At 42.9% G+C, this 144,179-nt stretch overlaps 1 protein-coding gene, 1 long non-coding RNA gene and 1 other non-coding gene across 5 annotated transcripts; 2 read left to right on the top strand and 1 right to left on the bottom strand.

Annotated features, from left to right (window-relative positions):
- Positions 1-66,054: 66,054 nt before the first annotated feature.
- Positions 66,055-116,252, bottom strand: LOC106560620 (sodium/potassium-transporting ATPase subunit beta-233). Of its 2 annotated transcripts, XR_014379046.1 has the most exons (7): positions 115,944-116,252; positions 107,499-107,627; positions 97,424-97,579; positions 85,573-85,763; positions 68,816-68,899; positions 66,987-68,525; positions 66,055-66,927 (listed from the first exon to the last, which is right to left on the bottom strand). XR_014379046.1 is itself a non-coding variant. In XM_014123673.3 (6 exons), the coding sequence occupies exons 1-6, from the start codon at positions 116,035-116,037 to the stop codon at positions 68,265-68,267; spliced, it is 915 nt and encodes a 304-aa protein (XP_013979148.1). In that variant the 5' UTR covers positions 116,038-116,252; the 3' UTR covers positions 66,055-68,264. The 2 variants fall into 2 exon arrangements, 1 of the variants encoding a protein (XP_013979148.1); XM_014123673.3 differs by having other exon boundaries at positions 66,055-68,525.
- trnaa-cgc (transfer RNA alanine (anticodon CGC)) lies at positions 83,012-83,094 on the top strand. The gene has a single exon. It is a non-coding gene; the product is annotated as a tRNA-Ala (tRNA).
- LOC106560621 (uncharacterized) lies at positions 114,551-126,682 on the top strand. 2 transcript variants are annotated; one of them, XR_006756980.2, is made up of 4 exons: positions 114,551-114,928; positions 118,939-119,288; positions 124,532-124,574; positions 125,182-126,682. It is a non-coding gene; the product is annotated as an uncharacterized LOC106560621 (long non-coding RNA). The 2 variants fall into 2 exon arrangements; XR_001318635.3 differs by having other exon boundaries at positions 114,552-115,120.
- The last annotated feature ends 17,497 nt before the right edge of the window (positions 126,683-144,179 follow it).

The raw sequence follows: 144,179 nt of genomic DNA, 5'->3' as shown, positions 1-144,179 counted from the left end.
GACCTGTCTAACTCCCTCTGTTATAGACCTGTCTAACTCCCTCTGTTATAGACCTGTCAAACTGTTATAGACCTGACTAACTCCCTCTGTTATAGACCTGTCTAACTCCCTCTGTTATAGACCTGTCTAACTGTTATAGACCTGTCTACCGCCCTCTGTTATAGACCTGTCTAACTGTTATAGACCTGTCTAACTCCCTCTGTTATAAACCTGTCTAACTCCCTCTGTTATAGACCTGTCAAACTGTTATAGTCCTGTCTAACTCCCTCTGTTATAGAGCTGTCTAACTGTTATAGACCTGTCTAACTCTCTCTGTATAGACCTGTCTAACTCTCTCTGTTATAGACCTGTCTAACTCCCTCTGTTATAGACCTGTCTAACTATTATAGACCTGTCTACCTCCCTCTGTTATAGACCTGTCTAACTGTTATAGACCTGTCTAACTGTTATAGACCTGTCTAACTCCCTCTGTTATAGACCTGTCTAACTGTTATAGACCTGTCTAACTCCCTCTGTTATAGACCTGTCAAACTGTTATAGTCCTGTCTAACTCCCTCTGTTATAGAGCTGGCTAACTGTTATAGACCTGTCTAACTCTCTCTGTTATAGACCTGTCTAACTCTCTCTGTTATAGACCTGTCTAACTGTTATAGACCTGTCTAACTCCCTCTGTTATAGACCTGTCTAACTGTTATAGACCTGTCTAACTGTTATAGACCTGTCTGACTCCCTCTGTTATAGACCTGTCTAACTCCCTCTGTTATAGACCTGTCTAACTGTTATAGACCTGTCTAACTGTTATAGACTTGTCTAACTGTTATAGACCTGTCTTCTATTATTGACCTGTCTAACTCCCTCTGTTATAGACCTGTCTAACTTTTATAGACCTGTCTAACTCCCTATGCTATAGACCTGTCTAACTGTAATAGACCTGTCTAACTCCCTCTGTTATAGACCTGTCTAACTCCCTCTGTTATAGACCTGTCTAACTCCCTCTGTTATAGACCTGTCTAACTCCCTCTGTTATAGACCTGTCAAACTGTTATAGACCTGTCTAACTCTCTCTGTTATAGACCTGTCTAACTCCCTCTGTTATAGACCTGTCTAACTCCCTCTGTTATAAACCTGTCTAACTGTTATAGACCTGTCTAACTCTCTCTGTTATAGACCTGTCTAACTCCCTCTGTTATAGACCTATCTAACTGTTTTAGACCTGTCTAACTGTTATAGTCCTGCCTAACTCCCTCTGTTATAGACTTGTCTAACTGTTATAGACCTGACTAACTCCCTCTGTTATAGACCTGTCTAACTCCCTCTGTTATAGACCTGTCTAACTGTTATAGACCTGTCTAACGCCCTCTGTTATAGACCTGTCTAACTGTTATAGACCTGTCTAACTCCCTCTGTTATAAACCTGTCTAACTCCCTCTGTTATAGACCTGTCAAACTGTTATAGTCCTGTCTAACTCCCTCTGTTATAGAGCTGTCTAACTGTTATAGACCTGTCTAACTCTCTCTGTATAGACCTGTCTAACTCTCTCTGTTATAGACCTGTCTAACTCCCTCTGTTATAGACCTGTCTAACTGTTATAGACCTGTCTAACTCCCTCTGTTATAGACCTGTCTAACTGTTATAGACCTGTCTAACTATTATAGACCTGTCTACCTCCCTCTGTTATAGACCTGTCTAACTCCCTCCCTCTGTTATAGACCTGTCTGACTCCCTCTGTTATAGACCTGTCTAACTCCCTCTGTTATAGACCTGTCTAACTCTTATAGACCTGTCTAACTCCCTCTGTTATAGACCTGTCTAACTGTTATAGACCTGTCTAACTCCCTCTGTTATAGACATGTCTAACTCCCTCTGTTATAGACCTGTCTAACTGTTATAGACCTGTCTAACTCTCTCTGTTATAGACCTGTCTAACTGTTATAGACCTGTCTAACTCTCTCTGTTATAGACCTGTCTAACTCCCTCTGTTATAGACCTGTCAAACTCCCTCTGTTATAGACCTGTCTAACTGTTATAGACCTGTCTAACTCTCTCTGTTATAGACCTGTCTAACTCCCTCTGTTATAGACCTATCTAACTGTTTTAGACCTGTCTAACTGTTATAGTCCTGCCTAACTCCCTCTGTTATAGACTTGTCTAACTATTATAGACCTGTCTAACTCCCTCTGTTATAGACCTGTCTAACTCCCTCTGTTATAGACCTGTCTAACTGTTATAGACCTGTCTAAAGCCCTCTGTTATAGACCTGTCTAACTGTTATAGACCTGTCTAACTCCCTCTGTTATAAACCTGTCTAACTCCCTCTGTTATAGACCTGTCAAACTGTTATAGTCCTGTCTAACTCCCTCTGTTATAGACCTCTATAACTGTTATAGACGCGTCTAACTGTTATAGACCTGTCTAACTATTATAGACCTGTCTACCTCCCTCTGTTATAGACCTGTCTAACTCCCTCCCTCTGTTATAGACCTGTCTGACTCCCTCTGTTATAGACCTGTCTAACTCCCTCTGTTATAGACCTGTCTAACTCTTATAGACCTGTCTAACTCCCTCTGTTATAGACCTGTCTAACTGTTATAGACCTGTCTAACTCCCTCTGTTATAGACATGTCTAACTCCCTCTGTTATAGACCTGTCTAACTGTTATAGACCTGTCTAACTCTCTCTGTTATAGACCTGTCTAACTGTTATAGACCTGTCTAACTCTCTCTGTTATAGACCTGTCTAACTCCCTCTGTTATAGACCTGTCAAACTCCCTCTGTTATAGACCTGTCTAACTGTTATAGACCTGTCTAACTCTCTCTGTTATAGACCTGTCTAACTCCCTCTGTTATAGACCTATCTAACTGTTTTAGACCTGTCTAACTGTTATAGTCCTGCCTAACTCCCTCTGTTATAGACTTGTCTAACTGTTATAGACCTGTCTAACTCCCTCTGTTATAGACCTGTCTAACTCCCTCTGTTATAGACCTGTCTAACTGTTATAGACCTGTCTAACGCCCTCTGTTATAGACCTGTCTAACTGTTATAGACCTGTCTAACTCCCTCTGTTATAAACCTGTCTAACTCCCTCTGTTATAGACCTGTCAAACTGTTATAGTCCTGTCTAACTCCCTCTGTTATAGACCTCTATAACTGTTATAGACGCGTCTAACTGTTATAGACCTGTCTAACTATTATAGACCTGTCTACCTCCCTCTGTTATAGACCTGTCTAACTTCCTCTGTTATAGACCTGTCTAACTCTCTCTGTTATAGACCTGTCTAACTCCCTCTGTTATTGACCTGTCTAACTCCCTCTGTTATAGACCTGTCTAACTGTTATAGACCTGTCTAACTATTATAGACCTGTCTACCTCCCTCTGTTATAGACCTGTCTAACTCCCTCCCTCTGTTATAGACCTGTCTGACTCCCTCTGTTATAGACCTGTCTAACTCTTATAGACCTGTCTAACTCCCTCTGTTATAGACCTGTCTAACTGTTATAGACCTGTCTAACTCCCTCTGTTATAGACCTGTCTAACTCCCTCTGTTATAGACCTATCTAACTGTTTTAGACCTGTCTAACTGTTATAGACCTGTCTAACTCCCTCTGTTATAGACCTGTCTAACTGTTATAGACCTGTCTAACTCCCTCTGTTATAGACCTGTCTAACTGTTATAGACCTGTCTAACTCCCTCTGTTATAGACCTGTCTAACTGTTATAGACCTGTCTAACTGTTATAGACCTGTCTAACTCCCTCTGTTATAGACCTGTCTAACTGTTATAGACCTGTCTAACTCCCTCTGTTATAGACCTGTCAAACTGTTATAGTCCTGTCTAACTCCCTCTGTTATAGAGCTGGCTAACTGTTATAGACCTGTCTAACTCTCTCTGTTATAGACCTGTCTAACTCTCTCTGTTATAGACCTGTCTAACTGTTATAGACCTGTCTAACTCCCTCTGTTATAGACCTGTCTAACTGTTATAGACCTGTCTAACTGTTATAGACATGTCTGACTCCCTCTGTTATAGACCTGTCTAACTCCCTCTGTTATAGACATGTTTAACTCCCTCTGTTATAGACCTGTCTAACTGTTATAGACCTGTCTAACTGTTATAGACCTGTCTAACTGTTATAGACTTGTCTAACTGTTATAGACCTGTCTTCTATTATTGACCTGTCTAACTCCCTCTGTTATAGACCTGTCTAACTGTTATAGACCTGTCTAACTGTTATAGACCTGTCTAACTCCCTCTGTTATAGACCTGTCTAACTGTTATAGACCTGTCTAACTCCCTCTGTTATAGACCTGTCAAACTGTTATAGACCTGTCTAACTCCCTCTGTTATAGACCTGGCTAACTGTTATAGACCTGTCTAACTCTCTCTGTTATAGACCTGTCTAACTGTTATAGACCTGTCTAACTCCCTCTGTTATAGACCTGTCTAACTGTTATAGACCTGTCTAACTGTTATAGTCCTGTCTGACTCCCTCTGTTATAGACCTGTCTAACTCCCTCTGTTATAGACCTGTCTAACTCCCTCTGTTATAGACCTGTCTAACTGTTATAGACCTGTCTAACTGTTATAGACCTGTCTAACTGTTATAGACTTGTCTAACTGTTATAGACCTGTCTTCTATTATTGACCTGTCTAACTCCCTCTGTTATAGACCTGTCTAACTTTTATAGACCTGTCTAACTCCCTCTGCTATAGACCTGTCTAACTGTAATAGACCTGTCTAACTCCCTCTGTTATAGACCTGTCTAACTCCCTCTGTTATAGACCTGTCTAACTCCCTCTGTTATAGACCTGTCTAACTCCCTCTGTTATAGACCTGTCAAACTGTTATAGACCTGTCTAACTCTCTCTGTTATAGACCTGTCTAACTCCCTCTGTTATAGACCTGTCTAACTCCCTCTGTTATAAACCTGTCTACCTGTTATAGACCTGTCTAACTCTCTCTGTTATAGACCTGTCTATCTCCCTCTGTTATAGACCTATCTAACTGTTTTAGACATGTCTAACTGTTAGAGTCCTGCTTAACTCCCTCTGTTATAGACTTGTCTAACTGTTATAGACCTGACTAACTCCCTCTGTTATAGACCTGTCTAACTCCCTCTGTTATAGACCTGTCTAACTGTTATAGACCTGTCTACCGCCCTCTGTTATAGACCTGTCTAACTGTTATAGACCTGTCTAACTCCCTCTGTTATAAACCTGTCTAACTCCCTCTGTTATAGACCTGTCAAACTGTTATAGTCCTGTCTAACTCCCTCTGTTATAGAGCTGTCTAACTGTTATAGACCTGTCTAACTCTCTCTGTATAGACCTGTCTAACTCTCTCTGTTATAGACCTGTCTAACTCCCTCTGTTATAGACCTGTCTAACTGTTATAGACCTGTCTACCTCCCTCTGTTATAGACCTGTCTAACTGTTATAGACCTGTCTAACTGTTATAGACCTGTCTAACTCCCTCTGTTATAGACCTGTCTAACTGTTATAGACCTGTCTAACTCCCTCTGTTATAGACCTGTCAAACTGTTATAGTCCTGTCTAACTCCCTCTGTTATAGAGCTGGCTAACTGTTATAGACCTGTCTAACTCTCTCTGTTATAGACCTGTCTAACTCTCTCTGTTATAGACCTGTCTAACTGTTATAGACCTGTCTAACTCCCTCTGTTATAGACCTGTCTAACTGTTATAGACCTGTCTAACTGTTATAGACCTGTCTGACTCCCTCTGTTATAGACCTGTCTAACTCCCTCTGTTATAGACCTGTCTAACTGTTATAGACCTGTCTAACTGTTATAGACTTGTCTAACGGTTATAGACCTGTCTTCTATTATTGACCTGTCTAACTCCCTCTGTTATAGACCTGTCTAACTTTTATAGACCTGTCTAACTCCCTATGCTATAGACCTGTCTAACTGTAATAGACCTGTCTAACTCCCTCTGTTATAGACCTGTCTAACTCCCTCTGTTATAGACCTGTCTAACTCCCTCTGTTATAGACCTGTCTAACTCCCTCTGTTATAGACCTGTCAAACTGTTATAGACCTGTCTAACTCTCTCTGTTATAGACCTGTCTAACTCCCTCTGTTATAGACCTGTCTAACTCCCTCTGTTATAAACCTGTCTAACTGTTATAGACCTGTCTAACTCTCTCTGTTATAGACCTGTCTAACTCCCTCTGTTATAGACCTATCTAACTGTTTTAGACCTGTCTAACTGTTATAGTCCTGCCTAACTCCCTCTGTTATAGACTTGTCTAACTGTTATAGACCTGACTAACTCCCTCTGTTATAGACCTGTCTAACTCCCTCTGTTATAGACCTGTCTAACTGTTATAGACCTGTCTAACGCCCTCTGTTATAGACCTGTCTAACTGTTATAGACCTGTCTAACTCCCTCTGTTATAAACCTGTCTAACTCCCTCTGTTATAGACCTGTCAAACTGTTATAGTCCTGTCTAACTCCCTCTGTTATAGAGCTGTCTAACTGTTATAGACCTGTCTAACTCTCTCTGTATAGACCTGTCTAACTCTCTCTGTTATAGACCTGTCTAACTCCCTCTGTTATAGACCTGTCTAACTGTTATAGACCTGTCTAACTCCCTCTGTTATAGACCTGTCTAACTGTTATAGACCTGTCTAACTATTATAGACCTGTCTACCTCCCTCTGTTATAGACCTGTCTAACTCCCTCCCTCTGTTATAGACCTGTCTGACTCCCTCTGTTATAGACCTGTCTAACTCCCTCTGTTATAGACCTGTCTAACTCTTATAGACCTGTCTAACTCCCTCTGTTATAGACCTGTCTAACTGTTATAGACCTGTCTAACTCCCTCTGTTATAGACATGTCTAACTCCCTCTGTTATAGACCTGTCTAACTGTTATAGACCTGTCTAACTCTCTCTGTTATAGACCTGTCTAACTGTTATAGACCTGTCTAACTCTCTCTGTTATAGACCTGTCTAACTCCCTCTGTTATAGACCTGTCAAACTCCCTCTGTTATAGACCTGTCTAACTGTTATAGACCTGTCTAACTCTCTCTGTTATAGACCTGTCTAACTCCCTCTGTTATAGACCTATCTAACTGTTTTAGACCTGTCTAACTGTTATAGTCCTGCCTAACTCCCTCTGTTATAGACTTGTCTAACTATTATAGACCTGTCTAACTCCCTCTGTTATAGACCTGTCTAACTCCCTCTGTTATAGACCTGTCTAACTGTTATAGACCTGTCTAAAGCCCTCTGTTATAGACCTGTCTAACTGTTATAGACCTGTCTAACTCCCTCTGTTATAAACCTGTCTAACTCCCTCTGTTATAGACCTGTCAAACTGTTATAGTCCTGTCTAACTCCCTCTGTTATAGAGCTGTCTAACTGTTATAGACCTGTCTAACTCTCTCTGTTATAGACCTGTCTAACTCCCTCTGTTATAGACCTGTCTAACTGTTATAGACCTGTCTAACTCCCTATGTTATAGACCTGTCTAACTGTTATAGACCTGTCTAACTATTATAGACCTGTCTACCTCCCTCTGTTATAGACCTGTCTAACTCCCTCCCTCTGTTATAGACCTGTCTGACTCCCTCTGTTATAGACCTGTCTAACTCCCTCTGTTATAGACCTGTCTAACTCTTATAGACCTGTCTAACTCCCTCTGTTATAGACCTGTCTAACTGTTATAGACCTGTCTAACTCCCTCTGTTATAGACCTGTCTAACTGTTATAGACCTGTCTAACTCTCTCTGTTATAGACCTGTCTAACTGTTATAGACCTGTCTAACTCTCTCTGTTATAGACCTGTCTAACTCCCTCTGTTATAGACCTGTCTAACTGTTATAGACCTGTCTAACTCTCTCTGTTATAGACCTGTCTAACTCCCTCTGTTATAGACCTATCTAACTGTTTTAGACCTGTCTAACTGTTATAGTCCTGCCTAACTCCCTCTGTTATAGACATGTCTAACTGTTATAGACCTGTCTAACTCCCTCTGTTATAGACCTGTCTAACTCCCTCTGTTATAGACCTGTCTAACTGTTATAGACCTGTCTAACGCCCTCTGTTATAGACCTGTCTAACTGTTATAGACCTGTCTAACTCCCTCTGTTATAAACCTGTCTAACTCCCTCTGTTATAGACCTGTCAAACTGTTATAGTCCTGTCTAACTCCCTCTGTTATAGAGCTGTCTAACTGTTATAGACCTGTCTAACTCTCTCTGTATAGACCTGTCTAACTCTCTCTGTTATAGACCTGTCTAACTCCCTCTGTTATAGACCTGTCTAACTGTTATAGACCTGTCTAACTTCCTCTGTTATAGACCTGTCTAACTGTTATAGACCTGTCTAACTATTATAGACCTGTCTACCTCCCTCTGTTATAGACCTGTCTAACTCCCTCCCTCTGTTATAGACCTGTCTGACTCCCTCTGTTATAGACCTGTCTAACTCCCTCTGTTATAGACCTGTCTAACTCTTATAGACCTGTCTAACTCCCTCTGTTATAGACCTGTCTAACTGTTATAGACCTGTCTAACTCTCTCTGTTATAGACCTGTCTAACTCCCTCTGTTATAGACCTATCTAACTGTTTTAGACCTGTCTAACTGTTATAGTCCTGCCTAACTCCCTCTGTTATAGACTTGTCTAACTGTTATAGACCTGTCTAACTCCCTCTGTTATAGACCTGTCTAACTCCCTCTGTTATAGACCTGTCTAACTGTTATAGACCTGTCTAACGCCCTCTGTTATAGACCTGTCTAACTGTTATAGACCTGTCTAACTCCCTCTGTTATAAACCTGTCTAACTCCCTCTGTTATAGACCTGTCAAACTGTTATAGTCCTGTCTAACTCCCTCTGTTATAGAGCTGTCTAACTGTTATAGACCTGTCTAACTCTCTCTGTATAGACCTGTCTAACTCTCTCTGTTATAGACCTGTCTAACTCCCTCTGTTATAGACCTGTCTAACTGTTATAGACCTGTCTAACTCCCTCTGTTATAGACCTGTCTAACTGTTATAGACCTGTCTAACTATTATAGACCTGTCTACCTCCCTCTGTTATAGACCTGACTAACTCCCTCCCTCTGTTATAGACCTGTCTGACTCCCTCTGTTATAGACCTGTCTAACTCCCTCTGTTATAGACCTGTCTAACTCTTATAGACCTGTCTAACTCCCTCTGTTATAGACCTGTCTAACTGTTATAGACCTGTCTAACTCCCTCTGTTATAGACCTGTCTAACTCCCTCTGTTATAGACCTGTCTAACTGTTATAGACCTGTCTAACTCTCTCTGTTATAGACCTGTCTAACTGTTATAGACCTGTCTAACTCTCTCTGTTATAGACCTGTCTAACTCCCTCTGTTATAGACCTGTCTAACTCCCTCTGTTATAGACCTGTCTAACTGTTATAGACCTGTCTAACTCTCTCTGTTATAGACCTGTCTAACTCCCTCTGTTATAGACCTATCTAACTGTTTTAGACCTGTCTAACTGTTATAGTCCTGCCTAACTCCCTCTGTTATAGACTTGTCTAACTGTTATAGACCTGTCTAACTCCCTCTGTTATAGACCTGTCTAATTCCCTCTGTTATAGACCTGTCTAACTGTTATAGACCTGTCTAACTCCCTCTGTTATAGACCTGTCTAACTGTTATAGACCTGTCTAACTCCCTCTGTTATAGACCTGTCTAACTCCCTCTGTTATAGACCTGTCTAACTGTTATAGACCTGTCTAACTCCCTCTGTTATAGACCTGTCTAACTGTTATAGACCTGTCTAACTCTCTCTGTATAGACCTGTCAGACTCCCTCTGTTATAGACCTGCCTAACTCCCTCTGTTATAGACCTGTCTAACTCCCTCTGTTATAGACCTGTCTAACTGTTATAGACCTGTCTAACTCTCTCTGTTATAGACCTGTCTAACTCCCTCTGTTATAGACCTGTCTAACTGTTATAGACCTGTCTAACTCCTCTGTTATAGACCTGTCTAACTGTTATAGACCTGTCTAACTGTTATAGACCTGTCTGACTCCCTCTGTTATAGACCTGTCTAACTCCCTCTGTTATAGACCTGTCTAACTGTTATAGACCTGTCTAACTCCCTCTGTTATAGACCTGTCTAACTGTTATAGACCTGTCTAACTGTTATAGACCTGTCTAACTCCCTCTGTTATAGACCTGTCTAACTCCCTCTGTTATAGACCTGTCTAACTCCCTCTGTTATAGACCTGTCTAACTCCCTCTGTTATAGACCTGTCTAACTCCCTCTGTTATAGACCTGTCTGACTCCCTCTGTTATAGACCTATCTAACTGTTTTAGACCTGTCTAACTGTTATAGTCCTGTCTATTTCCCTTTGTTATAGACCTGTCAAACTGTTATAGTCCTGTCTAACTCCCTCTGTTATAGAGCTGTCTAACTGTTATATACCTGTCTAACTCTCTCTGTATAGACCTGTCTAACTCTCTCTGTTATAGACCTGTCTAACTGCCTCTGTTATAGACCTGTCTAACTGTTATAGACCTGTCTAACTCCCTCTGTTATAGACCTGTCTAACTGTTATAGACCTGTCTAACTATTATAGACCTGTCTACCTCCCTCTGTTATAGACCTGTCTAACTCCCTCCCTCTGTTATAGACCTGTCTGACTCCCTCTGTTATAGACCTGTCTAACTCCCTCTGTTATAGACCTGTCTAACTCTTATAGACCTGTCTAACTCCCTCTGTTATAGACCTGTCTAACTGTTATAGACCTGTCTAACTCCCTCTGTTATAGACCTGTCTAACTCCCTCTGTTATAGACCTGTCTAACTGTTATAGACCTGTCTAACTCCCTCCCTCTGTTATAGACCTGTCTGACTCCCTCTGTTATAGACCTGTCTAACTCCCTCTGTTATAGACCTGTCTAACTCTTATAGACCTGTCTAACTCCCTCTGTTATAGACCTGTCTAACTGTTATAGACCTGTCTAACTTCCTCTGTTATAGACCTGTCTAACTGTTATAGACCTGTCTAACTATTATAGACCTGTCTACCTCCCTCTGTTTTAGACCTGTCTAACTCCCTCCCTCTGTTATAGACCTGTCTGACTCCCTCTGTTATAGACCTGTCTAACTCCCTCTGTTATAGACCTGTCTAACTCTTATAGACCTGTCTAACTCCCTCTGTTATAGACCTGTCTAACTGTTATAGACCTGTCTAACTCCCTCTGTTATAGACCTGTCTAACTCCCTCTGTTATAGACCTGTCTAACTGTTATAGACCTGTCTAACTCTCTCTGTTATAGACCTGTCTAACTGTTATAGACCTGTCTAACTCTCTCTGTTATAGACCTGTCTAACTCCCTCTGTTATAGACCTGTCTAACTCCCTCTGTTATAGACCTGTCTAACTGTTATAGACCTGTCTAACTCTCTCTGTTATAGACCTGTCTAACTCCCTCTGTTATAGACCTATCTAACTATTTTAGACCAGTCTAACTGTTATAGTCCTGCCTAACTCCCTCTGTTATAGACTTGTCTAACTGTTATAGACCTGTCTAACTCCCTCTGTTATAGACCTGTCTAACTCTTATAGACCTGTCTAACTCCCTCTGTTATAGACCTGTCTAACTGTTATAGACCTGTCTAACTCCCTCTGTTATAGACCTGTCTAACTCCCTCTGTTATAGACCTGTCTAACTGTTATAGACCTGTCTAACTCTCTCTGTTATAGACCTGTCTAACTGTTATAGACCTGTCTAACTCTCTCTGTTATAGACCTGTCTAACTCCCTCTGTTATAGACCTGTCTAACTCCCTCTGTTATAGACCTGTCTAACTGTTATAGACCTGTCTAACTCTCTCTGTTATAGACCTGTCTAACTGTTATAGACCTGTCTAACTCTCTCTGTTATAGACCTGTCTAACTCCCTCTGTTATAGACCTGTCTAACTCCCTCTGTTATAGACCTGTCTAACTGTTATAGACCTGTCTAACTCTCTCTGTTATAGACCTGTCTAACTCCCTCTGTTATAGACCTATCTAACTGTTTTAGACCTGTCTAACTGTTATAGTCCTGCCTAACTCCCTCTCTTATAGACTTGTCTAACTGTTATAGACCTGTCTAACTCCCTCTGTTATAGACCTGTCTAACTGTTATAGACCTGTCTAACTCCCTCTGTTATAGACCTGTCTAACTGTTATAGACCTGTCTAACGCCCTCTGTTATAGACCTGTCTAACTGTTATAGACCTGTCTAACTCCCTCTGTTATAAACCTGTCTAACTCCCTCTGTTATAGACCTGTCAAACTGTTATAGTCCTGTCTAACTCCCTCTGTTATAGAGCTGTCTAACTGTTATAGACCTGTCTAACTCTCTCTGTATAGACCTGTCTAACTCTCTCTGTTATAGACCTGTCTAACTCCCTCTGTTATAGACCTGTCTAACTGTTATAGACCTGTCTAACTCTCTCTGTTATAGACCTGTCTAACTGTTATAGACCTGTCTAACTCTCTCTGTTATAGACCTGTCTAACTCCCTCTGTTATAGACCTGTCTAACTCCCTCTTTTATAGACCTGTCTAACTGTTATAGACCTGTCTAACTCTCTCTGTTATAGACCTGTCTAACTCCCTCTGTTATAGACCTATCTAACTGTTTTAGACCTGTCTAACTGTTATAGTCCTGCCTAACTCCCTCTCTTATAGACTTGTCTAACTGTTATAGACCTGTCTAACTCCCTCTGTTATAGACCTGTCTAACTGTTATAGACCTGTCTAACTCCCTCTGTTATAGACCTGTCTAACTGTTATAGACCTGTCTAACTCTCTCTGTTATAGACCTGTCTAACTCCCTCTGTTATAGACCTATCTAACTGTTTTAGACCTGTCTAACTGTTATAGTCCTGCCTAACTCCCTCTCTTATAGACTTGTCTAACTGTTATAGACCTGTCTAACTCCCTCTGTTATAGACCTGTCTAACTGTTATAGACCTGTCTAACTCCCTCTGTTATAGACCAGTCTAACTGTTATAGACCTGTCTAACGCCCTCTGTTATAGACCTGTCTAACTGTTATAGACCTGTCTAACTCCCTCTGTTATAAACCTGTCTAACTCCCTCTGTTATAGACCTGTCAAACTGTTATAGTCCTGTCTAACTCCCTCTGTTATAGAGCTGTCTAACTGTTATAGACCTGTCTAACTCTCTCTGTATAGACCTGTCTAACTCTCTCTGTTATAGACCTGTCTAACTCCCTCTGTTATAGACCTGTCTAACTGTTATAGACCTGTCTAACTCTCTCTGTTATAGACCTGTCTAACTGTTATAGACCTGTCTAACTCTCTCTGTTATAGACCTGTCTAACTCCCTCTGTTATAGACCTGTCTAACTCCCTCTTTTATAGACCTGTCTAACTGTTATAGACCTGTCTAACTCTCTCTGTTATAGACCTGTCTAACTCCCTCTGTTATAGACCTATCTAACTGTTTTAGACCTGTCTAACTGTTATAGTCCTGCCTAACTCCCTCTCTTATAGACTTGTCTAACTGTTATAGACCTGTCTAACTCCCTCTGTTATAGACCTGTCTAACTGTTATAGACCTGTCTAACTCCCTCTGTTATAGACCTGTCTAACTGTTATAGACCTGTCTAACGCCCTCTGTTATAGACCTGTCTAACTGTTATAGACCTGTCTAACTCCCTCTGTTATAAACCTGTCTAACTCCCTCTGTTATAGACCTGTCAAACTGTTATAGTCCTGTCTAACTCCCTCTGTTATAGAGCTGTCTAACTGTTATAGACCTGTCTAACTCTCTCTGTATAGACCTGTCTAACTCTCTCTGTTATAGACCTGTCTAACTCCTTCTGTTATAGACCTGTCTAACTGTTATAGACCTGTCTAACTCCCTCTGTTATAGACCTGTCTAACTGTTATAGACCTGTCTAACTATTATATACCTGTCTACCTTCCTCTGTTATAGACCTGTCTAACTCCCTCCCTCTGTTATAGACCTGTCTGAATCCCTCTGTTATAGACCTGTCTAACTCCCTCTGTTATAGACCTGTCTAACTCTTATAGACCTGTCTAACTCCCTCTGTTATAGACCTGTCTAACTCTTATAGACCTGTCTAACTCCCTCTGTTATAGACCTATCTAACTGTTTTAGACCTGTCTAACTGTTATAGTCCTGTCTAACTCCCTCTGTTATAGACCTGTCTAACTGTTATAGACCTGTCTAACTCCCTCTGTTATAGACCTGTCTAACTGTTATAGACCTGTCTAACTCCCTCTGTTATAGACCTGTCTAACTCCCTCTGTTATAGACCTGTCTAACTGTTATAGACCTGTCTAACTCCCTCTGTTATAGACCTGTCTAACTCCCTCTGTTATAGACCTGTCTAACTGTTATAGACCTGTCTAACTCCCTCTGTTATAGACCTGTCTAACTATTATAGACCTGTCTAACTGTTATAGACCTGTCAGACTCCCTCTGTTATAGACCTGCCTAACTCCCTCTGTTATAGACCTGTCTAACTCCCTCTGTTATAGACCTGTCTAACTGTTATAGACCTGTCTAACTCTCTCTGTTATAGACCTGTCTAACTCCCTCTGTTATAGACCTGTCTAACTGTTATAGACCTGTCTAACTCCCTCTGTTATAGACCTGTCTAACTCCCTCTGTTATAGACCTGTCTGACTCCCTCTGTTATAGACCTATCTAACTGTTTTAGACCTGTCTAACTGTTATAGTCCTGTCTATTTCCCTTTGTTATAGACCTGTCAAACTGTTATAGTCCTGTCTAACTCCCTCTGTTATAGAGCTGTCTAACTGTTATAGACCTGTCTAACTCTCTCTGTATAGACCTGTCTAACTCTCTCTGTTATAGACCTGTCTAACTCCCTCTGTTATAGACCTGTCTAACTGTTATAGACCTGTCTAACTCCCTCTGTTATAGACCTGTCTAACTGTTATAGACCTGTCTAACTATTATAGACCTGTCTACCTCCCTCTGTTATAGACCTGTCTAACTCCCTCCCTCTGTTATAGACCTGTCTGACTCCCTCTGTTATAGACCTGTCTAACTCCCTCTGTTATAGACCTGTCTAACTCTTATAGACCTGTCTAACTCCCTCTGTTATAGACCTGTCTAACTGTTATAGACCTGTCTAACTCCCTCTGTTATAGACCTGTCTAACTCCCTCTGTTATAGACCTGTCTAACTGTTATAGACCTGTCTAACTCCCTCTGTTATAGACCTGTCTAACTGTTTTAGACCTGTCTAACTGTTATAGTCCTGCCTAACTCCCTCTGTTATAGACTTGTCTAACTGTTATAGACCTGTCTAACTCCCTCTGTTATAGACCTGTCTAATTCCCTCTGTTATAGACCTGTCTAACTGTTATAGACCTGTCTAACTGTTATAGACCTGTCTAACTCTCTCTGTTATAGACCTGTCTAACTGTTATAGACCTGTCTAACTCTCTATGTTATAGACCTGTCTAACTCCCTCTGTTATAGACCTGTCTAACTCCCTCTGTTATAGACCTGTCTAACTGTTATAGACCTGTCTAACTCTCTCTGTTATAGACCTGTCTAACTCCCTCTGTTATAGACATTTCTAACTATTTTAGACCAGTCTAACTGTTATAGTCCTGCCTAACTCCTTCTGTTATAGACTTGTCTAACTGTTATAGACCTGTCTAACTCCCTCTGTTATAGACCTGTCTAACTCCCTCTGTTATAGACCTGTCTAACTGTTATAGACCTGTCTAACGCCCTCTGTTATAGACCTGTCTAACTGTTATAGACCTGTCTAACTCTCTCTGTTATAAACCTGTCTAACTCCCTCTGTTATAGACCTGTCAAACTGTTATAGTCCTGTCTAACTCCCTCTGTTATAGAGCTGTCTAACTGTTATAGACCTGTCTAACTCTCTCTGTATAGACCTGTCTAACTCTCTCTGTTATAGACCTGTCTAACTCCCTCTGTTATAGACCTGTCTAACTGTTATAGACCTGTCTAACTCCCTCTGTTATAGACCTGTCTAACTGTTATAGACCTGTCTAACTATTATAGACCTGTCTACCTCCCTCTGTTATAGACCTGACTAACTCCCTCCCTCTGTTATAGACCTGTCTGACTCCCTCTGTTATAGACCTGTCTAACTCCCTCTGTTATAGACCTGTCTAACTCTTATAGACCTGTCTAACTCCCTCTGTTATAGACCTGTCTAACTGTTATAGACCTGTCTAACTCCCTCTGTTATAGACCTGTCTAACTCCCTCTGTTATAGACCTGTCTAACTGTTATAGACCTGTCTAACTCTCTCTGTTATAGACCTGTCTAACTGTTATAGACCTGTCTAACTCTCTCTGTTATAGTCCTGTCTAACTCCCTCTGTTATAGACCTGTCTAACTCTCTCTGTTATAGACCTGTCTAACTCCCTCTGTTATAGACCTATCTAACTGTTTTAGACCTGTCTAACTGTTATAGTCCTGCCTAACTCCCTCTGTTATAGACTTGTCTAACTGTTATAGACCTGTCTAACTCCCTCTGTTATAGACCTGTCTAATTCCCTCTGTTATAGACCTGTCTAACTGTTATAGACCTGTCTAACGCCCTCTGTTATAGACCTGTCTAACTGTTAAAGACCTGTCTAACTCCCTCTGTTATAAACCTGTCTAACTCCCTCTGTTATAGACCTGTCAAACTGTTATAGTCCTGTCTAACTCCCTCTGTTATAGAGCTGTCTAACTGTTATAGACCTGTCTAACTCCCTCTGTTATAGACCTGTCTAACTCCCTCTGTTATAGACCTGTCTAACTGTTATAGACCTGTCTAACTCTCTCTGTTATAGACCTGTCTAACTGTTATAGACCTGTCTAACTCTCTCTGTTATAGACCTGTCTAACTCCCTCTGTTATAGACCTGTCTAACTCCCTCTGTAATAGACCTGTCTAACTGTTATAGACCTGTCTAACTCTCTCTGTTATAGACCTGTCTAACTCCCTCTGTTATAGACCTATCTAACTATTTTAGACCAGTCTAACTGTTATAGTCCTGCCTAACTCCCTCTGTTATAGACTTGTCTAACTGTTATAGACCTGTCTAACTCCCTCTGTTATAGACCTGTCTAACTGTTATAGACCTGTCTAACTCCCTCCCTCTGTTATAGACCTGTCTGACTGTTATAGACCTGTCTAACTCCCTCCCTCTGTTATAGACCTGTCTGACTCCCTCTGTTATAGACCTGTCTAACTCCCTCTGTTATAGACCTGTCTAACTCTTATAGACCTGTCTAACTCCCTCTGTTATAGACCTGTCTAACTGTTATAGACCTGTCTAACTCCCTCTGTTATAGACCTGTCTAACTCCCTCTGTTATAGACCTGTCTAACTGTTATAGACCTGTCTAACTCCCTCCCTCTGTTATAGACCTGTCTGACTCCCTCTGTTATAGACCTGTCTAACTCCCTCTGTTATAGACCTGTCTAACTCTTATAGACCTGTCTAACTCCCTCTGTTATAGACCTGTCTAACTGTTATAGACCTGTCTAACTCCCTCTGTTATAGACCTGTCTAACTGTTATAGACCTGTCTAACTATTATAGACCTGTCTACCTCCCTCTGTTTTAGACCTGTCTAACTCCCTCCGTCTGTTATAGACCTGTCTGACTCCCTCTGTTATAGACCTGTCTAACTCCCTCTGTTATAGACCTGTCTAACTCTTATAGACCTGTCTAACTCCCTCTGTTATAGACCTGTCTAACTGTTATAGACCTGTCTAACTCCCTCTGTTATAGACCTGTCTAACTCCCTCTGTTATAGACCTGTCTAACTGTTATAGACCTGTCTAACTCTCTCTGTTATAGACCTGTCTAACTGTTATAGACCTGTCTAACTCTCTCTGTTATAGACCTGTCTAACTCCCTCTGTTATAGACCTGTCTAACTCCCTCTGTTATAGACCTGTCTAACTGTTATAGACCTGTCTAACTCTCTCTGTTATAGACCTGTCTAACTCCCTCTGTTATAGACCTATCTAACTATTTTAGACCAGTCTAACTGTTATAGTCCTGCCTAACTCCCTCTGTTATAGACTTGTCTAACTGTTATAGACCTGTCTAACTCCTTCTGTTATAGACCTGTCTAACTCTTATAGACCTGTCTAACTCCCTCTGTTATAGACCTGTCTAACTGTTATAGACCTGTCTAACTCCCTCTGTTATAGACCTGTCTAACTCCCTCTGTTATAGACCTGTCTAACTGTTATAGACCTGTCTAACTCTCTCTGTTATAGACCTGTCTAACTGTTATAGACCTGTCTAACTCTCTCTGTTATAGACCTGTCTAACTCCCTCTGTTATAGACCTGTCTAACTCCCTCTGTTATAGACCTGTCTAACTGTTATAGACCTGTCTAACTCTCTCTGTTATAGACCTGTCTAACTGTTATAGACCTGTCTAACTCTCTCTGTTATAGACCTGTCTAACTCCCTCTGTTATAGACCTGTCTAACTCCCTCTGTTATAGACCTGTCTAACTGTTATAGACCTGTCTAACTCTCTCTGTTATAGACCTGTCTAACTCCCTCTGTTATAGACCTATCTAACTGTTTTAGACCTGTCTAACTGTTATAGTCCTGCCTAACTCCCTCTGTTATAGACTTGTCTAACTGTTATAGACCTGTCTAACTCCCTCTGTTATAGACCTGTCTAATTCCCTCTGTTATAGACCTGTCTAACTGTTATAGACCTGTCTAACGCCCTCTGTTATAGACCTGTCTAACTGTTATAGACCTGTCTAACTCCCTCTGTTATAAACCTGTCTAACTCCCTCTGTTATAGACCTGTCAAACTGTTATAGTCCTGTCTAACTCCCTCTGTTATAGAGCTGTCTAACTGTTATAGACCTGTCTAACTCTCTCTGTATAGACCTGTCTAACTCTCTCTGTTATAGACCTGTCTAACTCCCTCTGTTATAGACCTGTCTAACTGTTATAGACCTGTCTAACTATTATAGACCTGTCTACCTTCCTCTGTTATAGACCTGTCTAACTCCCTCCCTCTGTTATAGACCTGTCTGACTCCCTCTGTTATAGACCTGTCTAACTCCCTCTGTTATAGACCTGTCTAACTCTTATAGACCTGTCTAACTCCCTCTGTTATAGACCTGTCTAACTGTTATAGACCTGTCTAACTCCCTCTGTTATAGACCTGTCTAACTCCCTCTGTTATAGACCTATCTAACTGTTTTAGACCTGTCTAACTGTTATAGTCCTGTCTAACTCCCTCTGTTATAGACCTGTCTAACTGTTATAGACCTGTCTAACTCCCTCTGTTATAGACCTGTCTAACTGTTATAGACCTGTCTAACTCCCTCTGTTATAGACCTGTCTAACTCCCTCTGTTATAGACCTGTCTAACTGTTATAGACCTGTCTAACTCCCTCTGTTATAGACCTGTCTAACTCCCTCTGTTATAGACCTGTCTAACTGTTATAGACCTGTCTAACTCCCTCTGTTATAGACCTGTCTAACTGTTATAGACCTGTCTAACTGTTATAGACCTGTCAGACTCCCTCTGTTATAGACCTGCCTAACTCCCTCTGTTATAGACCTGTCTAACTCCCTCTGTTATAGACCTGTCTAACTGTTATAGACCTGTCTAACTCTCTCTGTTATAGACCTGTCTAACTCCCTCTGTTATAGACCTGTCTAACTGTTATAGACCTGTCTAACTCCCTCTGTTATAGACCTGTCTAACTGTTATAGACCTGTCTAACTGTTATAGACCTGTCTGACTCCCTCTGTTATAGACCTGTCTAACTCCCTCTGTTATAGACCTGTCTAACTGTTATAGACCTGTCTAACTCCCTCTGTTATAGACCTGTCTAACTGTTATAGACCTGTCTAACTGTTATAGACCTGTCTGACTCCCTCTGTTATAGACCTGTCTAACTCCCTCTGTTATAGACCTGTCTAACTCCCTCTGTTATAGACCTGTCTAACTCCCTCTGTTATAGACCTGTCTAACTCCCTCTGTTATAGACCTGTCTGACTCCCTCTGTTATAGACCTATCTAACTGTTTTAGACCTGTCTAACTGTTATAGTCCTGTCTATTTCCCTTTGTTATAGACCTGTCAAACTGTTATAGTCCTGTCTAACTCCCTCTGTTATAGAGCTGTCTAACTGTTATAGACCTGTCTAACTCTCTCTGTATAGACCTGTCTAACTCTCTCTGTTATAGACCTGTCTAACTCCCTCTGTTATAGACCTGTCTAACTGTTATAGACCTGTCTAACTCCCTCTGTTATAGACCTGTCTAACTGTTATAGACCTGTCTAACTATTATAGACCTGTCTACCTCCCTCTGTTATAGACCTGTCTAACTCCCTCCCTCTGTTATAGACCTGTCTGACTCCCTCTGTTATAGACCTGTCTAACTCCCTCTGTTATAGACCTGTCTAACTCTTATAGACCTGTCTAACTCCCTCTGTTATAGACCTGTCTAACTGTTATAGACCTGTCTAACTCCCTCTGTTATAGACCTGTCTAACTCCCTCTGTTATAGACCTGTCTAACTGTTATAGACCTGTCTAACTCCCTCCCTCTGTTATAGACCTGTCTGACTCCCTCTGTTATAGACCTGTCTAACTCCCTCTGTTATAGACCTGTCTAACTCTTATAGACCTGTCTAACTCCCTCTGTTATAGACCTGTCTAACTGTTATAGACCTGTCTAACTTCCTCTGTTATAGACCTGTCTAACTGTTATAGACCTGTCTAACTATTATAGACCTGTCTACCTCCCTCTGTTATAGACCTGTCTAACTCCCTCCCTCTGTTATAGACCTGTCTGACTCCCTCTGTTATAGACCTGTCTAACTCCCTCTGTTATAGACCTGTCTAACTCTTATAGACCTGTCTAACTCCATCTGTTATAGACCTGTCTAACTGTTATAGACCTGTCTAACTCCCTCTGTTATAGACCTGTCTAACTCCCTCTGTTATAGACCTGTCTAACTGTTATAGACCTGTCTAACTCTCTCTGTTATAGACCTGTCTAACTGTTATAGACCTGTCTAACTCTCTCTGTTATGGACCTGTCTAACTCCCTCTGTTATAGACCTGTCTAACTCCCTCTGTTATAGACCTGTCTAACTGTTATAGACCTGTCTAACTCTCTCTGTTATAGACCTGTCTAACTCCCTCTGTTATAGACCTATCTAACTATTTTAGACCAGTCTAACTGTTATAGTCCTGCCTAACTCCCTCTGTTATAGACTTGTCTAACTGTTATAGACCTGTCTAACTCCCTCTGTTATAGACCTGTCTAACTCCCTCTGTTATAGACCTGTCTAACTGTTATAGACCTGTCTAACGCCCTCTGTTATAGACCTGTCTAACTGTTATAGACCTGTCTAACTCCCTCTGTTATAAACCTGTCTAACTCCCTCTGTTATAGACCTGTCAAACTGTTATAGTCCTGTCTAACTCCCTCTGTTATAGAGCTGTCTAACTGTTATAGACCTGTCTAACTCTCTCTGTATAGACCTGTCTAACTCTCTCTGTTATAGACCTGTCTAACTCCCTCTGTTATAGACCTGTCTAACTGTTATAGACCTGTCTAACTATTATAGACCTGTCTACCTCCCTCTGTTATAGACCTGACTAACTCCCTCCCTCTGTTATAGACCTGTCTGACTCCCTCTGTTATAGACCTGTCTAACTCCCTCTGTTATAGACCTGTCTAACTCTTATAGACCTGTCTAACTCCCTCTGTTATAGACCTGTCTAACTGTTATAGACCTGTCTAACTCCCTCTGTTATAGACCTGTCTAACTCCCTCTGTTATAGACCTGTCTAACTGTTATAGACCTGTCTAACTCTCTCTGTTATAGACCTGTCTAACTGTTATAGACCTGTCTAACTCCCTCTGTTATAGACCTGTCTAACTCCCTCTGTTATAGACCTGTCTAACTGTTATAGACCTGTCTAACGCCCTCTCTTATAGACCTGTCTAACTGTTATAGACCTGTCTAACTCCATCTGTTATAAACCTGTCTAACTCCCTCTGTTATAGACCTGTCAAACTGTTATAGTCCTGTCTAACTCCCTCTGTTATAGAGCTGTCTAACTGTTATAGACCTGTCTAACTCTCTCTGTATAGACCTGTCTAACTCTCTCTGTTATAGACCTGTCTAACTCCCTCTGTTATAGACCTGTCTAACTGTTATAGACCTGTCTAACTCCCTCTGTTATAGACCTGTCTAACTGTTATAGACCTGTCTAACTATTATAGACCTGTCTACCTCCCTCTGTTATAGACCTGACTAACTCCCTCCCTCTGTTATAGACCTGTCTGACTCCCTCTGTTATAGACCTGTCTAACTCTTATAGACCTGTCTAACTCCCTCTGTTATAGACCTGTCTAACTGTTATAGACCTGTCTAACTCCCTCTGTTATAGACCTGTCTAACTCCCTCTGTTATAGACCTGTCTAACTGTTATAGACCTGGCTAACTCTCTCTGTTATAGACCTGTCTAACTGTTATAGACCTGTCTAACTCTCTCTGTTATAGTCCTGTCCAACTCCCTCTGTTATAGACCTGTCTAACTCCCTCTGTTATAGACCTGTCTAACTGTTATAGACCTGTCTAACTCTCTCTGTTATATACCTGTCTAACTCCCTCTGTTATAGACCTATCTAACTGTTTTAGACCTGTCTAACTGTTATAGTCCTGCCTAACTCCCTCTGTTATAGACTTGTCTAACTGTTATAGACCTGTCTAACTCCCTCTGTTATAGACCTGTCTAATTCCCTCTGTTATAGACCTGTCTAACTGTTATAGACCTGTCTAACGCCCTCTGTTATAGACCTGTCTAACTGTTATAGACCTGTCTAACTCCCTCTGTTATAAACCTGTCTAACTCCCTCTGTTATAGACCTGTCAAACTGTTATAGTCCTGTCTAACTCCCTCTGTTATAGAGCTGTCTAACTGTTATAGACCTGTCTAACTCCCTCTGTTATAGACCTATCTAACTATTTTAGACCTGTCTAACTGTTATAGTCCTGCCTTACTCCCTCTGTTATAGACTTGTCTAACTGTTATAGACCTGTCTAACTCCCTCTGTTATAGACATGTCTAACTCCCTCTGTTATAGACCTGTCTAACTGTTATAGACCTGTCTAACTCTCTCTGTTATAGACCTGTCTAACTGTTATAGACCTGTCTAACTCTCTCTGTTATAGACCTGTCTAACTCCCTCTGTTATAGACCTGTCTAACTCCCTCTGTTATAGACCTGTCTAACTGTTATAGACCTGTCTAACTCTCTCTGTTATAGACCTGTCTAACTGTTATAAACCTGTCTAACTCTCTCTGTTATAGACCTGTCTAACTCCCTCTGTTATAGACCTGTCTAACTCCCTCTGTTATAGACCTGTCTAACTGTTATAGACCTGTCTAACTCTCTCTGTTATAGACCTGTCTAACTCCCTCTGTTATAGACCTATCTAACTGTTTTAGACCTGTCTAACTGTTATAGTCCTGCCTAACTGCCTCTGTTATAGACTTGTCTAACTGTTATAGACCTGTCTAACTCCCTCTGTTATAGACCTGTCTAACTGTTATAGACCTGTCTAACTCCCTCTGTTATAGACCTGTCTAACTGTTATAGACCTGTCTAACGCCCTCTGTTATAGACCTGTCTAACTGTTATAGACCTGTCTAACTCCCTCTGTTATAAACCTGTCTAACTCCCTCTGTTATAGACCTGTCAAACTGTTATAGTCCTGTCTAACTCCCTCTGTTATAGAGCTGTCTAACTGTTATAGACCTGTCTAACTCTCTCTGTATAGACCTGTCTAACTCTCTCTGTTATAGACCTGTCTAACTCCCTCTGTTATAGACCTGTCTAACTGTTATAGACCTGTCTAACTCCCTCTGTTATAGACCTGTCTAACTGTTATAGACCTGTCTAACTATTATAGACCTGTCTACCTTCCTCTGTTATAGACCTGTCTAACTCCCTCCCTCTGTTATAGACCTGTCTGACTCCCTCTGTTATAGACCTGTCTAACTCCCTCTGTTATAGACCTGTCTAACTCTTATAGACCTGTCTAACTCCCTCTGTTATAGACCTGTCTAACTGTTATAGACCTGTCTAACTCCCTCTGTTATAGACCTGTCTAACTCCCTCTGTTATAGACCTGTCTAACTCCCTCTGTTATAGACCTGTCTAATTCCCTCTGTTATAGACCTGTCTAACTGTTATAGACCTGTCTAACGCCCTCTGTTATAGACCTGTCTAACTGTTATAGACCTGTCTAACTCCCTCTGTTATAAACCTGTCTAACTCCCTCTGTTATAGACCTGTCAAACTGTTATAGTCCTGTCTAACTCCCTCTGTTATAGAGCTGTCTAACTGTTATAGACCTGTCTAACTCCCTCTGTTATAGACCTATCTAACTATTTTAGACCTGTCTAACTGTTATAGTCCTGCCTTACTCCCTCTGTTATAGACTTGTCTAACTGTTATAGACCTGTCTAACTCCCTCTGTTATAGACATGTCTAACTCCCTCTGTTATAGACCTGTCTAACTGTTATAGACGTGTCTAACTCTCTCTGTTATAGACCTGTCTAACTGTTATAGACCTGTCTAACTCTCTCTGTTATAGACCTGTCTAACTCCCTCTGTTATAGACCTGTCTAACTCCCTCTGTCATAGACCTGTCTAACTGTTATAGACCTGTCTAACTCTCTCTGTTATAGACCTGTCTAACTGTTATAAACCTGTCTAACTCTCTCTGTTATAGACCTGTCTAACTCCCTCTGTTATAGACCTGTCTAACTCCCTCTGTTATAGACCTGTCTAACTGTTATAGACCTGTCTAACTCTCTCTGTTATAGACCTGTCTAACTCCCTCTGTTATAGACCTATCTAACTGTTTTAGACCTGTCTAACTGTTATAGTCCTGCCTAACTGCCTCTGTTATAGACTTGTCTAACTGTTATAGACCTGTCTAACTCCCTCTGTTATAGACCTGTCTAACTGTTATAGACCTGTCTAACTCCCTCTGTTATAGACCTGTCTAACTGTTATAGACCTGTCTAACGCCCTCTGTTATAGACCTGTCTAACTGTTATAGACCTGTCTAACTCCCTCTGTTATAAACCTGTCTAACTCCCTCTGTTATAGACCTGTCAAACTGTTATAGTCCTGTCTAACTCCCTCTGTTATAGAGCTGTCTAACTGTTATAGACCTGTCTAACTCTCTCTGTATAGACCTGTCTAACTCTCTCTGTTATAGACCTGTCTAACTCCCTCTGTTATAGACCTGTCTAACTGTTATAGACCTGTCTAACTCCCTCTGTTATAGACCTGTCTAACTGTTATAGACCTGTCTAACTATTATAGACCTGTCTACCTTCCTCTGTTATAGACCTGTCTAACTCCCTCCCTCTGTTATAGACCTGTCTGACTCCCTCTGTTATAGACCTGTCTAACTCCCTCTGTTATAGACCTGTCTAACTCTTATAGACCTGTCTAACTCCCTCTGTTATAGACCTGTCTAACTGTTATAGACCTGTCTAACTCCCTCTGTTATAGACCTGTCTAACTCCCTCTGTTATAGACCTGTCTAACTCCCTCTGTTATAGACCTATCTAACTGTTTTAGACCTGTCTAACTGTTATAGTCCTGTCTAACTCCCTCTGTTATAGACCTGTCTAACTGTTATAGACCTGTCTAACTCCCTCTGTTATAGACCTGTCTAACTGTTATAGACCTGTCTAACTCCCTCTGTTATAGACCTGTCTAACTCCCTCTGTTATAGACCTGTCTAACTGTTATAGACCTGTCTAACTCCCTCTGTTATAGACCTGTCTAACTCCCTCTGTTATAGACCTGTCTAACTGTTATAGACCTGTCTAACTCCCTCTGTTATAGACCTGTCTAACTGTTATAGACCTGTCTAACTGTTATAGACCTGTCAGACTCCCTCTGTTATAGACCTGCCTAACTCCCTCTGTTATAGACCTGTCTAACTCCCTCTGTTATAGACCTGTCTAACTGTTATAGACCTGTCTAACTCTCTCTGTTATAGACCTGTCTAACTCCCTCTGTTATAGACCTGTCTAACTGTTATAGACCTGTCTAACTCCCTCTGTTATAGACCTGTCTAACTGTTATAGATCTGTATAACTGTTATAGACCTGTCTGACTCCCTCTGTTATAGACCTGTCTAACTCCCTCTGTTATAGACCTGTATAACTGTTATAGACCTGTCTAACTCCCTCTGTTATAGACCTGTCTAACTGTTATAGACCTGTCTAACTGTTATAGACCTGTCTGACTCCCTCTGTTATAGACCTGTCTAACTCCCTCTGTTATAGACCTGTCTAACTCCCTCTGTTATAGACCTGTCTAACTCCCTCTGTTATAGACCTGTCTGACTCCCTCTGTTATAGACCTATCTAACTGTTTTAGACCTGTCTAACTGTTATAGTCCTGTCTATTTCCCTTTGTTATAGACCTGTCAAACTGTTATAGTCCTGTCTAACTCCCTCTGTTATAGAGCTGTCTAACTGTTATAGACCTGTCTAACTCTCTCTGTATAGACCTGTCTAACTCTCTCTGTTATAGACCTGTCTAACTCCCTCTGTTATAGACCTGTCTAACTCTTATAGACCTGTCTAACTCCCTCTGTTATAGACCTGTCTAACTGTTATAGACCTGTCTAACTATTATAGACCTGTCTACCTCCCTCTGTTATAGACCTGTCTAACTCCCTCCCTCTGTTATAGACCTGTCTGACTCCCTCTGTTATAGACCTGTCTAACTCCCTCTGTTATAGACCTGTCTAACTCTTATAGACCTGTCTAACTCCCTCTGTTATAGACCTGTCTAACTCCCTCTGTTATAGACCTGTCTAACTGTTATAGACCTGTCTAACTCCCTCCCTCTGTTATAGACCTGTCTGACTCCCTCTGTTATAGACCTGTCTAACTCCCTCTGTTATAGACCTGTCTAACTCTTATAGACCTGTCTAACTCCCTCTGTTATAGACCTGTCTAACTGTTATAGACCTGTCTAACTTCCTCTGTTATAGACCTGTCTAACTGTTATAGACCTGTCTAACTATTATAGACCTGTCTACCTCCCTCTGTTATAGACCTGTCTAACTCCCTCCCTCTGTTATAGACCTGTCTGACTCCCTCTGTTATAGACCTGTCTAACTCCCTCTGTTATAGACCTGTCTAACTCTTATAGACCTGTCTAACTCCCTCTGTTATAGACCTGTCTAACTGTTATAGACCTGTCTAACTCCCTCTGTTATAGACCTGTCTAACTCCCTCTGTTATAGACCTGTCTAACTGTTATAGACCTGTCTAACTCTCTCTGTTATAGACCTGTCTAACTGTTATAGACCTGTCTAACTCTCTCTGTTATAGACCTGTCTAACTCCCTCTGTTATAGACCTGTCTAACTCCCTCTGTTATAGACCTGTCTAACTGTTATAGACCTGTCTAACTCTCTCTGTTATAGACCTGTCTAACTGTTATAGACCTGTCTAACTCTCTCTGTTATAGACCTGTCTAACTGTTATAGACCTGTCTAACTCTCTCTGTTATAGACGTGTCTAACTCCCTCTGTTATAGACCTGTCTAACTCCCTCTGTTATAGACCTGTCTAACTGTTATAGACCTGTCTAACTCTCTCTGTTATAGACCTGTCTAACTCCCTCTGTTATAGACCTGTCTAACTGTTATAGACCTGTCTAACTCTCTCTGTTATAGACCTGTCTAACTGTTATAGACCTGTCTAACTCTCTCTGTTATAGACGTGTCTAACTCCCTCTGTTATAGACCTGTCTAACTCCCTCTGTTATAGACCTGTCTAACTGTTATAGACCTGTCTAACTCCCTCTGTTATAGACCTGTCTAACTGTTATAGACCTGTCTAACTCTCTCTGTTATAGACCTGTCTAACTGTTATAGACCTGTCTAACTCTCTCTGTTATAGACGTGTCTAACTCCCTCTGTTATAGACCTGTCTAACTCCCTCTGTTATAGACCTGTCTAACTGTTATAGACCTGTCTAACTCTCTCTGTTATAGACCTGTCTAACTCCCTCTGTTATAGACCTATCTAACTATTTTAGACCAGTCTAACTGTTATAGTCCTGCCTAACTCCCTCTGTTATAGACTTGTCTAACTGTTATAGACCTGTCTAACTCCCTCTGTTATAGACCTGTCTAACTCCCTCTGTTATAGACCTGTCTAACTGTTATAGACCTGTCTAACGCCCTCTGTTATAAACCTGTCTAACTCCCTCTGTTATAGACCTGTCAAACTGTTATAGTCCTGTCTAACTCCCTCTGTTATAGAGCTGTCTAACTGTTATAGACCTGTCTAACTCTCTCTGTATAGACCTGTCTAACTCTCTCTGTTATAGACCTGTCTAACTCCCTCTGTTATAGACCTGTCTAACTGTTATAGACCTGTCTAACTCCCTCTGTTATAGACCTGTCTAACTGTTATAGACCTGTCTAACTATTATAGACCTGTCTACCTCCCTCTGTTATAGACCTGACTAACTCCCTCCCTCTGTTATAGACCTGTCTGACTCCCTCTGTTATAGACCTGTCTAACTCCCTCTGTTATAGACCTGTCTAACTCTTATAGACCTGTCTAACTCCCTCTGTTATAGACCTGTCTAACTGTTATAGACCTGTCTAACTCCCTCTGTTATAGACCTGTCTAACTCCCTCTGTTATAGACCTGTCTAACTGTTATAGACCTGTCTAACTCTCTCTGTTATAGACCTGTCTAACTGTTATAGACCTGTCTAACTCTCTCTGTTATAGTCCTGTCTAACTCCCTCTGTTATAGACCTGTCTAACTCCCTCTGTTATAGACCTGTCTAACTGTTATAGACCTGTCTAACTCTCTCTGTTATAGACCTGTCTAACTCCCTCTGTTATAGACCTATCTAACTGTTTTAGACCTGTCTAACTGTTATAGTCCTGCCTAACTCCCTCTGTTATAGACTTGTCTAACTGTTATAGACCTGTCTAACTCCCTCTGTTATAGACCTGTCTAATTCCCTCTGTTATAGACCTGTCTAACTGTTATAGACCTGTCTAACGCCCTCTGTTATAGACCTGTCTAACTGTTATAGACCTGTCTAACTCCCTCTGTTATAAACCTGTCTAACTCCCTCTGTTATAGACCTGTCAAACTGTTATAGTCCTGTCTAACTCCCTCTGTTATAGAGCTGTCTAACTGTTATAGACCTGTCTAACTCTCTCTGTATAGACCTGTCTAACTCTCGCTGTTATAGACCTGTCTAACTCCCTCTGTTATAGACCTGTCTAACTGTTATAGACCTGTCTAACTCCCTCTGTTATAGACCTGTCTAACTGTTATAGACCTGTCTAACTATTATAGACCTGTCTACCTCCCTCTGTTATAGACCTGTCTAACTCCCTCCCTCTGTTATAGACCTGTCTGACTCCCTCTGTTATAGACGTGTCTAACTCCCTCTGTTATAGACCTGTCTAACTCTTATAGACCTGTCTAACTCCCTCTGTTATAGACCTGTCTAACTGTTATAGACCTGTCTAACTCCCTCTGTTATAGACCTGTCTAACTCCCTCTGTTATAGACCTGTCTAACTGTTATAGACCTGTCTAACTGTTATAGACCTGTCTAACTGGCCGCTCTCCCTGTTATAGACCTGTCTAACTCCCTCTGTTATAGACCTGTCTAACTCCCTCTGTTATAGACCTGTCTAACAGTTATAGACCTGTCTAACTCTCTCTGTTATAGACCTGTCTAACTCCCTCTGTTATAGACCTGTCTAACTGTTATAGACCTGTCTACCTCCCTCTGTTATAGACCTGTCTACCTCCCTCTGTTATAGACCTGTCTGACTCCCTCTGTTATAGACCTGTCTAACTCCCTCTGTTATAGACCTGTCTAACTGTTATAGACCTGTCTAACTCTCTCTGTTATAGACCTGCCTAACTCCCTCCCTCTGTTATAGACCTGTCTGACTCCCTCTGTTATAGACCTGTCTAACTCCCTCTGTTATAGACCTGTCTAACTCTTATAGACCTGTCTAACTCCCTCTGTTATAGACCTGTCTAACTGTTATAGACCTGTCTAACTCCCTCTGTTATAGACCTGTCTAACTGTTATAGACATGTCTAACTATTATAGACCTGTCTACCTCCCTCTGTTATAGACCTGTCTAACTCCCTCCCTCTGTTATAGACCTGTCTGACTCCCTCTGTTATAGACCTGTCTAACTCCCTCTGTTATAGACCTGTCTAACTCTTATAGACCTGTCTAACTCCCTCTGTTATAGACCTGTCTAACTGTTATAGACCTGTCTAACTCCCTCTGTTATAGACCTGTCTAACTCCCTCTGTTATAGACCTGTCTAACTGTTATAGACCTGTCTAACTCTCTCTGTTATAGACCTGTCTAACTGTTATAGACCTGTCTAACTCTCTCTGTTATAGACCTGTCTAACTCCCTCTGTTATAGACCTGTCTAACTCCCTCTGTTATAGACCTGTCTAACTGTTATAGACCTGTCTAACTCTCTCTGTTATTGACCTGTCTAACTCCCTCTGTTATAGACCTATCTAACTGTTTTAGACCTGTCTAACTGTTATAGTCCTGCCTAACTCCCTCTGTTATAGACCTGTCTAACTGTTATAGACCTGTCTAACTCCCTCTGTTATAGACCTGTCTAACTGTTATAGACCTGTCTAACTCTCTCTGTTATAGACCTGTCTAACTGTTATAGACCTGTCTAACTCTCTCTGTTATAGACGTGTCTAACTCCCTCTGTTATAGACCTGTCTAACTCCCTCTGTTATAGACCTGTCTAACTGTTATAGACCTGTCTAACTCTCTCTGTTATAGACCTGTCTAACTCCCTCTGTTATAGACCTATCTAACTATTTTAGACCAGTCTAACTGTTATAGTCCTGCCTAACTCCCTCTGTTATAGACTTGTCTAACTGTTATAGACCTGTCTAACTCCCTCTGTTATAGACCTGTCTAACTCCCTCTGTTATAGACCTGTCTAACTGTTATAGACCTGTCTAAAGCCCTCTGTTATAAACCTGTCTAACTCCCTCTGTTATAGACCTGTCAAACTGTTATAGTCATGTCTAACTCCCTCTGTTATAGAGCTGTCTAACTGTTATAGACCTGTCTAACTCTCTCTGTATAGACCTGTCTAACTCTCTCTGTTATAGACCTGTCTAACTCCCTCTGTTATAGACCTGTCTAACTGTTATAGACCTGTCTAACTCCCTCTGTTATAGACCTGTCTAACTGTTATAGACCTGTCTAACTATTATAGACCTGTCTACCTCCCTCTGTTATAGACCTGACTAACTCCCTCCCTCTGTTATAGACCTGTCTGACTCCCTCTGTTATAGACCTGTCTAACTCCCTCTGTTATAGACCTGTCTAACTCTTATAGACCTGTCTAACTCCCTCTGTTATAGACCTGTCTAACTCCCTCTGTTATAGACCTGTCTAACTGTTATAGACCTGTCTAACTCTCTCTGTTATAGACCTGTCTAACTGTTATAGACCTGTCTAACTCTCTCTGTTATAGACCTGTCTAACTCCCTCTGTTATAGACCTGTCTAACTCCCTCTGTTATAGACCTGTCTAACTGTTATAGACCTGTCTAACTCTCTCTGTTATAGACCTGTCTAACTCCCTCTGTTATAGACCTATCTAACTGTTTTAGACCTGTCTAACTGTTATAGTCCTGCCTAACTCCCTCTGTTATAGACTTGTCTAACTGTTATAGACCTGTCTAACTCCCTCTGTTATAGACCTGTCTAATTCCCTCTGTTATAGACCTGTCTAACTGTTATAGACCTGTCTAACGCCCTCTGTTATAGACCTGTCTAACTGTTATAGACCTGTCTAACTCCCTCTGTTATAAACCTGTCTAACTCCCTCTGTTATAGACCTGTCAAACTGTTATAGTCCTGTCTAACTCCCTCTGTTATAGAGCTGTCTAACTGTTATAGACCTGTCTAACTCTCTCTGTATAGACCTGTCTAACTCTCGCTGTTATAGACCTGTCTAACTCCCTCTGTTATAGACCTGTCTAACTGTTATAGACCTGTCTAACTCCCTCTGTTATAGACCTGTCTAACTGTTATAGACCTGTCTAACTATTATAGACCTGTCTACCTCCCTCTGTTATAGACCTGTCTAACTCCCTCCCTCTGTTATAGACCTGTCTGACTCCCTCTGTTATAGACGTGTCTAACTCCCTCTGTTATAGACCTGTCTAACTCTTATAGACCTGTCTAACTCCCTCTGTTATAGACCTGTCTAACTGTTATAGACCTGTCTAACTCCCTCTGTTATAGACCTGTCTAACTCCCTCTGTTATAGACCTGTCTAACTGTTATAGACCTGTCTAACTGTTATAGACCTGTCTAACTCCCTCTGTTATAGACCTGTCTAACTCCCTCTGTTATAGACCTGTCTAACTCCCTCTGTTATAGACCTGTCTAACAGTTATAGACCTGTCTAACTCTCTCTGTTATAGACCTGTCTAACTCCCTCTGTTATAGACCTGTCTAACTGTTATAGACCTGTCTACCTCCCTCTGTTATAGACCTGTCTACCTCCCTCTGTTATAGACCTGTCTGACTCCCTCTGTTATAGACCTGTCTAACTCCCTCTGTTATAGACCTGTCTAACTGTTATAGACCTGTCTAACTCTCTCTGTTATAGACCTGCCTAACTCCCTCCCTCTGTTATAGACCTGTCTGACTCCCTCTGTTATAGACCTGTCTAACTCCCTCTGTTATAGACCTGTCTAACTCTTATAGACCTGTCTAACTCCCTCTGTTATAGACCTGTCTAACTGTTATAGACCTGTCTAACTCCCTCTGTTATAGACCTGTCTAACTGTTATAGACATGTCTAACTATTATAGACCTGTCTACCTCCCTCTGTTATAGACCTGTCTAACTCCCTCCCTCTGTTATAGACCTGTCTGACTCCCTCTGTTATAGACCTGTCTAACTCCCTCTGTTATAGACCTGTCTAACTCTTATAGACCTGTCTAACTCCCTCTGTTATAGACCTGTCTAACTGTTATAGACCTGTCTAACTCCCTCTGTTATAGACCTGTCTAACTCCCTCTGTTATAGACCTGTCTAACTGTTATAGACCTGTCTAACTCTCTCTGTTATAGACCTGTCTAACTGTTATAGACCTGTCTAACTCTCTCTGTTATAGACCTGTCTAACTCCCTCTGTTATAGACCTGTCTAACTCCCTCTGTTATAGACCTGTCTAACTGTTATAGACCTGTCTAACTCTCTCTGTTATAGACCTGTCTAACTCCCTCTGTTATAGACCTATCTAACTGTTTTAGACCTGTCTAACTGTTATAGTCCTGCCTAACTCCCTCTGTTATAGACTTGTCTAACTGTTATAGACCTGTCTAACTCCCTCTGTTATAGACCTGTCTAACTCCCTCTGTTATAGACCTGTCTAACTGTTATAGACCTGTCTAACGCCCTCTGTTATAGACCTGTCTAACTGTTATAGACCTGTCTAACTCCCTCTGTTATAAACCTGTCTAACTCCCTCTGTTATAGACCTGTCAAACTGTTATAGTCCTGTCTAACTCCCTCTGTTATAGAGCTGTCTAACTGTTATAGACCTGTCTAACTCTCTCTGTATAGACCTGTCTAACTCTCTCTGTTATAGACCTGTCTAACTCCCTCTGTTATAGACCTGTCTAACTGTTATAGACCTGTCTAACTCCCTCTGTTATAGACCTGTCTAACTGTTATAGACCTGTCTAACTATTATAGACCTGTCTACCTCCCTCTGTTATAGACCTGACTAACTCCCTCCCTCTGTTATAGACCTGTCTGACTCCCTCTGTTATAGACCTGTCTAACTCCCTCTGTTATAGACCTGTCTAACTCTTATAGACCTGTCTAACTCCCTCTGTTATAGACCTGTCTAACTGTTATAGACCTGTCTAACTCCCTCTGTTATAGACCTGTCTAACTCCCTCTGTTATAGACCTGTCTAACTGTTATAGACCTGTCTAACTCTCTCTGTTATAGACCTGTCTAACTGTTATAGACCTGTCTAACTCTCTCTGTTATAGACCTGTCTAACTCCCTCTGTTATAGACCTGTCTAACTCCCTCTGTTATAGACCTGTCTAACTGTTATAGACCTGTCTAACTCTCTCTGTTATAGACCTGTCTAACTCCCTCTGTTATAGACCTATCTAACTGTTTTAGACCTGTCTAACTGTTATAGTCCTGCCTAACTCCCTCTGTTATAGACTTGTCTAACTGTTATAGACCTGTCTAACTCCCTCTGTTATAGACCTGTCTAACTCCCTCTGTTATAGACCTGTCTAACTGTTATAGACCTGTCTAACGCCCTCTGTTATAGACCTGTCTAACTGTTATAGACCTGTCTAACTCCCTCTGTTATAAACCTGTCTAACTCCCTCTGTTATAGACCTGTCAAACTGTTATAGTCCTGTCTAACTCCCTCTGTTATAGAGCTGTCTAACTGTTATAGACCTGTCTAACTCTCTCTGTATAGACCTGTCTAACTCTCTCTGTTATAGACCTGTCTAACTCCCTCTGTTATAGACCTGTCTAACTGTTATAGACCTGTCTAACTCCCTCTGTTATAGACCTGTCTAACTGTTATAGACCTGTCTAACTATTATAGACCTGTCTACCTCCCTCTGTTATAGACCTGACTAACTCCCTCCCTCTGTTATAGACCTGTCTGACTCCCTCTGTTATAGACCTGTCTAACTCCCTCTGTTATAGACCTGTCTAACTCTTATAGACCTGTCTAACTCCCTCTGTTATAGACCTGTCTAACTGTTATAGACCTGTCTAACTCCCTCTGTTATAGACCTGTCTAACTCCCTCTGTTATAGACCTGTCTAACTGTTATAGACCTGTCTAACTCTCTCTGTTATAGACCTGTCTAACTGTTATAGACCTGTCTAACTCTCTCTGTTATAGACCTGTCTAACTCCCTCTGTTATAGACCTGTCTAACTGTTATAGACCTGTCTAACTCTCTCTGTTATAGACCTGTCTAACTCCCTCTGTTATAGACCTATCTAACTGTTTTAGACCTGTCTAACTGTTATAGTCCTGCCTATCTCCCTCTGTTATAGACTTGTCTAACTGTTATAGACCTGTCTAACTCCCTCTGTTATAGACCTGTCTAATTCCCTCTGTTATAGACCTGTCTAACTGTTATAGACCTGTCTAACGCCCTCTGTTATAGACCTGTCTAACTGTTATAGACCTGTCTAACTCCCTCTGTTATAAACCTGTCTAACTCCCTCTGTTATAGACCTGTCAAACTGTTATAGTCCTGTCTAACTCCCTCTGTTATAGAGCTGTCTAACTGTTATAGACCTGTCTAACTCTCTCTGTATAGACCTGTCTAACTCTCGCTGTTATAGACCTGTCTAACTCCCTCTGTTATAGACCTGTCTAACTGTTATAGACCTGTCTAACTCCCTCTGTTATAGACCTGTCTAACTGTTATAGACCTGTCTAACTATTGTAGACCTGTCTACCTCCCTCTGTTATAGACCTGTCTAACTCCCTCCCTCTGTTATAGACCTGTCTGACTCCCTCTGTTATAGACCTGTCTAACTCCCTCTGTTATAGACCTGTCTAACTCTTATAGACCTGTCTAACTCCCTCTGTTATAGACCTGTCTAACTGTTATAGACCTGTCTAACTCCCTCTGTTATAGACCTGTCTAACTCCCTCTGTTATAGACCTGTCTAACTGTTATAGACCTGTCTAACTCTCTCTGTTATAGACCTGTCTAACTGTTATAGACCTGTCTAACTCTCTCTGTTATAGACCTGTCTAACTCCCTCTGTTATAGACCTGTCTAACTCCCTCTGTTATAGACCTGTCTAACTGTTATAGACCTGTCTAACTCTCTCTGTTATAGACCTGTCTAACTCCCTCTGTTATAGACCTATCTAACTGTTTTAGACCTGTCTAACTGTTATAGTCCTGCCTAACTCCCTCTGTTATAGACCTGTCTAACTCCCTCTGTTATAGACCTGTCTAACTGTTATAGACCTGTCTAACGCCCTCTGTTATAGACCTGTCTAACTGTTATAGACCTGTCTAACTCCCTCTGTTATAAACCTGTCTAACTCCCTCTGTTATAGACCTGTCAAACTGTTATAGTCCTGTCTAACTCCCTCTGTTATAGAGCTGTCTAACTGTTATAGACCTGTCTAACTCTCTCTGTATAGACCTGTCTAACTCTCTCTGTTATAGACCTGTCTAACTCCCTCTGTTATAGACCTGTCTAACTGTTATAGACCTGTCTAACTCCCTCTGTTATAGACCTGTCTAACTCCCTCTGTTATAGACCTGTCTAACTATTATAGACCTGTCTACCTTCCTCTGTTATAGACCTGTCTAACTCCCTCCCTCTGTTATAGACCTGTCTGACTCCCTCTGTTATAGACCTGTCTAACTCCCTCTGTTATAGACCTGTCTAACTCTTATAGACCTGTCTAACTCCCTCTGTTATAGACCTGTCTAACTGTTATAGACCTGTCTAACTCCTTCTGTTATAGACCTGTCTAACTCCCTCTGTTATAGACCTGTCTAACTCCCTCTGTTATAGACCTATCTAACTGTTTTAGACCTGTCTAACTGTTATAGTCCTGTCTAACTCCCTCTGTTATAGACCTGTCTAACTGTTATAGACCTGTCTAACTCCCTCTGTTATAGACCTGTCTAACTCCCTCTGTTATAGACCTGTCTAACTGTTATAGACCCTGTGTAACTCCCTCTGTTATAGACCTGTCTAACTCCCTCTGTTATAGACCTGTCTAACTGTTATAGACCTGTCTAACTCCCTCTGTTATAGACCTGTCTAACTGTTATAGACCTGTCTAACTGTTATAGACCTGTCTGACTCCCTCTGTTATAGACCTGCCTAACTCCCTCTGTTATAGACCTGTCTAACTCCCTCTGTTATAGACCTGTCTAACTGTTATAGACCTGTCTAACTCTCTCTGTTATAGACCTGTCTAACTCCCTCTGTTATAGACCTGTCTAACTGTTATAGACCTGTCTAACTCCCTCTGTTATAGACCTGTCTAACTGTTATAGACCTGTCTAACTGTTATAGACCTGTCTGACTCCCTCTGTTATAGACCTGTCTAACTCCCTCTGTTATAGACCTGTCTAACTGGTATAGACCTGTCTAACTCCCTCTGTTATAGACCTGTCTAACTGTTATAGACCTGTCTAACTGTTATAGACCTGTCTGACTCCCTCTGTTATAGACCTGTCTAACTCCCTCTGTTATAGACCTGTCTAACTCCCTCTGTTATAGACCTGTCTAACTCCCTCTGTTATAGACCTGTCTAACTCCCTCTGTTATAGACCTGTCTGACTCCCTCTGTTATAGACCTATCTAACTGTTTTAGACCTGTCTAACTGTTATAGTCCTGTCTATTTCCCTTTGTTATAGACCTGTCTAACTGTTATAGACCTGTCTAACTCCCTCTGTTATAGACCTGTCTAACTCCCTCTGTTATAGACCTATCTAACTGTTTTAGACCTGTCTAACTATTATAGACCTGTCTACCTCCCTCTGTTATATACCTGTCTAACTCCCTCTGTTATAGACCTGTCTAACTCCCTCTGTTATAGACCTATCTAACTCCCTCTGTTATAGACCTGTCTAACTGTTATAGACCTGTCTAACTGTTATAGACCTGTCTACCTCTATCTGTTATAGACCTGTCTAACTCCCTCTGTTATAGACCTGTCTAACTCCCTCTGTTATAGACTTGTCTGACTCCCTCTGTTATAGACCTGTCTAACTGTTATAGACCTGTCTAACTCCCTCTGTTATAGACCTGTCTAAATCCCTCTGTTATAGACCTGTCTAACTGTTATAGACCTGTCTAACTCTCTCTGTTATAGACCTGCCTAACTCCCTCCCTCTGTTATAGACCTGTCGAACTCCCTCTGTTATAGACCTGTCTAACTCCCTCTGTTATAGACCTGTCTAACTGTTAAAGACCTGTCTACCTCCCTCTGTTATAGACCTGTCTACCTCCCTCTGTTATAGACCTGTCTGACTCCCTCTGTTATAGACCTGTCTAACTCCCTCTGTTATAGACCTGTCTAACTGTTATAGACCTGTCTAACTCTCTCTGTTATAGACCTGCCTAACTTCGTCCCTCTGTTATAGACATGTCTAACACCCTCTGTTATAGACCTGTCTAACTGTTATAGACCTGTCTAACTCCCTCTGTAATATACCTGTCTAACTCCCTCTGTTATAGACCTGTCTAACTGTTATAGACCTGTCTAACTGTTATAGACCTGTCTATCTGTTATAGACCTGTCTACCTCTATCTGTTATAGACCTGTCTAACTCCCTCTGTTATAGACCTGTCTAACTCCCTCTGTTATAGACCTGTCTGACTCCCTCTGTTATAGACCTGTTTATCTCCCTCTGTTATAGACCTGTCTAACTGTTATAGACCTGTCTAACTGTTATAGACCTGTCTAACTATTATAGACCTGTCTAACCTCCCTCTGTTATAGACCTGTCTAACTCCCTCCCTCTGTTATAGACCTGTCTGAACTCCCTCTGTTATAGACCTATCTAACTGTTTTAGACCTGTCTAACTATTATAGACCTGTCTACCTCCCTCTGTTATATACCTGTCTAACTCCTTCTGTTATAGACCTATCTATCTCCCTCTGTTATAGACCTGTCTAACTGTTATAGACCTGTCTAACTGTTATAGACCTGTCTACCTCTATCTGTTATAGACCTGTCTAACTCCCTCTGTTATAGACCTGTCTAACTCCCTCTGTTATAGACTTGTCTGACTCCCTCTGTTATAGACCTGTCTAACTGTTATAGACCTGTCTAACTCCCTCTGTTATAGACCTGTCTAAATCCCTCTGTTATAGACCTGTCTAACTGTTATAGACCTGTCTAACTCTCTCTGTTATAGACCTGCCTAACTCCCTCCCACTGTTATAGACCTGTCGAACTCCCTCTGTTATAGACCTGTCTAACTCCCTCTGTTATAGACCTGTCTAACTGTTATAGACCTGTCTACCTCCCTCTGTTATAGACCTGTCTACCTCCCTCTGTTATAGACCTGTCTGACTCCCTCTGTTATAGACCTGTCTAACTCCCTCTGTTATAGACCTGTCTAACTGTTATAGACCTGTCTAACTCTCTCTGTTATAGACCTGCCTAACTCCATCCCTCTGTTATAGACGTGTCTAACTCCCTCTGTTATAGACCTGTCTAACTGTTATAGACCTGTCTAACTGTTATAGACCTGTCTAACTCCCTCTATTATAGACCTGTCTAACTCCCTCTGTAATATACCTGTCCAACTCCCACTGTTATATACCTGTCTAACTGTTATAGACCTGTCTAACTGTTATAGACCTGTCTATCTGTTATAGACCTGTCTACCTCTATCTGTTATAGACCTGTCTAACTCCCTCTGTTATAGACCTAACTAACTCCCTCTGTTATAGACCTGTCTGACTCCCTCTGTTATAGACCTGTTTATCTCCCTCTGTTATAGACCTGTCTAACTGTTATAGACCTGTCTAACTGTTATAGACCTGTCTAACTATTATAGACCTGTCTACCTCCCTCTGTTATAGACCTGTCTAACTCCCTCCCTCTGTTATAGACCTGTCTGACTCCCTCTGTTATAGACCTGTCTAACTCCCTCTGTTATAAACCTGTCTAACTCCCTCTGTTATAGACCTGTCAAACTGTTATAGTCCTGTCTAACTCCCTCTGTTATAGAGCTGTCTAACTGTTATAGACCTGTCTAACTCTCTCTGTATAGACCTGTCTAACTCCCTCTGTTATAGACCTGTCTAACTGTTATAGACCTGTCTAACTCCCTCTGTTATAGACCTGTCTAACTGTTATAGACCTGTCTAACTATTATAGACCTGTCTACCTCCCTCTGTTATAGACCTGTCTAACTCCCTCCCTCTGTTATAGACCTGTCTGACTCCCTCTGTTATAGACCTGTCTAACTCCCTCTGTTATAGACCTGTCTAACTCTTATAGACCTGTCTAACTCCCTCTGTTATAGACCTGTCTAACTGTTATAGACCTGTCTAACTCCCTCTGTTATAGACCTGTCTAACTCCCTCTGTTATAGACCTGTCTAACTGTTATAGACCTGTCTAACTCTCTCTGTTATAGACCTGTCTAACTGTTATAGACCTGTCTAACTCTCTCTGTTATAGACCTGTCTAACTCCCTCTGTTATAGACCTGTCTAACTCCCTCTGTTATAGACCTGTCTAACTGTTATAGACCTGTCTAACTCTCTCTGTTATAGACCTGTCTAACTCCCTCTGTTATAGACCTATCTAACTGTTTTAGACCTGTCTAACTGTTATAGTCCTGCCTAACTCCCTCTGTTATAGACTTGTCTAACTGTTATAGACCTGTCTAACTCCCTCTGTTATAGACCTGTCTAACTCCCTCTGTTATAGACCTGTCTAACTGTTATAGACCTGTCTAACGCCCTCTGTTATAGACCTGTCTAACTGTTATAGACCTGTCTAACTCCCTCTGTTATAAACCTGTCTAACTCCCTCTGTTATAGACCTGTCAAACTGTTATAGTCCTGTCTAACTCCCTCTGTTATAGAGCTGTCTAACTGTTATAGACCTGTCTAACTCTCTCTGTATAGACCTGTCTAACTCTCTCTGTTATAGACCTGTCTAACTCCCTCTGTTATAGACCTGTCTAACTGTTATAGACCTGTCTAACTCCCTCTGTTATAGACCTGTCTAACTGTTATAGACCTGTCTAACTATTATAGACCTGTCTACCTTCCTCTGTTATAGACCTGTCTAACTCCCTCCCTCTGTTATAGACCTGTCTGACTCCCTCTGTTATAGACCTGTCTAACTCCCTCTGTTATAGACCTGTCTAACTCTTATAGACCTGTCTAACTCCCTCTGTTATAGACCTGTCTAACTGTTATAGACCTGTCTAACTCCCTCTGTTATAGACCTGTCTAACTCCCTCTGTTATAGACCTATCTAACTGTTTTAGACCTGTCTAACTGTTATAGTCCTGTCTAACTCCCTCTGTTATAGACCTGTCTAACTGTTATAGACCTGTCTAACTCCCTCTGTTATAGACCTGTCTAACTGTTATAGACCTGTCTAACTCCCTCTGTTATAGACCTGTCTAACTCCCTCTGTTATAGACCTGTCTAACTGTTATAGACCTGTCTAAAGCCCTCTGTTATAGACCTGTCTAACTGTTATAGACCTGTCTAACTCCCTCTGTTATAAACCTGTCTAACTCCCTCTGTTATAGACCTGTCAAACTGTTATAGTCCTGTCTAACTCCCTCTGTTATAGAGCTGTCTAACTGTTATAGACCTGTCTAACTCTCTCTGTATAGACCTGTCTAACTCTCTCTGTTATAGACCTGTCTAACTCCCTCTGTTATAGACATGTCTAACTGTTATAGACCTGTCTAACTCCCTATGTTATAGACCTGTCTAACTGCTATAGACCTGTCTAACTATTATAGACCTGTCTACCTCCCTCTGTTATAGACCTGTCTAACTCCCTCCCTCTGTTATAGACCTGTCTGACTCCCTCTGTTATAGACCTGTCTAACTCCCTCTGTTATAGACCTGTCTAACTCTTATAGACCTGTCTAACTCCCTCTGTTATAGACCTGTCTAACTGTTATAGACCTGTCTAACTCCTTCTGTTATAGACCTGTCTAACTGTTATAGACCTGTCTAACTCTCTCTGTTATAGACCTGTCTAACTGTTATAGACCTGTCTAACTCTCTCTGTTATAGACCTGTCTAACTCCCTCTGTTATAGACCTGTCTAACTCCCTCTGTTATAGACCTGTCTAACTGTTATAGACCTGTCTAACTCTCTCTGTTATAGACCTGTCTAACTCCCTCTGTTATAGACCTATCTAACTGTTTTAGACCTGTCTAACTGTTATAGTCCTGCCTAACTCCCTCTGTTATAGACTTGTCTAACTGTTATAGACCTGTCTAACTCCCTCTGTTATAGACCTGTCTAACTCCCTCTGTTATAGACCTGTCTAACTGTTATAGACCTGTCTAACGCCCTCTGTTATAGACCTGTCTAACTGTTATAGACCTGTCTAACTCCCTCTGTTATAAACCTGTCTAACTCCCTCTGTTATAGACCTGTCAAACTGTTATAGTCCTGTCTAACTCCCTCTGTTATAGAGCTGTCTAACTGTTATAGACCTGTCTAACTCTCTCTGTATAGACCTGTCTAACTCTCTCTGTTATAGACCTGTCTAACTCCCTCTGTTATAGGAATGTCTAACTGTTATAGACCTGTCTAACTCACTCTGTTATAGACCTGTCTAACTGTTATAGACCTGTCTAACTATTATAGACCTGTCTACCTTCCTCTGTTATAGACCTGTCTAACTCCCTCCCTCTGTTATAGACCTGTCTGACTCCCTCTGTTATAGACCTGTCTAACTCCCTCTGTTATAGACCTGTCTAACTCTTATAGACCTGTCTAACTCCCTCTGTTATAGACCTGTCTAACTGTTATAGACCTGTCTAACTCCCTCTGTTATAGAACTGTCTAACTCCCTCTGTTATAGACCTGTCTAACTGTTATAGACCTGTCTAACTCTCTCTGTTATAGACCTGTCTAACTGTTATAGACCTGTCTAACTCTCTCTGTTATAGACCTGTCTAACTCCCCTGTTATAGACCTGTCTAACTCCCTCTGTTATAGACCTGTCTAACTGTTATAGACCTGTCTAACTCTCTCTGTTATAGACCTGTCTAACTCCCTCTGTTATAGACCTATCTAACTGTTTTAGACCTGTCTAACTGTTATAGTCCTGCCTAACTCCCTCTGTTATAGACTTGTCTAACTGTTATAGACCTGTCTAACTCCCTCTGTTATAGACCTGTCTAACTCCCTCTGTTATAGACCTGTCTAACTGTTATAGACCTGTCTAACGCCCTCTGTTATAGACCTGTCTAACTGTTATAGACCTGTCTAACTCCCTCTGTTATAAACCTGTCTAACTCCCTCTGTTATAGACCTGTCTAACTGTTATAGTCCTGTCTAACTCCCTCTGTTATAGAGGTGTCTAACTGTTATAGACCTGTCTAACTCTCTCTGTATAGACCTGTCTAACTCTCTCTGTTATAGACCTGTCTAACTCCCTCTGTTATAGACCTGTCTAACTGTTATAGACCTGTCTAACTCCCTCTGTTATAGACCTGTCTAACTGTTATAGACCTGTCTAACTATTATAGACCTGTCTACCTCCCTCTGTTATAGACCTGACTAACTCCCTCCCTCTGTTATAGACCTGTCTGACTCCCTCTGTTATAGACCTGTCTAACTCCCTCTGTTATAGACCTGTCTAACTCTTATAGACCTGTCTAACTCCCTCTGTTATAGACCTGTCTAACTGTTATAGACCTGTCTAACTCCCTCTGTTATAGACCTGTCTAACTCCCTCTGTTATAGACCTGTCTAACTGTTATAGACCTGTCTAACTCTCTCTGTTATAGACCTGTCTAACTGTTATAGACCTGTCTAACTCTCTCTGTTATAGTCCTGTCTAACTCCCTCTGTTATAGACCTGTCTAACTCCCTCTGTTATAGACCTGTCTAACTGTTATAGACCTGTCTAACTCTGTCTGTTATAGACCTGTCTAACTCCCTCTGTTATAGACCTATCTAACTGTTTTAGACCTGTCTAACTGTTATAGTCCTGCCTAACTCCCTCTGTTATAGACTTGTCTAACTGTTATAGACCTGTCTAACTCCCTCTGTTATAGACCTGTATAATTCCCTCTGTTATAGACCTGTCTAACTGTTATAGACCTGTCTAACGCCCTCTGTTATAGACCTGTCTAACTGTTATAGACCAGTCTAACTCCCTCTGTTATAAACCTGTCTAACTCCCTCTGTTATAGACCTGTCAAACTGTTATAGTCCTGTCTAACTCCCTCTGTTATAGAGCTGTCTAACTGTTATAGACCTGTCTAACTCTCTCTGTATAGACCTGTCTAACTCTCGCTGTTATAGACCTGTCTAACTCCCTCTGTTATAGACCTGTCTAACTGTTATAGACCTGTCTAACTCCCTCTGTTATAGACCTGTCTAACTGTTATAGACCTGTCTAACTATTATAGACCTGTCTACCTCCCTCTGTTATAGACCTGTCTAACTCCCTCCCTCTGTTATAGACCTGTCTGACTCCCTCTGTTATAGACGTGTCTAACTCCCTCTGTTATAGACCTGTCTAACTCTTATAGACCTGTCTAACTCCCTCTGTTATAGACCTGTCTAACTGTTATAGACCTGTCTAACTCCCTCTGTTATAGACCTGTCTAACTCCCTCTGTTATAGACCTGTCTAACTGTTATAGACCTGTCTAACTCTCTCTGTTATAGACCTGTCTAACTGTTATAGACCTGTCTAACTCTCTCTGTTATAGACCTGTCTAACTCCCTCTGTTATAGACCTGTCTAACTCCCTCTGTTATAGACCTGTCTAACTGTTATAGACCTGTCTAACTCTCTCTGTTATAGACCTGTCTAACTCCCTCTGTTATAGACCTATCTAACTGTTTTAGACCTGTCTAACTGTTATAGTCCTGCCTAACTCCCTCTGTTATAGACTTGTCTAACTGTTATAGACCTGTCTAACTCCCTCTGTTATAGACCTGTCTAACTCCCTCTGTTATAGACCTGTCTAACTGTTATAGACCTGTCTAACGCCCTCTGTTATAGACCTGTCTAACTGTTATAGACCTGTCTAACTCCCTCTGTTATAAACCTGTCTAACTCCCTCTGTTATAGACCTGTCAAACTGTTATAGTCCTGTCTAACTCCCTCTGTTATAGAGCTGTCTAACTGTTATAGACCTGTCTAACTCTCTCTGTATAGACCTGTCTAACTCTCTCTGTTATAGACCTGTCTAACTCCCTCTGTTATAGACCTGTCTAACTGTTATAGACCTGTCTAACTCCCTCTGTTATAGACCTGTCTAACTGTTATAGACCTGTCTAACTATTATAGACCTGTCTACCTTCCTCTGTTATAGACCTGTCTAACTTCCTCCCTCTGTTATAGACCTGTCTGACTCCCTCTGTTATAGACCTGTCTAACTCCCTCTGTTATAGACCTGTCTAACTCTTATAGACCTGTCTAACTCCCTCTGTTATAGACCTGTCTAACTGTTATAGACCTGTCTAACTCCCTCTGTTATAGACCTGTCTAACTCCCTCTGTTATAGACCTGTCTAACTCCTTCTGTTATAGACCTATCTAACAGTTTTAGACCTGTCTAACTGTTATAGTCCTGTCTAACTCCTTCTGTTATAGACCTGTCTAACTGTTATAGACCTGTCTAACTCCCTCTGTTATAGACCTGTCTAACTGTTATAGACCTGTCTAACTCCCTCTGTTATAGACCTGTCTAACTCCCTCTGTTATAGACCTGTCTAACTGTTATAGACCTGTCTAACTCCCTCTGTTATAGACCTGTCTAACTCCCTCTGTTATAGACCTGTCTAACTGTTATAGACCTGTCTAACTCCCTCTGTTATAGACCTGTCTAACTGTTATAGACCTGTCTAACTGTTATAGACCTGTCTGACTCCCTCTGTTATAGACCTGCCTAACTCCCTCTGTTATAGACCTGTCTAACTCCCTCTGTTATAGACCTGTCTAACTGTTATAGACCTGTCTAACTCTCTCTGTTATAGACCTGTCTAACTCCCTCTGTTATAGACCTGTCTAACTGTTATAGACCTGTCTAACTCTCTCTGTTATAGACCTGTCTAACTGTTATAGACCTGTCTAACTCTCTCTGTTATAGACCTGTCTAACTCCCTCTGTTATAGACCTGTCTAACTCCCTCTGTTATAGACCTGTCTAACTGTTATAGACCTGTCTAACTCTCTCTGTTATAGACCTGTCTAACTCCCTCTGTTATAGACCTATCTAACTGTTTTAGACCTGTCTAACTGTTATAGTCCTGCCTAACTCCCTCTGTTATAGACTTGTCTAACTGTTATAGACCTGTCTAACTCCCTCTGTTATAGACCTGTCTAACTCCCTCTGTTATAGACCTGTCTAACTGTTATAGACCTGTCTAACGCCCTCTGTTATAGACCTGTCTAACTGTTATAGACCTGTCTAACTCCCTCTGTTATAAACCTGTCTAACTCCCTCTGTTATAGACCTGTCAAACTGTTATAGTCCTGTCTAACTCCCTCTGTTATAGAGCTGTCTAACTGTTATAGACCTGTCTAACTCTCTCTGTATAGACCTGTCTAACTCTCTCTGTTATAGACCTGTCTAACTCCCTCTGTTATAGACCTGTCTAACTGTTATAGACCTGTCTAACTCCCTCTGTTATAGACCTGTCTAACTGTTATAGACCTGTCTAACTATTATAGACCTGTCTACCTTCCTCTGTTATAGACCTGTCTAACTTCCTCCCTCTGTTATAGACCTGTCTGACTCCCTCTGTTATAGACCTGTCTAACTCCCTCTGTTATAGACCTGTCTAACTCTTATAGACCTGTCTAACTCCCTCTGTTATAGACCTGTCTAACTGTTATAGACCTGTCTAACTCCCTCTGTTATAGACCTGTCTAACTCCCTCTGTTATAGACCTGTCTAACTCCTTCTGTTATAGACCTATCTAACTGTTTTAGACCTGTCTAACTGTTATAGTCCTGTCTAACTCCTTCTGTTATAGACCTGTCTAACTGTTATAGACCTGTCTAACTCCCTCTGTTATAGACCTGTCTAACTGTTATAGACCTGTCTAACTCCCTCTGTTATAGACCTGTCTAACTCCCTCTGTTATAGACCTGTCTAACTGTTATAGACCTGTCTAACTCTCTCTGTTATAGACCTGTCTAACTGTTATAGACCTGTCTAACTCTCTCTGTTATAGACCTGTCTAACTCCCTCTGTTATAGACCTGTCTAACTCCCTCTGTTATAGACCTGTCTAACTGTTATAGACCTGTCTAACTCTCTCTGTTATAGACCTGTCTAACTCCCTCTGTTATAGACCTATCTAACTGTTTTAGACCTGTCTAACTGTTATAGTCCTGCCTAACTCCCTCTGTTATAGACTTGTCTAACTGTTATAGACCTGTCTAACTCCCTCTGTTATAGACCTGTCTAACTCCCTCTGTTATAGACCTGTCTAACTGTTATAGACCTGTCTAACGCCCTCTGTTATAGACCTGTCTAACTGTTATAGACCTGTCTAACTCCCTCTGTTATAAACCTGTCTAACTCCCTCTGTTATAGACCTGTCAAACTGTTATAGTCCTGTCTAACTCCCTCTGTTATAGAGCTGTCTAACTGTTATAGACCTGTCTAACTCTCTCTGTATAGACCTGTCTAACTCTCTCTGTTATAGACCTGTCTAACTCCCTCTGTTATAGACCTGTCTAACTGTTATAGACCTGTCTAACTCCCTCTGTTATAGACCTGTCTAACTGTTATAGACCTGTCTAACTATTATAGACCTGTCTACCTCCCTCTGTTATAGACCTGTCTAACTCCCTCCCTCTGTTATAGACCTGTCTGACTCCCTCTGTTATAGACCTGTCTAACTCCCTCTGTTATAGACCTGTCTAACTCCTTATAGACCTGTCTAACTCCCTCTGTTATAGACCTGTCTAACTGTTATAGACCTGTCTAACTCCCTCTGTTATAGACCTGTCTAACTGTTATAGACCTGTCTAACTCTCTCTGTTATAGACCTGTCTAACTGTTATAGACCTGTCTAACTCTCTCTGTTATAGACCTGTCTAACTCCCTCTGTTATAGACCTGTCTAACTCCCTCTGTTATAGACCTGTCTAACTGTTATAGACCTGTCTAACTCTCTCTGTTATAGACCTGTCTAACTCCCTCTGTTATAGACCTATCTAACTGTTTTAGACCTGTCTAACTGTTATAGTCCTGCCTAACTCCCTCTGTTATAGACTTGTCTAACTGTTATAGACCTGTCTAACTCCCTCTGTTATAGACCTGTCTAACTCCCTCTGTTATAGACCTGTCTAACTGTTATAGACCTGTCTAACGCCCTCTGTTATAGACCTGTCTAACTGTTATAGACCTGTCTAACTCCCTCTGTTATAAACCTGTCTAACTCCCTCTGTTATAGACCTGTCAAACTGTTATAGTCCTGTCTAACTCCCTCTGTTATAGAGCTGTCTAACTGTTATAGACCTGTCTAACTCTCTCTGTATAGACCTGTCTAACTCTCTCTGTTATAGACCTGTCTAACTCCCTCTGTTATAGACCTGTCTAACTGTTATAGACCTGTCTAACTCCCTCTGTTATAGACCTGTCTAACTGTTATAGACCTGTCTAACTATTATAGACCTGTCTACCTTCCTCTGTTATAGACCTGTCTAACTCCCTCCCTCTGTTATAGACCTGTCTGACTCCCTCTGTTATAGACCTGTCTAACTCCCTCTGTTATAGACCTGTCTAACTCTTATAGACCTGTCTAACTCCCTCTGTTATAGACCTGTCTAACTGTTATAGACCTGTCTAACTCCCTCTGTTATAGACCTGTCTAACTCCCTCTGTTATAGACCTGTCTAACTGTTATAGACCTGTCTAACTCTCTCTGTTATAGACCTGTCTAACTCCCTCTGTTATAGACCTATCTAACTGTTTTAGACCTGTCTAACTGTTATAGTCCTGCCTAACTCCCTCTGTTATAGACTTGTCTAACTGTTATAGACCTGTCTAACTCCCTCTGTTATAGACCTGTCTAACTCCCTCTGTTATAGACCTGTCTAACTGTTATAGACCTGTCTAACTCCCTCTGTTATAGACCTGTCTAACTGTTATAGACCTGTCTAACTCCCTCTGTTATAGACCTGTCTAACTCCCTCTGTTATAGACCTGTCTAACTGTTATAGTCCTGTCTAACTCCCTCTGTTATAGAGCTGTCTAACTGTTATAGACCTGTCTAACTCTCTCTGTATAGACCTGTCTAACTCTCTCTGTTATAGACCTGTCTAACTCCCTCTGTTATAGACCTGTCTAACTGTTATAGACCTGTCTAACTCCCTCTGTTATAGACCTGTCTAACTGTTATAGACCTGTCTAACTATTATAGACCTGTCTACCTCCCTCTGTTATAGACCTGACTAACTCCCTCCCTCTGTTATAGACCTGTCTGACTCCCTCTGTTATAGACCTGTCTAACTCCCTCTGTTATAGACCTGTCTAACTCTTATAGACCTGTCTAACTCCCTCTGTTATAGACCTGTCTAACTGTTATAGACCTGTCTAACTCCCTCTGTTATAGACCTGTCTAACTCCCTCTGTTATAGACCTGTCTAACTGTTATAGACCTGTCTAACTCTCTCTGTTATAGACCTGTCTAACTGTTATAGACCTGTCTAACTCTCTCTGTTATAGTCCTGTCTAACTCCCTCTGTTATAGACCTGTCTAACTCCCTCTGTTATAGACCTGTCTAACTGTTATAGACCTGTCTAACTCTGTCTGTTATAGACCTGTCTAACTCCCTCTGTTATAGACCTATCTAACTGTTTTAGACCTGTCTAACTGTTATAGTCCTGCCTAACTCCCTCTGTTATAGACTTGTCTAACTGTTATAGACCTGTCTAACTCCCTCTGTTATAGACCTGTATAATTCCCTCTGTTATAGACCTGTCTAACTGTTATAGACCTGTCTAACGCCCTCTGTTATAGACCTGTCTAACTGTTATAGACCAGTCTAACTCCCTCTGTTATAAACCTGTCTAACTCCCTCTGTTATAGACCTGTCAAACTGTTATAGTCCTGTCTAACTCCCTCTGTTATAGAGCTGTCTAACTGTTATAGACCTGTCTAACTCTCTCTGTATAGACCTGTCTAACTCTCGCTGTTATAGACCTGTCTAACTCCCTCTGTTATAGACCTGTCTAACTGTTATAGACCTGTCTAACTCCCTCTGTTATAGACCTGTCTAACTGTTATAGACCTGTCTAACTATTATAGACCTGTCTACCTCCCTCTGTTATAGACCTGTCTAACTCCCTCCCTCTGTTATAGACCTGTCTGACTCCCTCTGTTATAGACCTGTCTAACTCCCTCTGTTATAGACCTGTCTAACTCTTATAGACCTGTCTAACTCCCTCTGTTATAGACCTGTCTAACTGTTATAGACCTGTCTAACTCCCTCTGTTATAGACCTGTCTAACTCCCTCTGTTATAGACCTGTCTAACTGTTATAGACCTGTCTAACTCTCTCTGTTATAGACCTGTCTAACTGTTATAGACCTGTCTAACTCTCTCTGTTATAGACCTGTCTAACTCCCTCTGTTATAGACCTGTCTAACTCCCTCTGTTATAGACCTGTCTAACTGTTATAGACCTGTCTAACTCTCTCTGTTATAGACCTGTCTAACTCCCTCTGTTATAGACCTATCTAACTGTTTTAGACCTGTCTAACTGTTATAGTCCTGCCTAACTCCCTCTGTTATAGACTTGTCTAACTGTTATAGACCTGTCTAACTCCCTCTGTTATAGACCTGTCTAACTCCCTCTGTTATAGACCTGTCTAACTGTTATAGACCTGTCTAACGCCCTCTGTTATAGACCTGTCTAACTGTTATAGACCTGTCTAACTCCCTCTGTTATAAACCTGTCTAACTCCCTCTGTTATAGACCTGTCAAACTGTTATAGTCCTGTCTAACTCCCTCTGTTATAGAGCTGTCTAACTGTTATAGACCTGTCTAACTCTCTCTGTATAGACCTGTCTAACTCTCTCTGTTATAGACCTGTCTAACTCCCTCTGTTATAGACCTGTCTAACTGTTATAGACCTGTCTAACTCCCTCTGTTATAGACCTGTCTAACTGTTATAGACCTGTCTAACTATTATAGACCTGTCTACCTTCCTCTGTTATAGACCTGTCTAACTTCCTCCCTCTGTTATAGACCTGTCTGACTCCCTCTGTTATAGACCTGTCTAACTCCCTCTGTTATAGACCTGTCTAACTCTTATAGACCTGTCTAACTCCCTCTGTTATAGACCTGTCTAACTGTTATAGACCTGTCTAACTCCCTCTGTTATAGACCTGTCTAACTCCCTCTGTTATAGACCTGTCTAACTCCCTCTGTTATAGACCTATCTAACAGTTTTAGACCTGTCTAACTGTTATAGTCCTGTCTAACTCCTTCTGTTATAGACCTGTCTAACTGTTATAGACCTGTCTAACTCCCTCTGTTATAGACCTGTCTAACTGTTATAGACCTGTCTAACTCCCTCTGTTATAGACCTGTCTAACTCCCTCTGTTATAGACCTGTCTAACTGTTATAGACCTGTCTAACTCCCTCTGTTATAGACCTGTCTAACTCCCTCTGTTATAGACCTGTCTAACTGTTATAGACCTGTCTAACTCCCTCTGTTATAGACCTGTCTAACTGTTATAGACCTGTCTAACTGTTATAGACCTGTCTGACTCCCTCTGTTATAGACCTGCCTAACTCCCTCTGTTATAGACCTGTCTAACTCCCTCTGTTATAGACCTGTCTAACTGTTATAGACCTGTCTAACTCTCTCTGTTATAGACCTGTCTAACTCCCTCTGTTATAGACCTGTCTAACTGTTATAGACCTGTCTAACTCCCTCTGTTATAGACCTGTCTAACTGTTATAGACCTGTCTAACTCTCTCTGTTATAGACCTGTCTAACTCCCTCTGTTATAGACCTGTCTAACTCCCTCTGTTATAGACCTGTCTAACTGTTATAGACCTGTCTAACTCCCTCTGTTATAGACCTGTCTAACTGTTATAGACCTGTCTAACTGTTATAGACCTGTCTGACTCCCTCTGTTATAGACCTGTCTAACTCCCTCTGTTATAGACCTGTCTAACTCCCTCTGTTATAGACCTGTCTAACTGTTATAGACCTGTCTAACTCCCTCTGTTATAGACCTGTCTAACTCCCGTTATAGACCTGTCTAACTCTTTTAGACCTGTCAAACTGTTATAGTCCTGTCTAACTCCCTCTGTTATAGAGCTGTCTAACTGTTATAGACCTGTCTAACTCTCTCTGTATAGACCTGTCTAACTCTCTCTGTTATAGACCTGTCTAACTCCCTCTGTTATAGACCTGTCTAACTGTTATAGACCTGTCTAACTCCCTCTGTTATAGACCTGTCTAACTGTTATAGACCTGTCTAACTATTATAGACCTGTCTACCTTCCTCTGTTATAGACCTGTCTAACTTCCTCCCTCTGTTATAGACCTGTCTGACTCCCTCTGTTATAGACCTGTCTAACTCCCTCTGTTATAGACCTGTCTAACTCTTATAGACCTGTCTAACTCCCTCTGTTATAGACCTGTCTAACTGTTATAGACCTGTCTAACTCCCTCTGTTATAGACCTGTCTAACTCCCTCTGTTATAGACCTGTCTGACTCCTTCTGTTATAGACCTATCTAACTGTTTTAGACCTGTCTAACTGTTATAGTCCTGTCTAACTCCTTCTGTTATAGACCTGTCTAACTGTTATAGACCTGTCTAACTCCCTCTGTTATAGACCTGCCTAACTCCCTCCCTCTGTTATAGACCTGTCTAACTCCCTCTGTTATAGACCTGTCTAACTCCCCGTTATAGACCTGTCTAACTGTTATAGACCTGTCTAACTCCCCGTTATAGACCTGTCTAACTCCCTCTGTTATAGACCTGTCTAACTCCCTCTGTTATAGACCTGTCTAACTCCCTCTGTTATAGACCTGTCTAACTGTTATAGACCTGTCTAACTCTCTCTGTTATAGACCTGCCTAACTTCCTCCCTCTGTTATAGACCTGTCTAACTGTTATAGACCTGTCTAACTGTTATAGACCTGTCTAACTCCCTCTGTTATAGACCTGTCTAACTCCCTCTGTTATAGACCTGTCTAACTCCCTCTGTTATAGACCTGTCTAACTCCCTCTGTTATAGACCTGTCTAACTGTTATAGACCTGTCTAACCCCTCGTTATAGACCTGTCTAACTGTTATAGACCTGTCTAACTCTCTCTGTTATAGACCTGTCTAACTCCCTCTGTTATAGACCTGTCTAACTCCCTCTGTTATAGACCTGTCTAACTCCCTCTGTTATAGACCTGTCTAACTCCCTCTGTTATAGACCTGTCTAACTGTTATAGACCTGTCTAACTCCCTCTGTTATAGACCTGTCTAACTGTTTTAGACCTGTCTAACTATTATAGACCTGTCTACCTCCCTCTGTTATAGACCTGTCTAACTCCCTCTGTTATAGACCTGTCTAACTCCCTCTGTTATAGACCTGTCTAACTCCCTCTGTTATAGACCTGTCTAACTGTTATAGACCTGTCTAACTCCCTCTGTTATAGACCTGTCTAACTGTTATAGACCTGTCTAACTCCCTCTGTTATAGACCTGTCTAACTCCCTCTGTTATAGACCTGTCTGACTCCCTCTGTTATAGACCTGTCTAACTGTTATAGACCTGTCTAACTCCCTCTGTTATAGACCTGTCTAACTCCCTCTGTTATAGACCTGTCTAACTGTTATAGACCTGTCTAACTCTCTCTGTTATAGACCTGCCTAACCCCTCCCTCTGTTATAGACCTGTCTAACTCCCTCTGTTATAGACCTGTCTAACTCCCTCTGTTATAGACCTGTCTAACTGTTATAGACCTGTCTAACTCCCTCTGTTATAGACCTGTCTACCTCCCTCTGTTATAGACCTGTCTGACTCCCTCTGTTATAGACCTGTCTAACTCCCTATGTTATAGACCTGTCTAACTGTTATAGACCTGTCTAACTCCCTCTGTTATAGACCTGCCTAACTTCCTCCCTCTGTTATAGACCTGTCTAACTCCCTCTGTTATAGACCTGTCTAACTGTTATAGACCTGTCTAACTGTTATAGACCTGTCTAACTCCCTCTGTTATAGACCTGTCTAACTCCCTCTGTTATAGACCTGTCTAACTCCCTCTGTTATAGACCTGTCTAACTGTTATAGACCTGTCTAACTCCCTCTGTTATAGACCTGTCTAACTGTTATAGACCTGTCTAACTGTTATAGACCTGTCTACCTCCCTCTGTTATAGACCTGTCTAACTTCCTCCCTCTGTTATAGACCTGTCTGACTCCCTCTGTTATAGACCTGTCTAACTCTCCCTCTGTTATAGACCTGTCTAACTCCCTCTGTATAGACCTGTCTAACTCCCTCTGTTATAGACCTGCCTAACTTCCTCCCTCTGTTATAGACCTGTCTAACTCCCTCTGTTATAGACCTGTCTAACTCCCTCTGTTATAGACCTGCCTAACTCCTTCTGTTATAGACCTATCTAACTGTTTTAGACCTGTCTAACTGTTATAGTCCTGTCTAACTCCTTCTGTTATAGACCTGTCTAACTGTTATAGACCTGTCTAACTCCCTCTGTTATAGACCTGTCTAACTGTTATAGACCTGTCTAACTCCCTCTGTTATAGACCTGTCTAACTCCCTCTGTTATAGACCTGTCTAACTGTTATAGACCTGTCTAACTCCCTCTGTTATAGACCTGTCTAACTCCCTCTGTTATAGACCTGTCTAACTGTTATAGACCTGTCTAACTCCCTCTGTTATAGACCTGTCTAACTGTTATAGACCTGTCTAACTGTTATAGACCTGTCTGACTCCCTCTGTTATAGACCTGCCTAACTCCCTCTGTTATAGACCTGTCTAACTCCCTCTGTTATAGACCTGTCTAACTGTTATAGACCTGTCTAACTCTCTCTGTTATAGACCTGCCTAACTTCCTCCCTCTGTTATAGACATGTCTAACTCCCTCTGTTATAGACCTGTCTAACTGTTATAGACCTGTCTAACTGTTATAGACCTGTCTGACTCCCTCTGTTATAGACCTGTCTAACTCCCTCTGTTATAGACCTGTCTAACTCCCTCTGTTATAGACCTGTCTAACTCCCTCTGTTATAGACCTGTCTAACTCCCTCTGTTATAGACCTGTCTGACTCCCTCTGTTATAGACCTATCTAACTGTGTTTAGACCTGTCTAACTGTTATAGTCCTGTCTATTTCCCTTTGTTATAGACCTGTCTAACTGTTATAGACCTGTCTAACTCCCTCTGTTATAGACCTGTCTAACTCCCTCTGTTATAGACCTATCTAACTGTTTTAGACCTGTCTAACTATTATAGACCTGTCTACCTCCCTCTGTTATATACCTGTCTAACTCCCTCTGTTATAGACCTGTCTAACTCCCTCTGTTATAGACCTATCTAACTCCCTCTGTTATAGACCTGTCTAACTGTTATAGACCTGTCTAACTGTTATAGACCTGTCTACCTCTATCTGTTATAGACCTGTCTAACTCCCTCTGTTATAGACCTGTCTAACTCCCTCTGTTATAGACTTGTCTGACTCCCTCTGTTATAGACCTGTCTAACTGTTATAGACCTGTCTAACTCCCTCTGTTATAGACCTGTCTAAATCCCTCTGTTATAGACCTGTCTAACTGTTATAGACCTGTCTAACTCTCTCTGTTATAGACCTGCCTAACTCCCTCCCTCTGTTATAGACCTGTCGAACTCCCTCTGTTATAGACCTGTCTAACTCCCTCTGTTATAGACCTGTCTAACTGTTATAGACCTGTCTACCTCCCTCTGTTATAGACCTGTCTACCTCCCTCTGTTATAGACCTGTCTGACTCCCTCTGTTATAGACCTGTCTAACTCCCTCTGTTATAGACCTGTCTAACTGTTATAGACCTGTCTAACTCTCTCTGTTATAGACCTGCCTAACTCCCTCCCTCTGTTATAGACGTGTCTGACTCCCTCTGTTATAGACCTGTCTAACTCCCTCTGTTATAGACCTGTCTAACTGTTATAGACCTGTCTAACTCCCTCTGTTATAGACCTGTCTAACTCCCTCTGTAATATACCTGTCTAACTCCCTCTGTTATAGACCTGCCTAACTTCCTCCCTCTGTTATAGACCTGTCTAACTCTCTCTGTTATAGACCTGTCTAACTGTTATAGACCTGTCTAACTCTCTCTGTTATAGACCTGTCTAACTCCCTCTGTTATAGACCTGTCTAACTCCCTCTGTTATAGACCTGTCTAACTGTTATAGACCTGTCTAACTCTCTCTGTTATAGACCTGTCTAACTCCCTCTGTTATAGACCTATCTAACTGTTTTAGACCTGTCTAACTGTTATAGTCCTGCCTAACTCCCTCTGTTATAGACTTGTCTAACTGTTATAGACCTGTCTAACTCCCTCTGTTATAGACCTGTCTAACTCCCTCTGTTATAGACCTGTCTAACTGTTATAGACCTGTCTAACGCCCTCTGTTATAGACCTGTCTAACTGTTATAGACCTGTCTAACTCCCTCTGTTATAAACCTGTCTAACTCCCTCTGTTATAGACCTGTCAAACTGTTATAGTCCTGTCTAACTCCCTCTGTTATAGAGCTGTCTAACTGTTATAGACCTGTCTAACTCTCTCTGTATAGACCTGTCTAACTCTCTCTGTTATAGACCTGTCTAACTCCCTCTGTTATAGACCTGTCTAACTGTTATAGACCTGTCTAACTCCCTCTGTTATAGACCTGTCTAACTGTTATAGACCTGTCTAACTATTATAGACCTGTCTACCTCCCTCTGTTATAGACCTGTCTAACTCCCTCCCTCTGTTATAGACCTGTCTGACTCCCTCTGTTATAGACCTGTCTAACTCCCTCTGTTATAGACCTGTCTAACTCTTATAGACCTGTCTAACTCCCTCTGTTATAGACCTGTCTAACTGTTATAGACCTGTCTAACTCCCTCTGTTATAGACCTGTCTAACTCCCTCTGTTATAGACCTGTCTAACTGTTATAGACCTGTCTAACTCTCTCTGTTATAGACCTGTCTAACTGTTATAGACCTGTCTAACTCTCTCTGTTATAGACCTGTCTAACTCCCTCTGTTATAGACCTGTCTAACTCCCTCTGTTATAGACCTGTCTAGACTCCCTCTGTTATAGACCTGTCTAACTCCCTCTGTTATAGACCTATCTAACTGTTTTAGACCTGTCTAACTGTTATAGACCTGTCTAACTCCCTCTGTTATAGACCTGTCTAACTCCCTCTGTTATAGACCTGTCTAACTGTTATAGCCTGCTAACCCCTCTGTTATAGACCTGTCTAACTGTTATAGACCTGTCTAACTCCCTCTGTTATAAACCTGTCTAACTCCCTCTGTTATAGACCTGTCAAACTGTTATAGTCCTGTCTAACTCCCTCTGTTATAGAGCTGTCTAACTGTTATAGACCTGTCTAACTCTCTCTGTATAGACCTGTCTAACTCTCGCTGTTATAGACCTGTCTAACTCCCTCTGTTATAGACCTGTCTAACTGTTATAGACCTGTCTAACTCCCTCTGTTATAGACCTGTCTAACTGTTATAGACCTGTCTAACTGTTATAGACCTGTCTACCTCCCTCTGTTATAGACCTGTCTAACTCACTCCCTCTGTTATAGACCTGTCTGACTCCCTCTGTTATAGACCTGTCTAACTCCCTCTGTTATAGACCTGTCTAACTCTTATAGACCTGTCTAACTCCCTCTGTTATAGACCTGTCTAACTGTTATAGACCTGTCTAACTCCCTCTGTTATAGACCTGTCTAACTCCCTCTGTTATAGACCTGTCTAACTGTTATAGACCTGTCTAACTCTCTCTGTTATAGACCTGTCTAACTGTTATAGACCTGTCTAACTCTCTCTGTTATAGACCTGTCTAACTCCCTCTGTTATAGACCTGTCTAACTCCCTCTGTTATAGACCTGTCTAACTGTTATAGACCTGTCTAACTCTCTCTGTTATAGACCTGTCTAACTCCCTCTGTTATAGACCTATCTAACTGTTTTAGACCTGTCTAACTGTTATAGTCCTGCCTAACTCCCTCTGTTATAGACTTGTCTAACTGTTATAGACCTGTCTAACTCCCTCTGTTATAGACCTGTCTAACTCCCTCTGTTATAGACCTGTCTAACTGTTATAGACCTGTCTAACGCCCTCTGTTATAGACCTGTCTAACTGTTATAGACCTGTCTAACTCCCTCTGTTATAAACCTGTCTAACTCCCTCTGTTATAGACCTGTCAAACTGTTATAGTCCTGTCTAACTCCCTCTGTTATAGAGCTGTCTAACTGTTATAGACCTGTCTAACTCTCTCTGTATAGACCTGTCTAACTCTCTCTGTTATAGACCTGTCTAACTCCCTCTGTTATAGGACATGTCTAACTGTTATAGACCTGTCTAACTCACTCTGTTATAGACCTGTCTAACTGTTATAGACCTGTCTAACTATTATAGACCTGTCTACCTTCCTCTGTTATAGACCTGTCTAACTCCCTCCCTCTGTTATAGACCTGTCTGACTCCCTCTGTTATAGACCTGTCTAACTCCCTCTGTTATAGACCTGTCTAACTCTTATAGACCTGTCTAACTCCCTCTGTTATAGACCTGTCTAACTGTTATAGACCTGTCTAACTGTTATAGACCTGTCTGACTCCCTCTGTTATAGACCTGTCTAACTCCCTCTGTTATAGACCTGTCTAACTGTTATAGACCTGTCTAACTCCCTCTGTTATAGACCTGTCTAACTGTTATAGACCTGTCTAACTGTTATAGACCTGTCTGACTCCCTCTGTTATAGACCTGTCTAACTCCCTCTGTTATAGACCTGTCTAACTCCCTCTGTTATAGACCTGTCTAACTCCCTCTGTTATAGACCTGTCTAACTCCCTCTGTTATAGACCTGTCTGACTCCCTCTGTTATAGACCTATCTAACTGTTTTAGACCTGTCTAACTGTTATAGTCCTGTCTATTTCCCTTTGTTATAGACCTGTCTAACTGTTATAGACCTGTCTAACTCCCTCTGTTATAGACCTGTCTAACTCCCTCTGTTATAGACCTATCTAACTGTTTTAGACCTGTCTAACTATTATAGACCTGTCTACCTCCCTCTGTTATATACCTGTCTAACTCCCTCTGTTATAGACCTGTCTAACTCCCTCTGTTATAGACCTATCTAACTCCCTCTGTTATAGACCTGTCTAACTGTTATAGACCTGTCTAACTGTTATAGACCTGTCTACCTCTATCTGTTATAAACCTGTCTAACTCCCTCTGTTATAGATCTGTCTAACTCCCTCTGTTATAGACTTGTCTGACTCCCTCTGTTATAGACCTGTCTAACTGTTATAGACCTGTCTAACTCCCTCTGTTATAGACCTGTCTAAATCCCTCTGTTATAGACCTGTCTAACTCTTATAGACCTGTCTGACTCTCTCTGTTATAGACCTGCCTAACTCCCTCCCTCTGTTATAGACCTGTCGAACTCCCTCTGTTATAGACCTGTCTAACTCCCTCTGTTATAGACCTGTCTAACTGTTATAGACCTGTCTACCTCCCTCTGTTATAGACCTGTCTACCTCCCTCTGTTATAGACCTGTCTGACTCCCTCTGTTATAGACCTGTCTAACTCCCTCTGTTATAGACCTGTCTAACTGTTATAGACCTGTCTAACTCTCTCTGTTATAGACCTGCCTAACTTCCTCCCTCTGTTATAGACGTGTCTAACTCCCTCTGTTATAGACCTGTCTAACTGTTATAGACCTGTCTAACTGTTATAGACCTGTCTAACTCCCTCTGTTATAGACCTGTCTAACTCCCTCTGTAATATACCTGTCTAACTCCCTCTGTTATAGACCTGTCTAACTGTTATAGACCTGTCTAACTGTTATAGACCTGTCTATCTGTTATAGACCTGTCTACCTCTATCTGTTATAGACCTGTCTAACTCCCTCTGTTATAGACCTGTCTAACTCCCTCTGTTATAGACCTGTCTGACTCCCTCTGTTATAGACCTGTTTATCTCCCTCTGTTATAGACCTGTCTAACTCCCTCTGTTATAGACCTGTCTAACTCCCTCTGTTATAGACCTATCTAACTGTTTTAGACCTGTCTAACTATTATAGACCTGTCTACCTCCCTCTGTTATATACCTGTCTAACTCCCTCTGTTATAGACCTGTCTAACTCCCTCTGTTATAGACCTATCTAACTCCCTCTGTTATAGACCTGTCTAACTGTTATAGACCTGTCTAACTGTTATAGACCTGTCTAACTCTATCTGTTATAGACCTGTCTAACTCCCTCTGTTATAGACCTGTCTAACTCCCTCTGTTATAGACTTGTCTGACTCCCTCTGTTATAGACCTGTCTAACTGTTATAGACCTGTCTAACTCCCTCTGTTATAGACCTGTCTAAATCCCTCTGTTATAGACCTGTCTAACTGTTATAGACCTGTCTAACTCTCTCTGTTATCGACCTGCCTAACTCCCTCCCTCTGTTATAGACCTGTCGAACTCCCTCTGTTATAGACCTGTCTAACTCCCTCTGTTATAGACCTGTCTAACTGTTATAGACCTGTCTACCTCCCTCTGTTATAGACCTGTCTACCTCCCTCTGTTATAGACCTGTCTGACTCCCTCTGTTATAGACCTGTCTAACTCCCTATGTTATAGACCTGTCTAACTGTTATAGACCTGTCTAACTCTCTCTGTTATAGACCTGCCTAACTTCCTCCCTCTGTTATAGACGTGTCTAACTCCCTCTGTTATAGACCTGTCTAACTGTTATAGACCTGTCTAACTGTTATAGACCTGTCTAACTCCCTCTGTTATAGACCTGTCTAACTCCCTCTGTAATATACCTGTCTAACTCCCTCTGTTATAGACCTGCCTAACTTCCTCCCTCTGTTATAGACGTGTCTAACTCCCTCTGTTATAGACCTGTCTAACTGTTATAGACCTGTCTAACTGTTATAGACCTGTCTAACTCCCTCTGTTATAGACCTGTCTAACTCCCTCTGTAATATACCTGTCTAACTCCCTCTGTTATAGACCTGCCTAACTTCCTCCCTCTGTTATAGACCTGTCTAACTCCCTCTGTAATATACCTGTCTAACTCTCTCTGTTATAGACCTGCCTAACTTCCTCCCTCTGTTATAGACGTGTCTAACTCCCTCTGTTATAGACCTGTCTAACTGTTATAGACCTGTCTAACTGTTATAGACCTGTCTAACTCCCTCTGTTATAGACCTGTCTAACTCCCTCTGTAATATACCTGTCTAACTACCTCTGTTATAGACCTGTCTAACTGTTATAGACCTGTCTAACTGTTATAGACCTGTCTATCTGTTATAGACCTGTCTACCTCTATCTGTTATAGACCTGTCTAACTCCCTCTGTTATAGACCTGTCTAACTCCCTCTGTTATAGACCTGTCTAACTCCCTCTGTTATAGACCTGTCTAACTCCCTCTGTTATAGACCTGTCTAACTGTTATAGACCTGTCTAACTCTCTCTGTTATAGACCTGTCTAACTCCCTCTGTTATAGACCTATCTAACTGTTTTAGACCTGTCTAACTGTTATAGTCCTGCCTAACTCCCTCTGTTATAGACTTGTCTAACTGTTATAGACCTGTCTAACTCCCTCTGTTATAGACCTGTCTAACTCCCTCTGTTATAGACCTGTCTAACTGTTATAGACCTGTCTAACGCCCTCTGTTATAGACCTGTCTAACTGTTATAGACCTGTCTAACTCCCTCTGTTATAAACCTGTCTAACTCCCTCTGTTATAGACCTGTCAAACTGTTATAGTCCTGTCTAACTCCCTCTGTTATAGAGGTGTCTAACTGTTATAGACCTGTCTAACTCTCTCTGTATAGACCTGTCTAACTCTCTCTGTTATAGACTTGTCTAACTCCCTCTGTTATAGGAATGTCTAACTGTTATAGACCTGTCTAACTCACTCTGTTATAGACCTGTCTAACTGTTATAGACCTGTCTAACTATTATAGACCTGTCTACCTTCCTCTGTTATAGACCTGTCTAACTCCCTCCCTCTGTTATAGACCTGTCTGACTCCCTCTGTTATAGACCTGTCTAACTCCCTCTGTTATAGACCTGTCTAACTCTTATAGACCTGTCTAACTCCCTCTGTTATAGACCTGTCTAACTGTTATAGACCTGTCTAACTCCCTCTGTTATAGAACTGTCTAACTCCCTCTGTTATAGACCTGTCTAACTGTTATAGACCTGTCTAACTCTCTCTGTTATAGACCTGTCTAACTGTTATAGACCTGTCTAACTCTCTCTGTTATAGACCTGTCTAACTCCCTCTGTTATAGACCTGTCTAACTCCCTCTGTTATAGACCTGTCTAACTGTTATAGACCTGTCTAACTCTCTCTGTTATAGACCTGTCTAACTCCCTCTGTTATAGACCTATCTAACTGTTTTAGACCTGTCTAACTGTTATAGTCCTGCCTAACTCCCTCTGTTATAGACTTGTCTAACTGTTATAGACCTGTCTAACTCCCTCTGTTATAGACCTGTCTAACTCCCTCTGTTATAGACCTGTCTAACTGTTATAGACCTGTCTAACGCCCTCTGTTATAGACCTGTCTAACTGTTATAGACCTGTCTAACTCCCTCTGTTATAAACCTGTCTAACTCCCTCTGTTATAGACCTGTCAAACTGTTATAGTCCTGTCTAACTCCCTCTGTTATAGAGGTGTCTAACTGTTATAGACCTGTCTAACTCTCTCTGTATAGACCTGTCTAACTCTCTCTGTTATAGACCTGTCTAACTCCCTCTGTTATAGACCTGTCTAACTGTTATAGACCTGTCTAACTATTATAGACCTGTCTACCTCCCTCTGTTATAGACCTGACTAACTCCCTCCCTCTGTTATAGACCTGTCTGACTCCCTCTGTTATAGACCTGTCTAACTCCCTCTGTTATAGACCTGTCTAACTCTTATAGACCTGTCTAACTCCCTCTGTTATAGACCTGTCTAACTGTTATAGACCTGTCTAACTCCCTCTGTTATAGACCTGTCTAACTCCCTCTGTTATAGACCTGTCTAACTGTTATAGACCTGTCTAACTCTCTCTGTTATAGACCTGTCTAACTGTTATAGACCTGTCTAACTCTCTCTGTTATAGTCCTGTCTAACTCCCTCTGTTATAGACCTGTCTAACTCCCTCTGTTATAGACCTGTCTAACTGTTATAGACCTGTCTAACTCTGTCTGTTATAGACCTGTCTAACTCCCTCTGTTATAGACCTATCTAACTGTTTTAGACCTGTCTAACTGTTATAGTCCTGCCTAACTCCCTCTGTTATAGACCTGTATAATTCCCTCTGTTATAGACCTGTCTAACTGTTATAGACCTGTCTAACGCCCTCTGTTATAGACCTGTCTAACTGTTATAGACCAGTCTAACTCCCTCTGTTATAAACCTGTCTAACTCCCTCTGTTATAGACCTGTCAAACTGTTATAGTCCTGTCTAACTCCCTCTGTTATAGAGCTGTCTAACTGTTATAGACCTGTCTAACTCTCTCTGTATAGACCTGTCTAACTCTCGCTGTTATAGACCTGTCTAACTCCCTCTGTTATAGACCTGTCTAACTGTTATAGACCTGTCTAACTCCCTCTGTTATAGACCTGTCTAACTGTTATAGACCTGTCTAACTATTATAGACCTGTCTACCTCCCTCTGTTATAGACCTGTCTAACTCCCTCCCTCTGTTATAGACCTGTCTGACTCCCTCTGTTATAGACGTGTCTAACTCCCTCTGTTATAGACCTGTCTAACTCTTATAGACCTGTCTAACTCCCTCTGTTATAGACCTGTCTAACTGTTATAGACCTGTCTAACTCCCTCTGTTATAGACCTGTCTAACTCCCTCTGTTATAGACCTGTCTAACTGTTATAGACCTGTCTAACTCTCTCTGTTATAGACCTGTCTAACTGTTATAGACCTGTCTAACTCTCTCTGTTATAGACCTGTCTAACTCCCTCTGTTATAGACCTGTCTAACTCCCTCTGTTATAGACCTGTCTAACTGTTATAGACCTGTCTAACTCTCTCTGTTATAGACCTGTCTAACTCCCTCTGTTATAGACCTATCTAACTGTTTTAGACCTGTCTAACTGTTATAGTCCTGCCTAACTCCCTCTGTTATAGACTTGTCTAACTGTTATAGACCTGTCTAACTCCCTCTGTTATAGACCTGTCTAACTCCCTCTGTTATAGACCTGTCTAACTGTTATAGTCCTGCCTAACTCCCTCTGTTATAGACCTGTCTAACTGTTATAGACCTGTCTAACTCCCTCTGTTATAAACCTGTCTAACTCCCTCTGTTATAGACCTGTCTAACTGTTATAGACCTGTCTAACTGTTATAGACCTGTCTAACTCCCTCTGTTATAAACCTGTCTAACTCCCTCTGTTATAGACCTGTCAAACTGTTATAGTCCTGTCTAACTCCCTCTGTTATAGAGCTGTCTAACTGTTATAGACCTGTCTAACTCTCTCTGTATAGACCTGTCTAACTCTCTCTGTTATAGACCTGTCTAACTCCCTCTGTTATAGACCTGTCTAACTGTTATAGACCTGTCTAACTATTATAGACCTGTCTACCTCCCTCTGTTATAGACCTGTCTAACTGTTATAGACCTGTCTAACTCCCTCTGTTATAGACCTGTCTAACTCCCTTTGTTATAGACCTGTCTAACTGTTATAGACCTGTCTAACTGTTATAGACCTGTCTGACTCCCTCTGTTATAGACCTGCCTAACTCCCTCTGTTATAGACCTGTCTAACTCCCTCTGTTATAGACCTGTCTAACTGTTATAGACCTGTCTAACTCTCTCTGTTATAGACCTGTCTAACTCCCTCTGTTATAGACCTGTCTAACTGTTATAGACCTGTCTAACTCCCTCTGTTATAGACCTGTCTAACTGTTATAGACCTGTCTAACTGTTATAGACCTGTCTGACTCCCTCTGTTATAGACCTGTCTAACTCCCTCTTTTATAGACCTGTCTAACTGTTATAGACCTGTCTAACTCCCTCTGTTATAGACCTGTCTAACTGTTATAGACCTGTCTAACTGTTATAGACCTGTCTGACTCCCTCTGTTATAGACCTGTCTAACTCCCTCTGTTATAGACCTGTCTAACTCCCTCTGTTATAGACCTGTCTAACTCCCTCTGTTATAGACCTGTCTAACTGTTATAGACCTGTCTAACTGTTATAGACCTGTCTGACTCCCTCTGTTATAGACCTGTCTAACTCCCTCTGTTATAGACCTGTCTAACTCCCTCTGTTATAGACCTGTCTAACTCCCTCTGTTATAGACCTATCTAACTCCCTCTGTTATAGACCTGTCTAACTGTTATAGACCTGTCTACCTCTATCTGTTATAGACCTGTCTAACTCCCTCTGTTATAGACCTGTCTAACTCCCTCTGTTATAGACCTGTCTGACTCCCTCTGTTATAGACCTGTTTAACTCCCTCTGTTATAGACCTGTCTAACTGTTATAGACCTGTCTAACTGTTAAAGACTTGTCTAACTGTTATAGACCTGTCTAACTCCCTCTGTTATAGACCTGTCTGACTCCCTCTGTTATAGACCTGTCTGACTCCCTCTGTTATAGACCTGTCTAACTCTCTCTGTTATAGAGCTGTCTCTCTGTTATAGACCTGTCTAACTCTCTATGTTATAGACCTGTCTAACTCTCTCTGTTATAGACCTGTCTAACTCCTATTTATCTATCAATGTAATATTTTAGCTACATTAAATATAAACTAGAATTTCAGAAGCATTTTTCATAGATTGTTAATAGTTAATTCTATGTTCATTTTACCTTTCAAAACGTCCAATATTTCTTCCAGATTTTGGATGGATAAACAATTTTTTTTGTTTGTTTTACACCACAAATACAAATATGCACATTCCATTTCTATGAGTATGTATTTAAATAAAAGACACTTGACTGCAGGATACATTTCTCAATTTATTTGTCTGGTCTTACCCAGATTCAATTAAATGACAAGACCAGATGGACTCCTGACGAGTGTCCGGATGTTCAACATTAATCACTTTTACACCAACAAAACATCCTATTACACAGGGTACTGCATTGTTTCTGATATTCTAACTTTTTGACCAGCGACTTTGGTATCGGATTCATACATTTAGACTTTTTCCTGCAAAAAAAATAAAAAATAAGTACAACCGCATAAATATATAATTCTTCCACCATGAAAATGGTTAAAACATTAATTAGAAAGTTACACCACGTCATGTGATGTCTCCGGTTTGTTTTAAAAGCACTGAGTTGCTGTCAGTGTTTCCATGAAGGAGGAAGGAAGCTAGTCTTCCTTGCTGGACACGCATAACACAGCTAGTTGTAGACTACAGAGAGAAGAGGAGGAAGAGGAGGTGGTGGTGAAAGGAGAAGCATCAAACAGAGAGAAGAAGAGGTGGTGGTGAAAGGAGAAGCATCAAACAGAGAGAAGAAGAGGTGGTGGTGAATGGAGAAGCATCAAACAGAAATTATTCTCCCAATCAACTGAAAAATAAATGAAGGGAAAGCATTCCAGGGTGTGCAGCTATTTACTGACAGACCTAGAGAGAGCTCACACAGACCTAGCTAGAGATCACACAGACCTAGAGAGAGATCACACAGACTTAGAGATCACTCAGACCTAGAGAGAGATCACTCAGACCTAGAGAGAGATCACACAGACCTAGAGAGAGATCACACAGACCTAGAGAGAGATCACACAGACCTAGAGAGAGATCACACAGACCTAGAGAGATCACTCAGACCTAGAGAGAGATCACACAGACCTAGAGAGAGATCACACAGACCTAGAGAGATCACACAGACCTAGAGAGAGATCACACAGACCTAGAGAGATCACTCAGACCTAGAGAGAGATCACACAGACCTAGAGAGAGATCACACAGACCTAGAGAGATCACACAGACCTAGAGAGATCACACAGACCTAGAGAGAGATCACACAGACCTAGAGAGAGATCACACAGACCTAGAGAGAGATCACACAGACCTAGAGAGATCACACAGACCTAGAGAGATCACACAGACCTAGAGAGATCAGTCACACACAGACCTAGAGAGAGATCACACAGACCTAGAGAGAGATCACACAGACCTAGAGAGATCACACAGACCTAGAGAGAGATCACACAGACCTAGAGAGAGATCACTCAGACCTAGAGAGAGATCACTCAAACCTAGAGAGAGATCACACAGACCTAGAGAGATCAGAGCGTACCATGCCAGTAATTTCATTTAGTAAGAGTACATTAACACACATCCACACACTCACATTAAAAAAACTAACACACTTAACACATAAACACAAACACTTAAGACACACACACCTTGGACCACTAAAGCTTACTGACAATAGACAAGAGAAATTACAACATGGCTTGGAAATGACCACTGTATGCCACTACTGTACTGGATACTCCAAACATATATAGAAAGCACATTAGGCAGAATACTTAGGGGACAGACAGAAACACTGCTCGCTACATATCAGTAGTGGAATTGTTATTTACAGTAAAAGATGAATGTCCCATGGCTCAAGGACTTCTCATTTACAGTAGAATAAATATGTTGCTATTGTTACTCTTCCTGTAATTTACATTCCAACTATAGACATTATGCAGAAAAGCCGGTGTAATGTACATTCTAACCCTAGACATTACGCAGAAAAGCCGGTGTAATGTACATTCTAACCCTAGACATTACGCAGAAAAGCCGGTGTAATGTACATTCTAACCCTAGACATTATGCAGAAAAGCCGGTGTAATGTACATTCTAACCCTAGACATTATGCAGAAAAGCCGGTGTAATGTACATTCTAACCTTAGACATTATGCAGAAAAGCCGGTGTAATGTACATTCTAACCCTAGACATTATGCAGAAAAGCCGGTGTAATGTACATTCTAACCTTAGACATTATGCAGAAAAGCCGGTGTAATGTACATTCTAACCCTAGACATTATGCAGAAAAGCCAGTTTAAAGCACACAGATTAACTGTAGGTCCCGTATATTATGAAAGTTTGTTCCAAGACTAGTCGTGTTTAAATTGAACTATTTTTCTTTATTGCTCTAAATCAATTTGTTTTGAAATAGGGGCAGAGAAAAGTGCTATTTTCATAGCTGAGGTCATGAATTGGCGATAGTGAACTTAACGTCAAAGCGTCCTTGGTAACGATCTTTCTCGCTGTAGTTAATGTTCGCTCCATACACTTTGCACTCAAGACGCAGCTCCTCGTTGAAGGTGAGGTTGGTAAACTGGATGGCCACCAGAGGTTGCAGGTAGTTGGGATGCAGCAGCTTTCCGTAGTAAGGGTAGTACTGGAGGGGGAACCCCATACCCATGCCATAGTACTTGATCTCACCAATCTTGTTGGCATCCTCCTCTCTCTGTAGAGAATGACAGGAAGGGCATCACAGTTAGTGGGCTTTCCCCAAGGTAAAAAAAAAAACACATACAGAGACCTAGCATAGTATTTATCCCTGACAGCTTGCCAGATAACTACAGCTTCATGGAATGGTTGCATCAGAAATGGCGCCCTATATAGTGCACTACTTTTCACCAGAGCCCTATTGACCCTGGTCAAAAGTAATGTACTCTATAGGGAATAGGGTGCAATTTTGGATGCAAATTACTTTTTATGTTCATGATATGCTTCACAGTGCCATGTGTGGCGTACCTTCTTCTGACAGTGGATGGGCATGACGTTGGTCTGGACTCTGATGTGGCCGGCTTCAGGGACGGAGGCATTGTTGGTTGGAGGCTGAAACAAAACCCAGACAAATCAGCATTACCATATTAACCTAACCCAGACAGACCAATCAGCATAACCATATTAACCTAACCCAGACAGATCAATAAGCATTATCTTGTTGTTGTCATTATCACTTTTTCGTCCCGAAACTGTTTCTGTGAAGTGGTAACATCTATCGCCACACTCAAAACTACAGGTAGAATCCCAGAGAAACGGCTCCTTCACTGTAATATATTCACACTACCTCTCAGGTCTGGAGGGCGGTGAATACAGGCTATGTTTCAGGTCTGGAGGGCGGTGAATACAGGCTATGTTTCAGGTCTGGAGGGCGGTGAATACAGGCTATGTTTCAGGTCTGGAGGGCGGTGAATACAGGCTATGTTTCAGGTCTGGAGGGCGGTGAATACAGGCTATGTTTCAGGTCTGGAGGGCGGTGAATACAGGCTATGTTTCAGGTCTGGAGGGCGGTGAATACAGGCTATGTTTCAGGTCTGAAGGGAGGTGAATACAGGCTATGTTTCAGGTCTGGAGGGCGGTGAATACAGGCTATGTTTCAGGTCTGGAGGGCGGTGAATACAGGCTATGTTTCAGGTCTGGAGGGCAGTGGCAAAACGTAGGTATGGGCGACATGGGCCGCCTAACTTTGTACAGTACTAATGCAATTAGTAAAATCAGTCACACTACGAAATGCTACCAAATGAACCACAATTCATTCATAATACTGTGAATATATACAGTTGAAGTCAGAAAGTTATATATACCTTACCCAATTACATTTGAACTCCGTTTTTCACAATTCTTGACATTTAATCCTTGTAAAAAAACCTGTCTTAGGTCAGTTAGGATCACCACTTTATTTTAAGAATGTGAAATGTCAGAATAATAGTAGAGAGAATTACTGATTTCAGCTTTTATTTATTTTATCACATTCCCAGTGGGTTAGAAGTTTACATACACTCAATTAGTATTTGGTGGCATTGCCTTTAAATTGTTTAACTTGGGTCAAACGTTTCGGGTAGCCTTCCACAAGCTTCCCACAATAAGTTGGGTGAATTTTGTCCCATTCCTCCTGACAGAGCTGGTGTAACTGAGTCAGGTTTGTAGGCCTCCTTGCTCGCACACACTTTTTCAGTTCTGCCCACAAATTTTCTATAGGATTGAGGTCAGGGCTTTGTGATGGCCACTCCAATACCTTGACTTTGTTGTCCGTAAGCCATTTTGCCACAACTTTGGAAGTATGCTTTGGGTCATTGTCCATTTGGAAGACCCATTTGCGACCAAGCTTTAACTTCCTGACTGATGTCTTGAGATGTTGCTTCAAAATATCCACATCATTTTCTTACCTCATGATGCCATCTATTTTGTGAAGTGCACCAGTCCCTCCTGCAGCAAAGTACCCCTACAACATGATGCTGCCACCCCTGTGCTTCACGGTTGGGATGGTGTTCTTCGGCTTGTAAGCCTCCCCCTTTTCCTCCAAACATAACGATGGTCATTATGGTCAAACAGTTCTATTTTTGTTTCAACAGACCAGAGGACATTTCTCCAAAACGTACAATCTTTGTCCACATGTGCAGTTGCAAACCGTAGTCTGGCTTTTTACTGGCGGTTTTGGAACAGTGGCTTCTTCCTTGCTGAGCGGCCTTTCAGGTTGTGTCGAAATATGACTCATTTTACTGTGGATATAAATACTTTTGTACCTGTTTCCTCCAGCATCTTCACAAGGTCCTTTGCTGTTGTTCTGGGATTGATTTGCACTTTTCACACCAAAGTACATTCATCTCTAGGAGACAGAACGCGTCTCCTTCCTGAGCGGTATGACGGCTACGTGGTCCCATGGTGTTTATACATGCGTACTATTGTTTGTACAGATGAATGTGGCATTCAGGCATTTTGAAATTGCTCCCAAGGATGAACCAGACTTGTGGAGGTCTACAATTCTTTTTCTGAGGTCTTGGCTGATTTATTTTGATTTTCCCATGATGTCAAGCAAAGAGGCACTGAGTTTGAAGGTAGGCCTTGAAATACATCCACAGATACAGCTCCAATTGACTCAAATGATGTCAATTAGCCTATCAGAAGCTTCTAAAGCCATTACATCATTTTCTGTAATTTTCCAAGCTGTTTAAAGGCACAGTCAACTTAGTGTATGTAAACATCTGACCCACTGGAATTGTGTTAAAGTGAATTATAAGTGAAATAATCTGTCTGTAAACAATTGTTGGAAAAATGACTTGTGTCATGCTCAAAGTAGATGTCCTAACCGACTTGCCAAAACTATAGTTTGTTAACAAGAAATGTGTGGAGTGGTTGAAAAACTAGTTGTAATGACTCCAACCTAAGTGTATGTAAACTTCCGACTTCAACTGTATTTTCGCAGCCATATTGTTGAATTTTTTTCTGGTTTGTTTGAAATCGTTCAGAATAATATAAAACCAGTCTGTACACCACCAAGGTGAACTGGTTTAGTCTTGACTCTTGGTTGACAGTGTTGGGGGATGGGTAATGTATTGATGCTTGAGTGCCAAATCAACACAAATGGATAAGAAAAGGTCTAAGCCATCAGGTGCCCAGTTTAGGAAGAAGAGGAACGAAGAAGAGGAGAAACGGGTAAAAGATAAAAGTATGCAGCTATGTCATCTCTTTATGAGTATAATATTATGCATGTAATGAAATAGGCTCGTATAACACTTATGTTTGTTAGCCTATGTTGCTTGCTATGCTATTACACATAGGGCGACAATATGCCGTTTTCTGTCCAACTAGCTTACATAACATTGGATATAATTTCACACTGTTTCCATCATGATAATGTGTGTAGCCTGCAGCAAAACAATTACAACCTAACTAGCACATTATTGATTTGGTTAACATCATAAAGGTTTTCTGTGATTGTATTGACTAGTTCCTGAGCTCAGGAAGGGGAATTTCCAATGCTGTAGGCTAACTTAAAAGAAATCTATATTATGCTGATATTTTGTATCTTTTGTGATACATTGAGTGTTTTGGGGTGTTTTATGCCTAGAATTAGCCAAGGAGGTTGTATGGTTCATTTGGTTCCTATTCTGACAGTTTAATACATTATCCATAATGACATGTATATTTAATTGTACAACAAATATATTTACATTTACATTACATTTTAGTCATTTAGCAGACGCTCTTATCCAGAGCGACTTACAGTAGTGAATGCATACATTTCATTTCATTTCATGCATCATATACTGCATCCTATACTGTATTTCAATGCACATTCAGGGGCAGTAATGAAATATTATGGAGCACCCTCTGGCACTGGCCAGGATGAGGAGCCCTCTACCCCCTCAGCCACACTGGCCAGGATGAGGAGCCCTCTACCCCCTCAGCCACACTGGCCAGGATGAGGAGCCCTCTACCCCCTCAGCCACACTGGCCAGGATGAGGAGCCCTTTACCTCCTCAGCCCCACTGGCCAGGATGAGGAGCCCTCTACCTCCTCAGCCCCACTGGCCCCTCAGCCACACTGGCCAGGATGAGGAGCCCTCTACCTCCTCAGCCCCACTGGCCAGGATGAGGAGCCCTCTACCTCCTGAGACACTGGCCAGGATGAGGAGCCTACCTCCTCAGCCCCACTGGCCAGGATGAGGAGCCCTCTACCCCCTCAGACACTGACCAGGATGAGGAGCCCTCTACCTCCTCAGCCCCACTGGCCAGGATGAGGAGCCCTCTACCCCCTCAGCCACACTGGCCAGGATGAGGAGCCCTCTACCTCCTCAGCCCCACTGGCCAGGATGAGGAGCCCTCTACCCCCTCAGCCCCACTGGCCAGGATGAGGAGCCCTCTACCCACCACTGGCCAGGATGAGGAGCCCTCTACCCCCTCAGACACACTGGCCAGGATGAGGAGCCCTCTACCTCCTCAGACACTGGCCAGGATGAGGAGCCCTCTACCCCCTGAGACACTGGCCAGGATGAGGAGCCCTCTACCTCCTCAGACACTGGCCAGGATGAGGAGCCCTCTACTCCCTCAGACACTGGCCAGGATGAGGAGCCCTCTACCCCACTGACCAGGATGAGGAGCCCTCTACCCCCACTGGCCAGGATGAGGAGCCCTCTACCCCCTCAGACACTGGCCAGGATGAGGAGCCCTCTACCTCCTCAGACACTGGCCAGGATGAGGAGCCCTCTACCCCCTCAGACACTGACCAGGATGAGGAGCCCTCTACCCCCTCAGACACTGGCCAGGATGAGGAGCCCTCTACCCCCACTGGCCAGGATGAGGAGCCCTCTACCCCCTCTGGCACTGGCCAGGATGAGGAGCCCTCTACCCCCTCAGACACTGGCCAGGATGAGGAGCCCTCTACCCTCCTCAGACACTGGCCAGGATGAGGAGCCCTCTACCTCCTCAGACACTGGCCAGGATGAGGAGCTCTCTACCTCCTCAGACACCGGCCAGGATGAGGAGCCCTCTACCCTCCTCAGACACTGGTCAGGATGAGGAGCCCTCTACCCCCACTGGCCAGGATGAGGAGCCCTCTACCCTCCTCAGACACTTGTCAGGATGAGGAGCCCTCTACCCCCTCAGACACTGGCCAGGATGAGGAGCCCTCTACCTCCTCAGACACTGGCCAGGATGAGGAGCCCTCTACCTCCTCAGACACCGGCCAGGATGAGGAGCCCTCTACCCTCCTCAGACACTGGTCAGGATGAGGAGCCCTCTACCCCCACTGGCCAGGATGAGGAGCCCTCTACCCTCCTCAGACACTGGTCAGGATGAGGAGCCCTCTACCCCCTCAGACACTGGCCAGGATGAGGAGCCCTCTACCCCCTCAGACACTGGCCAGGATGAGGAGCTCTCTACCCCCTCAGACACTGGCCAGGATGAGGAGCCCTCTACCTCCTCAGACACTGGCCAGGATGAGGAGCCCTCTAACCTCCTCAGACACTGGCCAGGATGAGGAGCACTCTACCTTCTCAGCCACTGGCCAGGATGAGGAGCCCTCTAACCTCCTCAGACACTGGCCAGGATGAGGAGCCCTCTACCTCCTCAGCCACTGGCCAGGATGAGGAGCCCTCTAACCTCCTCAGACACTGGCCAGGATGAGGAGCCCTCTAACCTCCTCAGACACTGGCCAGGATGAGGAGCCCTCTACCCCCTCAGCCAGACTTGCCAGGATGAGGAGCCCTCAACCCCCACTGGCCAGGATGAGGAGCCCTCTACCCCCACTGGCCAGGATGAGGAGCCCTCTACCCCCTCAGACACTGGCCAGGATGAGGAGCCCTCTACCCCCTCAGACACTGGCCAGGATGAGGAGCCCTCTACCCCTTCAGACACTGGCCAGGATGAGGAGCCCTCTACCCCCTCAGACACTGGCCAGGATGAGGAGCCCTCTACCCCCTCAGACACTGGCCAGGATGAGGAGCCCTCTACCCCCTCAGACACTGGACAGGATGAGGAGCCCTCTACCCCCTCAGACACTGGCCAGGATGAGGAGCCCTCTAACCTCCTCAGACACTGGCCAGGATGAGGAGCCCTCTAACCTCCTCAGACACTGGCCAGGATGAGGAGCCCTCTACCCCCTCAGCCAGACTTGCCAGGATGAGGAGCCCTCAACCCCCACTGGCCAGGATGAGGAGCCCTCTACCCCCACTGGCCAGGATGAGGAGCCCTCTACCCTCCTCAGACAATGGTCAGGATGAGGAGCCCTCTACCCCCTCAGACACTGGCCAGGATGAGGAGCCCTCTACCCCCTCAGACACTGGCCAGGATGAGGAGCCCTCTACCCCCTCAGACACTGGCCAGGATGAGGAGCCCTCTACCTCCTAAGACACTGGCCAGGATGAGGAGCCCTCTACCCCCTCAGCCACACTGGCCAGGATGAGGAGCCCTCTACCCCCACTGGCCAGGATGAGGAGCCCTCTACCCCTACTGGCCAGGATGAGGAGCCCTCTACCCCCTCAGACACTGACCAGGATGAGGAGCCCTCTACCCCCTCAGACACTGGCCAGGATGAGGAGCCCTCTACCCCCACTGGCCAGGATGGGGAGCCCTCTACCCCCTCACACACTGGCCAGGATGAGGAGCCCTCTACCTCCTCAGACACTGGTCAGGATGAGGAGCCCTCAACCCCCACTGGCCAGGATGAGGAGCCCTCTACCCCCACTGGCCAGGATGAGGAGCCCTCTACCCTCCTCAGACACTGGCCAGGATGAGGAGCCCACTACCCCCTCAGACACTGGCCAGGATGAGGAGCCCTCTACCCCCTCAGACACTGGCCAGGATGAGGAGCCCTCTACCCCCTCAGACACTGGCCAGGATGAGGAGCCCTCTACCCCCTAAGACACTGGCCAGGATGAGGAGCCCTCTACCTCCTCAGACACTGGCCAGGATGAGGAGCCCTCTACCCCCTCAGCCACACTGGCCAGGATGAGGAGCCCTCTACCCCCACTGGCCAGGATGAGGAGCCCTCTACCCCCTCAGACACTGACCAGGATGAGGAGCCCTCTACCCCCTCAGACACTGGCCAGGATGAGGAGCCCTCTACCTCCTCAGACACTGGCCAGGATGAGGAGCCCTCTACCCCCACTGGCCAGGATGAGGAGCCCTCTACCCCCTCAGACACTGACCAGGATGAGGAGCCCTCTACCCCCTCAGACACTGGCCAGGATGAGGAGCCCTCTAACCTCCTCAGACACTGGTCAGGATGAGGAGCCCTCTACCCCCTCAGACACTGGCCAGGATGAGGAGCCCTCTACCCCTTCAGACACTGGCCAGGATGAGGAGCCCTCTACCCCCTCAGACACTGGCCAGGATGAGGAGCCCTCTACCCCTACTGGCCACACAGGTGTCTTCACAAATGTTGTCTGAGGATGAAGACCCATTTGCTTCCACTTCTCCTCAGCAGGATTCTTCAGGTGTGTATATGCGCACGCGCATATGTTTATGTGTGTGTGTGTGTGGGTACACGCGCATGTGTTTATGTGTGTGTGTGTGTGTGTGTGGGTACACGCACATGTGTTTATGTGTGTGTGTGGGTACACGCACATATGTTTATGTGTGTCTGTGTGGGGACACGCGCATGTGTTTATGTGTGTGTGTGTGTGTGGGTACACGCACATGTGTTTATGTGTGTGTGTGTGTGTGGGTACACGCGCATGTGTTTATGTGTGTGTGTGTGGGTACACGCACATGTGTTTATGTGTGTGTGTGGGTACACGCACATATGTTTATGTGTGTCTGTGTGGGTACACGCGCATGTGTTTATGTGTGTGTGGGTACACGCACATGTGTTTATGTGTGTGTGTGTGTGTGGGTACACGCGCATGTGTTTATGTGTGTGTGTGTGGGTACACACGCATGTGTTTATGTGTGTGTGTGTCGGTACACGCGCATGTATTTATGTGTGCATCCCTGCATAACATAAACAAAATAAATCATTTCCCTTTTGCAAAGTTTTAAGTTTGCATATTGTCGGTAACAATGATGATTGTATTATTACTGTGTATGTATGTGGGATGTTCCACCACTATAAATGCTGTGAATAACGTGTGTAAACAAAGGCCCATGTGCTCTCCATTAGAAACACCTGTAGCCGCATCCCCACCAAATCCTGCTGCTGAGGAGCCCTCTACCTCCTCAGACACTGGCCAGGATGAGGAGCCCTCTACCCCCTCAGACACTGACCAGGATGAGGAGCCCTCTACCACCTCAGACACTGGCCAGGATGAGGAGCCCTCTACCCTCCTCAGACACTGGTCAGGATGAGGAGCCCTCTACCCCCTCAGACACTGGCCAGGATGAGGAGCCCTCTACCCCCTCAGACACTGGCCAGGATGAGGAGCCCTCTACCCCCTCAGACACTGGCCAGGATGAGGGGCCCTCTACCCCCTCAGACACTGGCCAGGATGAGGAGCCCTCTACCTCCTCAGACACTGGCCAGGATGAGGAGCCCTCTACCCCCTCAGCCACACTGGCCAGGATGAGGAGCCCTCTACCCCCACTGGCCAAGATGAGGAGCCCTCTACCCCCTCAGACACTGACCAGGATGAGGAGCCCTCTACCCCCTCAGACACTGGCCAGGATGAGGAGCCCTCTACCCCCTCAGACACTGACCAGGGTGAGGAGCCCTCTACCCCCTCAGACACTGGCCAGGATGAGGAGCCCTCTACCCCCTCAGACACTGGCCAGGATGAGGAGCCCTCTACCCCCACTGGCCACACAGGTGTCTTCACAAATGTTGTCTGAGGATGAAGACCCATTTGCTTCCACTTCTCCTCAGCAGGATTCTTCAGGTGTGTATATGCGCACGCGCATGTGTTTATGTGTGTGTGTGGGTACACGCACATATGTTTATGTGTGTGTGTGTGTGGGTACACGCGCATGTGTTTATGTGTGTGTGTGTGTGTGTGTGTGTGGGTACACGCACATGTGTTTATGTGTGTGTGTGTGTGTGTGTGTGGGTACACGCACATGTGTTTATGTGTGTGTGTGTGGGTACACGCGCATGTGTTTATGTGTGCATCCCTGCATAACATAAACAAAATAAATAATTTCCCTTTTGCAAAGTTTTACGTTTGCATATTGTCGGTAACAATGATGATTGTATTATTACTGTGTATGTATGTGGGATGTTCCACCACTATAAATGCTGTGAATAACGTGTGTAAACTAAGGCCCATGTGCTCTCCATTAGAAATACCTGTAGCCGCATCCCCACCAAATCCTGCTGCTGAGGAGCCCTCTACCTCCTCAGACACTGGCCAGGATGAGGAGCCCTCTACCCCCTCAGACACTGACCAGGATGAGGAGCCCTCTACCCCCTCAGACACTGACCAGGATGAGGAGCCCTCTACCCCCACTGGCCAGGATGAGGAGCCCTCTACCCCCACTGGCCAGGATGAGGAGCCCTCTACCCCCTCAGACACTGGCCAGGATGAGGAGCCCTCTACCCCTTCAGACACTGGCCAGGATGAGGAGCCCTCTACCCCCTCAGACACTGACCAGGATGAGGAGCCCTCTACCCCCTCAGACACTGGCCAGGATGAGGAGCCCTCTACCCCCTCAGACACTGGACAGGATGAGGAGCCCTCTACCTCCTCAGACACTGGCCAGGATGAGGAGCCCTCTACCTCCTCAGACACTGGCCAGGATGAGGAGCCCTCTACCCCTTCAGACACTGGCCAGGATGAGGAGCCCTCTACCCCCTCAGACACTGACCAGGATGAGGAGCCCTCTACCCCCTCAGACACTGGCCAGGATGAGGAGCCCTCTACCCCCTCAGACACTGGACAGGATGAGGAGCCCTCTACCCCCTCAGACACTGGCCAGGATGAGGAGCCCTCTACCCCCTCAGACACTGGCCAGGATGAGGAGCCCTCTACCCCCTCAGACACTGACCAGGATGAGGAGCCCTCTACCCCCTCAGACACTGACCAGGATGAGGAGCCCTCTACCCCCACTGGCCAGGATGAGGAGCCCTCTACCCTCCTCAGACACTGGTCAGGATGAGGAGCCCTCTACCCCCTCAGACACTGGCCAGGATGAGGAGCCCTCTACCCCCTCAGACACTGGCCAGGATGAGGAGCCCTCTACCCCCTCAGACACTGGCCAGGATGAGGAGCCCTCTACCCCCTCAGACACTGACCAGGATGAGGAGCCCTCTACCCCCTCAGACACTGGCCAGGATGAGGAGCCCTCTACCTCCTCAGACACTGGCCAGGATGAGGAGCCCTCTAACCTCCTCAGACACTGGCCAGGATGAGGAGCCCTCTACCCCCTCAGCCACACTGGCCAGGATGAGGAGCCTTCTACCTCCTCAGACACTGGCCAGGATGAGGAGCCCTCTACCCCCACTGGCCAGGATGAGGAGCCCTCTACCCCCTCAGACACTGACCAGGATGAGGAGCCCTCTACCCCCTCAGACACTGACCAGGATGAGGAGCCCTCTACCCTCTCAGACACTGGCCAGGATGAGGAGCCCTCTACCCCCACAGGTGTCTTCACAAATGTGTCTGAGGATTCTTGCTTCCACTTCTCCTCAGCAGGATTCTTCAGGTGTGTTTATGCGCACGCGCATGTGTTTATGTGTGTGTGTGTGTGTCTGTGTGTGTGGGTACACGCACATGTGTTTATGTGTGTGTGTGTGTGTGTGTGGGTACACGCGCATGTGTTTATGTGTGTGTGTGTGTGTCTGTGTGTGTGGGTACACGCACATGTGTTTATGTGTGTGTGTGTGTGTGTGGGTACACGCGCATGTGTTTATGTGTGTGTGTGTGAGTACACGCACATGTGTTTATGTGTGTGTGTGTGTGTGTGGGGGTACACGCACATGTGTTTATGTGTGTGTGTTTGTGTGTGTGTGGGTACACGCACATGTGTTTATGTGTGTGTGTGTGGGTACACGCGCATGTGTTTATGTGTGTGTGTGTGTGGGTACACGCACATGTGTTTATGTGTGTGTGTGTGTGTGTGGGTACACGCGCATGTGTTTATGTGTGCATCCCTGCATAACATAAACAAAATAAATAATTTCCCTTTTGCAAAGTTTTAAGTTTGCATATTGTCGGTAACAATGATGATTGTATTATTACTGTGTATGTATGTGGGATGTTCCACCACTATAAATGCTGTGAATAACGTGTGTAAACTAAGGCCCATGTGCTCTCCATTAGAAATACCTGTAGCCGCATCCCCACCAAATCCTGCTGCTGAGGAGCCCTCTACCTCCTCAGACACTGGCCAGGATGAGGAGCCCTCTACCCCCTCAGACACTGGCCAGGATGAGGAGCCCTCTACCCCCTCAGACACTGACCAGGATGAGGAGCCCTCTACCCCCTCAGACACTGACCAGGATGAGGAGCCCTCTACCCCCACTGGCCAGGATGAGGAGCCCTCTACCCTCCTCAGACACTGGTCAGGATGAGGAGCCCTCTACCCCCTCAGACACTGGCCAGGATGAGGAGCCCTCTACCCCCTCAGACACTGGCCAGGATGAGGAGCCCTCTACCCCCTCAGACACTGGCCAGGATGAGGAGCCCTCTACCCCCTCAGACACTGACCAGGATGAGGAGCCCTCTACCCCCTCAGACACTGGCCAGGATGAGGAGCCCTCTACCTCCTCAGACACTGGCCAGGATGAGGAGCCCTCTAACCTCCTCAGACACTGGCCAGGATGAGGAGCCCTCTACCCCCTCAGCCACACTGGCCCGGATGAGGAGCCTTCTACCTCCTCAGACACTGGCCAGGATGAGGAGCCCTCTACCCCCACTGGCCAGGATGAGGAGCCCTCTACCCCCTCAGACACTGACCAGGATGAGGAGCCCTCTACCCCCTCAGACACTGACCAGGATGAGGAGCCCTCTACCCTCTCAGACACTGGCCAGGATGAGGAGCCCTCTACCCCCACAGGTGTCTTCACAAATGTGTCTGAGGATTCTTGCTTCCACTTCTCCTCAGCAGGATTCTTCAGGTGTGTTTATGCGCACGCGCATGTGTTTATGTGTGTGTGTGTGTGTCTGTGTGTGTGGGTACACGCACATGTGTTTATGTGTGTGTGTGTGTGTGTGTGGGTACACGCGCATGTGTTTATGTGTGTGTGTGTGTGTCTGTGTGTGTGGGTACACGCACATGTGTTTATGTGTGTGTGTGTGTGTGTGGGTACACGCGCATGTGTTTATGTGTGTGTGTGTGAGTACACGCACATGTGTTTATGTGTGTGTGTGTGTGTGTGGGGGTACACGCACATGTGTTTATGTGTGTGTGTTTGTGTGTGTGTGGGTACACACACATGTGTTTATGTGTGTGTGTGTGGGTACACGCGCATGTGTTTATGTGTGTGTGTGTGTGGGTACACGCACATGTGTTTATGTGTGTGTGTGTGTGTGTGGGTACACGCGCATGTGTTTATGTGTGCATCCCTGCATAACATAAACAAAATAAATAATTTCCCTTTTGCAAAGTTTTAAGTTTGCATATTGTCGGTAACAATGATGATTGTATTATTACTGTGTATGTATGTGGGATGTTCCACCACTATAAATGCTGTGAATAACGTGTGTAAACTAAGGCCCATGTGCTCTCCATTAGAAATACCTGTAGCCGCATCCCCACCAAATCCTGCTGCTGAGGATGAACCACTGTCTACAGATCCTGTCTACAGACCCTGTCTACAGACCCTGTCTACAGACCCTGTCTACAGATCCTGTCTACAGACCCTGTCTACAGACCCTGTCTACAGATCCTGTCTACAGATCCTGTCTACAGACCCTGCTGACTGGCCTTCAGTTCTGACTGACAGAATTCGGACACAACTAGTTTTGCAGAGGACCAAGTGAGGTACCACCTGACTTTGTTTTCCCCAAGGAATGAGAGTGATGAAAGAAGATGTCACCGCCAGTATTTCAGGAAGAACTTGGTGTGTGGTGAAAATAATCCCTGGAGGTGTATTCTGAAAGAAACACCAGCCTCTTCTGCTTCTACTGCAAACTCTTTTCTAAGAAGAAATCAAATTTAGCAAACATCAAGACTGACAGACTTGTAAACATGCAAGTTCTTTGCTGACTTCACACAACAGCAGTCCAGAACACCAGAACTACATGAAAACATGGAAAGAACTGGCAATGAGGATAAAAAAAGGGGAAACAATTGATAAGCATGAGATTGCACTTATGGAGGCTGAGAGGACAAGATGGAGAGAGGTGTTGATACTGTACGTCTGGCTGCTATTGTGTAGTCTCTGGCTATTAGAAATCTGGCACTAAGGGGACACACGGGAACACTGTCCTCTCCATCAAATGGACATTTCCTCTGAGAGGTTGAAACTGATGGCACAATTTGATCCAGTCATGAAAGAGCACCTTAACCGTGTCCAAAAAAGGGACCTCGAGTCAAACCATCAGCTAACTTGGCCACCAAATACAGAATGAACTCATTGATTTGTTGAGCAGCAAGGTCCTTTCAATAACGGTGAGTGACATCGAGCTGGTAAAATTCTTCTCTATCGTTCTAGATTGCACCTCAGATGTCAGCCACACTGAACAGTTGTCAGTTGTGAAACAGAATTGTTTCACTGAAGGAGGAGCCGTACATAAAGGAATATTTTATGGGGTTTTTGGAGGCAGAGGAGTCCACGGGCAAACATTTGGCATCCCTGATTCTCAAAAGATTAGAGGAGCTAGAAATTCCTTTTGAGGACTGCAGAGGACAGTGTTATGATAATGGGGCCAACATGAGAGGGAAAAACAAAGATGTCCAAGCCAGACTCCTGGAAATGAATCCAAGAGCTCTATTGGTGCCATGTTGGGATCACACATTGAACCTGGTTGTGGCTGATGCTGCTAAAAGTTCTGTCGACGCCACAGGTTACTTTGGCATCTTACAACAAACTGTACACCTTGTTCTCAGCCTCCACACAGCGATGGGACATCCTGAAAAAAAAACATGTGGACATCACTTTGAAGATGTGGACTGAGACAAGGTGGGAGAGTAAAGTTAAGAGTGTTGAGACACTGAGGTATCAGGCAGCAGCGGTGAGAGAGGCACTGATTGAGGTGAGGGATCAAACCAAAGACCCTGTGATATAGACTGAGGCCCAGTCCTTGTCAGAGGAGGTGGGATCATACCGCTTCAGCATCTGTACAGTGGTGTGGAATGACATCTGGAGCCAGATCCAACATGTGAGCAAGCTGATGCCGTCTCCCAGTATGCATGTAGATGTTGCAGTCAGTCTTTTCAGAAAGACAGAGAGAGGTCTCAGCAACTACAGGGCAACAGGCTTTATGACTGCACAAACGTCAGCCAAGGATATTTGCGAGGGTATGAATGTAGAGGCTGTTCTATAACAAAAAAGGCTGAGGTCCATAAAGCGGCACTTTTCATACAAATCATTTTTATGAGCCTTTGAGTGATGCCCTGAAGAAGCTGGAGGTGAACATTTGTCAATGTTGTTGTTGACGCTGCAACCTCAGCCCTTCAGGAAAGATTTTCCACATTGGAAAAGGCGGGAGAGAAGTTTGGAGTGCTGTCAACCTTCCAAAGTCTCTCAAATGAGGAGCTGACAGAACAATGTGAGGCCCTTACTATGATACTGCACTATAAAGAACACTCAGACTTGGATGGCAGAGAGCTTGCACAGGAACTGAAGAACTCCCGTGTGGCTCAGTTGGTAGAGCATGGTGTTCGCAACGCCAGGGTTGTGGGTTCGATTCCCACGGGGGACCAGTACGGAAGAAAAAAAATGTATGAAATGTATGCATTCACTACTGTAAGTCGCTCTGGATAAGAGCGTCTGCTAAATGACTAAAATGTAAATGTAAACTTCCCTGACTTGCCATCGAGGACCATGACCCTGCTGATATTAAGACATGAAAGGGAGCTCTCAGAAATGTATCCAAATTTGTAGACTGCCCACAGAATTTGTGTTACTCTTCCAGTGACCTGTAGCTAAAGCAGAGAGGAACTTATCAAATCCTACCTGAGGTCCACCATGTCACAGGAACACCTTAGTGGCCTTGCTGTCATTAGTATTAACCATGCAATTGCTGGGCAGATTTCTTATGAAGATGTAATTGATGACTAGGCATCAAGGAAGGTAAGAAAGGTCAGGGTTTAGATGGCAGTTGTGTCATTTAGTTTGTGTGTTTCTTATTTGAAAGTGCAATAGTGTAATAATCAGGTTTTCTTCTTTATAAGTGTGTTATTCTATTTGTGTATTTGTGTGATTTAGGATTTGTGCAATTTTGTTTTATTTGTGTGTTTTTTGTTATAATAGTGTAATAATTATATTCACTTTTTTATTTGTATTTATATACTACAATTTGTTTCTATTTGTCTTTGTTACTTCTTTTTGATATTTATGAGTCTTATTTTTGTATATATTTTTATATTTGCCCTACTGGTCAAAAGTTTTAGAACATCTACACATTCAAGGGTTTTTCTTAATTTTTTTTCTATTTTCTAAATTGTAGAATAATAGTGAAGACATCCAAACTATGAAATAACACACATGGAATCATGTTGTAACCAAAAAAGTCTTAAACAAATCAAAATATATTTTATATTCGAGATCCTTCAAATAGCCACCCTTTGCCTTGATGACACCTTCTCTCAACTAGCTTCACCTGGAATACTTTTCCAACAGTCTTGAAGGAGTTCCCACATATGCTGAGCCCTTGTTGGCTGCTTTTCCTTCACTCTGCGGTCTGACTCATCCCAAACCATCTCAATTTGGTTGAGGTTGGGGGATTGTGGAGGCCAGGTCATCTGATGCAGCACTCCATCACTCTCCTTCTTGGTAAAATATCCCTTACACAGCCTGGAGGTGTGTTGGGTCATTGTCCTATGGAAAACAAATGATAGTCCCACTAAGCCCAAACCAGATGGGATGGCATATCGCTGCAGAATGCTGTGGTAGCCATGCTGGTTAAGTGTGCCTTGAATTCTTAATAAATCACAGACAGTGTCACCAGCAAAGCACCCCCACACAATAACACCTCCTCCTCCATGCTTTACGGTGGGAACTACACATGCGGAGATCATCCGTTCACCCACACCGTGTCTCACAAAGACACGGCGGTTGGAACCAAAAATCGCTAATTTGGACTCAACAGACCAAAGGACAAATTTCCACTGGTTTAATGTCCATTTCTCGTGTTTCTTGGCCCAAGCAAGTCTCTTCTTCTTATTGGTGTCCTTTAGTAGTGGTTTCTTTGCAGCAATTCGACCATGAAGGCCTGATTCACGCAGTCTCCTCTGAACAGTTGATGTTGAGATGTGTCTGTTACTTGAACTCTGTGAAGCATTTATTTGGGCTGGTAACTCTGGTAACTCTAATGAACTTATCCTCTGCAGCAGAGGGAACTCTGGGTGTTCCTTTCCTGTGGCGGCCCTCATGAGAGCCAGTTTCATCATAGCGCTTGATAGTAATTGCGACTGCACTTGAAGAAACTGATGGACTGTCGTTTCTCTTTGCTTATTTGAGCTGTTCTTGCCATAATATGGACTTGGTCTTTTACCAAATAGGGCTATCTTCTGTATACCACCCCTACCTTGTCACAACACAACTGATTGGCTCAAACGCATTAAGAAGGAAATAAATTCCACAAATGAACTTTTAACAAGGCATACCTGTTAATTGAAATGCATTCCAGGTGACTACCTTATAAAGCTGGTTGAGAGAATACCAAGAGTGTGCAAAGCAGTCATCAAGGCAAAGGGTGGCTACTTTGAAGAATCTCAAATATAAAATATATTTTGATTCGTCTAACACCTTTTTGATTACTAAATGATTCCATATGTGTTATTTCGTAGTTGTAATGTCTTCATTATTATTCTACAATGTAGAAAATAGTAAAAAAAATATAAGAAAAACCCTGGAATGAGTAGTTGTTCTAAAACGGTTGACCGGTAGTGTATCTAGTTTTAAATGTTATGATTATTTATTTGTGTTGTTCCAAATGTCTGAATATAAATGACAGTTAGTGCAGAATAGTGCTTTTCTTTTTTTTGTCAGGGAGCCGTACAAGCTAGAACCCCCACTGCTGAACGGTCTTGAAAACAGACTATGTTCTGGCACATAAGACACCTTAAGATCACAGGATAGTTGGGTATACATTGCAACAAAAACCTGAATTGTAGTTTAAGAAACCTAAAATAAATAAATCAATTTAGAGAGTTAGCTAATCAATGCTATAAAACTAGATGACATACCCTTGGTCTGAAGTTGATGATCCTGTTGAGCTTGGCGATCAGGCAGGGTTTCCCATCCTTGAAGCCGAAGTTTTCATCATGACCATCCAGACCAGAACAGGGTCCCAGCCAGGTACGCTTGAACCTGCAGGCCTTCCTCGCTCCAGCGTCACTCTCCAGCTCACCACGGTCCTTGTACGATGCAGGTAATTCTACAAGCACAAAGAGACACCTATTAGAGCAGACAATATAGACCAGACACAGCATAACTAAACCCTAACAGGGTACATTAATACATAACTAAACCCTAACAGGGTACATTAATACATAACTAAACTCTAACAGGGTACATTAATACATAACTAATCCCTAACAGGGTATATTAATACACCACACACAGCATAACTAAACCCTAACAGGGTACATTAATACACCACACACAGCATAACTAAACCCTAACAGGGTACCTAAAAATGTTTAAGCCAGCGTGTGTGTTCTGTAAAAGCCTACAGAAGTAGTTTGTGTCTTCATAAAGTAACCTACACGACAACAACACCAGTTTAAAATAACCCCACGTCAATGTACCAGACGTTAAACAATCATGTTTAACAATATTAAACACCCAACATAAATTCAATCAATCAGCCAATGATCAATCTGACATTATATTGCATATTGATTAAGCCATGCATATTCATTCACTACTATTCCAGACCTGCATCCCAGATGGGAACCTATTCCCTATTTAGTGCCCTGGTCAAAAAGGCTCTAGAGTGGCTCAGCAATCTAAGTCACCGCATCTCAGTGCTAGATGTGTCACTACAGACCCTGGTTCGATCCCGTGCTGTATCACTGCCGGCCGTGATCGGGAGTCCCATAGGGCGGTGCATAATTGGCCCAGCGCCGTCCGGGTTAGGGGACGGTTTGGCCGGGGTAGGCCGTCATAGTAAAACAATAATTTGTTCTTAACTGACTTGCTTAGTTAAATAAAGGTTACATAAATAAAAGTAGTGCACTATAAAGGGAATATAGTGCCATTTGGGACTAGATATGGATAGTGTCTACTAGTCTGTACTAGTGTCTACTATTTTCTACTAGTCTGTACTATTTTCTACTAGTCTGTACTAGTGTCTACAGGTCTGTACTAGTGTATACTAGTGTCTACTAGTCTGTACTAGTGTCTACAGGTCTGTACTAGTGTCTACTAGTCTGTACTAGTGTCTACTAGTTTTTACTGGTCTGTACTAGTGTCTACTAGTCTGTATTAGAGTCTACTAGTGTCTACTAGTCTGTACTAGTGTCTACTAGTCTGTACTAGTGTCCACTAGTGTCTACTAGTCTGTACTAGTGTCTACTAGTCTGTACTAGTGTCAAAAGGTCTGTACTAGTGTCTACTAGTCTGTACTAGTGTCTACAGGTCTGTACTAGTGTCTACTAGTCTGTACCAGTGTCTACTAGTGCCTACTAGTCTGTAATAGTGTCTACTAGTCTGTACTAGTGTCTACTAGGGTCTACTAGTGTCTACAGGTCTGTACTAGTGTCTACTAGTCTGTACTAGTGTCTACTAGTATCTACTAGTCTGTACTAGTGTCTACTAGTCTGTACTAGTGTCTACTAGTGTCTACAGGTCTGTACTAGTGTCTACTAGGCTGTACTAGTGTCTACTAGTCTGTACCAGTGTATACTAGTGACTACTAGTCTGTACTAGTGTCTACTAGTGTCTACTAGTCTGTACTAGTGACTACTAGTCTGTACAGGTCTGTACTAGTGTCTACTAGTGTCTACTAGTCTGTTCCAGTGTCTACTAGTGTCTACTAGTCTGTACTAGTGTCTACTAGTGTCTACTAGTCTGTACTAGTGTCTACTAGTGTCGACTAGTCTGTACTAGTGTCAACTGGTGTCTACTAGCCTGTACTAGTGTCTACTAGTGTCTACTAGTGTTCTACTAGTCTGTACCAGTGTCTACTAGTGTCTACTAGTCTGTACCAGTGTCTATTAGTGTCTACAGGTCTGTACTAGTGTCTACTAGTCTGTACTAGTGTCTACTAGTGTCTACAGGTCTGTACTAGTGTCTACTAGTCTGTACCAGTGTCTACTAGTGCCTACTAGTCTGTAATAGTGTCTACTAGTCTGTACTAGTGTCTACTAGTGTCTACTAATGTCTACAGGTCTGTACTAGTGTCTACTAGTCTGTACTAGTGTCTACTAGTCTGTTCCAGTGTCTACTAGTGTCTACTAGTCTGTACTAGTGTCTACTAGTGTCTACTAGTCTGTACTAGTGTCTACTAGTGTCGACTAGTCTGTACTAGTGTCAACTGGTGTCTACTAGCCTGTACTAGTGTCTACTAGTGTCTACTAGTGTTCTACTAGTCTGTACCAGTGTCTACTAGTGTCTACTAGTCTGTACCAGTGTCTATTAGTGTCTACAGGTCTGTACTAGTGTCTACTAGTCTGTACTAGTGTCTACTAGTGTCTACAGGTCTGTACTAGTGTCTACTAGTCTGTACCAGTGTCTACTAGTGCCTACTAGTCTGTAATAGTGTCTACTAGTCTGTACTAGTGTCTACTAGTGTCTACTAATGTCTACAGGTCTGTACTAGTGTCTACTAGTCTGTACTAGTGTCTACTAGTATCTACTAGTCTGTACTAGTGTCTACTAGTCTGTACTAGTGTCTACTAGTGTCTACAGGTCTGTACTAGTGTCTACTAGGCTGTATTAGTGTCTACCAGTCTGTACCAGTGTCTACTAGTGACTACTAGTCTGTACTAGTGTCTACTAGTCTGTACTAGTGTCTACTAATCTGTACTAGTGTCTACAGGTCTGTACTAGTGTCTACTAGTCTGTACTAGTGTCTACTAGTGTCTACTAGTGTTCTACTAGTCTGTACCAGTGTCTACTAGTGTCTACTAGTCTGAACCAGTGTCTACTAGTGTCTACAGGTCTGTACTAGTGTCTACTAGTCTGTACTAGTGTCTACTAGTCTGTACTAGTGTCTACTGGTCTGTACTAGTGTCTACAGGTCTGTACTAGTGTCTACTAGTCTGTACTAGTTTCGACTAGTCTGTACTAGTGTCTAATAGTGTCTACTAGTCTGTACTAGTGTCTACTAGTCTGTACTAGTGTCTACAGGTCTGTACTAGTGTCTACATGTCTGTACTAGTGTCTACAGGTCTGTACTAGTGTCTACAGGTCTGTACTAGTGTCTACAGGTCTGTACTAGTGTCTACTAGTCTGTACTAGTTTCTACTAGTCTGTACTAGTGTCTACTAGTGTCTACTAGTCTGTACTAGTGTCTACTAGTCTGTACCAGTGTCTACTAGTGACTACTAGTCTGTACTAGTGTCTACTAGTGTCTACTAGTCTGTACTAGTGACTACTAGTCTGTACAGGTCTGTACTAGTGTCTACTAGTGTCTACTAGTCTGTTCCAGTGTCTACTAGTCTGTACTAGTGTCTACTAGTCTGTACTAGTGTCTACTAGTGTCGACTAGTCTGTACTAGTGTCAACTGGTGTCTACTAGCCTGTACTAGTGTCTACTAGTGTCTACTAGTGTTCTACTAGTCTGTACCAGTGTCTACTAGTGTCTACTAGTCTGTACCAGTGTCTATTAGTGTCTACTAGTCTGTACTAGTGTCTACTAGTGTCTACAGGTCTGTACTAGTGTCTACTAGTCTGTACCAGTGTCTACTAGTGCCTACTAGTCTGTAATAGTGTCTACTAGTCTGTACTAGTGTCTACTAGTGTCTACTAGTGTCTACAGGTCTGTACTAGTGTCTACTAGTCTGTACTAGTGTCTACTAATATCTACTAGTCTGTAATAGTGTCTACTAGTCTGCACTAGTGTCTACTAGTGTCTACAGGTCTGTACTAGTGTCTACTAGGCTGTACTAGTGTCTACTAGTCTGTACCAGTGTCTACTAGTGACTACTAGTCTGTACTAGTGTCTACTAGTGTCTACAAGTCTGTACTAGTGACTACTAGTCTGTACAGGTCTGTACTAGTGTCTACTAGTGTCTACTAGTCTGTTCCAGTGTCTACTAGTCTGTACTAGTGTCTACTAGTGTCGACTAGTCTGTACTAGTGTCAACTAGTGTCTACTAGCCTGTACTAGTGTCTACTAGTGTTCTACTAGTCTGTACCAGTGTCTACTAGTGTCTACTAGTCTGTACCAGTGTCTATTAGTGTCTACAGGTCTGTACTAGTGTCTACTAGTCTGTACTAGTGTCTACTGGTCTGTACTAGTGTCTACAGGTCTGTACTAGTGTCTACAGGTCTGTACTAGTGTCTACTATTCTGTACTAGTGTCTACTAGTCTGTACAGTGTCTACTAGTGTCTACTAGTCTGTACCAGTGTCTATTAGTGTCTACAGGTCTGTACTAGTGTCTACTAGTCTGTACTAGTGTCTACTGGTCTGTACTAGTGTCTACAGGTCTGTACTAGTGTCTACAGGTCTGTACTAGTGTCTACAGGTCTGTACTAGTGTCTACTAGTCTGTACTAGTGTCTACTAGTCTGTACTAGTGTCTACTAGGTCTGTACTAGTGTCTACTAGTCTGTACTAGTGTCTACTAGTGTCTACTAGTCTGTACTAGTGTCTACTAGTGTCTACTAGTCTGTACTAGTGTCAACTAGTGTCTACTAGTCTGTACTAGTGTCTACTAGTGTCTACTAGTGTCTACTAGTCTGTACCAGTGTCTACTAGTGTCTACTAGTCTGTACCAGTGTCTACTAGTGTCTACAGGTCTGTACTAGTGTCTACTAGTCTGTACTAGTGTCTACTAGTGTCTACAGGTCTGTACTAGTGTCTACTAGTCTGTACCAGTGTCTACTAGTGCCGTACTAGTCTGTAATAGTGTCTACTAGTCTGTACTAGTGTCTACTAGTGTCTACTAATGTCTACAGGTCTGTACTAGTGTCTACTAGTCTGTACTAGTGTCTACTAGTCTGTTCCAGTGTCTACTAGTGTCTACTAGTCTGTACTAGTGTCTACTAGTGTCTACTAGTCTGTACTAGTGTCTACTAGTGTCGACTAGTCTGTACTAGTGTCAACTGGTGTCTACTAGCCTGTACTAGTGTCTACTAGTGTCTACTAGTGTTCTACTAGTCTGTACCAGTGTCTACTAGTGTCTACTAGTCTGTACCAGTGTCTATTAGTGTCTACAGGTCTGTACTAGTGTCTACTAGTCTGTACTAGTGTCTACTAGTGTCTACAGGTCTGTACTAGTGTCTACTAGTCTGTACCAGTGTCTACTAGTGCCTACTAGTCTGTAATAGTGTCTACTAGTCTGTACTAGTGTCTACTAGTGTCTACTAGTGTCTACAGGTCTGTACTAGTGTCTACTAGTCTGTACTAGTGTCTACTAGTATCTACTAGTCTGTACTAGTGTCTACTAGTCTGTACTAGTGTCTACTAGTGTCTACAGGTCTGTACTAGTGTCTACTAGGCTGTACTAGTGTCTACTAGTCTGTACCAGTGTCTACTAGTGACTACTAGTCTGTACTAGTGTCTACTAGTCTGTACTAGTGTCTACTAATCTGTACTAGTGTCTACAGGTCTGTACTAGTGTCTACTAGTCTGTACTAGTGTCTACTAGTGTCTACTAGTGTTCTACTAGTCTGTACCAGTGTCTACTAGTGTCTACTAGTCTGAACCAGTGTCTACTAGTGTCTACAGGTCTGTACTAGTGTCTACTAGTCTGTACTAGTGTCTACTAGTCTGTACTAGTGTCTACTAGTCTGTACTAGTGTCTACAGGTCTGTACTAGTGTCTACTAGTCTGTACTAGTGTCTACTAGTCTGTACTAGTGTCTAATAGTGTCTACTAGTCTGTACTAGTGTCTACTAGTCTGTACTAGTGTCTACAGGTCTGTACTAGTGTCTACATGTCTGTACTAGTGTCTACAGGTCTGTACTAGTGTCTACAGGTCTGTACTAGTGTCTACTAGTCTGTACTAGTTTCTACTAGTCTGTACTAGTGTCTACTAGTGTCTACTAGTCTGTACTAGTGTCTACTAGTCTGTACCAGTGTCTACTAGTGACTACTAGTCTGTACTAGTGTCTACTAGTGTCTACTAGTCTGTACTAGTGACTACTAGTCTGTACAGGTCTGTACTAGTGTCTACTAGTGTCTACTAGTCTGTTCCAGTGTCTACTAGTCTGTACTAGTGTCTACTAGTCTGTACTAGTGTCTACTAGTGTCGACTAGTCTGTACTAGTGTCAACTGGTGTCTACTAGCCTGTACTAGTGTCTACTAGTGTCTACTAGTGTTCTACTAGTCTGTACCAGTGTCTACTAGTGTCTACTAGTCTGTACCAGTGTCTATTAGTGTCTACTAGTCTGTACTAGTGTCTACTAGTGTCTACAGGTCTGTACTAGTGTCTACTAGTCTGTACCAGTGTCTACTAGTGCCTACTAGTCTGTAATAGTGTCTACTAGTCTGTACTAGTGTCTACTAGTGTCTACTAGTGTCTACAGGTCTGTACTAGTGTCTACTAGTCTGTACTAGTGTCTACTAATATCTACTAGTCTGTACTAGTGTCTACTAGTCTGTACTAGTGTCTACTAGTGTCTACAGGTCTGTACTAGTGTCTACTAGGCTGTACTAGTGTCTACTAGTCTGTACCAGTGTCTACTAGTGACTACTAGTCTGTACTAGTGTCTACTAGTGTCTACAAGTCTGTACTAGTGACTACTAGTCTGTACAGGTCTGTACTAGTGTCTACTAGTGTCTACTAGTCTGTTCCAGTGTCTACTAGTCTGTACTAGTGTCTACTAGTGTCGACTAGTCTGTACTAGTGTCAACTAGTGTCTACTAGCCTGTACTAGTGTCTACTAGTGTCTACTAGTGTTCTACTAGTCTGTACCAGTGTCTACTAGTGTCTACTAGTCTGTACCAGTGTCTATTAGTGTCTACAGGTCTGTACTAGTGTCTACTAGTCTGTACTAGTGTCTACTGGTCTGTACTAGTGTCTACAGGTCTGTACTAGTGTCTACAGGTCTGTACTAGTGTCTACTAGTCTGTACTAGTGTCTACTAGTCTGTACAGTGTCTACTAGTGTCTACTAGTCTGTACCAGTGTCTATTAGTGTCTACAGGTCTGTACTAGTGTCTACTAGTCTGTACTAGTGTCTACTGGTCTGTACTAGTGTCTACAGGTCTGTACTAGTGTCTACAAGTCTGTACTAGTGTCTACTAGTCTGTACTAGTGTCTACTAGTGCCTACTAGTCTGTACTAGTGTCTACTAGTGTCTACTAGTCTGTACTAGTGTCTACTAGTGTCTACAGGTCTGTACTAGTGTCTACTAGTCTGTACTAGTGTCTACTACTATCTACTAGTCTGTACTAGTGTCTACTAGTCTGTACAGTGTCTACTAGTGTCTACTAGTCTGTACTAGTGTCTACTAGTGTCTACTAGTCTGTACCAGTGTCTACTAGTGTCTACTAGTCTGTACTAGTGTCTACTAGTGTCTACTAGTGTCTACTAGTCTGTACCAGTGTCTACTAGTGTCTACTAGTGTCTAATAGTCTGTACTAGTGTCTACTAGTCTGTACTAGTCTCTACTAGTCTGTACCAGTGTCTACTAGTGTCTACAGGTCTGTACTAGTGTCTACTAGTCTGTACCAGTGTCTACTAGTGCCTACTAGTCTGTACTAGTGTCTACTAGTCTGTACTAGTGTCTACTAGTGACTACTAGTGTCTACTAGTCTGTATAGTGCTACTAGTCTGTACAGGTCTACTAGTGTCTACTAGTCTGTACCAGTGTCTACTAGTGTCTACTAGTCTGTACTAGTGTCTACTAGTCTGTACCAGTGTCTACTAGTCTGTACTAGTGTCTACTAGTCTGTACCAGTGTCTACTAGTGTCTACTAGTCTGTACTAGTTTCTACTAGTGTCTACTAGTCTGTACTAGTGTCTACTAGTGTCTACTAGTCTGTACCAGTGTCTACTAGTCTGTACCAGTGTCTACTAGTGTCTACTAGTCTGTACTAGTGTCTACTAGTCTGTACTAGTGTCTACTAGGTCTGTACTAGTGTCTACTAGTCTGTACTAGTGTCTACTAGTCTGTACTAGTGTCTACTAGTCTGTACTAGTGTCTACAGGTCTGTACTAGTGTCTACTAGTCTGTACTAGTGTCTACTAGTGTCTACTAGTGTTCTACTAGTCTGTACCAGTGTCTACTAGTGTCTACTAGTCTGTACCAGTGTCTACTAGTGTCTACAGGTCTGTACTAGTGTCTACTAGTCTGTACTAGTGTCTACAAGTCTGTACTAGTGTCTACTAGTCTGTACTAGTGTCTACAGGTCTGTACTAGTGTCTACTAGTCTGTACTAGTGTCTACTAGTCTGTACTAGTGTCTAATAGTGTCTACTAGTCTGTACTAGTGTCTACAGGTCTGTACTAGTGTCTACTAGTCTGTACTAGTGTCTACAGGTCTGTACTAGTGTCTACTAGTCTGTACTAGTGCTCTACTGAGTGTCTACTAGTCTGTACTAGTGTCTACTAGTGTCTACTAGTCTGTACTAGTGTCTACTAGTCTGTACCAGTGTCTACTAGTGTCTACTAGTCTGTACTAGTGTCTACTAGTCTGTACTAGTCTCTACTAGTCTGTACTAGTGTCTACTAGTGTCTACTAGTCTGTACTAGTGTCTACTAGTGTCTACTAGTCTGTACTAGTGTCTACTAGTGTCTACTAGTGTTCTACTAGTCTGTACCAGTGTCTACTAGTGTCTACTAGTCTGTACCAGTGTCTATTAGTGTCTACAGGTCTGTACTAGTGTCTACTAGTCTGTACTAGTGTCTACTGGTCTGTACTAGTGTCTACAGTCTGTACAGGTCTACAGGTCTGACTAGTGTCTACTAGTCTGTACTAGTGTCTACTAGTCTGTACTAGTGTCTACTAGTGTCTACTAGTCTGTACTAGTGTCTACTAGTGTCTACTAGGTCTGTACTAGTGTCTACTAGTCTGTACTAGTGTCTACTGGTCTGTACTAGTGTCTACAGGTCTGTACTAGTGTCTACAGGTCTGTACTAGTGTCTACAGTCTGTACTAGTGTCTACTAGTGCCTACTAGTCTGTACTAGTGTCTACTAGTCTGTACTAGTGTCTACTAGTGTCTACAGGTCTGTACTAGTGTCTACTAGTCTGTACTAGTGTCTACTACTATCTACTAGTCTGTACTAGTGTCTACTAGTCTGTACCAGTGTCTACTAGTGTCTACTACTCTGTACTAGTGTCTACTAGTGTCTACTAGTCTGTACCAGTGTCTACTAGTGTCTACTAGTCTGTACTAGTGTCTACTAGTGTCTACTAGTGTCTACTAGTCTGTACCAGTGTCTACTAGTGTCTACTAGTGTCTAATAGTCTGTACTAGTGTCTACTAGTCTGTACTAGTCTCTACTAGTCTGTACCAGTGTCTACTAGTGTCTACAGGTCTGTACTAGTGTCTACTAGTCTGTACCAGTGTCTACTAGTGCCTACTAGTCTGTACTAGTGTCTACTAGTCTGTACTAGTGTCTACTAGTGACTACTAGTGTCTACTAGTCTGTATTAGTGACTACTAGTCTGTACAGGTCTGTACTAGTGTCTACTAGTCTGTACCAGTGTCTACTAGTGTCTACTAGTCTGTACTAGTGTCTACTAGTCTGTACCAGTGTCTACAAGTCTGTACTAGTGTCTACTAGTCTGTACCAGTGTCTACAGTGTCTACTAGTCTGTACTAGTTTCTACTAGTGTCTACTAGTCTGTACTAGTGTCTACTAGTGTCTACTAGTCTGTACCAGTGTCTACTAGTCTGTACCAGTGTCTACTAGTGTCTACTAGTCTGTACTAGTGTCTACTAGTCTGTACCAGTGTCTACTAGTCTGTACTAGTGTCTACTAGTCTGTACTAGTGTCTACTAGTCTGTACTAGTGTCTACTAATCTGTACTAGTGTCTACAGGTCTGTACTAGTGTCTACTAGTCTGTACTAGTGTCTACTAGTGTCTACTAGTGTTCTACTAGTCTGTACCAGTGTCTACTAGTGTCTACTAGTCTGAACCAGTGTCTACTAGTGTCTACAGGTCTGTACTAGTGTCTACTAGTCTGTACTAGTGTCTACTAGTCTGTACTAGTGTCTACTGTACTAGTGTCTACTAGTGTCTACTAGTGTTCTACTAGTCTGTACCAGTGTCTACTAGTGTCTACTAGTCTGAACCAGTGTCTACTAGTGTCTACAGGTCTGTACTAGTGTCTACTAGTCTGTACTAGTGTCTACTAGTCTGTACTAGTGTCTACAGGTCTGTACTAGTGTCTACAGGTCTGTACTAGTGTCTACTAGTCTGTACTAGTTTCTGACTAGTCTGTACTAGTGTCTAATAGTGTCTACTAGTCTGTACTAGTGTCTACAGGTCTGTACTAGTGTCTACAGGTCTGTACTAGTGTCTACAGGTCTGTACTAGTGTCTACAGGTCTGTACTAGTGTCTACTAGTCTGTACTAGTTTCTACTAGTCTGTACTAGTGTCTACTAGTGTCTACTAGTCTGTACTAGTGTCTACTAGTCTGTACCAGTGTCTACTAGTGTCTACTAGTCTGTACTAGTGTCTACTAGTCTGTACTAGTCTCTACTAGTCTGTACCAGTGTCTACAGGTCTGTACCTGTGTCTACTAGTCTGTACCAGTGTCTACTAGTGCCTACTAGTCTGTACTAGTGTCTACTAGTGTCTACTAGTCTGTACTAGTGTCTACTAGTGACTACTAGTGTCTACTAGTCTGTATTAGTGACTACTAGTCTGTACAGGTCTGTATTAGTGACTACTAGTCTGTACAGGTCTGTACTAGTGTCTACTAGTCTGTACTAGTTTCTACTAGTGTCTACTAGTCTGTACTAGTGTCTACTAGTGTCTACTAGTCTGTACTAGTGTCTACTAGTCTGTACTAGTGTCTACTAGTCTGTACCAGTGTCTACTAGTCTGTACTAGTGTCTACTAGTCTGTAACAGTGTCTACTAGTCTGTACCAGTGTCTACTAGTGCCTACTAGTCTGTACTAGTGTCTACTAGTGTCTACTAGTCTGTACTAGTGTCTACTAGTGACTACTAGTGTCTACTAGTCTGTATTAGTGACTACTAGTCTGTACAGGTCTGTATTAGTGACTACTAGTCTGTACAGGTCTGTACTAGTGTCTACTAGTCTGTACTAGTTTCTACTAGTGTCTACTAGTCTGTACTAGTGTCTACTAGTGTCTACTAGTCTGTACTAGTGTCTACTAGTCTGTACTAGTGTCTACTAGTCTGTACCAGTGTCTACTAGTCTGTACTAGTGTCTACTAGTCTGTAACAGTGTCTACTAGTCTGTACCAGTGTCTACTAGTGTCTACTAGTCTGTACTAGTGTCTACTAGTCTGTACCAGTGTCTACTAGTCTGTACTAGTGTCTACTAGTCTGTACTAGTGTCTACTAGTCTGTACTAGTGTCTACTAGTGTCTACTAGTCTGTACTAGTAGCTACAGGTCTGTACTAGTGTCTACTAGTCTGTACTAGTGTCTACTAGTGTCTACTAGTGTTCTACTAGTCTGTACCAGTGTCTACTAGTGTCTACTAGTCTGTACCAGTGTCTACCATTGTCTACTGGTCTGTACTAGTGTCTACAGGTCTGTACTAGTGTCTACTAGTCTGTACTAGTGTCTACAGGTCTGTACTAGTGTCTACAGATATGTACTAGTGTCTACAGGTCTGTACTAGTGTCTACAGGTCTGTACTAGTGTCTACTAGTCTGTACTAGTGTCTACTAGTCTGTACTAGTGTCTACTAGTCTGTACTAGTGTCTACAGGTCTGTACTAGTGTCTACTAGTCTGTACTAGTGTCTACTAGTGTCTACAGGTCTATACTTGCCTCCACAGTCTTCGTACTTGCTCAGGTCGGTCTGCCTCTCCTCATCGTACATCTCCAGGAACTCCTTGATGCTCGTGGTGTACTTCAGATACGTCTCCACATCGTTGATATTGTAAGAGATCTCAAACTTTTCAGAGCGTGGGGTGTGGGATAGACCTGTAGGTAGACAACACACTGGGTTAGTATGGATGATAGACCTGTAGGTAGACAACACACTGGGTTAGTATGGATGATAGACCTGTAGGTAGACAACACACTGGGTTAGTATGGATGATAGACCTGTAGGTAGACAACACACTGGGTTAGTATGGATGATAGACCTGTAGGTAGACAACACACTGGGTTAGTATGGATGATAGACCTGTAGGTAGACAACACACTGGGTTAGTATGGATGGTAGACAACACACTGGGTTAGTATGGATGGTAGACAACACACTGGGTTAGTATGGATGATAGACAACACACTGGGTTAGTATGGACAGTACTGCCAGGTGGAGAGGGTATTAAATAGGGCTATAGAGGAAGTACTGCCAGGTGGAGAGGGTATTAAATAGGGCTATAGAGGAAGTACTGCCAGGTAAAGAGGGTATTAAATAGGGCTATAGAGGAAGTACTGCCAGCTGGAGAGGGTATTAAATAGGGCTATAGAGGAAGTACTGCCAGGTGGAGAGGGTATTAAATAGGGCTATAGAGGAAGTACTGCCAGGTGGAGAGGGCATAAATTGGGTCATACTATGTATTTATTTGGACAGTGACGCTAAAACTTTTAATTTGGCTCTATACTCCAGCATTTTGGATTTGAGATAAAATATATATATATATACACTGCTCCAAAAAATAAAGGGAACACTTAAACAACACAATGTAACTCCAAGTCAATCACACTTCTGTGAAATCAAACTGTCCACTTAGGAAGCAACACTGATTGAGAATAAATTTCACATGCTGTTGTGCAAATGGAATAGACAACAGGTGGAAATTATAGGCAATTACCAAGACACCCCCAATAAAGGAGTGGTTCTGCAGGTGGGGACCACAGACCACTTCTCAGTTCCTATGCTTCCTGGCTGATGTTTTGGTCACATTTGAATGCTGGCGGTGCTTTCACTCTAGTGGTAGCATGAGACGGAGTCTACAACCCACACAAGTGGCTCAGGTAGTGCAGCTCATCCAGGATGGCACATCAATGCGAGCTGTGGCAAGAAGGTTTGCTGTGTCTGTCAGCGTACTGTCCAGAGCATGGAGGCGCTACCAGGAGACAGGCCAGTACATCAGGAGACGTGGAGGAGGCCGTAGGAGGGCAACAACCCAGCAGCAGGACCGCTTACTCCGCCTTTGTGCAAGGAGGAGCAGGAGAAGCACTGCCATAGCCCTGCAAAATGACCTCCAGCAGGCCACAAATGTGCATGTGTCTGCTCAAACGGTCAGAAACAGACTCCATGAGGGTGGTATGAGGGCCCGACGCCCACAGGTGGGGGTTGTGCTTACAGCCCAACACCATGCAGGACGTTTGGCATTTGCAAGAGAACACCAAGATTGGCAAATTCGCCACTGGCGCCCTGTGCTCTTCACAGATGAAAGCAGGTTCACACTGAGCACGTGACAGACGTGACAGAGTCTGGAGACGCCGTGGAGAACGTTCTGCTGCCTGCAACATCCTCCAGCATGACCGGTTTGGCGGTGGGTCAGTCATGGTGTGGGGTGGCATTTCTTAGTGGGGCCGCACAGCCCTCCATGTGCTCGCCAGAGGTAGCCTGACTGCCATTAGGTACCGAGATGAGATCCTCAGACCCCTTGTGAGACCATATGCTGGTGAGTTTGGCCCTGGGTTCCTCCTAATGCAAGACAGTGCTAGACCTCATGTGGCTGGAGTGTGTCAGCAGTTCCTGCAAGAGGAAGGAATTGATGCTATGGACTGGTCCGCCCGTTCCCCAGACCTGAATCCAATTGAGCACATCTGGGACATCATGTCTCGCTCCATCCACCAACGCCACGTTGCACCACAGACTGTCCAGGAGTTGGTGGATGCTTTAGTCCAGGTCTGGGAGGAGATCCCTCAGGAGACCATCCGCCACCTCATCAGGAGCATGCCCAGGCGTTGTAGGGAGGTCATACAGGCACGTGGAGGGCACACACACTACTGAGCCTCATTTTGACTTGTTTTAAGGACATTACATCAAAGTTGGATCAGCCTGTAGTGTGGTTTTCCACTTTAATTTTGACTGTGACTCCAAATCCAGACCTCCATGGGTTGATAAATTGGATTTCCATGGATTATTTTTGTGTGATTTTGTTGTCAGCACATTCAACTATGTAAAGAAAAAAGTATTTCATAAGATTATTTCTTTCATTCAGATCTAGGATGTGTTGTTTAAGTGTTCCCTTTATTTTTTTGAGCAGTATATATATCTGAAGCGACAGTACAAAATGTCATATTTTATTTTAGGGTATTTTTATACATACAGTTGGAAGTTTACATACACTTAGGTTGGAGTCAATAAAACTTGTTTTTCAACCACTCCACACATTTCTTGTTAACAAACTATAGTTTTGGCAAGTCGGTTAGGCCATCTACTTTGTGCATGACACGAGTCATTTTTCCAACAATTGTTTACAGACAGATTAGTTCACTTATAATTCACTGTATCACAATTCCAGTGGGTCAGATGTTTACATACACTAAGTTGACTGTGCCTTTAAACAGTTTGGAAATTTCCAGAAAATGATGTCATCGCTTTAGAAGCTTCTGATAGGCTAATTGACATCATTTGAGTCAATTGGAGGTGTACCTGTGGATGTATTTTAAGGCCTACCTTCAAACTCAGTGCCTCTTTGCTTGACATGGGAAAATCAAAAGAAATCAGCCAAGACCTCAGAAAAAAGATGGTGGACCTCCACAAGTCTGGTTCATCCTTGGGAGCAATTTCCAAATGCCTGAAGGTACCACGTTCATCTGTACAAACAATAGTACGCAAGTATAAACACCATGGGACCACACAGCCGTCATACCGCTCAGGAAGGAGACACGTTCTGTCTCCTAGAGATGAACGTACTTTGGAGCGAAAAGTGCAACTCAATCCCAGAACAACAGCAAGTGACCTTGTGAAGATGCTGGAGGAAACAGGCACAAAAGTATCTATATCCACAGTAAAACGAGTCCTATATCGACATAACCTGAAAGGCCGCTCAGCAAGGAAGAAGCCACTGCTCCAAAACCGCCATAAAAAAGCCAGACTACGGTTTGCAACTGCATATGGGGACAAAGATTGTACTTTTGGAGAAATGTCCTCTGGTCTGATGAAACAAAAATAGAACTGATTGGCCATAATGACCATCGTTATGTTTGGAGGAAAAAGGCTGAGGCTTGCAAGCCGAAGAACACCATCCCAACCATGAAGCACGGGGGTGGCAGCATCATGTTGTGGGGGTGCTTTGCTGCAGGAGGGACTGGTGCACTTCACAAAATAGATGGCATCATGAGGGAGGAAAATTATGTGGATATTTTGAAGCAACATCTCAAGACATCAGTCAGGAAGTTAAAGCTTGGTCGCAAATGGGTCTTCCAAATGAACAATGACCCAAAGCATACTTCCAAAGTTGTGGCAAAATGGCTTAAGGACAACAAAGTCAAGGTATTGGAGTGGCCATCACAAAGCCCTGACCTCAATCCCATAGAACATTTGTGGGCAGAACTGAAAAAGCATGTGCGAGCAAGGAGGAATACAAACCTGACTCAGTTACACCAGCTCTGTCAGGAGGAATGGGCCAAATTCACCCAACTTATTGTGGGAAGCTTGTGGAAGGCTACCTGAAACGTTTGACCCAAGTTAAACAATTTAAAGGCAATGCCACCAAATACTAATTGAGTGGATGTAAACTTCTGACCCACTGGGAATGTGATGAAAGAAATAAAAGCTGACAAATAATTCTCTACTATTATTCTGACATTTCACATTCTTAAAATAAAGTGGTGATCCTAACTGACCTAAGACAGGGAATTTTTACTAGGCTTAAATGTCAAGAATTGTGAAAAACGGACTTTAAATGTATTTGGCTAAGGTGTATGTAAACTTCCAACTTCAAATATATCTGTTTTACTGTTTAGAAATGAAAGCACTTTGTCACAATTTTTTGTTTGTGATATATAGCGAATGTGCCCACTTTGGTAATGGCACATGAGCTCTAGGCAACAGCTGGCAGATACAGTGTTGGCAAAGCCTACATAATGACATTATAATGGACAAAAGAGCGAGGTTATTTTAATTTGCCAAACGGCAGCCCAGCATCGATCATCGTGTCACCAGAATAAGACCCTGGATATTTATTGAAAAGGAGCATCAAGCTCACAGTGCACTTTCACCACCCTGTGCAGTTCATCATAACTTATTTTATCTGTAGCCTCAAAATAATCCGAAACACAGCCAAAACAAACAGCAATTGCATCCAACAAGTTTGTAGAGTCAAATCAAATTCAATTTTATTTGTCAAATGCGCCGAAATAACTGGTTAGACTTTACTGTGAAATGCTTGCTTACAAGCCCTTCCCAACAATGCAGAGTAAAAACAGTACAGAATAAAATAAAATACACAAGAATGGAGTTAAATACAGGAAGTACCAGATCAATGTGGAGCAATATACAGGAAGTACCAGATCAATGTGGAGCTATATACAGGAAGTACCAGATCAATGTGGAGCTATATACAGGAAGTACCAGATCAATGTGGAGCTTTATACAGGAAGTACCAGATCAATGTGGAGCTATATACAGGAAGTACCAGATCAATGTGGAGCTATATACAGGGAGTACCAGATCAATGTGGAGCTATATACAGGGAGTACCAGATCAATGTGGAGCTATATACAGGAAGTACCAGATCAATGTGGAGCTATATACAGGGAGTACCAGATCAATGTGGAGCTTTATACAGGAAGTACCAGATCAATGTGGAGCTTTATACAGGAAGTACCAGATCAATGTGGAGCTATATACAGGGAGTACCAGATCAATGTGGAGCTATATACAGGGAGTACCAGATCAATGTGGAGCTATATACAGGGAGTACCAGATCAATGTGGAGCTATATTCAGGAAGTACCAGTACCAGGTCAATGTGGAGCTATATACAGGAAGTACCAGATCAATGTGGAGCTATATACAGGAAGTACCAGTACCAGATCAATGTGGAGCTACATACAGGGAGTACCAGTACCAGATCAATGTGGAGCTATATACAGGAGGTACCAGTACCAGATCAATGTGGAGCTATATACAGGGAGTACCAGATCAATGTGGAGCTATATACAGGAAGTACCAGATCAATGTGGAGCTATATACAGGAAGTACTAGATCAATGTGGAGCTATTTACAGGGAGTACCAGATCAATGTGGAGCTATATACAGGGAGTACCAGTACCAGATCAATGTGGAGCTATATACAGGGAGTACCAGTACCAGGTCAATGTGGAGCTATATACAGGGAGTACCAGTACCAGGTCAATGTGGAGCTATATACAGGGAGTACCAGATCAATGTGGAGCTATATACAGGGAGTACCAGTACCAGATCAATGTGGAGCTATATACAGGGAGTACCAGTACCAGATCAATGTGGAGCTATATACAGGGAGTACCAGTACTCCCTGTATATAGCTTAATCGACATCATCAGCATCTGGAGAGCAGTTGTTGTTTGGGGTTAACTGCCAGTTCAGGGATTTCAACCAGCGATCCTTCGGTTAATGATGCACTACTCTTAACCACTAGGCTACCTTCCTGGGGGGGACTATCCTGGTGGGACTATCCTGGTGGGACTAACCTGGTGGGGACTAACCTGGGGGGACCTATCCTGGTGGGACTATCCTGGGGGGACTATCCTGGGGGAGGACTATCCTGGTGGGACTATCCTGGTGGGACTATCCTGGGGGGACTATCCTGGTGGGACTATCCTGGTGGGGACTATCCTGGTGGGACTATCCTGGGGGGGACTATCCTGGGGGGACTATCCTGGGGGGACTATCCTGGGGGGACTATCCTGGGGGGACTATCCTGGTGGGGGACTATCCTGGTGGGACTATCCTGGTGGGGACTATCCTGGGGGGACTATCCTGAGGGGGGACTATCCTGGTGGGACTATCCTGGGGGAGGGGACTATCCTGGTGGGGGACTATCCTGGTGGGACTATCCTGGTGGGGACTATCCTGGGGGGACTATCCTGGTGGGACTATCCTGGTGGGGACTATCCTGGGGGGACTATCCTGGTGGGGGACTAGATACATACATTTCTTTAATTTCTAAATGATAAAACAGATATGTAACTTCATATAAAACATTTGATCTCGAATCCAAAATGCTGGAGTATAGAGCCAAATTAAAAGTTTTTTAGCGTCACTGTCCAAATACATGAATGGGGGGGAGTGTATGTGGACCAATCACAAATCAACTGGAAAAATAAAGTCTGTTCTTTTTATTTTTTTCAAAATATCTACCAACACTCAATAATATCTGTATCCATACCAGGGCAATAGGCATATATAATCCTGAATTCAATGATTTTCAAAATATCTACCAACACTCAATAATATCTGTATCCATACCAGGGCAATAGGCATATATAATCCTGAATTCAATGATTTTCAAAATATCTACCAACACTCAATAATATCTGTATCCATACCAGGGCAATAGGCATATATAATCCAGAATTCAATGATTTTCAAAATATCTACCAACACTCAATAATATCTGTATCCATACCAGGGCAATAGGCATATATAATCCAGAATTCAATGATTTTCAAAATATCTACCAACACTCAATAATATCTGTATCCATACCAGGGCAATAGACATATATAATCCAGAATTCAATGATTTATAGCTATAAATGAAGGTTACCTATTAATACATTGTTAGGGTTAGGGTTTATAAAACAGTAAAAAAAAACCTGGGTGTCTAATAGCTCTCTTCAGATGGGCTCTGTTTAAACAGTGGCAGTAATTTTCCACAGACAGACAGACCTGGTAAACACACACACAGGGTCACAGCTAGGCGTGGCAACGTTCAAGTTTTAACGTCACGAGCACAAGTACAGTGAAATGCCTTTCTTACGCACTCTAAACCCAACAATGTCAACGTAATACTAAAAATAACTTAAGGTAGAACAGAAACAGAGTCAGAGAGAGAGAGAGAGAGAGAGAGAGAGAGAGAGGAACCATCATTGTTTCTGTAACCACACTCTTTCCTCAACATCCAAAGTACGAATCCTTATCCAGTGTCTATTGCATAAGATCTCAATGAAAACCAACCCTGTTCACGTCTTAAAGCTTAATGTTACTCAAAATATTTGTCCTAGCACGTGTTATGTGGAGTCAAATGTTCAATATAGCTGTTTTACTTCCCCCCCCCCCCCCACACACACACACACACACACACACCCAACTGCCAGCCTCACGTGCTCCTCACTCACAATGGAAACTTTTATCCTCAGAATGAGAGGCGGGATTTTCTCCTTCCTTTATGTGGCCACCAATGGAAACTTTTAGCATTAGAATGAGAGGCGGGACTTGCTCCTTCCTTTGTGGCCACCAATGGAATTTTTTAGCATTAGAATGAGAGGCGGGACTTGCTCCTTCCTTTGTGGCCACCAATGGAAACTTTTAGCATTAGAATGAGAGGCGGGACTTTCTCCTTCCTTCATGTGGCCACCATTGGAAACTTTTAACTTTAGAATGAGACGCGGGACTTTCTCCTTCCTTTGTGGCCACCAATGGAAACTCACTTCAGCTCATGACACTCCACAACTAAATGGCCAACAGGCAAACAGACCCATGTGATGGTGCCAGTATTTAAAATGGCTGCTAAAAATACCACCTGGGCAATAGTGTGTGCTGTGCAAACGGGCCTTGGCACGGGAGGCAGGGCTGAGACAGAGAGAGATATTGAAAATGTACTCCCTGTCATATTAAGGAAGTAACAGCAGCTGTAACTTATCACACAACAAGCTGCACTGTTGAGGCTCTTTAAACTTGCCTTTAAAAGATTACAGAAAGAATTTCTGACTCCAACTTATGGAGGAAAAACAGAAAAAAAACAGGCTCATATGAGCTGCCTTCCACACACAAGGTGTTCAACTTCATTCCCAAAGATGTGTTCGTGAACACACAGGCAAATCGAGTCCCAGTAAAAAGTTGTGTAGTGTTGTGTTTCCCAGAGATGAAGAATGCGGAGGGAAGTTGACAGGGAGGAGGAAGGACAAAATGGCTGAAGCTGTCTGAGGTCAGAGGAACCTTCAGTGGAGAGGAGCAGCGTTTGACAGAAACCTTGGAAATAGACAGTCAACCACATAACAGCAGTATAAAGGAGACCAGTAGCCACAATCCTACACCGACCGGACCTCAATAACAACATGTTAGAAGTCCTCAATTGAAGCCCAAAGCATTATGGTTGATTCTGATAAAAAGCCTATTCAAAATATACTCTTCACTGTTATGAGGTTATTGAGGACTTGAAGATAATTATTATACACTTACTAATCATCATTCTACTTCCATTTATGTACACTCGGAGAAACATTCTCTGTAAAACCCATTAACTACACAGCTAAAATCCTTTAATTATAATTGCTTTAAATGTGTTCCACTGAGCCAACTCAATATAGTAAACAGTGTTATGACTAAAGATTTAAAGACCTCTTCCAGCGATTTCTTTAAAAAAAATTACATGTACTGTTGAAAAGGGATATCCCAAGTATAAATACAGTAAAGTACACACACTAAAGGGTAAAAAAAATATATATATAGATATATGTTTTCAGACAACTACAAACTTCAAGGAGTAGGTCTGATGGGAACCTGTGATGTCATTGGCCTCCCCCACTGCTTGAGGAGCAATAGAGGACAAACGAGGAAATCTGGAGTCTGGAGTGACACGCCTATTTAATCCCTCAATCACTACCATCTTCAGAGCGTATCTCATACCTTGACACTTCATTTAGCTTCTGATGGAAATCCCACTTAACAAAATGACAAAAGGATATTGCCTGAAGCAGCATAAAGAAGTATAAAGCAGTATGGAGCAGTATAAATCAGTATAAATCAGTATAAAGCATTATAAATCAGTATAAATCAGTATAAGCAGTATAAATCAGTATAAATCAGTATAAAGCAGTATAAATCAGTATGGAGCAGTATAAATCAGTATATGCAGTATAAATCAGTATAAATCAGTATAAAGCATTATAAAGCAGTATAAATCAGTATAAGCAGTATAAAGCAGTATAAAGCAGTATAAAGCCGTATTAAGCAGTATAAAGCAGTATAAAGCAGTATAAATCAGTATGGAGCAGTATAAATCAGTATAAATCAGTATGGAGCAGTATAAGCCAGTATAAATCAGTATAAGCAGTATAAAGCCGTATAAATCAGTATGGAGCAGTATAAAGCAGCATAATGCAGTATAAATCAGTATGGCGCAGTATAAAGCAGTATAAATCAGTATGGAGCAGTATAAAGCAGCATAAAGCAGTATAAAGCAGTATGGAGCAGTATAAATCAGTATAAATCAGTATAAAGCAGTATAAAGCAGTATAAATCAGTATAAATCAGTATAAGCAGTATAAATCAGTATAAATCAGTATAAAGCAGTATAAATCAGTATGGAGCAGTATAAATCAGTATATGCAGTATAAATCAGTATAAATCAGTATAAAGCATTATAAAGCAGTATAAATCAGTATAAGCAGTATAAAGCAGTATAAAGCAGTATAAAGCAGTATTAAGCAGTATAAAGCAGTATAAAGCAGTATAAATCAGTATGGAGCAGTATAAATCAGTATAAATCAGTATGGAGCAGTATAAGCCAGTATAAATCAGTATAAAGCCGTATAAATCAGTATGGAGCAGTATAAAGCAGCATAAAGCAGTATAAATCAGTATGGCGCAGTATAAAGCAGTATAAATCAGTATGGAGCAGTATAAAGCAGCATAAAGCAGTATAAATCAGAATAAAGCAGTATAAATCAGCATGGGGCAGTATAAAGCAGCATAAAGCAGTATATGGTGAGTAGAGCAGTCTTTACCTGGTGGGGCGACTCTGTCCTGGTAGGTGGGTTTGTAGTTACTAAGGGTTAGCAGCAGGGCCTGGATGGTCCCAATGAAAATCCCAGCCAAGCATCCATAGAAGATCAGGTAGAACAACAAGATTTTAACTGTGGAGAGAAAGACAAGGGGTTAATTACAAATGGACATATACTGTACATTAGTAGTAGATTATGTACTGATGTAGTTTATTAGCAGATCACCATGAATGGGTGAATGGGTGAAGGAGATCTTGAGGTGACTTGACAGTAATACTCCATCTTTCCCCAACATCCTGATATAGATCAAATCAAATCAAATGTATTTATATAGCCCTTCTTACATCAGCTGATGTCTCAAAGTGCTGTACAGAAACCCAGCCTAAAACCCCAAACAGCAAGCAATGCAGGTGTAGAAGCACGGTGCCTAGGAAAAACTCCCTAGAAAGGCCAGAACCTAGGAAGAAACCTAGAGAGGAACCAGGGGTGGCCAGTCCTAGATTCATCCTACCAGGTCCCCTTTAAACATTCTGTCTAAATTGATTCTAACTGGATATTCCATTCTTAGAATACGGTGTTGGTGCTTTCAGGAAAGCTTCCCTACCAGGGAGAAACTCTACAGGAAAACCACCATTAGACGTTTGACTGACAGGCTGCTGAATGGAACACGTCTGGGTTTTACAGGCTGCTGAATGGAACACGTCTGGGTTTTACAGGCTGCTGAATGGAACACGTCTGGGTTTTACAGGCTGCTGAATGGAACACGTCTGGGTTTTACAGGCTGCTGAATGGAAGACGTCTGGGTTTTACAGGCTGCTGAATGGAACACGTCCGGGTTTTACAGGCTGCTGAATGGAAGACGTCTGGGTTTTACAGGCTGCTGAATGGAACACATCTGGATTTTACAGGCTGCTGAATGGAACACGTCTGGGTTTTACAGGCTGCTGAATGGAACACGTCTGGGTAACATCTCACAGCAAGAACTGGCAAATCTGGTGCAGTCCATGAGGAGGAGATGAACTGCTGTACTTAATGCAGCTGGTGGCCACACCAGATACTGACTGTTACTTTTGATTTTGACACATTATTCCATTTCTGTTAGTCACATGTCTGTGGAACTTGTTCAGTTTATGTCTCAGTTGTTGAATCTTGTTATGTTCATACAAAAAACACTTCTCTACTGTAACTCTACAATGCTCTACTCTAAAGCTACACTTCTCTACTCTAACTCTACATTTCTCTACTCTACCCTTCTCTACTCTCCCTCTACACTTCTCTACTCTACCTCTACACTTCTCTACTCTACACTTTTCTACTCTCCCTCTACACTTCTCTACACGTCTCTACTCTAAAGCTACACTTCTCTACTCTAACTCTACACTTCTCTACTCTAACTCTACAATGCTCTACTCTAAAGCTACACTTCTCTACTCTAACTCTACACTTCTCTACTCTAACTCTACAATGCTCTACTCTAAAGCTACACTTCTCTACTCTAAAGCTACACTTCTCTACTCTAACTCTACACTTCTCTACTCTAACTCTACAATGCTCTACTCTAAAGCTACACTTCTCTACTCTAACTCTACATACGCTTTGTGTTGAACTGAATCTCATTGACCTCTCATGATGCAGTAATAACGTAGGGCAACAACACTATCAGTCACTCTGGGTCTTTGTCAACGGTTACCAGTCCCTCTCCTCTGTCAGCCTCATTTACAAACATCCCTAAACTCACACCTCACCTCACCTCACCTCCCCTCCCCCACCACCACCAACCCAGCCGGCAGGCAGGCAGAGACAGGTGTGGCTAGACAAGCAGGCAGGCAGAGACAGGTGTCGGCCCTGGGGCTAGGCAGACAGGCAAGCAGAGACAGGTGTGGCCAGAGAAGTTCATTTCTTTCCCTGCTTGTGAAGGTGACCACCTGGCATGTAGTAAATCAACCCATGTTTTCAGTAGTTAATAACTGTTTAACCATGTAGAGGTGTAGATAACTACTGAAACTACTTTTTTTTAGGCAACAGATTTACCTAATTTTCACTTGTAAACATCTTTTTTTTGTGTTTAATAGGATAAATGACGCATTCTGTCAACATCTGACTACAGAGTGATCTGTTCTTGCAATTTGTATTCTATGACATTTCAGATTTAGATATGATCATTGTTCACAAAGTAGTTTGAAGTAACTTTAGTTACAAAATATTATTTACTTAAGGGTAGCTTCTTCCAGTGTGAAGTAATTGGTAGCTTGGTAAACTATACTTTCAGAGTAGCTTCCCCAACACTGATTACAACACAACCAGTGACTAAACAATCTACAGGAAAAAACATTTCATATTGCATTGTGTGTGTGTGTGTGTGTGAAAGAGCTGCAAACAAATCACATTTAAGGTGACTATAGGCCAATTCTGTTTTTAACATGTATCTTTACTTAACTAGGCTTGTCAGTTAAGAACAAATTCCCCAGACAAACCTGGGCCAATTGTGATACAGCCTGGAATCGAACCAGTGTCTGTAGTGATGCCTCTAGCACTTCCCGAAGTTTATTCATTTATTAGTCTCTCAACTCCATGCTTTTCTTCCACACCCACGACCAGGCTAAACTGCTCACGGTGACTTACTCAATTCAGACCATTATCTCTGTCTCTCTTGTACAAGGTGAGCATTATCAAGTGTTAAACATCTACATTTTCTTCATAAACCTTACTAGTTTAATTGGCCAATAGGAGACTTGTTGAATTCTAATTTTCTCTCTCTCTCTCTCTCTCTCTCTCTCCCCCCTCCCTCCCTCCCTCCCCCAGAGCAGCGGTCGGGGAAGACAGACATGGCTTCCTGTTGTGAATGGACAACTCCGACATTTCTCAAGGCAGGCAGCACAGAGATTGATGAGATGATCTGTATTGTACGTTTAAGGAGTATTATTTATATTTTAACTTTGAACTTTCTTCAAATAACAAATCTACCATTCCAGTGTTTTACTTGCTATATTGTATTTACTTTGCCACCATGGCCTATTTATTGCCTTTACCTCCCGTATCTCACCTCATTTGCTCACATTGTATATAGACTTATTTTTCTACTGTATTATTGACTGTATGTTTGTTTTATTCCATGTGTAACTCTGTGTTGTTGTATGTTGTCGAACTGCTTTGCTTTATCTTGGCCAGGTCGCAATTGTAAATGAGAACTTGTTCTCAACTTGCCTACCTGGTTAAATAAAGGTGAAATAAAAATAAATAAAATAAATTGTACGTTTAAGGAGTATTGATAAAAGGGGGTATTGTACGTTTAAGGAGTAATGGTAAAAGGGGGTATTGTACGTTTAAGGAGTATTGTACATTTAAGGAGTAATGGTAAAGGGGGGTATTGTACGTTTAAGGAGTAATGGTAAAAGGGGGTATTGTACGTTTAAGGAGTAATGGTAAAAGGGGGTATTGTACGTTTAAGGAGTAATGGTAAAAGGGGGTATTGTACGTTTAAGGAGTATTGTACATTTAAGGAGTAATGGTAAAGGGGGGTATTGTACGTTTAAGGAGTAATGGTAAAAGGGGGTATTGTACGTTTAAGGAGTAATGGTAAAAGGGGGTATTGTACGTTTAAGGAGTAATGGTAAAAGGGGGTATTGTGCGTTTAAGGAGTAATGGTAAAAGGGGGTATTGTGCGTTTAAGGAGTAATGGTAAAAGGGGGTATTGTACGTTTAAGGAGTATTGTACGTTTAAGGAGTAATGGTAAAAGGGAGTATTGTGCGTTTAAGGAGTAATGGTAAAAGGGGGTATTGTACGTTTAAGGAGTATTGTACGTTTAAGGAGTATAAGGTAAAAGGGAGTATTGTACGTTTAAGGAGTATAAGGTAAAAGGGGGTATTACACTGTCATTGGTTACAAGTGTCACCAAAATACAGAACCGTTTCTTTGACGATGATCAATTGTGATTTGATGAAAAAATTAGATGGTGCCATTCAGCCAGCCCAGTCATATATACTATATATATATGGCTCTGAGGCAGACTAGCCGAAGGTTTATCCACGCATCATAACCACAAAATTTGAGCTTTTACTTCTAAAAATGCACCTTTCCAGAAACAAGTCTCTCACTGTTGCCGCCTGCTATAGACCTCCCTCTGCCCCAGCTGTGCCCTCGATACCATATGTGAATTGATTGCCCCCCCATCTATCTTCTGAGCTCGTGCTACTAGGTGACCTAAACTGGGACATGCTTAACACCCCGGCCATCCTACAATCTAAGCTTGATGCCCTCAATCTCACACAAATTATCAATGAACCTACCAGGTACAACCCCAAATCCGTAAACACGGGCACCCTCATAGATATCATCCTAACTAACTCGTCCTCCAAATACACCTCTGCTGTTTTCAATCAAGATCTCAGCGATCACTGCCTCATTGCCTGCATCCGTAATGGGTCTGCGACCAAACGACCTCCACTCATCACTGTCAAACGCTCCCTAAAACACTTCTGCGAGCAGGCCTTTCTAATCGACCTGGCCGGAGTATCCTGGAATGACATTGACGTCATCCCGTCAGTAAATTATGCCTGGCTATTCTTTAAAAGTGCCTTCCACACCATCTTAAATAAGCATGCCCCATTCAAAAAAAAATTGAACTAGGAATAGATATAGCCCTTGGTTCTCTCCAGACCTGACTGCCCTTGACCAGCACAAAAACATCCTGTGGCGTTCTGCATTAGCATCGAATAGCCCCCGTGATATGCAACTTTTCAGGGAAGTTAGGAACAAATATACACAGGCAGTTAGGAAAGCTAAGGCTAGCTTTTTCAAACAGAAATTTGCATCCTGTAGTACTAACTCAAAAAAGTTCTGGGACACTGTAAAGTCCATGGAGAATAAGAGCACCTCCTCCCAGCTGCCCACTGCACTGAGGCTAGGAAACACTGTTACCACCGATAAATCCACTATAATTGAGAATTTCAATAAGCATTTCTCTACGGCTGGCCATGCTTTCCACCTGGCTACCCCTACCCCGGTCAACAGCCAGGCACCCCCCACAGCTACTCGCCCAAGCCTTCCCCATTTCTCCTTCTCCCAAATCCAGTCAGCTGATGTTCTGAAAGAGCTGTAAAATCTGGACCCCTACAAATCAGCCGGGCTAGATAATCTGGAAACTTTCTTTCTAAAATGATCTGCCGAAATTGTTGCAACCCCTATTACTAGCCTGTTCAACCTCTCTTTCGTATCGTCTGAGATTCCCAAAGATTGGAAAGCTGCCGCGGTCATCCCCCTCTTCAAAGGGGGTGACACTCTAGACCCAAATTGCTACAGACCTATATCCATTCTACCCTGCCTTTCTAAGGTCTTCGAAAGCCAAGTTAACAAACAGATTACCGACCATTTCGAATCCCACCGTACCTTCTCCGCTATGCAATCTGGTTTCAGAGCTGGTCATGGGTGCACCTCAGCCACGCTCAAGGTCCTAAACGACATCATAACCGCCATCGATAAGAGCACCATCGATAAGAGACATTACTGTGCAGGCGTATTCATCGACCTGGCCAAGGCTTCCGACTCTGTCAATCACCACATTCTTATTGGCAGACTTGACAGCCTTGGTTTCTCAAATGATTGCCTCGCCTGGTTCACCAACTACTTCTCTGATAGAGTTCAGTGTGTCAAATCGGAGGGCCTGTTGTCTGGACCTCTGGTTGTCTCTATGGGTGTGCCACAGGGTTCAATTCTCAGGCCAACTCTCTTCTCTGTATATATCAATGATGTCGCTCTTGCTGCTGGTGATTCTCTGATCCTCTACGCAGACGACACCATTCTGTATACTTCTGGCCCCTCTTTGGACACTGTGTTAACAACCCTCCAGACGAGCTTCAATGCCATACAACTCACCTTCCGTGGCCTCCAACTGCTCTTAAACGCAAGTAAAACTAAATGCATGCTAGTCAGTCAATCACTGCCCGCACCTGCTCGCAGCAGCATCACTACTCTGGACGGTTCTGACTTAGAATATGTGGACAACTACAAATACCTAGGGGTCTGGTTAGACTGTAAGCTCTCCTTCCAGACTCACATTAAGCATCTCCAATCCAAAATTAAATCTAGAATCGGCTTCCTATATCGCAACAAAGCATCCTTCACTCATGCTGCCAAACATACCCTCATAAAACTGACCATCCTACCGATCCTCAACTTTGGCGATTTCATTTACAAAATAGCCTCCAACCCTCTACTCAGCAAATTGGATGCAGTCTATCACAGTGCCATCCGTTTTGTCACCAAAGCCCAAAACACTACCCACCATTGTGACCTGTACGCTCTCGTTGGTTGGCCCTCGCTTCATACTCGTCGCCAAACCCACAGGCTCCAGGTCATCTACAAGACCATGCTAGGTTAAGTCCCCCCTTATCTCAGCTCACTGGGCACCATAGCAGCACCCACCTGTAGCACGCGCTCCAGCAGGTATATCTCTCTGGTCACCCCCAAAGCCAATTCTTCCTTTGGTCGTCTTTCCTTCCAGTTCTCCGCTGCCAATGACTGGAACGAACTGCAAAAATCACTGAAGCTGGAGACTCATATCTCCCTCACTAGCTTTAAGCACCAGCTGTCAGAGCAGCTCACAGATTACTGCACCTGTACATAGCCCATCTGTAAACAGCCCATCTATCTACCTACCTCATCCCCATATTGTTATTTATTTATTTAACTTGCTCCTTTTCACCCCAGTATCTCTACTTACGCATTCATCTTCTGCACATCTACCATTCCAGTGTCTAATTGCTATATTGTAAATACTTCGCCACCATGGCCTATTTATTGCCTTATCTCACCTCATTTGCTCACATTGTATATAGACTTATTTTTCTACTGTATTATTGACTGTATGTTTATTCCATGTGTAACTCTGTGTTGTTGTATGTGTTGAACTGCTTTGCTTTATGTTGGCCAGGTCACAATTGTAAATGAGAACTTGTTCTCAACTTGCCTACCTGGTTAAATAAAGGTGAAATAAATAAATAAAATAAATACAAAATGTGGTCATACTGGCGCTTGATAATACAGAGGGGGGTAGTGTACAGAGTACACGCCAGAAAACCTTTGGCTTTCAAAACGTAGATCATTTAATTGCGCTTCTGAATTCAATAAAACCATTCCGTGATGAGCAACAGTTTTGAGAAATAAACCTAAAACTTTTCAGTAACAAGCACTATTTGCGGTGGCAGGATTCAGGAAACTGACAATCGTTGTTCCTGTCACCCACTAGAGCTCGTCGTCTAAATCTGTATTTTTCTCCTTATTGTGAAATCCTACGGTAATAATCGTCCTTGTGGCAGCCTAGAAAACAAACGGTAGGCTTTGTGGAGTGGAGGGAGACAACGAGCTAAACAGCAGATTGGTAGCAGTAGCTGTCTGCTAAGAGAAACTTTTCTTTGGGGCCCTGGAGAGAAACCATGTGAGTCGTCAGCTTCCTCTTCCTATGTAGAAAAAGCGCCGAGATAAAACCAAATGTTGATAATAAAAAAAACACACCTACCGAAACAAGTCTCCCGCTCGATTACCGAGCGAAACGGTAAAAATCTAACGTCGATGCCACCGTGTTACAACGTTACAAGCTCACGGGGAGAGCAGGAAAAGTCGCTTATTGGTAAATCAATACTCATTGTTTCCCACATTTACATGAGATTATCTCTAGTCCAGAACAACGACAGCAGTCTCAGGCTTAACGGACTGATCACCTTGACTAACCTTCAACTATGATGCCTATGAAACATCAAGTATTAGGATAAAAACACCTAATTACCGACGTTATGGTACCCCTGTCATTGTGGAACATTATTTTGTTCAAAGAAACTAGTTGATATTCGTCAACTTGATCGTTTATATGTAGACTAACTATGTGACAAACAAGCATGCCATTTTGGCACCACGGTCCCCATGTTAGTTGCAATCCAACCCTCCGGAATCCCACCACAGAATGTCAGTTATCTAGATATGTCCTTCACAATGACCTCTTCCTTTCACTAACGGATACATGATCGATCCCGAACAGGGACATAAATAACGTTCTCTGGACCTACAAGTATATATGAAAACGACGTTTTAGACGGTCCGGATTTTAATCGTTACGTTTAATTGTAATCTTATCCCATCAATAGGTTAGTATGGTTATTTTACACATTAGTTCATAGTCTATTTCACAGTTAATTCATTGAATGTGTTTTTTTTTCGTGTACTTTTCCATTGAAAGTGAAAGTCACGATGCTACAAGTCAAATCTAACTGGGTCTGTATTTTGTCAATCAAGAAATGGGAGAAAGAGTCTGGAAACCTCCGTGCCGTTACAATATTCAGAGGAATACACGGACACCTTCTGGAAACAGAGCTCGGACACTTACCATTCTTTATCCCCGAGTTAATATCCCCTTCTCCCCCTCCAAAAAGTAGCTTATTACGGATGTATGTACTTACACCAACTGCCACCCGTGCGTCCTAGAAATTCCTTCCTTTCCGAGTTCCACAGAAAGCTCTTCCATCCACCGTCTCCATCTTTATTTGCCGACATATTATTTTTTCTCTTTTTAATATCGCTTTTCAATTAAGGTGCTCTAATGGCCTTAGGTACCAGATTCCCAAACTGTCCCCTTGTACAGAATAGTAAAAGGACAGCGTCGTACCCGGCTCTCCCTATTGTACCGCACACTATTTCTTCTCTTACGGTAACCGACTCCGCCCGCGAACTCTTGTAATAAGTTACCTACAAAGAGAAGGCGGGGAGGGCTAAACTCTCTGGCAAATCACAAACAGTCATCGTTTTGCGTAAGAATCGTATGCAGGGGGGTGGGGGGGACTGCCCCATGAAAAGCGGGTCGCAAGCGGGTCTAAACCACATCCTGAGAACACACATTTATAGAATTCTAAAACTACAATAGAAATTCAAATTCTATTGTGACGTCATAAAGCAGCGCGACATTCTAGGATCATTCTTGGAGTTCTATTTTCACATCACGTGTTAAAAGTGCTTTCTTTTTTCTTCTTCTTCAGGAGTTTGGCATTTCTTTGACGGGGCTGGCACATTGGGGTCTATAAAGACCTGATTTTACAAGGGAGAGCTCTGACTTAACATGGCTTTAGAAATCCTGGGAAATGGGCTGACATAGTGCTTTCAGAAAGTTTTCATATCCTATCCTATCCATATCATATATATATATATTTGTTCCACTGGATATCATAAGGTGAATGCACCATTTTGTAAGTCGCTCTGGATAAGAGCGTCTGCTAAATGACTTAAATGTAATGTAAATGTAAATATCCCTTGACTTATTCAAAATGTTGTTGTGTTACCGCCTGAATTCAAAAAAGGATTAAATATGTTTTTTAAACATCACCCATCTATACACAATAGCCCATAATGACAAAGTGAAAACATGTTTTTGGAATTGTTTGCAAATTTATTGAAAATTAAATACAGAAATATCTCATTTACATAAGTATTCACACCCCTCAGTAAATACATGTTAGAATTACCTTTGGCAGCGATTACAGCTGTGAGTCTTTCTGTGTACTTCTCTAAGAGCTTTGCTCAACTGGATTGTACAATATTTGCACATTATTCTTTAAAACGTTCTTCAAGCTCTGTTAAGTTGGTTTTCGTACATTGCTAGACAGCCATTTTCAAGTCTTGCCATATATTTTCAAACCGATTTAAATCAAAAGTGTAACTACTCCACTCAGGAACAGTCAATGTCATCTTGGTAACCAACTCGAGTGTATATCTGCCTTGTGCTTTGGATTGTTGTCCTGCTGAAAGGTGAATTAGTCTCCCAGTGTGTGTAGGTGGTGATCTTAGGCTTGTGTGCGGCTGCTCTGCCATGGAAACCCATTTCATGAAGCTCCCGACAAACACTTCTTGTGCTGACGTTGTTTCCAGAGGCAGTTTGGAACTCGGTAGTGAGTGATGCAACCGAGGACAAATGATTTTTACACGCTACGTGCTTCAGCACTCGGCGGTCCAGTTCTGTGAGCATGTGTGGCTTACCACTTCGCAGCTGAGCCGTTGTTGCTCCTAGACGTTTCCACTTAATTTTAACAGCACTTACAGTTGACCGGGGCAGCTCTAGCAGGGAAGAATTTTGACGAACTGACTTGTTGGCATCCCATTGACGGTGCCACGTTGAAAGTCACTGAGCTCTTCAGTAAGGCCATTCAATCAATCATATGTATTTATAAAGCCCGTTTTACATCAGCATATATTTTTGGGGGGGACTATCTGTTTTTCCATGTATGAATCTGTTAATCAATGTGTTTCTTTGGGCTAATAGCAGTAAGGCCAAATTCAATGTTTCATCAAATCATTTAAAATATATATTTTTGATATCTACAGCGGTTCTAAAATTCTAAATCAAATAGCTAAATGATCCTTGGTATGACCATCTAAAAACAATTCCATATGACCATCTTAAAACAATTCCATATGACCATCTTAAAACAATTCCATATGTTAGCTTAGTAAAATCATCCAGCCCCGGGCACTCAGACTCTAGGGAGATATTATTAAGAAGGCGCTTAGCAACGTTTTAGACATAATGGGTAAAGGGGTTTTCACTTGTGGCCTATGCTAAACACTACATATAACCAATAAATTGTCCTTCAGCCTGTACAATATGGCTTAAAATATCACCCCATTCGAATAGGGCATTACAACTACCATGGCTATTATGAAAAATCATTTCTGATGACCGATCAACTGGCATGAAAATAGTAGGTTACCCAGTACATTAGAACTACATCCTATAGTAGGTTATCCAGTACATTAGAACCACATCCTATAGTACGTTACATAGTACATTAGAACCACATCCTATAGTAGGTTACCCAGTACATTAGAACCACATCCTATAGTAGGTTACCCAGTACATTAGAACCACATCTTATAGGTCTGTAGCTGTAGGCCTGTAGCTTATACACAGCTGTCTATTTACCACCACAGACCGATGCTGGCGCTAAGATCGCACTCAACGAGCTGTATAAGGCCATAAGCAAACAAGAAATGCTCATCCAGATGCGGCGCTCCTTATGGCCGGGGATTTTAATGCAGGGAAACTGAAATCCGTCTTACCTCATTTCTACCAGCATGTCCATTCCACTGTTTTACTTGCTATATTGTATTTATTTTGCCACCATGGCCTTTTTTGCCTTTACCTCCCTTATCTCACCTCATTTGCTCACATTGTATATAGACTTATTTTTCTACTGTATTATTGACTGTATGTTTGTTTTACTCCATGTGTAACTCTGTGTTGTTGTATGTTGTCGAACTGCTTTGCTTTATCTTGGCCAGGTCGCAATTGTAAATGAGAACTTGTTCTCAACTTGCTTACCTGGTTAAATAAAGGTGAAATAAATAAAAATGTCACCTGTGCAATTAGAGGCGAAAAACTCTAGATCTCCTCTACTCTACCCACAGAGACCGGGAGTCTATGGATTCGGAAGACGAGCTGGGCCGTCTCCTTGGCTGACGGTAATTTGGGGAGAGGGATGAAATGGGCGGCTTTAGAGAACCTGTCCACCACCGTAAGGATGGATGTGTGCCATCTAACAGAGGGAGCCCAGTGACAAAATTCAGGGAAATATGGGACCTGGGGCGATGAGGAACAGGGAGTGGCATGAAGGAGGCCAGACGAAGCTTGCCGCGGAGTCTTATTTTGAGCACAAACCGTGCATACGGGGACGAAAGCCGAGACGTCCGGAACCATAGTGGGCCACCAGAATCGTTGTCGGAGGAAGGCTAGAGTTCGCCGGGAGACAGGATGACAGGTAAGCCTGGAGAAATGAGCCCATTCCAGGACCAGGACCAGGACCTGAGACCGGACCTGTCCTGCGCCTGACTCCTATACACCAGCTACACATAGACCTTCTGACAACTATACACAAACACATGTAACAGCTTCCGTTTTTAATGACAAATCCAGCACCCTAAACTAGAATATATACAGTACCAGTCAAAAGTTTGGACACACCTACTCATTCAAGGTTTTTTTTTTTATTTTGACTATTTTCTACATTGTAGAATAATAGTGAAGACATCAAAACTATGAAATAACACATATGGAGTCATGTAGTAACCAAAAAAGTATTAAACAAATCAAAATATATTTAATTTTTGAGATTTTTCAAAGTAGCAACCCTTTGCCATGATGACAGCTTTGCACACGCTTGGCATTCTCTCAACCAGCTTCATGTGGAATGCTTTTCCAACAGTCTTGAAGGAGTTCCCACGTATCACAAAGACACAGAGGTCTGGAACCAAAAATCTCAAAATTTTGACTCATCAGACCAAAGGACAGATTTTCCAGCTGTCTAAAGTCCGTGCCTCTGAGGCTGTTAACTCTAATGAACTTATCCTCTGCAGCAGAGGTAACTCTGGGTCTTCCTTTCCTGTGGCGGCCCTCATGAGAGCCAGTTCCATCATAGCGCTTGATGGTTTTTGCGACTGCCCTTTCAAAGTTCTTGACATTTTCCGTATTGAAAATCTAAAATATATTTTGATTTGTTTAACGCTTTTTTGGGTTACTACGTGATTCCGTATGTGTTATTTAATAGTTTTGATCTCTTCACTATTATTCTACAATTTAGAAAATAGTAAAATGAACGAAAAACCCTTGAATGAGTAGGTGTGTCTGAACTTTTGACCGATAGTGTGTGTATATATATATATATATATATATTATAAATCTACTACATGACTATCTTCCTTAACATTCCTCTTCAACTTTGAGCGACAAGAGATGTTTGAGAAAGACATTTACATTTACGTCATTTAGCAGACTTACAAATTGGTGCATTCACCTTATGATATCCAGTGGAACAACCACTTTACAATAGTACATCTATCTCTTTTTTTGGGGGGGGGGGGGGGGGGGGGGTAGGGAAAGAGTTGATTAGCATGATTTGACTATTTTGTATATTAACAATGAATAATAATTGAGTTACTAATGTCCAATTGAGGTGGATTTACTGTAGATCACAGAGGTCTTTTTAACAGAGGTGGTAGTAGTAGTACTGATAGAGCTGTCATTTAGAGGAAACCAGTGGTGAGAAGTCAGAACTTCCTGCAGTGGCTTGTGGGGGGAATAAGGGTGACCTTCGACTCTTTGTCTTTCCTCGAAACAGAAGACCAGTGGCCTTTTGGTAGTATACAGCTCACACTGTTCACACTCTTTCTCTCTCTCTCTCTCTCTCACACACACACACACACACACACACACACACACACACACACACACACACACACACACACACACACACACACACACACACACACACACACACACACACACACACACACACACACACACACACACCTGATAAAGATCTCTGAGGTCTCTTATACAACCTCTGTTCTCTACTGCACAGTCAGGGAACAAAGTGTGACTTCCGTCAGTAATATTCAATCCACACACTACTGGTCACCTAATTGATGTGTTGAAACACTCATTGCCGACAAACCGCTGTGTACCAGCTCCTCCAATAACTAGCTGACGTTTCAGGTTGCTATGCCGGTACAAAGTTTGCTGAGTTTTTTCATCCAATCATTAATAAGTTTCAGTTAATGTTTGAATGTAAAGACCGATAGGTTAAAGGGAGCGGCTGTTCCTAAAAAAAAAAGCAACTTCTCATTTTGAAAACGGCCTAAGTGGCATTGATATGAGTCAGAAATATTTATTCTAGGGTCAAAACTGTAAACAGAATAATTTAATCATAAAGTCAGTCTCGTCCTAATCTGAGTTTTGCGAGATGATAGGAAAGAAATGTATGCTGAGGAATGAGGAGTAACAATTTTCCTTGGTTTGATTCAAACCTGCCCAAATAGCTGGCAGCACCCAAGTAATCATCAATTCAGAGCACAGCTCCACGTGACCAGATCGTAATGCCAATTTGGTTTGACATTCAATATCGCTATGGGGCTCGTTATGGACCATCAGTAAATTACACAACGTACACGGGACAATATTTTAAAATGTCAATAGCTACAAATTTCAATGACTTTAAAAACCTCAAAACAACTTTAAATTGTAGAAATTCATATAAAAAATATTAAAAGCATTTAATGAGAAAACTAAAAGATGTGTAACAAAAATATTATCCCATTTACATTGGGTAATTTATTGACGGTCCCTAACTAGCCCCAGAGCTAGGCTATCCAAAGTCAAACCAATTTTGCCACGGTCGGGATGAAGCTAATTGGCGAAATAAGTTGGCTAAAGCCCTTTTTACATCAGTAGATGTCACAAAGTGCTATACAGAAACCCAGCCTAAAACCCCATATAGCAAGCAATACACAAGACCTGGTAAGATTTGAGTGAAGGTGAGTGACTGTAATTGTGTACTGTTTTGGCAGAGTGAAAGTACAAACGCTTGCCACGTGCAAACACACAAGAGACACCCACATTAAACTCTCGTTTGCCTTCAGACATGGCCGCTGCAGTCAAGTTCTCTATCTCTCACTGTCTCTTCCTCTCTCTATTTTACTCTCTCTCTCCCTCTGTCTCTGTAACTCTCTCTATCTCTCTCCCTCTCTCTCTCTCCCACTGTCTGTCTCTGTAACTCTCTGTCTCTGTCTCTGTAACTCTCTCTCTCTCTCTCTCTCTCTCTCTCTCTCTCTCTCTCTCTCTCTGTCTGTCTCTGTAACTCTCTCTTTCTGTCTCTCTCTCTCTCCCTCTCTCTCTGTCCCTGTAATTCTCTCTCGCTCTCGCTCTTTCTGTCTCTGTCTCTGAAACTCTCTTTCTTTCTCTCTCTCTCTCTCTCTCTCTCTCTCTCTCTCTCTCTCTCTCTCTCTCTCTCTCTCTCTCTCAATTTAAATGGATTTATTGGCATGGGAAACACATGTTTACATTGCCAAAGCAAGTGAACTAGATGACAAACAAAAGTGAAATTAACCAAAAAATGAACAGTAGACATTACACAGGAATAGACATTTAAAATGTCATATGATGGCTGTGTAATCTGTTTTGTAATGATGTACAAATAGTTAAAGTACAAAAGGGAAAATAAAAATACATAAATATGGGTTGTATTTACAATGGTGTTTGTTCTTCACTGGTTGACCTTTTCTTGTGGCAACAGGTCATAAATCTTGTTGCTGTGATGTCACACTGTGGTATTTCACCCAGTAGATATGGGAGTTTATCAAAATTGGATTTGTTTTCAAATTCTTTGTGGATCTGTGTAATCTGAGGGAAATATGTGTCTCTAATATGGTCATACATTTGGCAGAAGGTTAGGAAGTGCAGCTCAGTTTCCACCTCATTTTGTGGGCAGTGTGCACATAGCCTGTCTTCTCTTGAGAGTCAGGTCTGCCTACGGTGGCCTCTCTCAATAGCAAGGCTATGCTCATTGAGTCTGTACATAGTCAAAGCTTTCCTTAATTTGGGGTCAGTCACAGTGGTCAGGTATTCTGCCACTATGTACTTTCTGTTTAGGGCCAAATGGCATTCTAGTTTGCTCTGTTTTTTGGTAAATTCTTTCCAATGTGTCAAGTAATTATCTTTTTTGTTTTCTCATGATTTGGTTGGATCTAATTGTGCTGCTGTCCTGGGGCTCTGTGGCGTCTGTTTGTGTTTGTAAACAGAGCCCCAGGACCAGCTTGCTTAGAGGACTCTTATCCAGGTTCATCTCTCTGTAGGTGATGGCTTTGTGATGGAAGGTTTGGGAATCACTTCCTTTTAGGTGGTTGTAGAATTTAACGTCTCTTTTCTGGATTTTGATAATTAGCGGGTATCGGCCTAATTCTGCTCTGTATGCATTATTTGGTGTTCTACGTTGTACCCAGGGATATTTTTGCAGAATTTTGCATGCGGAGTCTCAATTTCGTGTGTGCCCCATTTTGTAAATTCTTGGTTAGAGTATGCTGTTAATGATAATGCAGAGGATTTCCCCAAGTTTGCCATTGACGCATATCCCACGGTAGTTATTGGGGCCAAATTTGTCTCCACTTTTGTGGATTGGGGTGATCAGTCCTTGGTTCCACATATTGGGGAAGATGCCAGAGCTGAGGATGTTGTTAAAGAGTTTTAGTATAGCCAATTGGAATTTGTGGTCTGTATATTTTATCTTTTCATTGAGGATACCATCAACACTACAGGTGTCACGGATGTCCTCTGAACGAGACCAAGGCGCAGCGTGTGTATCGTTCCACATATTTATTTATCTGTGAAACTATGCAAGACATACAATAAACTACAAACAAAGACACAACAAACTGTGACGAAGAGGTGCAACATACACTATCTCAAAATAATCTCCCACAAACACTAGTGGGAAAAATAACAACTTAAATATGATCCCCAATTAGAGACAACGATGACCAGCTGCCTCTAATTGGGAATCAAACGAAAACCCCAACATAGAAAAAAGAACCTAGAACACAACATAGAAAATTTTAACTAGACAAAAACCAACATAGAAAAAAGAAACTAGAACCAAACATAGAAATAAATCAACTAGACAAAACCCCCCAGTCACGCCCTGACCTACTCTACCATAGAAAAATACAAGCTCTCTATGGTCAGGACGTAACAACAGGCCTTATTGGGTTGGAGGGTTTGTATTTTGTCCTGCAGTTCATTCAATGTAATTGGAGGATCCAGTGGGTTCTGGTTGTCTTTAATAGCTGATTCTAAGATTTGTAATTGATCGTGTATATGTTTTTGCTGTTTGTTCTTTGTTATAGAGCCAAAAAGATTGAAGAACTGGTTTATCCATACATCTCAGTTTAGGATAGATAATTCTTCGTGTTGTTGTTTGTTTAGTTTTTTCCAATTTTCCCAGAAGTGGTTAGAGTCTATGGATTCTTCAATTACATTGAGCTGATTTCTGACGTGCTGTTCCTTATTTGTCTGTAGTGTATTTCTGTATTGTTTTAGTGATTCACCATAGTGAAGGCATAGACTCAGGTTTTCTGGGTCTCTATGTTTTTGATTGGATAGGTTTCTCAATTTCTTTCTTAGGTTTTTGCATTCTTCATCAAACCATTATGTAATTGTTTTTCATTTTCTTAGGTTGTCTGCTTGAAATTGTTTGATTTGATGGGGAAGCTGAAAGGTAAATATACTGTTTAGGCTTTCTACTCTCTCTCTCTCTCTCTACTCTCTCTCTCTCTCGCGCTCTCTTTCTACCCTCTCTCTCTCTTTCTACCCTCTCTCTCTCTTTCTACCCTCTCTCTCTTTCTACCCTCTCTCTCTCTTTTCTACCCTCTCTCTCTATTTTCTACACCTCTCTCTCTCTCTTTCTACCCTCTCTCTCTCTCTTTTCTACCATCTCTCTCTCTTTTCTACCCTCTCTCTCTCTTTTCTACCCTCTCTCTCTCTCTACCCTCTCTTACGAGATCATTCTGTTTTTACAGAGAGGGGAGGGCTGATGAAATGTGTTTGTTTTGCACTCATCCTTTGTTACCAGGGTATCAGATCCATAGCTTCTCATTAACTCTGCTTGAAGATTGCCCCCTAGGTGAATTAGACTATAGTTCATCCCGGATCACACTGTCTGTCATAAATTGAGCATATGTCACATAAACAGATGTTTATAAAGCCTCTAATGCCCTCTCTTTGTGTACTGTAAACAGTATAGAATGCTTGGATATTTCATAAATGAAAAATAAATGTCCTAACACCTTGCGTGTTTGTTATTGCTCTGTTTCCATTGGCTACAGAACGGAATAAAAACTTCAAAACACACCGGGGGACTCTCCAATCCAAATACTTTTAGAAAAGTTTGAACGAAACCCCCCCCAAAATACTGTGCTGTTACTGTGAGCTCTGACCCTTCTAGCCACTGTGTCAGTATCGACCGCTCTGTCCCCTGGATCCACACTTTCCACCAGGGGTTCAACATCCATGTCCCCATGGAGAGGTGCTGGTGGCCCTGCAGAGAGGAGGGGTCCGACCGCCTCTGGACCTTTGTGTCGTCCCACCACACAGTGCTGGTGGGACGACATCAACCGTGCCGGGACGGAGTGGTAAGTCCCTGTTGCCATCTCTGGCCCTATGTGTCTCTCTTTGACCTTTGTCCCTCTTTGACCCCTGTGACTTCTGGGCATTGACCTCTGTGACCTTTGGGCTTTCTGTGCCCTGATCCAAGTCTAGAATGTTGAATGTTTATGGCATCTGAGGGCTCTGTCCGTCTGAGGGCTCTGTCCGTCTGAGGGCTCTGTCCGTCTGAAGGCTCTGTCCATCTGAAGGCTCTGTCCGTCTGAGGGCTCTGTCCGTCTGAAGGCTCTGTCCGTCTGAGGGCTCTGTCCGTCTGAGGGCTCTGTCCGTCTGAGGGCTCTGTCCGTCTGAGGGCTCTGTCCGTCTGAAGGCTCTGTCCATCTGAAGGCTCTGTCCGTCTGAGGGCTCTGTCCGTCTGAAGGCTCTGTCCGTCTGAGGGCTCTGTCCGTCTGAAGGCTCTGTCCGTCTGAAGGCTCTGTCCGTCTGAGGGCTCTGTCCGTCTGAAGGCTCTGTCCGTCTGAAGGCTCTGTCCGTCTGAGGGCTCTGTCCGTCTGAAGGCTCTGTCCGTCTGAGGGCTCTGTCCGTCTGAAGGCTCTGTCCGTTTGCATCTCCAGTTGTCTGTAATCTCTATAGATGTGGAGGTTTCCTGGGTTGTGTATCTCTCATTTCTCTAGATGTGTGGTACTGTTTGCTGGAGGCAAGGCAGGGTTCGCTCTCTATACCCTCTGTAGTTGTTGCTTTGTGAGGTTGTTGTTGCTCTGAGGTTGTTGTTGCTCTGAGGTGGTTGTTGCTCTGAGGTTGTTGGTGACTCTACTGCTGGTGACTCTACTGCTGGTGACTCTACTGCTGGTGACTCTACTGCTGGTGACTCTACTGCTGGTGGCTCTACCGCTGGTGGCTCTACCGCTGGTGGTTCTACCGCTGGTGACTCTACTGCTGGTGACTCTACTGCTGGTGACTCTACTGCTGGTGGCTCTACTGCTGGTGGCTCTACTGCTGGTGACTCTACTGCTGGTGACTCTACTGCTGGTGACTCTACTGGTTCTACTGCTGGTGACTCTACTGCTGGTGACTCTACTGCTGGTGACTCTACTGCTGGTGGCTCTACTGCTGGTGACTCTACTGCTGGTGGCTCTACTGCTGGTGACTCTACTGGTTCTACTGCTGGTGACTCTACTGCTGGTGACTCTACTGCTGGTGGCTCTACTGCTGGTGACTCTACTGCTGGTGCCCGCTGGGGCTCACTGCTGGTGGCTCTGCTGCTGGTGCCCGGCACTGCTGGGGCCACTGCTGGTGGCTCTACTGCTGGTGGCTCTACTGGGGGGCTCCGCGTGGCCACTGCTGGGGCTCCGCGGTGACTCTGCGGGACTCCGCTGGTGGCTCTACTGCTGGTGGCTCTACTGCTGGTGGCTCTACTGCTGGTGACTCTACTGGTTCTACTGCTGGTGACTCTACTGCTGGTGGCTCTACTGCTGGTGACTCTACTGGTTCTACTGCTGGTGACTCTACTGCTGGTGACTCTACTGCTGGTGGCTCTACTGCTGGTGACTCTACTGGTTCTACTGCTGGTGACTCTACTGCTGGTGACTCTACTGCTGGTGACTCTACTGCTGGTGGCTCTAATGCTGGTGACTCTACTGCTGGTGACTCTACTGCTGGTGGCTCTACTGCTGGTGACTCTACTGCTGGTGGCTCTACTGCTGGTGGCTCTACTGCTGGTGGCTCTACTGCTGGTGACTCTACTGGTTCTACTGCTGGTGGCTCTACTGCTGGTGGCTCTACTGCTGGTGGCTCTACTGGTGGTGGCTCTACTGCTGGTGGCTCTACTGCTGGTGGCTCTACTGCTGGTGACTCTGCTGGTGACTCTACTGCTGGTGGCTCTACTGCTGGTGGCTCTACTGCTGGTGACTCTACTGGTTCTACTGCTGGTGACTCTACTGCTGGTGGCTCTACTGCTGGTGACTCTACTGGTTCTACTGCTGGTGACTCTACTGCTGGTGACTCTACTGCTGGTGGCTCTAATGCTGGTGACTCTACTGCTGGTGGCTCTACTGCTGGTGGCTCTACTGCTGGTGACTCTACTGCTGGTGGGCCTCCTGTGTGGACCTCCTGTGTGGGGCCTCCTGTGTGTGAACTCTCAATCGTATAATTAGGTATATAATCCCTATGAATTCCATAGGATCTCTGTGGGCGTAGTCGTAGTCACAGTTCCCCCCCCCCCCCCCCCCGTTATTTATTACCGGACTGTACCGCTTTCATATCAGCCGTTTTTTTTTTTAAGTGAAAGCTGATCTTGAACCTAGGTTATTCAAAGGAAATGTGGTGTGAATATGGGTTTATTTATAACAAATCTTAAGATTTGACAGATACAGACATTGTTTATTCAGACACCATTAGTGACAGGTGAAACAGAGGACAAACAGGGGATGTGTAGGCCTAGTCATTCTGAGTGGGGGAGTGGAGTACGTGCATCGTTATTGGCTCTCAGCCAAGTATCGCCAACATGGAACAATATAAACTCTGTTTATTATTTCACACAATAAAATCTTTGCGATATTATTCCCATGCCTTGTTTCTTTCTCTAGCAGCCATTGATATGGGCTTGTTGTACGCTCATAAACAATGGGGTGTCTTTTCCCAGATCAAAATCTGGAGGTGTCGCAAATGGTACCCTGCTTCCTGTTTAGTGCTGTCACGTCCTGACCATAGAAAGATGTTATTTTCTATGGTAGAGTAGGTCAGGGCGTGACAGGGTTTTTTTCTCTCTGTTTTCTATTTCTATGTTTAGGTTCTAGTTTTGTTTTTCTATGTTGGGGTTTTGTTTGGGATGATCTCCAATTAGAGGCAGCTGGTCCTCGTTGTCTCTAATTGGAGATCATACTTAAGTAGGGATTTTTCCACCTGGGTTTTGTGGGTGATTCATTTTGAGTTGTGTATGTGTTCATCTCTGCGTCACGTTTTTTTTTTTTTCTTCATTCAGTGTATTTATGTATTGCATAGTTTCACAGTATAAATAAAATGTGGAACGACACACACACTGCACTTTGGTCCTCTTCTCCTTTTGACAGCAGTGACAAGTGCATTATATAGGGCTTTTATAGTGTACTATATAGGGCTTTTATAGTTCACTATATAGGGCTTTTATAATTCACTATACAGAGCTTTTATAGTGCACTAAATAGGGCTTTTATAGTCACTAAATAGGGCTTTTATAGTGCACTAAATAGGGCTTTTATAGTGCACTATATAGGGCTTTTATAGTACACTATACAGAGCTTTTATAGTGTACTAAATAGGGCTTTTATAGTGCACTATATAGGGCTTTTATAGTGCACTATATAGGGCTTTTATAGTGCACTATACAGAGCTTTTATAGTGCACTATATAGGGCTTTTATAGTGCACTAAATAGGGCTTTCATAGTGCACTATATAGGGCTTTTATGGTGCACTATATATAGGGAATAGGGTGCCATTTGGGACACAATCCAAGTCCTCTCAGGGAAAAGTAAAGGTCTCCATAAACAATACGGTAATAATATGGTAATAATATGGTAATAATATGGTAATCAACGGTGCTTTGAGTAAACTCTTTATTTGAAAAGATCTAAAAGATGCACAGTATTCTCTACAACATCAACGTCATGTGGCCAGACCAAAACACTAATAATGTCATCTGATCACCAAGACCAGACCAAAACACTAATAATGTCATGTGACCAGACCAAAACACTAATAATGTCATGTGACCAGACCAAAACACTAATAATGTCATCTGATTACCAAGACCAGACCAAAACACTAATAATGTCATCTGATTACCAAGACCAGACCAAAACACTAATAATGTCATGTGACCAGACCAAAACACTAATAATGTCATGTGACCAGACCAAAACACTAATAATGTAATCTGATTACCAAGACCAGACCAAAACACTAATAATGTCATCTGATTACCAAGACCAGACCAAAACACTAATAATGTCATGTGACCAGACCAAAACAGTAATAATGTCATCTGATCACCAAGACCAGACCAAAACACAAATAATGTCATGTGACCAGACCAAAACACTAATAATGTCATCTGACCAGACCAAAACACTAATAATGTCATGTGACCAGACCAAGACCAGACCAAAAAAGTGAATAGAAAAACCTGTTTTCTCCACAAGGCTTGATTGATCTCCAAAAATGGGATGTGTTAGTTTAGTGTAATATGTTAGTTTAGTATGATATGTTAGTTTAGTGTGATATGTTAGTTTAGTATGATATGTTGTTTAGTGGGATATGTTAGTTTAGTATGATATGTTAGTTTAGTGGGATATGTTAGTTTAGTGTGAAATGTAGTTTAGTGGGATGTGTTAGTTTAGTGGGATATGTTAGTTTAGTATGATATGTTAGTTTAGTATGAAATGTAGTTTAGTGGGATATGTTAGTTTAGTATAATATGTTAGTTTAGTGTGAAATGTAGTTAAGTGGGATGTGTTAGTTTAGTATGATATGTTAGTTTAGTGGGATATGTTAGTTTAGTATGATATGTTAGTTTAGTGGGATATGCTAGTTTAGTATGATATGTTAGTTTAGTGGGACATGATAGTTTAGTATGATATGTTAGTTTAGTGGGATATGTTAGTTTAGTATGATATGTTAGTTTAGTGGGATATGTTAGTTTAGTATGAAATGTAGTTTAGTGGGATATGTTAGTTTAGTATGATATGTTATTTTAGTGGGATATGTTAGTTTAGTATGATATGTTAGTTTAGTGGGATATGTTAGTTTAGTATGAAATGTAGTTTAGTGGGATATGTTAGTTTAGTATGATATGTTAGTTCAGTATGATATGTTAGTTTAGTATGATATTTTAGTTTAGTGGGGTATGTTAGTTTAGTGTGAAATGTAGTTTAGTGGGATGTGTTGGTTTAGTGTGATATGTTAGTTTAGTATGATATGTTAGTTTAGTGTGATATGTTATTTTAGTGTGATATGTTAGTTTAGTGGGACATGTTAGTTTAGTATGATTTGTTAGTTTAGTGGGATATGTTAGTTTAGTATGATATGTTAGTTTAGTGGGATATGTTAGTTTAGTACGATATGTTAGTTTAGTGTGATATGTTAGTTTAGTATGATATGTTAGTTTAGTGGGACATGATAGTTTAGAATGATATGTTAGTTTAGTGGGACATGTTAGTTTAGTGTGAAATGTAGTTTAGTGGGATGTGTTAGTTTAGTATGATATGTTAGTTTAGTGGGATATGTTAGTTTAGTGGGATATGTTAGTTTAGTGGGATATGTTAGTTTAGTGGGATATGTTAGTTTTGTATTATTCGTTAGTTTAATGGGATATGTTCGTTTAGTGGGATATGTTAGTTTAGTATGATATGTTAGTTTAGTGTGATATGTTAGTTTAGTGTGATATGTAGTTAATCATGATATGTTAGTTTAGTATGATATGTTAGTTTAGTGGGATATGTTAGTTTAGTGTGATATGTAGTTTTGTGGGATATGTTAGTTTAGTATGATATGTTAGTTTGGTATGATATGTTAGTTTAGTGGGATATGTAGTTTATCATGATATGTTAGTTTAGTATGATATGTTAGTTTAGTGTGATATGTCGTTTTGTGGGATATGTTAGTTTAGTATGATATGTAGTTTGGTATGATATGTTAGTTTAGTGGGATATGTAGTTTATTGTGATATGTTAGTTTAGTGGGATATGTTCGTTTAGTATGATATGTCGTTTAGTGTGTTATGTTAGTTTAGTATGATATGTTAGTTTAGTGGGATATGTTAGTTTAGTATGATATGTTAGTTTAGTATGATATGTAGTTTAGTGGGATATGTTAGTTTAGTGGGATATGTAGTTTAGTGTGATATGTTAGTTTAGTATGATATGTAGTTTAGTGGGATATGTTAGTTTAGTGGGATATGATAGTTTAGTATGATATGTTAGTTTAGTGTGATATGTTATTTTAGTGTGATATGTTATTTTAGTGTGATATGTTAGTTTAGTATGATATGTTAGTTTAGTGGGATGTGTTATTTTAGTGTGATATGTTAGTTTAGTGTGCTCATTTGACATTTTCAGGAGACTCATTTCTTTATGTTTTTCATCTCTTAGTGATTTGTATCAGTCTTTATCCAACTGGCAGTCTCTTGTCCATGCTCTGGCATTTCCTTTGCTTATTTTAAGTTTCGGGAACTATTTCCTGTGGTTTTAGAAATGTTTTGATGTTTGGCACGGCTTTCCTAGCTGAGCTCAGTACACTTCTTCAAGAACCTGGACAAATGGTATAATGACAAGTTTAGTCCTCCGTAACGACGTCAGCTACCCCAAGAAACATTCACATGACTAAATGTAAATTACGTGATCAGCACACGACTGCGGTTTCAAAAGGTAATTCATATATCAATGTGTTACACCCTATCCAGTTTGTCTCAGCTGCAGTACAGTAAGGTTAGGTTACCATCAGGTCTGGGAACTGAGGCAGACATGCACTGTCCCAGGGGCTGAGGCACACACTGCAGCAATGAGGCGCCAAGGCAGACATGCACTCTCCCAGGGGCTGAAGCCTGCATAGAGGCAGACGTGCACTGTCCCAGGGGCCTCCTAGGCAGAGCCTCCTCAGCTCACACAGGGCTTTCCGTCAGGTTAATTGGGCTCAGCATGGATCCCTTTGATCCACTGTGAGATCCTCCTGTATTGGCCCCAGAGTTCCTTTGTGCCAGTTCCCTCCTGTACACTTGACTGGTCGCCAAATCAAATAAGCAACAGTAGGGTGAGAAGTCTGAAGTTAAAACCTTACAGTTTATTTCTGTTCTTTTTAGCTATTTGAATCCAGTCTCATTGACATTATCGCAATCTCTGTTGTTTAAGAAAGAGAAAAAACTGTTGGTTGTTTGTAGTTAGACTGTGAGATGGACCAGTCCCTAAAGAGACAGACTGTGAGATGGACCAGTCCCTATAGAGACAGACGGTGAGATGGACCAGTCCCCATAGAGACAGACTGTGAGATGGACCAGTCCCCATAGAGACAGACTGTGAGATGGACCAGTCCCCATAGAGACAGACTGTGAGGTGGACCAGTCCCCATCGAGACAGACTGTGAGATGGACCAGTCCCCATAGAGACAGACTGTGAGATGGACCAGTCCCCATAGAGACAGACTGTGAGATGGACCAGTCCCCATAGACACAGACTGTGAGATGGACCAGTCCCCATAGACACAGACTGTGAGATGGACCAGTCCCCATAGAGACAGACTGTGAGATGGACCAGTCCCCATGAAGACAGACGGGTGGACCGCCCATGGACGCGGAGTGGCCGCCCTATAGAGACAGACTGTGAGATGGGCCAGTCCCCATAGAGACAGACTGTGAGATGGACCGTGTGATGGACCAGTCCCTATAGAGACAGACTGTGAGATGGACCAGTCCCTATAGAGACAGACAGTGAGATGGACCAGTCCCCATAGAGACAGACTACTCAGTGAAAGTTTGATCTGTTGTGTTGATGTTTCATAGTAAACCTTTCTTTAGTCTTTTGGTTCCACACAACACCATTGGCATACTAATACTTGTCTCCTTTGTTTCACACTAGTTGCTGTCTGTAAGCATGAATGCTCTCCTCTACGCCCCACCCTGTGGATCAATGGCAAACACACTGAGGGCTCTTCAGTCACAAGTGCCTCCCATGACCATAGCCATCACTGTAAATTACACCCTGACTGAGGATGATTCCCAAATGGCACCCTATTCCCTATATAGTGCACTACTTTTGACCAGAGCCCTATTCGCTTTAATATAGTGCACTACTGTGAGATCTGGTCAAAAACAGTGGAATGTAGGGAATAGGGAACGATTTGGGAAGCAGGCCTCAGCCTCTGCTCCTCTGGGAAAGACCTAACCTATCCTAACCTCATTAGTTCCATGGCTGCCATGACGACGGGCTACAGATCACTGTGCTCTCAGGGTTCTGGGTTCATGTTGGTGGAACTGTTCTGGTGGCATGTCTTGTGGGGTATGAATGGGTGTCTGAGCTGTGTGCCAGTAGTTTAAACAGACAGTTCTGGTGGCATGTCTTGTGGGGTATGAATGGGTGTCTGAGCTGTGCGCCAGTAGTTTAAACAGACAGTTCTGGTGGCATGTCTTGTGGGGTATGAATGGGTGTCTGAGCTGTGCGCCAGTAGTTTAAACAGACAGCTCTGGTGGCATGTCTTGTGGGGCATGCCTTGTGGGTGTCTGAGCTGTGTGCCAGTAGTTTAAACAGACAGCTCTGGTGGCATGTCTTGTGGGGCATGCCTTGTGGGTGTCTGAGCTGTGTGTCAGTAGTTTAAACAGACAGCTCTGGTGGCATGTCTTGTGGGGCATGCCTTGTGGGTGTCTGAGCTGTGCGCAGTAGTTTAAACAGACAGCTCTGGTGGCATGTCTTGTGGGGTATTCATGGGTGTCTGAGCTGTGTGCCAGTAGTTTAAACAGACAGCTTGGTACATTCAGCATGTCAATACTTCTTACAAAAACAAGTAGTGATGAAGTCAATCTCTCCTCTACTTTGAGCCAGGAGAGATTGACATGTCCTGTATATTATTAATGTTAGCTCTCTGTGTACATCCAAGGGCCAGCCATGCTACCCTGTCTGAGCCAACTGTAATTCTCCTACGTCCCTCTTTGTGGAACCTGACCACACGACTGAACAGTAGTCCAGGTGCGACAAAACTAGGGCCTGTAGGACCTGCCTTGTTGATAGTGTTGTTAAGAAGGTAGAAACTAGGGCCTGTAGGACCTGCCTTGTTGATAGTGTTGTTAAGAAGGTAGAAACTAGGGCCTGTAGGACCTGCCTTGTTGATAGTGTTAAGATGGTAGAAACTAGGGCCTGTAGGACCTGCCTTGTTGATAGTGCTGTTAAGAGGGCAGAGCAGCGCTGTATTATGGACAGACTTCTTCCCATCTTAGCTACTGTTGCATCAGCATGTTTGGACCATGACAGTTTACAATCCAGGGTTACTCCAAGCAGTTTAGTCACCTCAACTTGCTCAATTTCCACATTATTCATTACAAGATTTAGTTGAAGTTTAGGTTTCAGTGAATGACTTGTCTCAAATACAATGCTTTAGTTTTTAAAATATTTCTTGCCACCCATTGTGAAACTGACTGCAGCTATTTGTTAAGTATTGCAGTGATTTCACTCGCTGTAGTAGCTGACGTGTATAGTGTTGAGTCACCGGTATACATAGATACACTACTCTAAGCCAGTGGCATGTCATTAGTAAAGATTGAAAAAGGTAAGGGGCCTAGACAGATGCCCTGGGGAATGCCTGATTCTTCCTGGATTATGTTGGAGAGGCTTCCATTAAAGAACACCCTCTGTGTTCTGTTAGACAGGTAACTCTTTATCCACAATATAGCAAGGGGTGTAAATCCATAATACATACGTTTTTTCCAGCAGCAGACTATGATCGATAATGTCAAAAGCCGCACTAAAGTCTAACAAAACAGCACCCACAATATTTTATTATAAATTTCTCTCAGCCAATCACCAGTCATTTGTGCTAGTGCCATGCATGTTGAATGTCCTTCCCTATAAGCGTGCTGAAAGTCTGTTGTCAAATAGTTTACTCTAAAATGTCATTGTATCTGTTCAAACACAATTTTTTTCCCACAAAAGATTACTAAGGGTTGGTAACAGGCTGATTGGTCGGCTATTTGAGCAGTAAAGGGGGCTTTACTATTCTTGAGTAGGGGAATTACTTTTTGCTTCCCTCCAGGCCTGAGGGCACACACTTTCTAATAGGCTTACATTGAAGATGCGTTAAATAGGAGTGGCAATATCGTCCGCTATTATTCTCAGTAATTTTCCATCCAAGTTGTCAGACCTAGGTGACTTCTCAATGTTAATAGACAGCAGTAATTGTTTCACCTCTTCCACACTCACTTTTCATAATTCAAAATTACAATGCTTGTCTTTCATAATTTGGTCAGTTATACTTGGATGTGTAATGTGGAGAGGGGGTCTGTAAGAGGGCGGCAGGTAGCCTAGTGGTTAGAGGGGGGAGGCCGGTAGCCTAGTGGTTAGAGGGTTTGACTAGTAACCGAAAGGTTGCAAGATTGAATCCCCGAGCTGACAAGGTAAAAATCTGTCGTTCTGCTCCTGAACAAGGCAGTTAACCCACTGTTCCTAGGCCGTCATTGAAAATAAGAATTTGTTCTTAAATGACTTGCCTAGTTAAATAAAAAAAAAAATAAAAAAATGTTGCCATTTGTTGCTAATCTTGCCAATGAAAAACATAATTAAAATAGTTGGCAATATCAGTGGGATTTGTGATGAATGAAATGAGCCATCTGATTCAATGAGTGATGGAGCAGAGTTTGCCTTTTTGCCCAAAATGTCATTTAAGCTGCTCCAAAGCTTTTTACGATGATTCTTTATATCATTTATTTTTGTTTTATAGTATAGTTTTTTCTTCTTTTTGTTCAGTTTAGTCACATTATTTCTCAATTTGCAGTATGTTTGCCAATCGGTCGTGTAGCCAGACTTATTTGCCATTCCTTTTGCCTCATTCCTCACAACCATACAACCATACAACTCCCTCCACACTGTCTTGGACAGAGACAGTCTGGGGTGTGGTTCAGCTGGGTTGGGGCCAGTAGCTTTCAGCAGTATTTGTTTATGGCAACTGCTGTCTCGAGGCACCTAGCCAAAACATCACAGAGTCACACAGAGCAGCAGCAGCACTACTGTCCCCAGATCCTTCCCTAAAACCATCTGTCTGTCTGCCTGATGACAGGCCACACACTCTAACAGAGCCCCTTTCCACTAACAGACCCCCCTCTCCACTAACTGACCCCCTCTCCACTAACAGACACCCCTATCCACTAACAGACCCCCACTCCACTAACAGACCCCCTTTCCACTAACAGAGCCCCTTTCCACTAACAGACCCCCCTCTCCTCTAACAGAGCCCCTTTCCTCTAACAGACCCCCCATCCACTAACAGACCCCCCTCTCCTCTAACAGAGCCCCTTTCCACTAACAGACCCCCCTCTCCTCTAACAGACCCCCCTCTCCACTAACTGACCCCCCTCTCCTCCAACAGACCCCCCTCTCCTCTAACAGACCCCCTTTCCACTAACAGAGCCCCTTTCCACTAACTGACCCCCCTCTCCACTAACTGACCCCCCCTCTCCACTAACAGACCCCCCTCTCCACTAACTGACCCCCCTCTCCACTAACTGACCCCCCTCTCCACTAACAGACCCCCCTTTCCACTAACTGACCCCCCTTTCCACTAACTGACCCCCTCTCCACTAACTGACCCCCCTCTCCACTAACAGATCCCCCTCTCCACTAACAGACCCCCCTCTCCACTAACTGACCCCCCTCTCCACTAACATACCCCCCTCTCCTCTAACAGACCCCCTTTCCACTAACAGAGCCCCTTTCCACTAACAGACCCCCCTCTCCACTAACTGACCCCCCTCTCCACTAACAGACCCCCCTCTCCTCTTACAGACCCCCTTCTCCTCTAACTGACCCCCCTCTCCACTAACTGACCCCCCTCTCCACTAACAGACCCCCTCTCCTCTAACAGACCCCCTTCTCCTCTAACAGACCCCCCTCTCCACTAACTGACCCCCCTCTCCTCTAACAGACCCCTCTCTGCACTAACAGACCCCCCTCTCCTCTAACAGACACCCATTTCTCTAACAGACCCCCCTATCCACTAACTGACCCCCTTCTCCTCTAACAGACCCCCCTCTCCTCCAACTGACCCCCCTCTCCTCTAACAGACCCCCATTTCTCTAACAGACCCCCCCTATCCACTAACTGACCCCCTTCTCCTCTAACAGACCCCCCTCTCCACTAACTGACCCCCCTCTCCTCTAACAGAGCCCCTTTCCACTAACTGACCCCCCTCTCCTCTAGCAAACCCCCATTTCTCTAACAGACCCCCCTCTCCTATAACATACCCCCCTCTCCACCAACAGACCCCCCTCTCCTCTAGCAGACCCCCCTCTCCTCTAGCAGACCCCCCTCTCCTCTAACAGACCCCCCTCTCCTCTAACAGACCCCCCTCTCCTCTAGCAGACCCCCCTCTCCACTAACTGACCCCCCTCTCCTTTAGCAGACCCCCCTCTCCTCTAGCAGACCCCCCTCTTCACTAGCAGACCCCCCTCTCCACCAACAGACCCCCCTCTCCTCTAACAGACACCCATTTCTCTAACATACCCCCCTCCCCTTTAACATACCCCCCTCTCCTCTAGCAGACCCCCTCTCCTCTAGCAGACCCCCTTTCCTCTAGCAGACCCCCCTCTCCTCTAGCAGACCCCCCTCTCCTCTAACAGACCCTCTCCTCTAACAGACCCCCCTCTCCTCTAGCAGACCCCCCCTCTCCTCTAGCAGACCCCCCTCTCCTCTAACAGACCCCCCTCTCCTCCAACAGACCCCCCTCCCCTTTAACAGACCCCCCTCCCCTTTAACATACCCCCCTCTCAACCAACAGACCACCCTCTCCTCTAGCAGACCCCCCTCTCCTCTAGCAGACCCCCCTCTCCTCTAACAGACCCCCCTCTCCTCCAACAGACCCCCCTCCCCTTTAACAGACCCCCCTCCCCTTTAACATACCCCCCTCTCAACCAACAGACCACCCTCTCCTCTAGCAGACCCCCTTCTCCTCTAACAGACCCCCTCTCCACCAACAGACCCCCCTCTCCACCAACAGACCCCCCTCTCTTCTAGCAGACCCCCCTCTCCTCTAGCAGACCCCCCTCTACTCTAACAGACCCCCCTCTCCTCTAGCAGACCCCCTTTGGTGTGAGACTCTATTCACAGCAGGACTCCCCAAAAATATAAAGTGCCATCCTTTTGACCAGGGCCCATAGGTTCATAAGAAGTAGTGGTCAGAAGTAGTGGTCAAAAGTAGTGGTCAAAAGTAGTGCACTACAGGGAATAAGATTCCATTTGGGACAAAGTTTCTGTTCACAGCAGGAACAGATGGGGCCTGAGTTTAGAAGACTGTTCACAACAGGAACGGATGGGGCCTGAGTTTAGAAGACTGTTCACAGCAGGAACAGATGGGGCCTGAGTTTAGAAGACTGTTCACAACAGGAACGGATGGGGCCTGAGTTTAGAAGACTGTTCACAGCAGGAATGGATGGGGCCTGAGTTTAGAAGACTGTTCACAGCAGGAACGGATGGGGCCTGAGTTTAGAAGACTGTTCACAGCAGGAACGGATGGGGCCTGAGTTTAGAAGACTGTTCACAGCAGGAACGAATGGGGCCTGAGTTTAGAAGACTCGGTTTTAATAGTCAGGGCTTGGCTTTTCTCCCTAATGGTTTTAATGGTGAGGGCTTTTCTCCCTAATGGTTTTAATGGTGAGGGCTTTTCTCCCTAATGGTTTTAATGGTGAGGGCTTTTCTCCCTAATGGTTTTAATGGTGAGGGCTTTTCTCCCTAATGGTTTTAATGCTGTCCAGATTGGAACGGCCACAATTAGATTTAATTACAGAGACCTCAGTTGTAAAGCGGTCTAAATAAAATCACATTTGTAAATTGGAGTCACCTGACTTATAATTATGGGATGGATATGACTACGGAGTTAAGCGGAACTAGAAACTTCTCATCTTCTGATATAAAGAAACAACCACGAGAATGAAAGAGAAATGTCCAACACAATGTGATGTACCAGGTTATATCAATCATCAGGATATTGGCTTCCTCTGACATGCTGCATAGCGCCAGGTGAAACACTCGATCAATCCACTTCAAACAATTCACCATTGTTGATACGCTGAGAAGAAACAGGCGTTATGGTGGTACAGTATACTACACGCAGTGTAATGATTGATGAGGTCATGTCAGAAGAAACATTACATGAGGTTGGTTGGTAAAAAACGAACCAGCACTGATGTCACGAACTTCAAAATGAGCGGACCAAAGGCGCAGTGTGCGTTGAGTTCCACATCTTTTTAATACAAAGTGAAACTAGAAAATAACCCCCCCCCCCCAAAAAAAAAAACGTGCCGACGTGATGCCCCAAACACCGTAACACAATATCCCACAAAGCAGGTGGGAGATAGGGCTTCCTAAATATGATCCCCAATTAGAGGCAACGATTACCAGCTGCCTCTAATTGGGAACCATACAAAATCACCAACATAGAAATACACATTCTAGAACACCCTGACCTAAACCACTATAGAGAATCCAAGGGCTCTCTATGGTCAGGGCGTGACAACTGCACTATATAGAGATTAGGGTGCCATTTGATATAGGAATAGGGTGCCATTTGAAATAGGGAATAGGGTGCCATTTGATATAGGGAATAGGGTGCCATTTGATATAGGGAATAGGGTGCCATTTGATATAGGGAATAGGGTGCCATTTGATATAGGGAATAGGGTGCCATTTGATATAGGGAATAGGGTGCCATTTGATATAGGGAATAGGGTGCCATTTGATACAGGGAATAGGGTGCCATTTGTTATAGGGAATAGGGTGCCATTTGATATAGGGAATAGGGTGCCATTTTATATAGGGAATAGGGTGCCATTTGATATAGGGAATAATCTGCCATTTGATACAGGGAATAGGGTGCCATTTGATATAGGGAATAGGGTGCCATTTGATATAGGGAATAGGGTGCCATTTGATACAGGGAATAGGGTGCCATTTGATATAGGGAATAGGGTGCCATTTGATACAGGGAATAGGGTGCCATTTGATATAGGGAATAGGGTGCCATTTGATATAGGGAATAGGGTGCCATTTGATACAGGGAATAGGGTGCCATTTGATACAGGGAATAGGGTGCCATTTGATATAGGGTGCCATTTGATATAGGGTGCCATTTGATACAGGGAATAGGGTGCCATTTGATACAGGGAATAGGGTGCCATTTGATATAGGGAATACGGTGCCATTTGATACAGGGAATAGGGTGTCATTTGATATAGGGAATAGGCTGCCATTTGGGACACACACCAAAATGGAAGAGGCTATACGGACACACCTGGTGCCCAAATTGATGACGTATGTCACACAGTGAGAATAGAGTGGAGACTCGTGTTTCCTTTCAAATGGTATCAAGAATATGCAAATCCTTGCTTCAGGGCCTTAGCTACAGGCAGTTAGATTTGGGTACGTCATTTGAGGTGAAAATATTCTACCCCCAAGCCGTAAGACTGTTGAACAAATAATCAAATGGCCACTCGGACTATTTACATTGACACCCTTCCCCATTTGTTTTTACACTGATGGTACTCGCTGTTTATTATCTATGCATAGTCACTTTACCCCTACCTAAATGTACAAACTACCTCGACTAACCTGTACCCCCACACATTGACTTGGTACCGGTACTGCCTGTATATAGCCTCGTTATTGTTATTTTATTGTGTTACTTTATATTATTTCTTATTATTTTTTACTTTAGATTATTTGGTAATTATTTTCTTAACTCTTTCTTGAACTGCATTGTGGGTTAAGGCGTTGTAAGTTAGCATTTCACGATAACGTCTACAGCTGTTGTATTCGGCGCATGTGACAAATAAAGTTTAATTTGATTTGACAGAGTAGGGAAAGCCCCAGTGAACAGCCTCCATGGTGGGTGACCCTGACCCAACATCGCAGAGCCACGGACTGCTTATTTAGGGAGCCACAGACCAACAGACCTCACTGGTCTCCCTGGGGGATAAGGACAGCTGCACAGAGAATGTACGCATGTGTGTGTGTGTGTGTGTGTGTGTGTGTGTGTGTGTGTGTGTGTGTGTGTGTGTGTGTGTGTGTGTGTGTGTGTGTGTGTGTGTGTGTGTGTATTAAATCTTATTTTGAGGAAAAGCAGGGTTAACAGAAGCCCCACACTAATGATATGATCCTGTAACGTCACAGTTAAGAGGGTCTGGTTCATGTGACTGCACTTCTCTGCACTGCAATATGTAATAGTTTGAATCAGACACTAATGTGGCCATCAAATTAATTTCACAATTTTTAAAAGTCTGACTGTAGGTTACCATGCTCTTTAAGTTCCAGGTAGTTGATTAGTTCATGTACTGACACACTGTAAACAAATCCTGCACTTTCTACAGTAACTTACTGGCAGCCAGTTTACAGTAATTTTCCGTTAAACCAAAGTGTCTTTAGAATTTACGGTAACATATTGTACTTTTTTTTAACAGTAACTTACAGGTAACTGCCTGCCAGTAAGTTAGTGTGAAAACAACAGTATTTGATTTTTACAGGTCATTATATTCAAACCTAAGAATCAATAGAAACAAAGCGCTGTGAATGTGTTGAGAATATCTTCCTAAACTAATAGGACTCTATTCTCTACTGCATTTAGAACTGGGACAACAAAATAGCCTCATCTCACACTATAAACAACACCAGCCTAATCTCATCCGGCCTCCATCTGCAGCAAACAGGTCTACATGTATATGAAATGGACCACCTTAAGGTTGTTGGGGGGCAGTAACAGCTGTTTGGGGGCAGTAATGGTTGTTGGGGGTAGTAACGGTTGTTTGGGTCAGTAACGGTTGTTGGGGGGCAGTAACGGTTGTTGGGGGCAGTAATGGTTGTTGGGGGCAGTAATGGTTGTTTGGGGGCAGTAACAGTTGTTTGGGGGGTAGTAACGGTTGATTGGGGGGTAGTAATGGTTGTTTGGAGGTAGTAATGGTTGTTTGGGAGCAGTAACGGTTGTTGGGGGGTAGTAACGGTTGTTGGGGGTAGTAACGGTTGTTTGGGGCAGGAACGGTTGTTGGGGGGCAGTAACGGTTGTTGGGGGGTAGTAACGGTTGTTGGGGGGCAGTAATGGTTGTTGGGGGGCAGTAATGGTTGTTGGGGGGTATTAACGATTGTTCGAGGGTAGTAACGGTTGTTTGGGGGCAGAATTGGTTGTTGGGGGGTAGCAATGGTTGTTGGGGGGTAGTAACGGTTGTTTGGGGGGTAGTAACGGTTGTTTGGGGGGTAGTAACGGTTGTTGGGGGGCAGAACCGGTTGTTGGGGGGCAGTAATGGTTGTTTGGGGGGTAGTAACGGTTGTTTGGGGGTAGTAACGGTTGTTGGGGGGCAGTAACGATTGTTTGGGGGCAGTAACGGTTGTTTGGGGGGTAGTAACGGTTGTTGGGGGTAGTAACGGTTGTTGAGGGGCAGTAACGGTTGTTTGGGGGGTAGTAACGGTTGTTGGGGGCAGTAATGGTTGTTTGGGGGGTAGTAATGGTTGTTTTGGGGGTAGTAATGGTTGTTTGGGGGGTAGTAACGGTTGTTTGGGGGTAGTAACGGTTGTTGGGGGTAGTAATGGTTGTTGGGGGGTAGTAACGGTTGTTTGGGGGCAGTAAGGGTTGTTTGGGGGCAGTAACGGTTGTTTGGGGGCAGTAATGGTTGTTTGGGGGGTAGTAACGGTTGTTTGGGGGCAGTAAGGGTTGTTTGGGGGCAGTACGGGTTGTTTGGGGGCAGTAAGGGTTGTTTGGGGGCAGTAAGGGTTGTTTGGGGGCAGTTACGGGGCAGTCAAGGGGAATGATCTTCTAGGAGCACATCTTCCGGTTAATGTGAGGTGGATTCACTCCTGTGGTCTACTGTTAGAGGGTCAGATTATACTAGCCTTACCCACCTCTTGTCCAACTTCAACTACTAAAGACATTGCAAGTCATATTATGTATATATACAGTGTTGTAATGATGTGTATAAAGTTAAAGTACAAAAGGGAAAATAAATAAGCATAAATATGGGTTGTATTTACAATGGTGTTTGTTCTTCACTGGTTGACCTTTTCTTGTGGCAACAGGTCACAAATCTTGCTGTTGGGATGGCACACTGGTATTTCACCCAGTAGATATGGGAATTTATCAAAATCGGGTTTGTTCTCAAATTCTTTGTGGATCTGTGTAATCTGAGGGAAATATGTGTCTCTAGTATGGTCCTACATTTGGCAGGAGGTTAGGAAGTGCAGCTCAGTTTCCACCTCATTTTGTGGGCAGTGTGCACATAGCCTGTCTTCTCTTGAGAGTCAGGTCTGCCATCGGCGGCTTTCTCAATAGCAAAGCTATGCTCACTGAGTCTGTACATAGTCAAAGCTTTTCTTAAGTTTGGATCAGTCACAGTGGTCAGGTATTCTGCCACTGTGTACTTTCTGTTTAGGGCCAAATAGCATTCTAGTTTGCTCTGTTTTTTTTTTGTTAATTCTTTCCAATGTGTCAAGTAATAATCTTTTTGTTTTCTCATGATTTGGTTGGGTCTAATTGTGTTGCTGACCTGGGGCTCTGTGGGGTGTCTTTGTGTTTGTGAACAGAGCCCCAGGACCAGCTTGCTTAGGGGACTCTTCTCCAGGTTCATCTCTCTGTAGGTGATGGCTTTGTGATGGAAGGTTTGGGAATCACTTCCTTTAAGGTGGTTGTAGAATTTAACGTCTCTTTTCTGGATTTTGATAATTAGCGGGTGTCGGCCTAATTCTGCTTTGCATGCATTATTTGGTGTTCTACGTTGTACCCAGGGATATTTTTGCAGAATTCTGCATGCAGAGTCTCAATTTGGTGTTTGTCCCATTTTGTGAATTCTTGGTTGGTGAGCGGACCCCAGACCTCACAACCATAAAGGGCAATGGGTTCTATAACTGATTCAAGTATTTTCAGCCAGATCCTAATTGGTATGTCGAATTTGATGTTCCTTTTGATGGCATAGAAGGCCCTTCTTGCCTTGTCTCTCAGATCGTTCACAGCTTTGTGGAAGTT

The sequence above is a fragment of the Salmo salar genome, chromosome 10, assembly GCF_965601325.2.
Source record: "Salmo salar chromosome 10, fSalSal1, whole genome shotgun sequence".
In the NCBI taxonomy this organism is placed as follows: Eukaryota; Metazoa; Chordata; class Actinopteri; order Salmoniformes; family Salmonidae; genus Salmo; species Salmo salar.
The sequence above is the reverse complement of the archived record's forward strand: the minus strand, read 5'-3'. Positions and strand labels throughout refer to the sequence as shown.

Bases quoted from the DNA above. Each gene is read 5' to 3' on its own strand.
- LOC106560620 (XM_014123673.3), bottom strand. From the start codon at position 116,037: ATGTCGGCAAATAAAGATGGAGACGGTGGATGGAAGAGCTTTCTGTGG. The intron at 97,580-107,498 runs GTAAAGACTGCT...GTCTACCTACAG, and splicing joins GGACAGAGTCGCCCCACCAG to GTCTATCCCACACCCCACGC. The intron at 85,764-97,423 runs GCAAGTATAGAC...TTGTGCTTGTAG, and splicing joins CAAGTACGAAGACTGTGGAG to AATTACCTGCATCGTACAAG.